The sequence below is a fragment of the Neopelma chrysocephalum genome, unplaced genomic scaffold, assembly GCF_003984885.1.
Source record: "Neopelma chrysocephalum unplaced genomic scaffold, ASM398488v2 Primary Assembly neopelma1_85, whole genome shotgun sequence".
Classification (NCBI taxonomy): domain Eukaryota; kingdom Metazoa; phylum Chordata; class Aves; order Passeriformes; family Pipridae; genus Neopelma; species Neopelma chrysocephalum.
In genome coordinates, this window is record NW_020897747.1 from 3,690,700 (window position 1) to 3,834,878 (window position 144,179).

A 144,179-nucleotide genomic window follows, 5' to 3' on the forward strand; every position below is an offset into this window, starting at 1 on the left:
CTATGCAATAGTAAATGGTTCCTTTTTGAAGTTTTTCCTGTAGGAGATAGAAGTTTGGATTTGTACCCATCATGTTTAGAACTATTTGAGATAACAGGCTTTGCCTGTTTCACTATGCATCCTCCTACAGCTGGAGATGGAGTGACATGTTGATGAAACAGAAAGATATGAGAAATGAGCGTGCTCTGCTCTGCTGCCTGTAATACACAAAGGGAAACTGAGCTGGCACCAAGGGAAAAAACTAATGACTCATCTGGGACAATGGTGCTGCACCTCTTCTAGATCCACCAAAGGTCCAGGAAGCTCCAAACCCACCTCTGGCCTGTATCTCTGGTGGTACCTTCTTCTATTATGAGGCTGTTCCTAAATACGCAGTAGACCTCCGTGAGGTCACTTGTATATGAGATGAGGAGAAACTATGATAAATTGCTGCTGCTGTGTATACTTTTCTCTTCATCCTGGGCTTATGACAACAAAACTGAAATACTAAATGATCAGGCTCAAACATTCACATGGACATGATTCGTTTCTGTGAGTTCATTCTTCTATTTAGAGAAAGATATTGCTGCCCTCCCTTACGCACTGACACAGTTGCCAAAATAACCGCTCTTACTAACTGGCAGCTTTAAAAGCCAGCCTGCAGCTGACTTTGAAACAGAAGGTCAGCAAAAGGAGCAGCAGACTTCAATTCAGAGCTTTAATGGGAGCCATTGACCACAGCAAAAGGCCCTGACTGGAGTGTCTAGAGTGTGCTTTGCACAGGCCAAAAAGTCACTTTCATACTCTTTGAACCTTTTGTATAAACCTATATATTTTTCACTCTGTGGATTTCAAGATGAATGTGCAGCCGTGTGCTAGATGTGGCTATGGGGTTTACCCTGCTGAGAAGATTAACTGTATAGATCAGGTCAGTTCTCTTTCTTTATCATTTTGGACTATAATAAATGTACAGATTGGCACTTTAAACACAGTGCAAATCTCTTGGTTCCAAAAGTTCTTTACTCATAGCTGATTTCAGAACTGAAGTGAGTTAATTATACGTATATATTTGAAGAAAAATGCTTCAAATTCATTAAATGAATGGTAAGGATCAAAACTGAGATTTAAAACTTAACAGAATAATAATGAAATACAAATCATGTCTGTTTGGTTTCTGTTTTGTGGTATTTCTAGACATGGCATAAAGCCTGTTTTCACTGCGAAGTATGCAAGATGATGTTAACAGTAAACAACTTTGTTAGCCATGAGAAAAAACCTTACTGTCAAGCGTAAGTGTATTTCCTTTTCTTTCTCTCTCCTTTTTTTTTTTTTTTTTTAAGTTTTAATTCCCCTAATCATTGTAATGTAATAGAACATCACCGTTTGGACTCAGCTTGGTTCCATGTGTGATGTGAAATTAGGTATTGTTACTGCCTTGATGCATATCTTTGGTTTTTCATGAATCACAAATGATGGGAAACACTTGTTACTGTACATAAAGCTTCCTCATTTGTCCAGTGTGTTAAAAAATGGCAAATTAAGTTCCATTTTGGTATTATGGGAAGAAAATAAACCAAACCATAAAATTCAGTGCTTTCCAAATCCGCGGTTAAGAGTTAACAAGGTTGAGCTAATCATAAAGAAAATATATAAAATGCAGATTTTTGAGTTGGTTTGTTCTAGGAAGTTTTTATTTTATAATGATCAATTCCTGTCAAATTTGTCAGCAGAAAAAGGAGAGATGACAGTTGTTTTTTATTCTATTATTCTCTTTTGTTATTAGAAACACAGCATTGATATGATGATCATTAAAATTAATTTTGCTCTAGGCACCTACTCCATGCAATAATAACTTGAATGTAATCTGAGATCTCTGTGTAAGTGGGGGAAAAGTTATGTATAGAGGGGTGGAGGCTGGTATTGTGTTCTTGAGTGCTCAGAGAGAACCTTTTTCGTGGGCTGCCTGGTACATTCCTAATATCCTTTTACACTTCTCATTTTTTTCAGGCATAATCCAAAAAACAATGCGTTCACAAGTGTATTTGACACACCAGTAAATATGAATGCGAAAAAACTGTCAGAAATTGTAAGTGAGGTAAGAATCTCGAGGGTCAAATGTGTTAGTCTTTGTTCTACATTTTGATGATGTGTCTTGCTTTATAAATATAAATATGTGCTTTTACTTACCCCCTGTGTTCTTTTTGAGCAGTAAGATTTCAGCTGTGTTTGAATCATAATTTTTTTAATGCGATTACTCATGAGAAAGAAAGGTTAGATCTGAATTTGCTTCTGCTTTCAGAAGGAAAATTGGATAGGAGCTTCTCACCTGCCATATCTGAGAACGTATATGGAATCACTGCTCACATAAACTGCCCAGAGTTCTGTAAACTTAGCAACTAAGGGGGGCTACACAGCCTTGGGAAACAAGAACGACCTATTTGCTTTGTGATCTCTTCAGAAACTGATGCGAAACAACAAATGAATTATACCTAGGTGGGACGCAGGCAAAAGTTCTCACAAATACTTTGGGAAGTATTTCTGGCAAATCTGAAGCGGGTAAACACGAAGTCCAGGGATCTTTGCACGGTTTTGCTGGAGGTGTTGGGTTGGAAGCGCTTCCCGCGCCCTTTCAGCCGCATCCACCCTCCCAGGGCTGCTGTGCCCCGGCCGACCGCGAGGGGCGCTCACGGCCCGCCGGCTTCCCGAACACCATCCCGGGATCTGCACTGTTTCCCTACAAACACATCGGTTTCAAACTTGCATTTCTAAGGATTTAATGAAATTAAAATCGCAGGAACGGTCAAAAACCGATAGATATCTCACTTCTCCACGTGATAGTATTTTCTTGAATATCACGTCTTTTTATATTGTCAAAGCAGTGTGTTTTAATGTGATTAGCCATCATTGTTGTATTTCTTAGATTATAGCACATTAAATTCGTTCTGATGTTCTGTGTTAGCTATACAAAGTTGATGCACATTAATAGCCTTCACCAGATGTTGTGTCATTTATAATTTTGTACAGCAATTCTTGTGCATCAGTTGTTACAATATCATGGGCCGTAACCACTCCAGCAGTGACTATCGCTTTAAACTGTGTGTGACAGATCTGGTCAGGAATGAGTCTGAGATTACTGCAGGTTCTATTTCTGGTTTTAGGCAGTGATATGAGAGTGATACTTCCAGTGCATGTGAATATACCAGGCAGACAAATTATAACTCAAAGATCACTTTCCCTTGTTCTATACACCTAAAGCACCTCCTGTCCTTTTCAATCACATAATGAGGTTCTGTTCCAGAGAGAAAATTGCTAAGAGTAAAGTAAAGAAGCTGATTCTGCAGTACCTACTTAAAGGGAGTGCTTCTGTAGAGATTTTGTGAGGAGGAAAAGTTTTTCATACTAACGTATAAAATAATGATAACTTGGGAAAAGGTTTCACTTGCTGCTGTAGTTTGTTGGGTTTTTTATACGTAAGATTTTTTTCTGATGCAAAAAATAGATGTTTCTTCAATCCTAACATGATGTTCTCATTTAAGTCTTATGCTGAGATGTAAACTCGAATGCAGAGGTAAAAATTAAACTCACTCCCTTAACACAGAATTTCTGTGTGAGCAGATGAATCATTTAGCTCTCTGCACCTCTGTGCTCAATTTATAAATGGGAATAATGGTACATATGGTCAGTAATATTTCTGTCCAGTCAGTTTAAGTTTTGTAGTCTTTGAGTTTTTACATCTGAAGAGTGAGTTCTATACCAGAGCTGTAATTTCAGTTGGATTTCTATATGCTATTGTGATAAAAGTAGCAGTAGGAAAATAATGACCCAGGACTAAATGTAGTAGTCATTTACATATACAGAGTTAGGATACTTAGTGGACACTCTGCAGGTAAAAAGGAGAATAGAATATTGCTCACCTGGTAAAAGTTCTTTCATCTAATGCTACATTGACATGTCCTGCTTAAAATGTCTTAATTATTCTCATATTTTATCTCATCCAAAAGTATCATCTAATTATCAAATTATTCTTTCAGACTGTCATGCTATATTTCAGGTGTAATACACTGCCCCTTTAGAGGAGCTCTCCAATTTTAGCAGAAATCTTAGGCAGAAGCTGGGTGTGAACTTTGACCTTAGGACTAAATGCAATCTTCACCTTGTTTGTCTCCCTTCATGTTCTTCTCTGAAGGGCAGGAGTGTTAGTACGTACTAACAAGCTACTAAACCAAGAAATTATCTTTTTTTTTTTTTAGATAAAATATCGAGAAGAGAGTGAACAATTCAAATCAGTCTTTCAATGGGATGTAAAGTCCAGAGAAATTGAAGGTGTCTATAAAGCCCAACAACTGGCTACCCAGGTAAGACATATCCCTCAAGTCTCCAAGCCACTAGCCTGCAGGAGACCAAGGATTGGCACTGGCAGTCCTCACAGGATTTAAGTGCTAAAAAAAAGCCATTGCTTCTCATTTGGCTAAACTTTTCAAGGCAACACAGCTCAACTATAGCTTAGGATGCAAGAATCAGAAGAGGAGGAAGAGTGTATCTGTGCAGTTACCTGTTTGTGTCTTCTGTCTACTGGCACTGGAGCTTCACAGCAAGTGATCCGATTCCCAGGGGTTGTTATTTGAGTCTCACTCCAGGATCCTAGATCCTGTCATCTTGATGTCAGTTCTTGTTATACAAGTTCTGCCTTGGCATTTTCTGAAGGTATTTGGAATGTAGGCCTTGTGCTGTACATCTGCAGAGAGTAAATTTCACTTCCACAGCACTGTGTGTGTTTCTTTTTTTTTCTGTCAGATCAGCTGTTTGAGTATTAAAACAAGGGTGAAGATTGGTAGTTATTTAATTTTTGTTTTGTAGAATGCTTACTATGCTGCCTATGAGGGAGGAAAATCATGGTACTCAGGAACTATTCCAGATCCTGAGATGGTCAAGATAACACAGGCACAGAAAACTCTGAGTGATGTAAGTGGACTGATGTTTGGAATAGCTTTATTTTCATGGTCTATCATATTCTGAAGACTTACAAATGCATCAAAGTCAGCCTTTGGTAAGATTCACCTCCAGCCTTTGCATGAAATACAACTGGAGTGTCTAATCTTTGGTAAGATGTTATTGTAGAAAAGACTGACATGTTTACTTCTGTCAATAACAATACTTAACCGTGGAAGTGATTAAAGTCACATAACAGTTCTATTGCCCATTCTAGATGTCATACATTTATATATTTTCGTAATTGAGAAGCACTTCAACTACTGCCCAAACCGAGGTGACCTGATCTAGCAAGTGGTGCTGTCTCAGTAGAGCAGAACTCATGATGGAAAACATCCTACTTCTGTTGATTGTATTTCCATGAATGATGAAAATCACTTCTGAATTACAACTGATTGTCTGTGTCCATACAATGGGTTAGTGACCCAGTCAACATAGCAAATTAACAGTGGATAATTGATATGAATGGGAAATGTTTTCTGTTCTATGTAGGAAATAGTTTTACCTAACAAACTTATGAGGTGTAAGTTCTTTAATTTGTTTACCTTTAAATAAAGTGATACATACCTTTAGGAAGCAGGCATCAAAAGAGGAATCACATTAAACTCTGGTGGGTTCTTCTGTAATGAGAAAACTAATTCATTTTCTAGTTTCAGTATACAGAAGAATATGAGCCAAGAAGAGGCAAAGGCAGCTTTCCTGCTATGATCACTCCAGGTTATCAGGTTGCTAAGAGAGCCACCCAACTAAGCAGTGATGTAAGTCACAGGGGTTTTTAATTATGTTTTAGACTTCTGAAGCTGGACAATCCTGGGTTCAGGCCATTCACTTTAGATAGTAGATTCTATGATGAATAGCTATTGTCCTGCTAATTCTACATAGTGAGAAAATTGTAACATGATGCAGAAAACAGGCTTGACAAATTACTTGGCCTGGGAAGACACTTATATGGAATAAATGACAATATAGGTATTTCCTGAAAAATGTAGTGACTTTTGCTGTAGTTTATCACAATCTGAAAAAGATTTTGACTCATTCTAAAATGTCAATTTAATTAATTACCTTTGTTTTCACGTTATGGCTTTATTCATCTCATTATTTACATTTGAAATTTTTCACTTGCTTTATTATTTGAAATTAACTGTAATATTAAAATTATTTTATATGAAAGCTACTTAAATATATGCACAGAAAATTGCTTAGTTATAAAAGTAACTTTTTAACTGAGAAAGATCAAGTAAGAATAAATCTTGCAGAAGTGATTTTAAAATATTGGTAAAGTATTGCATTGTTTTCTGCAAACACTGTCTGCATTGTTATTGCACTATAATCTTGGGCCATTATTGACTATTCTCATGACATTTTGATCAAATATATGGCTCACATCAATCTCATATAATTTGAAAATTTGATTATTTTGGTACATTTCTGTCTACTTCTGGGATTAACTGTAAGGAAATTGGGCCTTAAATATAGTGATAGCTTGACTGTACAGTGGGGAGTCCCATGACAGCTGTTGCTCATTTTCTCTAGAAGCTTTCTGATAGGAAATATATATTTGCTGTTTATTGTTTGTAATATGAATTTATGTGTTTTTCAGGTAGAATACAAGCGTGGACACGAAGAGAGAGTTTCAAAGTTCACTTCTGTTGTAGACACTCCAGATATACTTCATGCCAAGGCTGGATCACAGCTTTCAAGTGATGTAAGTGAAGCAAAATAGATTGACCTCTTTCTGACTCTCCAAGTGATTCTTGGGATATTTATAGATCACTTAAAAATATGAACATAAAGAAAAATTAAAAAAAATATTTTAAAGGCAGACTCATTTTACAATTAAGTATTTAATACTTCCAGTTACAAAGACCATATTCAGTTTTAGGCCATTTTAGGGATTAGCTGGCTGTCAGAACTGAAGGCAGAGAACTAGTTTGTGCTATAGCCAACAATTAGGTGCCATGCAAAGTAAAGAAAGAAGATGCCTGACTCTAATATAAATAGAGCAGGCATCTTGCAAACACCTTCAGTATCTTTTTTAAACAACTGTCCTTCATCCTATACCCTGAAGGAGACAAAGGGGTCATGCAGAAGAGACATGATCATGTAGTTAAAGACTACATTGCAAACATTCAGACTTCATGGTTCATCCTTCTTTTGGTGGATGACAGCCACCTAGTGCCTGACTTTGCAACTTTGAAAATTGACTAAGTGTGCAATCAAGATACATTTGATCTAATTACTCCTGAACTATCTTGAATTTTTACAGTTGAAATACACAGAAGACTTTGAAGAACGGAAAGGAAAAGGCAGCTTTCCTGCTATGATCACTCCAGCTTATCAAATAGCCAAGAGAGCAAATGAACTAGCCAGCGATGTAAGTGTCCAAAGCAAAGTCTCTTTTGGGGAAGAAAACAATAAATTTTCATACAAATTTTGGATTAAAACATTTACTGGCAGAAATTCCATGAGCATTGTGGAGTTATGTTAGCAGTGCACTTCACACACAGATTTTCCAATGACTGTCTCTTCTTGCAGGGACAAAGCTGAGTTTTATGCACAAAAAGAAAAAGAGGCATTTGTGAATCAACACTCTGTATTTTTGTGGGCAAAAATGTCCCCTTTACCCAGCCTCATGTTGCATACAGCTGAGAAGAACAACAATAACGAGTCAGCTGGAGCTCTTTTGATTTCCTTCTGCCCAATTCAGTATGAGTTATGAGGTCCGAAGTGCAGCTCTTTTACACAGCCACAATATTTCTGGGTGACCTTTTATCAGGGGAGAACTCTGTTTGCAGAGCTCTGCTTTGCATGTATTTCTATGCTCTGAGTGGATCCTTACTGTTCATTCTCCTATTCCTGCCTTTGTGCTGTTACAGGATGAGGCTTGAATATGAACTTAAGAAACTGCCTTTACACAAACACATGACATAGATACACACACAAGCACATGACACGGGTACAGATTTATAAACTATAGCTTTCTACTCCACTCATTTTATCCTCCTTACTTTTCCACGTTTTTTTTTAAACTCTTTGGTATACTGATCTTTATTGTCTTTCTTTCCCTTTCCAAACATAACAAAACCACAACACCACTGTACTCTCAAATAAGCATTGTAAAATGTACAGTTAATTGTGCTTTGTTATTGGAAACTGAAAGAAAGGCTCTTTTTGTTGGAGAAGATAATATGTTGTGCTAACTCAATGGAAGTGAATTTAAAACATTATTAGGAGTCATTGAGGAAAATAAGAGGAGATCTGTAATTCTGAAGGCAAAAGCAACTGACTCTTAAAAAATTAAATGTTTTTGTTTGCCTTTGATCTGTGGAAAACTGTTCATTTTTGTCAGCAAACACACATGGTGATTAAAGGGCAGCATCAAGTACAGGCATTATTTTGACTTCAGCAAAGGTAGTGCAAATCTTGGTCTAAAATTGAAGGATGCTTAAAATTCCCTTAATTACTGCGGAGATCAGCATCTTTCAGAAACAAATGCATTTATTGATGGTGTTCAGGTGACTCTCTGGTAAAAAAGTGCTCTGTGGTAACCATGAAACTACACTACAGTCAGTTCTATTTTTTTAAACTGCTGGAGCATCAGGAATTAAACACTGACAAGCAGGTGGTGCTGAACACACTGAACTAATGGTCTGGGTTGAAATGGCAAGTCCTATGTTCTAGTGCATTATTAAAAAGGACATCACTAGTTTTGTTTTTATACCTTCAAGCGGCATATTTGACTTGTGTAGATTGGTGGCAATGAGAATTTTGACAATCCTTTATTGGCAACATGTGCATGTCATTGATTGTTATTTATTATGCAGCATCTGTGTACCAGACTAAACTCACCCAGATTATTCGTTTCCTTTTTTCCTGTTAGGTAAAGTATCATCAAAGATACGAAAAAGAGATCAAGGGAAAAGCCAGTCATACAGCTGGAACAGATGTTACTTCTGCAAGAGAAAATGTAGATCAGTATGGCCAGGTATGCAACATCCAAGAGATAACCCTGCTGATGTTCATCATTACTACAGCTGATTGCTCCAGACTTTAGAAACTACAGTGAGACCTATTTTCACGTTGTTTTCCTGTATGAGAAAACAAGGTCTCAAAGGAAAGGGTGGTGTGCAACAGCACCATGCTCCTAACATGTAATATATTTGGCATTGGCTCTTAAAGGGTGAAACCACGAGGTGCATGCACTGTCTCTGCATGACCCTTGTGGTAGAGTCATTCCAAGAGGTGAGCCTTACCTTGGCAACTTTTATCTGTGTGTATGTATGCACTATATATTTCTATTTTGGTGTTGTTGTGTATCACACCGAAATGTGTTTACTTGTGGAAATGCTCACATTCCATGAGTAAGAAAATGTAAATTCAGTCAGGATAAAAGTCAAAGGGTTATGAAATGGTAGAAAGCTGGTAGATAGCTAAGTGACTTATCCCTGCCGGTATTTTTACAAATCTTAGGAGCTTTGCAGCTCTAAATACATGTGAGCAGCACTAAATCTCTTAGATTTTAGCTCTTCTACAGAAGGGATATTATGAGCCTGACAAGCTCCAGTTCTGTGTTTGTGGAACCAAAGAGGCTTTAGTACTGTTTTAGTCTGTGGCATTTGTTTTGCTTTTGTTTTGCTTTTGTTTCATTTTTAAGGAAATATAGTTGGTTTTGTGGTCTCCCAAAACGCATGTAAAGTTCTATTCCAATTAAGTTAGGGAAATAGCACAGCTAAATAGAACTGAATACAGCTAATGGGAACTTGAAAGAAATTGAATAGTGTTCTTGTATAAAGAAAACTATATGGTTAATATTAGGATTTTTTGTCCTAGCTGCTCAGTAGATCCATAAACTTTGGAGAAATGAAGGAACAGGGACTGTATTACCCTAAAATATTTGGGATTTTACATTTCTTCCCTTCTGTCCAAATCTACATCTAGTAATCTGTGAAAAGCAAACCATCCTTGAAGAATATGAGTTTAGAATTGCAGCAATAAAGCCTTCAATTAGTTTCTGTCTTTTGAACTAATACAAGTTTTAATAAGAATAAACAAATAAAATGAATTTGAAAAGGCACTAATTACATTTTCAAGCATTAGAATGCTTCTGTCTTTAGAATTGATTTAAGTTTTTTTCTTTGAAAGTGTCTTTGAAACTTCAGTCACAGACTTCAAATTCAATTTGAGTTTTAATCTTCATAGATTGGATACTGATATTATTAGTCAAATAACATAGAGTCACTGAAATTAATGGATCTTTCTGAGTAAATCATGACTTATGATAGGCAAAGGGATTAAATTTCTAACTGTTGAGATCATGAGGTACATATATATAAAACATGAGACAATTTAAGTAACCTTACTGTAAAATTCCTGTGTGCTAAGCACCAGGTTTTTTTGTGTTTAAAAATCTTAGAAGTGGCTAGAATAATTTTCTTAACATTGGAAATAATGTTTTCTAATATGAACAGTATTAGAAATTATATAAAAATTTATTTGAGAAAGAAGAAAAAGACAGATTAGTCTGAAGAATTCAGACTCATGAATGGTATTTTAAAAAACTGACTCAGCTGATTATTCAAGGATATTTTGTATTTTCTATGCCTGTTTATAGAATAATTTAGGCGAGATAGCTATAATTACATTATATTATTCACAAACTTATGGTGTGACCTATCTTACCATCTGATTGATGGTGCACAGAATGACCTGCAATGAATTGTTTTGCACTGAGAATTCACAAAACTGATATCCCAAATATTTATAGTCTTTCCTATCTGTGCTCTCTCTGACATTCTTGACATGCCACATATTATATTTTCATTTAAACTACCTCTTTACTATAAAGGACTTACAAAATATTGCAGAGAAGATATATTACAGTGTATTTTACTTGTTTGTGTATTTACTGTATTCTCCCCAGATCTTGCCATAGAAAGCCATAGTGGCCATTGGGCACTACCATTTTGAAAAAAACTCTAGTATTTTGTTACTAAATTATCAAAAGGGTTTTCAATCTGTCAATCATTTACATAAAAATTTATCTATAGATGGATTTAAGAGCATTAATTTCACAACAATTGGGTTTTTTAATCAAGCAAATGGAATTAAAACTCCCTAAGGAGATTATAATTTTAATATCTAGGTATTTATACTTCATTAATTAATCCCTCTTCAAAATATTTCACTGCATCAGAGAAGTTATATTTTGGGTCAGTTACGATGTGAAAAATGGCCATGGAAAGATCACGTGACTTCTGTAACACCACAGAGGAAGGCTGACCCTACGTTAAACTTCTTAAGTTTAAGCAAATCTCCTCTCTGCCCAAACCATTAGATATTTTTATAATATTTGAGGGAAACGTGTACTGACACAGAGAGAGGCAAGTAGATATCATCTCTGTAAGAAATGAGGTGAGATTAGAAGATATATATCATTGTATACTTGAATACTGTCTTGACCATTTCTCTTGGAATGAAGCACAACTAATTTTACAGGTGTGGTTATTTTAACAGATAATTTTATTCTTACATTTAGTAATTTTATTATATTTTTCATTTAAAAAGAAATAATTGAAGCAATGAAGCTTCCTACTAACAAGGTCTACGGGGCTTTGTAGTATCACCCATGGCCCCACCTGCTCATGTTTGATGAGTAAACAGTATGAATTTTCTTCAGGGATATATGGATGAATTTGAAGAACGCAGAGGGAAAGGAAGCTTTCCTGCTATGATCACTCCAGCTTATCAAAATGCCAAGAAAGCAAATGAATTGGCAAGTGATGTAAGTATGAAACCTGAATCAATACAATTCATAAACAATTAAAAACAGCAGTTTGTCAGAGCAGTGCCTGGGAGGGGAATGCTAAAATGACACTTGAGAAGTAAACAGAAATGACATTTCACTGCATTGCTGGGAACTGAATGGCTCAGGGGATTAATAATATCCATTAATAGAAGGGGGCACAGCTCCAACTTGCATGAGGGAGGAGATGGATGTAGCAACTAATGGGGATCCCTACTGTTAGGTTAACCCTCCTGGCAAATCTACACCTGTATTATTAATGAAACCTTCAACTGCCTTAATCATCCTGTGGACTACTGTGGTATTCCCAGTAGTGAATAAATGGAGGATGAATGAACTGTACTGGTTTTGATATTTTGATGTATCATGCCTCTAGCACAAAGCAAGTCATAGGGAGGAAAAGAAACCATAGAGTATGACACTGTCACTTCACTAAAGTGAGCTTATTTCTAGGCTGGGGATTTTTAGTTTTGAGTGGTAAACTAAAGACTTGGCAAAAAGGTGGTGATGTGTGATTCTTGCATACAGCCCATCCATTAAAGAGGCTCAGTCCTGTTTGAGGACACTGTTTCTGGCAGTGGCAAAAAACGGGTCAGTCTGTAGGTCACTACCTTCTGACTGCTCTGAAGGGTTCCTGTGAATGACAACCTTTGTAGTGTGGACACCTGTCCCCCACGGGGTTGTCTGAGCTGATGAGCTCAGTCTGTTTTCTGGGGAACTAACAGATGGTTGAGTCTTTCAGCTTGCATTAGCCTGGACCAGACGTGAGCAGTGAACTAGAGTGAAAGGATCAGTCATGTTCTGTTACCTGAGCTTATGACTGAGAGAATATAAAAAACCTCAAATCCTCTGTGAACCAATCCTCCTCCTTGCTCAAAGTATTACAAACTAATAAGGAAACTACAGATCATCAGCATTTAGAAAACCTATGAAACTGCCATCTTTATCTGGAAAGGTTAAATATTCCATGTTTAAACAAAATAGGGATTGTCACAGAGGTAACATTTGCATACTAAAGTTCTTATCAAGCTGCCTTACTGCTTTGAAGCCGAAGAAACTATGTGCAGGCTTGGAAAATAAAAACCCCAAACACTTTGCACTTCAGCACACATAAAATAATTCAATATTTTGTAAATTATGACTCTGGTTTTTGAAGCAGTAACATAAGATGCAGAGCATAATCATCTCCTCCTATGCAAGAACTATTGAAATATATTCCCAACAGGGTTTTGCTGGACAAAGTTTGGCAACAGGCCAAACAACAATATACCTATTATCTCTTTTCACCCATCCGAGCCCAATTTAAGTCAATAACCCGATGTCTAAATTAAATTAATAAGTCCCTTATTTCAATCTCGATTTGGTAGAGAAATACAATTCCCCTAAGAACACTAAGAGTGCAAAAATGTGCAGCTGTTTTAAAAAGTTGGTTTCTACAAAAGGAAAAGTTTGCAGAACATCTGATGACCATCTGCAGTTCTCTGACTAGAGGTCTAAAATCAAAGTACTGAGAATTAACTTCAGTAATAGAAGAACAGACGAGCTCCAAGCAGTCAATGGGCAAGGACCTGCTAGTTATCTGTTCAAACTATGAACAACAACCAGTGTTGTTAAAATTACGTATAAAATGCATTAAAAAAAATGCTCTATAGTAAAATGTCTTGACGGGGATTTTAGGGCTGTGGGGTTATATTTGGGTTATTTCAGGAAGTAAGAACTTGCAGTGATTAAACTTAGCAATTTCCATTTACTTATCAAAGCAAGAATAGGAAAAATCTTACCCTGACTCATGAAGCGAGTCTAAATAGTAATAATGAGAAGGTAGACATCTATTTTATAATTTTCCCTACTTCTTTTCAGATAAAATACAAGAAAGATCTTTCCAAGATGAAAGGTGCAGCTCACTTTCACTCCCTAACGGCTGAAGACAACCTAGTTCTTAAACAAGCCCAAAGTGTTAACAAGCTTGTCAGTGAGGTAAGGAGTTGAATCAATCTGTTAACAAGTTCGAGAGCAGCTCATACAAACATTTGTGTCTGATGAGTAAGGACTACAAATATAAGATGATGTTGTTCTTACTGCACTGTATGCAACAAAAATCATCTGTGTGTGGCACAGTAACTGGAGAGAAAAGTTCAAGAACAGATCTTCAGATACCGTTTCCTGGCCTTTCCAATAGTCTGTGGGAAACTAACGCCAGAAGGGTATTTCTAATTCTGACCACATGAAGAATAGAAGTCTGAAAAAAAACCCCCAAACCTGAATTGTGCTCTTAATGTGCTATTAAATATAATCACAAGTGCTTTAAGATGACTTGTGTGTGTACCTTGGAGTATTTAAAAGAAAGTTTTTCTATTAATTAAAAAATAACATGAACAAAGCCAAAATTCATACCATCCTGTTAACGCAGATTTCTGTTTTCTTCCATAATGTGAAAACCTGTGAGTTACTGATAATTGATTCTTTTTCTGCTTGGCAAGGGAAGATTGCTAGAGAATTCTCAGTAGATTCTGAATTATTAATTTATTTATAGTGTCATATCAGCTATAAAGCTATTAATAAATGTGAGTTTCTAGAACTTCCCCATGGCAGTTTTAAAAACTTATACTCTTGAGATGTCAAAGTATAAAACCTTCAATAATGAAAAACCCCTGGAACTAGGACTAGAAGGGGCCTCCTGGGCCAATGATTCCTGGTTCCTGCTGTTTCGACACAGTATCATATTATCCTCCTCTTCTAATTTCTAGCCTACATTTATTCCTGTCCACTTTATTACTCCTGTGTTTTGTGCTAACATTACCTTTTAGTTTAAAAAGTTCTTTTCCCTGCATGACTACCTTTTTGAGATGTTTACAAATATATAATTTTCTTCCCTCTGCCTTTGATTTCCCAGACTAAGCAAGCTAAATTCTTCTTATCTCTCACAGTCTGTCACTGCAGCTGTTACAGGCTGAGTACACACGTTCCTTAAACAGGAATGATTATAAGAGTACATAAGTTCTTGATGAGGTCTTGCTGGAACCTGGTACATAGCACATGTAATTCCCAGTGCCTGCTCAAAGGTCTCCACATGGCTGTGTTACTTTTGCATCTTGACTTCTTTCTGTGGTCATCCTACACATGAACAGTTTTCTCTTTCTTAGCCTTTTCAAGTGATGAGCTCTTGTAGCTGAATTTTTTGTGACTACTGCCCATATATATTAAATTCTACATTGCTGAATTTAGTCCCATTTCCATTAACCCTTTTAATATCATCCCCGATATACTACTTCGGAGCAAAGGTACTTGACGAAAATATCAAACCTGTTCTGTATTTAAACTTACTCTGAAGGATTCTGCTCGTAAACTTTCCCCTGTTCAATCCTTCCTGTTTTTTTCTTTTTTTGTTTGCTCCACACTCACCTTAAAATTCCTTTGTATGTCATTTTTTTTGTTAATAATTTTCCTCATGTCACTGTCTCATACACTTTGCAGCGGTCCAAATGGATGGAATTGTTTGCATTTCTTTTGCTTATAAAACGAGAACTGAGTATATGAAAATTCTCCTCATATTAATTTTCATCACATGCCATCTGATGAAAACCGTGTATCAAAATCTCAGAGGAGTGGGTCTGGCTAATAAATTGTGTGAAGAAACTTGATAGAGTAGATTAAGGTTTCACCGTATCTTCCCCTTTTGCATTTTTTTTCTCTAAGGTGGAGTACAAGAAGGATCTTGAAAACAACAAAGGCTACAGCATGAACTACTGTGATACTCCACAATTCAAGAATGTGAGCAAGGTCTCAAAATTCACCAGTGATGTAAGTTTTCAGCACCTTGTGTGTGGCTTGCTTAACCTGGCAGCTACTGGAATCACAAGTCATCTCTGTGTGTGTGTTTCAGAGAAGTGTGTGCTGGAAATGTGATTATAACTGATTTTTACCCATGTCTGTACAGTGCCTATCCTAGTCTGTCCTGATGAATAACTGGGACTCATTTTAAATAGGATTATGAAAAGAACTATTATGGATTATAGATGAGAGGTTACCTACAATGGACTGCTAATCTAGAGAAGTAGCTGTCAGTTATTACTGTTTTATGTCATAATTATTATTTCTTTCACTGTGTGTGTCCATGTCCTGACTGGAAAGTTAGACAGAAGATACTTCACCAGAATTCATGCCAGAGCGAAACATAATTACTGTGTGAAAGTAATCACTGTTAATAATTATACCACTTGTATCTCATGATCATGAAATACAATTTTTGTTTCATACTGTCTCCTACCATTCTCTGAATTCGCAGAGGAGTAAATCTTTTGCCATATATTTGAGATGGTAGAGTGATTAATGTTTCTTGTCAAATTCCCCACTCTGGGCTTGGTGAAAGATGCACCAAAACAGCCAAATTTTGTTTATTTGTTAATGTACAAATATTGCCTCCCTGGAACTTTTCCCTAGGATTTATTTCTGTTGAAATAATATGCAGCAATAGAATGCAGAGGTGTCTCATTTATGTGGCATCTGGGTGATATGAAGAACATGTAAATGACATCTTGTAAAACAGGAAACTCACAGAGGGGTTTTGTTTTTACTTTTTAAAGTACCAAGGTTGTGGACTAATGAGTTTCTGTATTGACGCAACACTAGTAGACCACAGCTGAAATAATTTGTCTCCCTACTGTGAAATCTGGAACAGTACAACTGAACATATTTTCTCAGAGTATTTTTGCCTTTTTTTTTTTTTTTTGGTACAGCTTAAATACAAAGAAACCTACCAGAATGAAATGAAGGGTCATTATGTAGGTGTCGGCATGGACAAGCGAATGCTCCATGCCATGAAAGTTGGCACATTGGCAAGCAATGTAAGTCTCTTTTAATCACACCTGGATGGTTGGTGCCTGCTTGTCTTTTGTTTTTTCCAGAATTAAGTTGATAGAAAACTTTGGATCATATTTTACTGGGGATATGAAGAACAGACATGTTGGGAAGAGGGGAGATTCTGGAAACCCTTTTGTACTGATTTATAGCTCACTGTGTGGAAGAAGTTAAAATAAGAAATTTCAGTGATCTGGCAACATACTGAGATCCTTCGGTTTTCTTTGACATCAGTAGGATGCTGAAAGTTGTTTGTCACCACCCCCAGGGTCAGACCTTTGCTAAAAAAACAGTCTTTAATGAAGATTTCTGGATTCCAATTTAATTTACTGGGTTAGTCAAGAAGCTATTTCATTACATACCATTCCTTCAAGTACATTATTTACAAATCTGTAAGAAGCTCGAGAACTAAGCAGAAAGATAAAAGAGATGTGTCATAGGTGGAAGTTAAGTTAATGCTCCCACTGTTGGCATTGGATTAATTGAGGAGCTGAAAAAGAATCAATTAGTGGCTAAACTATGCAAATAATTTCATTTTCTTTGTCACTCATGACATTGAACTTACTTTGTTTCCTGCATTTAATATTAATATTATTGTTTCTCCTTTCCTCTTGACTGATTATTATTCAAACAAATGACAGCTGAAAAAAAAAGAATGATTTTTTTTTTTGTTCTCCTTGTGTTTCAGATAGCCTATAAATCTGATTACAAACATGACGGTGTTGACTACAATTACCCAGCTACTCTCACTCCTTCATACCAGACAACAAGGAAGTTGGTCCCTTTGAAAGATGTAAATAATTTCATGTTTGGTTTGGTTTTTTTTCCTATGTCTTGCACAGCTCATCATCTCTCTGTAGGAGAGATTGTGATAGATTGTATGTGTCAAAAGATGATTTAATCATGGGAGCAAACAGGTAGTGATAACAAAGTTAAAGCAAAAAACTGCAGTGTCAAGGGATCTCAGAGGAGTAGGAAGTGCTGCCACGTCCTGTTGTTGGCTTCAGTTCAGCACAGATTGTACAGTGATGTGAAATGAGTGACTTCTGTCCTGTCCCTGGTCTGTGCTGCAAAACATCTCACCATCCTGGTCAGCTTCAACAGCAGCATCAAGCACTGAAAGGATGGGGAGACTGAAATAGCCATCTCATCCATTGTAAATTCCCTGAAGATACATGTTCCCATTTGAAGGGGAACTAACTGGTCACATAACTGTCCATAAGCCCGCAGTCCATGCAAAAGAGGTGCCCTCTGTGCTTGGGGTTGAGTTCCTGATGGAAGGGGGTGAGGAAATTCATGTACTGCTGTGGTTATATATGTTCTACAGATAAATGGAGGATGGCAGACTGTACAGCATAACATACTTTCACCTCTCACAAGCATTAAAAGCTTGATTGATCTCATCTATGATTGGGAACTTAACTTGGGCCTTAGTTAGGATCATAGTCACTAGGCATCACTTACAAAATCAACAGGAAGAGAGCAGCAGCTCTGCGGGGTGTTTCTGACTACCTAAGATGTACATAACATGTTTCTTGCCGTTGAAATTGCAGAAAAAACCAGAAGCAATATGCCTTAGAGAGGTCATTAACATTAAATAAGACTTATCTGGGCATAAATACCTCTTCCAAGAAAGAGGTGGTAGCATGAAGAGCTAGAACTGAGAACTCTGATGTTTTTGAGGAAGTACTTGATATACTGCAGCTGTAAGATGAACTATTGCCTCTTCAGCAGTAATTTCAGCTTTGTCTTTGTGAAAGCTTAAAAAAGTAAAGTTCAGGGTTTGATTGCTTAGTGTTTGAGAGAGCTGCATTCTTAAAGAATTCAAAGAAAGTATAAATTCATGTCCAAAATGTACAAAACCTTTCAGCACTACCTGTGACTCTACAATTCATAGTCAGCATCTGGGTTTGAAACATGATAATCAATTGGCCACAGAGACTCAGTTGCACTTGTCATGATCATCATCTAAGTGTTTTGAAATAGTCCCAGGACTTGTCTGCTTTCTGGTAACCAGCTTTGTTACTCTGAACTCTTTTAGGAATACAATTCTCTCACACACTAAGCAAACACAAGTAGCAATAAATACATAGAAATTATCCCTTTCTCTGGATTTAAAATTCTCTCTGTCTCTGAGGTAGCAAAATGAACTGTTTTAAATACCTTGATCACTTTGGACCTGTGAGATAATTCAGCCCTTTCTTCCTAGTTTTTGTCATTCTGGCAGAATGAGCAAGTTTACGTGAGGATACCTGAGATAAGAAGGTTCTCATTAAAATAGTTTCAGTAACTCAAAGTCTCTAGAAATGTACTCCACTTTACTGGAAAAAAAGTGCTCTTGAGAAATGAGTTTTACGCAGTGGGATTTGCAATGTTTGCAAAGTGGTGATTAACCACAGTGAATATTAATTAAGGTCTACAGAGAATAATAATTGTGTTCTGTAGTATAGCACTGAGTTCTTTGGCAGCAACAGGTTTGAAAGAAAGCTTTGCTATGATTTTTTTTAATCTTGAATAATTTTGGACTTCTTTAGCTTATTATTGTTGCTACCATGTTAATGTGTTAGGAATGTAGCGGGCTCCAAACCTACTGATGGCTGATGTTAAAATTACTTTTTTTTTACCGTATATTTTTCTTTTCTCATCATCCACACAAAACTTTCACCACACAGGGAAATTCTGTGATTAATTATTACAGTACAACTCAGTAAGGAAAAAGGGTAAGAAAGTCCATTTGCTCTGTGCAGTGTTACACTGGAGAGACCTCTTAATAGACAGTTACAGTATTCCTTGTCTAAGAAAGATAAAAATGGACTAAGTGATGGTTAAGAATATCAGTCTTACAGCAATGATTTGAGGGACCAGCTGTTACTGCATCTTTTTAAGAATTTGTGGGTTTGATGGGAAGGGGTTATAAGTGAACTTCATTTTCAAGGTTGGATAAAAACTGTGACCTCAGACTAGGAAATTTTCAGAGCATTAGCTCAGATCTAACCCAAAAGATCCTGACATTTTTCCTCAGCTCAGTTTATTATGGTTAAAGTAATGGTTTATCCAGAGTGTTATTTAACAACACTTTGTCTATTCAGTCTCTCGTTTTCTAGTCTGACCATTTCTTCCTTTATTAAATCTTTTTTTTATTTTATCTTAAATTAGATAAACTACAGGCAAAGCATAGACAAGCTGAAGTACAGCTCTGTTGCCAACACGCCACAGATTGCTCAAGCCAAAATAAATGCTCAGCAGCTCAGTGATGTAAGTTCTGTCATCATTAGCCACCATTGTTTATTAGAATTATGAGATAATTTGATTTCAGACCATTTGTAGTTCATCAACACATTTATAGCGAAAACAAGAATACATACTGAATGAAATCACTTCCATCAATATAGCAAGCATACCAGTAGGTCTAATGCTTGTCTCCATTTGTAAGATTTGTATTAGTGTGCTTTGTTAGGAATTTATCTCCTGTGTATTTATTAATGTGTGGTTTTTAATAATATCTTTTGTACTTATAGATAATCAGTAGCTCTTCTATTTATAGAATAATGTTATGCTTCCTACTACTTAAGTTAGAAGTTATGAAGTTATGAAGTTATAATTGTCTTATTGCCCTCATATTTACATCAGCCATACTTATGAGAGTATCTATAATGTGTGGCACTAATGGCCTTAAATTTAACAGCAATCAATCAGTCTAATGGTCACATTTTTAGTGAGTTAAAAATAACTGAGTCTCTTGTTGACCTTTTCAATATATGCAGTTGAACTACCGAGCCGAGTATGAGAAGACAAAAACAAATTACACTCTGCCTCAGGACGTACCTCAGCTAGTGAAAGCAAAAGCCAATGCTGAGTTATACAGTGAGGTAAGTCAAGCCACCTGGAAATGTTGGCATTCATGATGCTGTTAACAGATAGAAATGAATATAAATATAAACATGATGACACTGTTTCTGGAAGCATTTAGCATTTATCATCGATCTTTATACTAAACGACATGAAATATGGTACCCAGAATAGATAGGAATCCAGTCTCAAGGGCAGTGAAACCACTAGACTTTTTCCAGACATTTTCAGATGATTTGAATTTCTTTAGTAAATCAGTATTCACTCCACAAAATTAACTGCTTCTGAGGTGATATTTGCATGAAGAACCAACATTTTCACAGTTCTAATAACTCAAAGCCCACTGAAGTCAATGGGAAGAAACAATGACTTCAGCAAACTTGGATCAAGCCCACTGTTGCTACCATTCATAATTCATGACAATATATAGTGATTCACTTAGAGGCTTGAGTGCTAAAATCAAGTACTTGCAGGAAAAGTTGATCTTCTATTTTATTTTTAAAGTACTTTTCAAACCTCCATTGTTGTAGATAGTTTTGGAGGGCAAAAACCCCAATAAGCTAAATAAGTGCAAAATGAGGAAAAAACCTCCTAACATTACTGGTGTGACTTATTTTTTAGCCAGTTTCATAATTTTTCATGGTTGTGAGTTGGCCTTACTGGAAGTTTTTCATATTTATGTTCTTCCCCTAAGTTTTATTTGCAGTGGTGCAAATAAAAAGTTGCAGTGGTGGAGAGTTGTGGAGCATCACCCTTTGTGGCTATAATGTGTTGGGATGCATGCTTATTGTTAGAAACTGGTAAAATATAAACATACAAGAAGCCAAATCCAGAAACTGGGGCTTCCTGGAGACTTCATTAGGTGCATGCATACTATGCACGAAGGCATACTTGATCCTGCTCTACTGGAATTTCAAGTGGAATCTTGAAAAAGAGCTTAAAAAATATTCCTTTAACTTCCACTAACTTTCAGAAGTTAAGCACGTGATTGTCATGCATTTAATCTGCATATGTGGTTTGTGTGGCTCATGAGTGTGATTTCGAAGAAAATCTGATCATAAGGGCTGCTCCACTGAGCTGTGCTTCACATTGCGGGGTGGTCTCAGAGCACACAAGCTGAATGCAGCCAAACTGAAAGATGCCCTCCAGCAGCTCACATAAAGAACTGCAGCTATAAATATACATTCAGTACATGGGACCTGACTAGTTCTAGTTTGGGGAGTGGGAATGAAAAATCCTGAAATGGGCAGTGTGACGTTTGATTCTTAGCACCAGCTAAGAATATAGATCCTATAGATCAGCTCCTGTAGGTCTACACTACTTGCATAAGAAGACATAACCAGAGGCACTTTTGAAAACCTTCCCTCCCCTGTGTCTGTTTGAAAATGAGAACTGTTGGTGCATGTTCTGGAATTTAAAGTGCCTGTAAACTCCAAGAAAAAAAAAATTCTTGACTCAATCCTGGACAATTAATTAGCTCAAAATGATAATGAACTGTGACTTAAGAATATTCCAGTTTGTGGACTGAGCATTTTTAAACTTCTGTTTTGCTCTTAGTAATTTTTATGTTTCTTTGAAGATCTTGTATGTTTATGTGTTAGTGACATATTGCTGTCTTTCCTTTCTCAGATTAAGTACAAAGAAGGCTGGGAGAAGAGTAAGGGCCGGGGCTTTGAAATGAAACTTGATTCTCTACCTTTACTTGCTGCCAAAGCTTCAAGGGATCTTGCCAGTGATGTATGTTATATTTAGTTACCTAGGAATTATTCTTTATATAAGTCTCTATAGCCCAGGGAAATAAAGCTTAGCTGGCTTCATCTGGATTTTTAAGTCCTGCATTTGGTTGTCCGTCTTTCTCGATGGCTAATGAACAGTTGGAAACTTTCTTATATTCTGCTGTCAAATTTCTCTCTCTGAAAATTATTTTCTTTTAATTCAAGTGTACAGAGCAAAGCAAAATTTGCACAATAGCCCCACAGTAAAATTCAGTGTTTTGAATTGTTTATAGCTCAAAATTGCTGTTATCATTCACTGCAAAGGGAATGCATATTTCTTTAATCTGCTTCTTTAATATAAACAGATGTATGTAAAAAAATTTCCAAACAAAATCTTTCTAAACAACTTATATCATGGTTCTTACCCTGTGGAGAGGCAGAAAAGGCAGAAACTTTTTTCTGCAGCTGGAAGGTGTTCAGCAGTGATGGAGATTATGAAATCTCACCTCATTAAGAAAATCAAATCTTGAATTCCTTGCTTGAATTGATCTCTTATCTTTGCCTTTAAGAACCAGATAATTTAGCTAATCAGAAGACTTTAAGTTTTTAAGCATATCCTCCTCAGAGGACTGAGCCTTAAAGAATGAGGTTAAACACCTCTTAAATGAGACCAGCTTTGTACCTCTGGAATTTCTGAGAAAATCTAGGAAATCTGAAGTGTCAAAGTGAGAATCAGATTAAACCTCTCTAAATTTTTACCATCCAAATAATTATTGAAAACCTTATTGCTTATCTCTTGAGTAATAGGAAATGTCCTTTGACTTGAACTATTTTTTTCACAGATTAAATATAAAGAAGAATATGAAAAAACAAAAGGAAGAGCAATTGGAACCAAAGATTCAAGGCTTTTGCACTCTCTGCAGGTGGCCAAGATGTTTAGTGAGGTAAATTATTCCTCTTACTCAAAGGGTGTTTTTCATAATTATGAATCTTTCAGCAGCAATATGCAATCTACCACTGTTACTGCTTTCACTGTAAGAAATTGTTGGAAGCATTTAACAAAATTGGTTTCCTTCCTCCCTCTGTTAATCTGCAGTGATTGCACAGTATATTTGTTCTCATAGGACATTTTGGGTTATGGTGTCCTTATTTTGAGGCAGGAAAATAATACGCCATTAAAACCTCAATATAAAAAGGAATCATATTAAAACCACAATATTAACATTTCTACATAGAATTTCAAGTAAAGAAAGGTATGTTTAAAAGTAAGACATAATGTGATAGAGAAAATTCATGCTGGCATCTGGTTTGTCCCTTATAGGAGCTGATTTCTACATGTGTTTTTTTTTTTGCTTAATTTGCATAAGGACCCAAACAAGAGTGGTGATTTAAGATAGCTTTGCAGTTTACTGATACAGACAACTTATTTTCATTCCTTCTATTTCTAGATTGCCTACAAAAAAGGTTTTGAGGCGAGCAGGGCCCATTTCCATCTGCCTATGGATATGATAAACCTGAGACATGCTAAGAAGGCTCAGGCACTTGCTAGTGACTTAGATTACAGAAAGAGACTCCATGAGTACACAGTGCTTCCAGAGGATATGAAGACTAAATGGGCAAAGAAGGCTTATGATCTCCAGAGTGATGTAAGATGATGTACACTCAGCTTAACTGTTACAAGCTGTAAGAGTGCTTATAGAATTTTTCCATTGCATGTTAGTTCTCATTTCATATCGATGCTGTCTGATTGTACTGTGACATTTTAAAATGTCTTTGGAATGTCTTTGAAACTGGAAAGGTTGCACATGTTCACTTGCAAATATTATACCTGTGGTCCTTGTGCCAATAAATGTAATTTTCCCCTACAGCTTCAATATAGGGCAGATCTGATGTGGATGAAAGGAGCTGGGTGTATCACAGAAGGAAGTCTTAACATACAACAAGCCAAAAAGGCAGGAGATTTGGTCAGTGAGGTAAGCAAAGTTCTCAGGATTCTGCCTGTTCTAAGGTTTATGCACATTCATACCACTACATTACGTGGAATAGGTAAGGAATTCCTAATAAGGAATATCTGATAAATGATAAAACTGATGGACATCATTTAGTTATTCTATCGTTAAGGAGTTCTTCGGTTAAAGATTAAAATTATGTTTTCCTATTACATGATTATTGTATCAAGTTTGTGAGGCAGAAGTCCCCACAGTTGTGCTTCCACCTCTTTTCACTCACCCACACATGGAGCAGAACAGCACTGAATTTCCTATGGCACATGCTACGTGAAGAGCACAGAGGTTTTAAGGAGTAGTATTGAAAAATTAGATATTTGTTAGCCATGCTTGAAAATTCCCTTACTCTTTAGCAAGTAAGGGCTGTAACTTCAGTGGCAGCTTCAGCTTTTGGTGATTTTCATTACATTCTCTTGACTAATTCATGGTTTTGCACTGCTATTAACCTTATGGAAGTATACTTCCTCAGCTGCTTAACTATGGTTGAGTTGTCTCACTAGTGCCAGGAAAAATAGAGGACAGAGAGAAGAATAAATTAGGGGAAGTTTGACAAGAAGGATGAAATACCTCTTAGTTCTGGAAGAAGAAACAGAAGCCAGTTAGTTACTGGGGATCATACTCTGATACCTTGGGTCTCTGACATCCTCTCACTACTTCTGCAAGGGGAAAAAAAAACCTTAGAAACAAAAGCAGAGCAGCTACTCTCAGATCTGGTGCCTTGCTAGGGACAGACTGACATCTGCTGCTGGGGGGTGCAGTAGTAATAATCACTTCCACAAATATTTAATCCATAATGATCTGCCTTTACATTCCAGTGCTGTGTAAGGCCAAGAGATGGCTGACAGTCACTTAAACTGGAGACTGGTGGATATTATTTGAGAGATCTCTACTGCCATAGAAAGCCTGGCATTTTGTCATTTCTTTGCAGAATGTCACTACATTGTGTTCCATGCAATGTGACAAAACATGCTGGTTTTAATCTGCCTCCCTCCCTTCCAGGTTCCTAAAATAAAGCGATGAGCACCTCTTTGAAGTGCTGCATGCTTTTTTAACTTCTGTTTTGTGTTCCCCTAGCAGAGACACAGTGTAAACTGATCTGTTCACCCATCAGTTCAAACAGAAGAATTTCTCTCCTGAAATGCCAGATAATGAAAAAAAAAGGCATTTAAACCCTTTCTAGATGAAATGCCCCACTTCATGGTTAGAATAAGAATTTGACTAAAGTATACAAGAAGTGTTTGCTTGGTCTCCCCTATCATGCCATGGTCTTGAAATAAAGGGCTGCACTTCCTTGTACTGTGACAAAGATAGAAAGAGATGCTTATCTCACTCTCATGAGTGATGCAGAAGGCTGAGGCAAAGACATTGATTACAAACAGGTTTGATCTAAAGCCTGATGAAGTCTGTTGAAGTTTTCTGTTCCCTTTGGTATTTCAGATGTAAAACAAAAATTAAAAAGGAACAAAAGTAAGGTTAGTCTCATTTACCAAACTAAAACTCTTAGTCTCTATGCACATTTGTCCATTCAAATAGATTTTATGTAAGTGCTGGTACCAGAAGAAGAATAAAGGAAGATGTTTTTCCCATAGCCAAGACTTGAGCCTTGAGGAGGCCTCTCATAGCTGTTGGCCCCAGAAAGGCTTGACTGCAGTGTCTATGCTGAGCTCTGCTTTGAAAAGAACTGTGACATGATGGGGAAGATTTTGAATTCAAATTACTTTCAGGACATTGAAATTGCCTGCTCTAATTTAATTATCTTAATAATTTAAAAATATCTCAGTAACATATGTTCAGTGATTTGCACATGCACATGCACATACTTGGGAAGCCTCATGGAAGAAAATGAGATTGTAATACGGACTATGTGGCTTATGAGCTCTCTTGGGTCCTGACTTAATCACACCCAGTTTGTGAACCCCACTTATTGGCTGGTGTGCAACCTTGATCTTATAAGACATGTAGATAGTACATCTGGCACCAAAGAGTATCCATGCTTGCAGTGTCAGCAACAATGCATTTGGCACGCTCTTGTACTACCCTCCTCACCTCAAAATACCAGCCCTGGGTAGTATTTGGCAGCTTATTTTGTTGACACCTGTGCTACAAATATCTTCTGAATTTACAGGGCACTTTTGTCTCTATCAGTCATGTACTTTTTGAAAGTGCTACATTCTGGGGGGAGGGCAAGTAGTGTAGAAAATTGTATGTAACTTGCTTTAAATTGCTGCAGAAAAAGTACAGGCAGAAGGCTGATGCTCTGAAGTTCACCAGTGTGGCTGACAGTTCTCAGATCAAGCATGCCAAGAAAAGCCAGGAACTTCAAAGTGATGTGAGTCCTTAACTGAATTTGTCTCTTTGCAAGTAGTTTACTCATAATGTGGCCATTCCTGACATAGGTACACTGAAGTGATGGTGGAAGAGAACCCAGTCATGAAGCCTTTCAATATATAAAATTTCTTCAGATTTATTTCTAATATTTCTTAATATTATTAATAATAATATTTATTATTTATGTTTAATACTCTAATGGAATTCTTTGAACTAGAGCAACAATGACAAAAACCAAACACCAATGGGAATGGAAACAGAGGCTTCTCATAAATGATGTTACAGACCAGAAAAGAAGGGGATATCTCTACAGACAGTCTTGGTGACAAACCTGTGGGTGGTGCAGACTGGATTCAAGTATGGCTGAAATGTATTCTTGACAGGATACCTGAGTATTCCAGAGTCATTAATGTCATCTGCCCAAAAATTGGTTATCCATGGGGTATTAAAGTGAGGAAGGAAGATGGAGGGAAACACAGTGTTCCCAGCTGACAGTAGATATTAGCACAGGGACTGATGTACATCCATCCCATGTTCTGTGTTTCTCTCCGCTGAGGGCCCTATCATACTACTTAAAGTTCTATCAGCCCTGTTAGACCACTTGTTCTTCAGCTGTTATTATTTTCCTTTTTTTGACTCCTCTGTGTCAATAAATACCTGGCACTTCCTTGAATGAATGTTGTGTCAAACATGACACCAGATTGAGTCAGAGGAGAGCACTGGTCTCCTGACTCCTGTTACTTATCTCGTGTACTGGACATGCTGCCTTTCTGTACGTGTTTTGAAGTCAGAATAGTAACCATGGTTTTAGAGGTTTATAGTAGGGACTTTTTTTTTCCTTTTCTGTGAGATGTAAGAAATTTAACACTCTGTGAAATGGAACATCTTTTCATAGTTTTTCAACAGCTCCTCCAACAGCTTTGTGGGCTAAAACAGAGCAATTCATTTCTCTGTTGTCATAGCCCTGGGAGATGATTGGAGATGGAGATGATTGCTACTTGGATCATAAAAGGTCCTTGATATTTTCATTCAAAGTTGGAACATTAGTCCTCACTGGAGTATTATGTTAGCAATTACATTTAGGTCACAAATGTTCTCTGCAGATTCAATTGCTTACTATTCTTCATTTCATGCCTAAAATTCTCTGTTTCTGTGTCCTATTAAAGACTTTCATTGTACTTAAAAAGTAGCTGCAGTTTAACATTGGACGAAATATGCTCTTGCATACATTTCATACAGAGTATAAATTACTGCCAGCTTTATAGCCAGCTAAGTTATGTATCTTCTTCCAGTTTCCCTGAAATTTAACCATGAGTAGTTTGGTCAACCTGACTCTTTAGGTCACCTTTTAAATTAATATTTGACAAAAAAAAAAAATCAAGATATTAAAGAATAACCAAATAAATTAACCCTAAAAAATCCCCGAATATTTGGGGTGTTTTTATCAGTATTCCTTCAGCATTAAATGTGGACTACTGCTTGCTGACAATGCTTTGCTTTTCTGTGGACAGGTTGCCTACAGGTCAGGAAAAGAGCAGTTTCTTCATCAGTACACCATCAGCAAAGATGACCCTGTCTTCATACTGGCCAAGGCAAATGCTGCCAATATCAGTGAGGTACTGTGTAAGAGAGATTTGGATTCCCTCACTCCTGTGAATAGTTACAGCTGCTGTTGAAATATTTGTTCTGTAGGTAAAAGTTAGGTCCTTTCTCTGAGAAGATCCACATGTTTGAGATGTAAAAACTTTATGTCTAAATTTAATTACTCACTCTTAGTAAATACCAGTCACATCTGCTGTTCTGAAGACTTGCCACTTTTAGAGTTTGAAGCCGTGCATTTTTCACATGCTTCCAGATAAGTGGCACATTGACAGTTTCACTGGAACCAGTGAGATAATGGGGTTACAGTAACCATAGTATCCACAGTTACAGTATGTAAGTGGAGACACCAGGATCTGATCCATAGTCATATGGTTGATGGGCATGGAATGTACGAGGGACTCATGCTACTTGAGAGTTTTCACTGTGAATATAGAACAAATAGAATATCTTGATAGTAATAAAGAGACTGTGTTATTGTCATCTCTTTAGAAACTCTACAAGAGTAGCTGGGAGAAGCAGAAGGAAAAAGGATTTGTGCTTCGTCTGGATGCTTTGTCATTCTTGACAGCGAAGGCAAAGAGGGATCTGGCAAGTGATGTGAGTATGGAGTCCATCAGCCTTCTTTATTCTTAGGACAGCTGACAGTCCTGGTTGCTGCTAGTGTTGGGGATCTGTCACATATGTCTCAGTGCCCTGAGCCACCCTCACTCGATTCATGCTAAGGAGCAATGGAGGAGTTTTCTGGGTGATTGGCATTCCATAATTAGTCAGAAGGCTTGCTCTGAGCAATTCAGAGCTTTTCCCTACATGCTGACTATGTTTTCCTATTCTCATTTTGACCTGAGGGTGAATTTTAGAACTCAAAATGAAGCAGAAATCTCCTGTGAAGCATCATAACTTAATACATCTATGCCTGGCTAGAAAATTCCTGCAAGAGCCTTCTGACCTCAGAGTTTGAAGAATGTTGTTTTTCCTAAACAGAACCAAAAAGAAAAGATTTCTTACAGCTTTTTGTGAGCATATTATTATTGAGAAAGGGTTTATTCTTTATAAACACTTATTTCTAAGGTATTCCAAATCTCCTTCACAAATGATCCTCTTACTTACTTGTATCGAGGACCCAGCATGTCATAACAGTGACAGACCATTGTTTTACACTGGTAGGGCTGTCAGTTTGGCAGCTTAGATAATTTACTCTCAGTCTGTATTTTTCTTCACAGATTAAATATAAGGAAGGGTATGAGAAGATGAAGGGTAAGCTCATTGGAGTAAAAGCTGTAGAGGAAGATTCGAAGATGGCTCATTCCCTGCAAATGTCAAAGTTGCAGAGTGATCTGGAGTATAAGAAGGCCTTTGAGGACACAAAGAATCAGTTCCAGGCCTCCTTGGATATGGTTAACCTTGTCCATGCCAAAAAGGCTCAGAATTTGGCCACAGACAGAGGATACAAAACATCTCTCCATCACTACACAGTCCTGCCTACTGACAGGAAAGTGGCATGGGCAAAGTGGGCCTATGGATTGCAAAGTGATGTAAGTCCAGAACTTGATGTCTTTCAATATCCTTTCATTCAGTCCATTCTCAGCCCCAGTTAGGGCTGATTTTCTTCAGACATTTATGGTTTTAATGTCATGACATGTTCATGCATCTAATTTTACAGCTATTAAACAGTTAATATTAAAACAGTAAACAGTAACCACTTATTTCCTCAAGAGATATATTTAAATTGTGCAGTGTTTTTGAGTTATGATTCTGTTTCTGAGCATGACTTCTTCAAAACCTACTTCAAATATTAATAACACACTAGGATTCATATAAGATGTACATTTTTTTTTCCTAATGTGCAGGGCAGTTAAATAATGCATAGTGATAAAATTGGTGATAAAATTCCATATAGAGACAACATGTTCAGCTGTAACCATCAGATGAACTGTGTGAACTGTAAACAGTTACTATGTTAGACTTTCCATTCTGAGATTTTAAGTCAGAACTTTTCAAGACTGAGATAGAAATGTGTACAGGTCTTGTTGAGGTATGGCTGCTGAAACCCTTTTGGCACCTTTGAGAAGCCTGACTTACAGTCAAGCTTTTGAAGTTCAGTACTGTTGGTAGGAGAAATTTTGTGTGGAAAGTGATAAGTACTCCTGTACTCTTCCTCCTTAAAGACACATGGAAAACCAAACCAAACAAAATGCTTTTCCTCCAGTAAAACAAAAAGGTAGGGTTTGGGAAATGCTAAGGATCATTTTCTTGTAATTGTAAATCTTGAATTATCTTTTAAGCAATGCTCTCTTTACCATAAAACTGAAGTTAGAGTAAAAATTGCAAGCAACACTAAGGTGTAGACTACTTCTAAAAATTACCTTGCAAGTGTTGGTGAGTCCTGATACTTCTATTTCATTCTGTATTTTTTTTGCTTTCCTTGCAACAATAGTGAACAAAACAAAACCAGGCACTAATTTGACTTGGTTGTTGTTCCTGAGATGTGTGAATCTTTTAATGGCATTTTAAGTGTATGAACATCAACAATAGGATTTTTTTTTCTTTGTCAGAACCGATACAGAGCAGATTTGAACTGGATGAAAGGAGCAGGATGGATAGCCACTGGGTCATTAAATGTGGAGCAGGCTAAGAAGGCAGGAGAACTCATTAGTGAGGTGAGATTTCATGACAGCATGTATCAGAATTTGCTGCATAATGCGTGCAAAATGTCTGTATAAAATTAAAATAATTTCCACTCAAAGGGGAAAGAAAAAGGCGTACCACATGAAAGGCCTCAAAACCAGAGATAGGACTGGTAATTAGAGGGAAACTAGATACCAAACACATAGCAGTAGGAGTCCATATAGCCTTTGCAAAAACAACGTAGGTGACAAATGATATTATGAATAATAATGGCAATCAAACAGTGCTCAATTGCTACCCACTAGCCCACCTTTTTAATGAAGCAAAACAGGAGAGATGATGAAAAGATGGAGTCATTGGACCCAGAACCTTCTTTTGTAAGAGATACATGATCCTTCTTGCTCCTTTTCCATATATATTCATGTTAGCTATTGAAATTCATATAAATGTCTCTGTCTGTAGCAATCTATCAGCCCAAGTTTTCATCCTTATTTCTGCCTATAACCATTATCACTTACAGGAGAAGGCAAAGTCTAGAATCCTTTGTGCCCATCCCATGGGGCCTTCAAATGAAGTTTTGGTGGAAATGGTTAAAATATTCTGTTATTTCACAGGGAGTCCTACTGGCCAAATCTGTTGCCATAGGAGACTGAATCCTGTGATTTTTAGATACCCATGATGCAGGAATCATGCGTCCATTCACTCAGTGAGAAGACCAGCATAACCATGGGTGCCCTGTCTCAGAAAAATAGTCATCCTTTCAGAACTAACTAATTGCTAACACTACTTTTTCCCCATGTAATCATCTGTAGTGAAGAAGGATGATTTTTTTAGACAAAATAAATGAGATCCTCAGGTAGTGTAAAGCAAGGCAGCTTCATAAAAGCTAATACAGTAATGCTGGCTGGAATAGTAACAGTGAATCTGGATATGTATTCCATTTTGATGTTATAGTAGTGAAAACTGATGAGCAGAAATTTCACTTGCTGAGTTGTTCATCTTGACCTTTTTGTGGGTGCTAAACAATGTTAGGTTGCTGTGACCCATGTCCTCTCTTACATACACACTTCTAAAACTGCTAGAAAGCAATTCCCAGAATATAATTTCTAGGAATTTTATGTAGAGATGTTCTGGTCAACTCTGCTTTGTTTCTAAATGTGATCAAGACAAAACATAAATCACTTTTGTGTCCAGTTACACTTAGTAATACTGCTCTTTTTAAAGAGATTTCTTTCTGAAACCAAAACATTGTTTATAAGCTTATAATACCTTAAAAGTGTTTATGTGTTTTACATTGGTATTTTTAGTCCCCAAAGGGTCAAGATGTTGCCTCAAATAAACTTCTGTAGATCACAGCTCAGTTTAAAGGAAAATGACATGCCATGAGTTCATCACAGGCATTTGGAATATTTAGTATGTGCTATTTGGAGAAGTTATAAGAGTATTGATGTGTTTAAGGAAACTCCTGCAGGAAGGGAAACTTTTAGTGACCGGGTCATGTGAAAAAAAATGTCATTTTGTCATCGAACAGCCTTAGTCTTAATTATGTATATATATAAAGATGTCTTAGAAGCTACTATGTGTCCTTTACAGCAAGCAAAATTAATATCATTATCTAGAAGATATGCCACAACAATAAGGTACAGTGCCAATGGCTTCCCAGATATGCTGTAGGTCTTAGAAGGAAACCTAAATCACCAAACAGTAAGTTAAATAGTTGACATTATTAACACACTTCAACTGTATATAATTTCTTGCTTAAAGAAGGAATGAATGAAAAATATAATCAGTCATACTCTATTTGAACTAATCTAAAGAAGATTTTAAAATCCTAGATTCTGGAGTATTTGGGTAGGCAGAATCTGATTTTGAAATGTTTTCCTTATATTTAGAGAGAAATACTTCAATATTAATTGGCAAAAGGTTATTGTTAAATTGAAACAAATATTAATCTGAAAGCACCTAGGACATAAAGATGAGGAAAGAGGAATAATAATTATGTTCACAAATTCACTCTAATCTCCAGCAACCTATGATTTTTCTCTTTCAAATAGCATGAAAGAGCAGCACAAAATTCACAGCTTTGATCTTTTTCTGCTCAACAGAAGAAGTACCGTCAGCATCCATATGCTTTGAAGTTTACCAGTATTAAAGACACTCCTGAGATGATCCAGGCTAGAATTAGTTATAACCAGGCTGTGGATGTAAGTTATAATGTATATACATTATGATTATAAGAGTGGTATCCTCTTTGAACGACCTGATTGAAGCACTGGCTTTCTCTCTCTTTCTTTCTCTGAGATTATCCTTGGGAACCATGAAACTTTTGTGTTCTGGTGTGGTGCATCCCACAAAGAGCATGTTTCTAACTTGGAATGGGAAGTCATCCCACTGAAGTGAATGGGATTTTCAAACAGAGATAGCTTTCTGTCCAATTCTTTTTCAAAAGCAAAACTTAGGAGTAAGACTGACCTTTGACCTTTAGAGATTTTTGGCCTTTTGAGATTCATTGAGGAAGAACACGTTTGGGGTTCTTTCCCCTTTTCAAACAAATCTTTCAAATTTTAGTTTCTGCATATTCTTCAGAAACAAAATGTAAGGCAGCATGACAAGGAAGAAAATATAAATTATTTCAAGCTGTCATCCTGCTGAGAGAGAAATCCAGGAGGGGAAACCTTAAAGGAAAGAATTGAGGCTGTTTGGTGTTTAAACATGTTTACTTTTAATAGAAGAGCGATTTAAAAATATTGTAGACTTAACTGGGATAATGCAGAAGTGAATAATAAGCAAAAGTCACTCAAAAAAGACAAGTTTCAAACATGAGAGGATGTTTTATTGTGAAAATAGATATTTTTAAAGTGAAGGAGAAGATGAAAGACTTTGTGTAAAACATATGCTATTGTAATACTTATAGTGTCTGTGCCTTTGGTTTAATTAATAAGATCCAAAAGGCTTACATCTCAGACAGGATAAATATAAGTCATTTTGTTCCACTGAGCCTCAGTCAAAATCAGTCTGGTGCTCTACTTCTTCACATGTGGAGTACTTCTTAGTTTTCCTCCTAAGGAGCTGCAATACAAGTGGGCCCAGTTGCTAAAGAAAGTGGCAGCAGGGTGAAATGGTTCATTCTAATCTAGAGACTCTCAAACTCTCCTGCAGAAATAATAGCCTGGGAAAGGCAAGTCAGGTGGTCAAGACATAGGTCATATCTAAGGCCAAAAAAATGGTGTCTGTCTGTACTCATCTGAAAGTTATGGTGTCAATGTAAGAAGAAACTAGGCTAGGAAAAATTAATATGAAAGATGAGTACTCTACATAGCCATTGCAGGCAAAGATCCAGTTAATTGCACAGAACTCCTCTTATCTGTCTGCAGACATCTGAAAGTCAGATAGTCCTGGGCCAGCCCTATATTGTTCCTTCAAGGGTTGATGCAAATAGCCTTAGAAGCCTGAGAGAGACACCTGTTTTATGGTGGGATCAGTCACCTTTTGATGTTTTTTAAATCTCTTGCCATTGCTATTGAACACCCCCTTGCAACTAGCTCTGGAAATAAATTTGGAGTAATTACACAGATAATTACCATCACATTTATCTGCTGAAAGAACATCTTTGGAGAGATGTGTTTGGGGAATTTCAACTCCCCAAATTTCTGTGGAATTTCAGGAGCATTGGTGGGCCACTCATGGCTGCACATCCTTAATAATTGCTGTTTATTCTTCTTCTCCCTACTCACATATGTTGGAAGTCTTATCAAATTAATATTCAAATATCTGAATTTTCATATATCTTGATGCTCAAAACTAGGAGTTCCTCTCTAGCATACTCTAGCTGATAGGTGTATCAGACTCCCAAAGCTTTTTGAGTAATTTTGACTGATACAACTGCCTGTATTTATTAATACTGCTGTCACTTTTCTGTAGCGTTTGCTTTTCATTAACCTATCTGTTAATGTTTTAGTGTAAAGTAGTGATTGAATGTGTAGTTAGTACTTGCTACTGAAATTCATCTCTGTTTGCAGAGGCTGTACAAGGAGCATGCAGAGAGTATAAAGCATCAGTATACACCAACGACAGATCTTCCTGAAATCCTTCAGGCCAAATTAAATGCTATGAATATCAGTGAGGTATAAAGCTAACTTTTAATATTTTAAAGGAAGGTGGAAAGGTTGATAGTGCTTTACTGTTTGTCCTACACTGGAAATCATAGTAAATTTCTTTCCTTTCCCCCGTATTTGGTCATTCTATGGTCTAAATATTTCTGAAGTAATATGGGAAATCAAATTTCTTATCAAAATTCTCCTACATTAGAAAGATTAAGAATGAACAAACAAATATATTTTTATAATGGACATTTGTCATGTGATAATTCCTGTTGTGCATTGATAGTTTTGTTTACTTTAAGCCTTTGCTTTAGAATAGAATGAAACTAATGTGATAACATTTCTAGGATCTCAATAATGTGCACTGTCAACCCTCTGAACAGCAACTCTGCTTTATTCCTGTTCCATATTTCCTAGATTCGTTACAAGGAGTCCTGGGGAAAGATGAAAGATGGTGGCTATCAACTGAAACTAGATGCCATCCCCTTCCAGGCAGCAAAAGCTTCGGGTGAAATCATAAGTGATGTATGTGAACTTATTGCTGATGTTTTCCAGTAGGATATGCCAGTCACTCCAGACTGTATCTGCTCTGCTGAGTGACTCTTGATGGAAGCAGCATGTCCAGCCAACTCTGCATCTGGGAGACACCTGGGCTCGGACTAGTTAGTTGTGCTTTTGGAGGCGCAGCCATAATGAAATATTTTTGGTAACTAAGCAAAGGAAGGTTTGTGAAAGCAAACATCCATTAGCAAAGCTGACCAGTTTACCTGCTGTAGTGACTGGGCAGTCACAGGTATTGTTCAGGAGCTGTCGGGTGAGGTCTTCTGAGCGTCTGCTAAAGGTTCATTCAGATCTGTTATCGCACTGAGTATCGTCAGAATTTATTGTCCATGGTGCTTTTTTATTCAGGTTTCAATGATCAGACTAATGCTTCTCTTCACTCCTACTCACATTTGTATTCTTATTTCCTTTTTAGCACAAGTATAAAGAGGCATTTCAGAAAATGAAAGGACAGATGGCTGGCGCATGTGGCCTGGATGGTGATATTCATATTGCTCATTCAGTCCATGCAACATCTCTGCAGAGTGATGTAAGTAGGAGACATGAGATGGGGGCATTTTTTTAATTGGTTTCCTAACTGCAAGTAGTTCCTCATGGAAGATGCAGTTAGCTGTGGACTAGCTGTGGACTGGCTACTTATTTAAAACTTAGGGCTTTCTCTTCTGCTTTCCAGATATTTTAATATAATAATGATATTCTTGCCATTCTTCTACGTCATTTGCAGTAACAATAATTTGGCAATAAAAAAAGACTGCGTTCTTGCACTATCCCCTGCTGCATGCCCCTGTTTCCTAGCATAGAATATTTTACTCTGTAAAACTACCACTCAGAGGCAGGTCTATTTGGGAATTAGCAGTGGTCTTTGTACAGAAGTAAATTAAATTTGGTAGAGATACAAAGTTTTTCAGTGTTTATTTTCAATTTACTGTTTTTCTGAAAGACCAAAGGATGAATGAATTTATGAAATATCAAATTGGACTTTTTTGGTTGGGGAATGGTTTCTACTTGGTCTTGAGATACACTAAGAATCACATCATTTGTTCATTGTCTGTAAGAATTGCAACAGTGCATTTTGAACACTGTGGCTTGATCCATAAGGATATATGGAAGTGTGTTGACGGTTTTCAGAAGTGCTGGTCTTGTACTGGCAGTCTTTTTTGTGTGATGGTATGCTTAGACACACAGGTAACAGTAAGTGTCTGAAGAATTCATCCATCTGTCAGGTTACTTTAAGTCAGTTTGATGATCATCAATAACTCTGTATGTTCATTATTCCAATGAACAGCTTGAACATCTTGAATTTGCATAATCTAATAGGGAAATGTCATGTGAAAAAAGTTCTTTGAAGATTTCTATGCCTTTCTTTTCCTGGACAGAGACAAGAAGTGAAAAAAACAACCCACCGCTAAAAATTACATTTAAAAATGTGAAATGAAACTAGCCAAATCAACAAATATTTTGAATGAGGATTTGTACTAATTCTAATATAAATAAGACTGTTTGTATGTTATCTTCAGGCAGTATCTTCCTCTTTTTGTTGTGCTTTCTAGAAATGAAGTGAATTAAGATTTCATTTACCATTTTGGTTAATTCTATAGATTTGATGTATCCAGTTTTAACAAAAAAAAGAAAAAAATCTCAGCTTAATTGAATATAATGTAGATGGCTACTTTTTTGATGAAGAATAGGCTGCCACATGTTCTAATTATAATTGTTGATCTTTCACATTATAGTTAAACAAATTAGGGAACTTACTTTTAAAAAGAATAATTTATACTTGAAAATGGAGAAAATATGGAGAACGTCTCTTCTGATCAAAACCTGAATTCTCTTTACCATGCTGGGATATCTTTGTGGTCTGTTTTTAATTTAATAGGTGAAATATAAGCAAGGTTTTGAGGATACAAAGTCTCACTTCCACCTGCCACTGGATATGATAAACTTGGTACACGCCAAGAAGGCCCAATCTTTGGTCAGTGAACAAGAATACAGGCAGCTGCTACACCAGTACACTTCTTTGACTGATGATGTGAGGTTGAGGTGTGCCAAGAATGCCTACAAACTACAGAGTGAGGTAATTGCAAAATATCCCAGTGATATTTCCTTCTGGGTTCTGATGCAAGATAGTTCTGTTCCAAGTCATGACAGGTGACAAAATGTGTTTGAGGAGCAGCTGAGAGATAAACAATGGCTGTTCCCCCTTGATTACATGTAGGAATGAGACATTTGTCTTATTGGGCAGTTGTACAATGTGTGTGATCACACTATACTGAAAGATAAAGTATAGTAGTCTTTGATGATTTGTAAAAGAGTGTTTGCAAGTGAGAGTGATTGCACTGTTGGTGAAATGCTCTTTTTAAGGTCTTAGTAACAATGCAAACTGTTTACCAACTGGTATTTTACAACTTGGTTTTTGTCTGGGTGAAATTCATGTGTGCTTCCACAAGAAAGATGCCTGTTAGTGAAAATCTGGTTTGTAAGAGACTTATAAACTCTGGCCAAAGACATATTCACTGAAATTCTAAGGAGTATGAACTTAACTCCCTGTGTAGTCTTAGTAAAATTAGCTGGATACTGCCTTATGAATTAGTAGACAGAACCATGAGCAAAGGCCTTTTCATAGATCATATTGTGTCTGGAGACCTCAGGAGGGGATGTATCTAAAAAACTTATCTGGCCAGAAAATGCTATTGTATATCAGTTTAACACTTTCAGCCAACAGACTTAAAGATGGCAGACTGTGTTCAAACAAGTGTAAACATCAGCTTCCAGTTGTGCTGCCCTAAATTGGGTGAAAACACATGTAATCAGAGATTCTGAGGAAGGTTTCCATCCATGCCTGTCTTTGAGTTGGGTATGAAATGCTAATTGGCAGCAACACATTTTAGAGTTGCAGAATTTACTCTCTTACCACCTGGTTAACAGCTGACAAGAGGTGAGGACCACGCTCTAGCTTTGTGCTCTCTTTTCCTTCTGATTCACAAAGGATATTTCCCATACACAGCATCATGGTGCCTTTGAGTCTAAGGATTAGCACTGGACAGACCTGGATGGAATAGGAAGTAGTTCTATTCTCCCAGGCAGCTAAATAAAATAAAGGCATAGTCTATTTCCATTATAAGTGGTTGGCTGAACCAAAACAACGCATTAGCTAAAGCTGGTTCTGCCCTCAGTAAGAAGTAGCAGTTTCCACATATCCATCAAGGTGGCAAATCCGCTCTTTACTAGTTGTTTGGTCTTTATAGATCTTTTGAAGCAGAAAATAAGATGATCCTCCTCCTCCTCCTTCTTGTTATCAAATCAAATTATATCATTGTAATGTATGTATCAGTAACTGATTTACGACCTTTGAAAAATTAATATTTACAGTGAGTCACTGCTAGATTTGGTGGTCTGGAAAATATTTTAACAAAGATTGTATAGTGGCTTAGTGCAATTTTCCTTAACATTCCTTACTTATATTATGACCATTCAGAACCATTAAAAAATCAAGGCTATTCTGTCTGTAGTTTCTCTTATTTAAAAGTTAAAAGCTTTTATTTAAATATATTTTCTTACACTTCTATAAACTGGTCTTATTTGATAGATATATTTATAAATAAATAATATCTAGCTGTGATTTACGTATTATATATGAAAAAGATTCTTGTACCTAGAAAAGGTTTTTTCAAGGTTACGAATGGAAGGTAGGAGATGAAGTATTATTTATATACTATATATCTACTATATAGAGTATATACTATATATATATAATTTATATGTTACTGAGACTCAGTAGTCCTCAGAATCTTGCATCTGTACTGTAGATCTGTCAGGGCTGTCTGCACACCGACATACATAAACACAAGATTGTAGGGTAATGCATATGAACTCTCTGTGGTAGATACTAATTTTAATGGATTTGTTTGAATATGGTTATTGTGTATTTTTGGGTGAATAAATATAGGGCATCTCAAATGAAAACCTGTAATTACTTCTGCTTGGTTTTCCTTAGAATTTATACCGCTCTGACATGAACTTTATGCGAGGAGTTGGATGTATTACTCCAGGGGCCCTAGAGATTGAAGGAAAGAAGAAAGCTTCTGAACTCATCAGTGAGGTAACAAAAGAGGGTTTTGATTTCTCCACTATGAACAAGAGTTTGCCAGATGTCTTTCTATTAAACTGGGCTGGCAAAGTGACTCACTGGATAATGCAAGACTCCCTCCCCTTACTTTGATCATTCCATTTGTGTCCTAACCGCAAATGGGTGAACCTGATGGAGTTCAAGGCTTTGCAAACTTTGCTAACTTTTTTTGCAAATCTTTTCTCCTGTGTTTCAGACCCAGGAGGTAGTTATTTTATGTTATTTATTTTAGAATTAAAATGCACTTTTTCGACTAAACATGAGGCTGTGCCTATCTATAATAAGTGCCTTGTATTGTTTCTCCAAAATTAGACTGTGTTGTGGACTACCCAGTATATTCCACTGTCCTCAGCTCTGCTCCTGCTTTACAGTCTTAATCTGTTTTTCACTTGCTGCTTTTGTGTGTTATTGTTTTTCTTTTATTTCCTCTGTCATGCTCTCTTTGTACAGTCTCTCCTAGTTTCAAATCTTGGATCTTTTGCCCATATTCACATAGATTTTAAATGAGAAAAAATAGGAATTTTCTTCTAGTGAACAGATCCCTGCTTGCAGTGATCTTGCAGTTGTTTCGTTAATGGTTCTTACATGGGACAACAGGCCAGGTGAAACCCTGATTTTCTTACAAAAAAGTTCAGTGGGCTTGTGCAGTTCTGTCTCTTCTCTGGGTTGGATTGCCTTTACTGTAATTCCACTAGCCCAGGTTAATGACACCAAGGGGTGAAATAACCTCATTACTGTTTTCAGCATATTTAGCACAGCAGCATTATTTATTTTTTTTTTACATCTTATTCCTTATTTACTTTTCATTTCCCCTGTGAGACTTGAATGCACCAAATCCAGAATAGCAAAAAGTAAATTAGTCTAAGGGTTAATAGACAAACTAGAGTTTTAAGCACAAGAAGTAGTACTAGACCAGTGGTATTGAAAAAAGTCCCTTATCTGACAAGACAATTCAGTTATTCTGTTCATTTTTCTTTGTGTGTGATCTCAGAGTAAATATCGTCAGCAGCCACATTCCTTCAAGTACACATCGGTGACAGACTCTCCTGGCCTCCTTCATGCAAAATTCAGCAATATGATTGCTAATGAGGTAGGCTCTCCTAACGTGAATCAGAAAACATGCTTTTCAAAATGCAGCAAGCTGGGGATGGAGAAGTGGGAAAGAGACAATCCTGTTCTGAAAGCAAAATGCATCAAACAAAAGCAAGCATTACTTATCTGTGCTTTTTCACAGTTAGATCACATTTTATTATTTCCAAACATTTAAAACTTTTTCAGTTCAATCTCTTTGAAAAAGCTTAAATAGTATCCATGCAATAGAGTCCCATTATCAAGTTTTTTGCATGAAACAGACTCAAAAATCAGGACTATGGGGTGTTCTTGAGGGAGCTCATTTGCATAGTGTGGTCCACTTTTGAGGACTGCGTAATAAAGAATCACTTTTCTAAATTCTGAAAAAAACTGGACAAAACTCATAGAAAAATTATCAAAATCATATATGAGGAAAAAATTCAAGCTAGAAAATATGGCTAGTCTACCAGAAACAGCTACCCTTTTATTTAATACACATTCATGATGCTCTTAACATTCTTAGGTCTACTTTTGGCCTCCTGGGAACATACAAATGCAAGGATAAGAATGCAGTGGGTTGGCATCATCATAATATATTTATAAAAATTAACATAAATGGTTTTCATGCCCAGCAAAAGCCCCACAACTTTAAGCCCAGAAAAAACTTTGCAATTGTGATGGTAAAGTCTTAGCTGTTTTTAATGATGGCTGACTATAGTTGTCATAATCATTAACAGCTTAAGTACTGCTGTTATATTATTGAAACAATAGAGAAAATTAACTGCAATTGTGTTTTTGATCTCTTTCCTAGCGCCTGTATAAAGCGGCAGGAGAGGACATTCAGCATCACTATACACCAACACTGGGTCTGCCTGAGTTTACACGGGCAAGAATAAATGCAGCCAACCTCAGTGATGTAAGAATTTGTCCTGTATTTCTTATACTTAGCTAGGATGGAATATGAATTGTGCAGTGGCAAAGAAGATGGATAAGTAGAGAACATTTTAGGTCTATTCTATTTATGCTTTCCCTGATTTGATTATAATGATATTTATCTCAATTAGTACATATGCGGTTGTGAGGAAATTAAATCTACATAAAGAATGAGATGTGTTTTGTCTGAGTTAGTAGGATTTCCCAAAGATAGTCTAAAAAAATCCTTTGATTATAAAGAATGAGACTGTATCACAGAATAACAAATGAAAGAGGGTTCCTTTGTTTGTTCCTTTGTGCGTTTAAAAGTGGAACAGCAGTCTACATGTGCCTTTCCTACTTTAGGCAAAATACAGAGAATCTTGGCATAATCTACGTGCTCAAGGCTACAAGCTGACAATGGAAGCACTCCCGTTCCAGACTGCCAGGGCCTCCAGAGAAATTGCCAGTGATGTGAGTTGAATGATTCAACCTCCCTTCTTGCCTAATTTCTGTTAACTTCATGTAAAACAATGTCTAAAGCAGATTTTACTGAATTAAAGCAACTCCATAACCATGTGAGACAAGTGTGGGACAGAATATATTACTTATGAATGAGATTCTTTGTGTGAATTAGAAAAAAAAGGAAGAGGAAGAATCACTGCTAATCGGGAACCAAGCCAGGTTAAACATCTTCCAGTGGGAAATAACTAATGAATTACAGTATTTGCAAACAGAAAAAACAGGGATTCTGTTCCTTTTCAGGCTTTCAGATCCTTGTATTATAAAGTGCCCACTAACTCTGTCCATTCTGTTTTGAGCTGACTTTTGGCTCAGTTATTCCAAATTGAAATGAAGTTAGAAAAAGCTGAGGCTTCTTTGAATCTCTGAAAATCAGGAGTTACCTCTCTAGTTAGGAAGTGGAAATCAGTGGAAGTTCCTGTAAATATGTATCCTTAAGTTCTGAAATAGAGGAAACAAATCATCTTATCTTCAAAAATATCCTGTCTTTTGGATTGTTGTTTGCAGAACACTCAGACATGGTGGTATCCATTTGTCAGAAACCCTGACTTCACCTCTTCCTCACAAGAAGTTCAATAAATTCTATGAAAAACTGATGATGAAGCTAAATTTAGTAAAAAAAAATTCTTCATTTTGTGTAGTATTTAGTGGCATATTTTATATCTAATGTGATTAAAATGTGATTAAATATGAATATATTTCACGTGTGTTTGTTCTATTAAACAACCATTTCTAGCTGTTATTTATAATGTTTACTTAACCATATTTTACAGAGTGCTTTTGGTTACAGCTTCAGATCTGCTCTAGAGGGTACAAGTCCATAATAGAATTACATCCACTTACAACAAATCTGAATTTGGCCCTTCATCTTGGAAGCACTTTATAAACATTAGCTGCTGTAATTTAATCCTCACAACTCTCTTGTGTGGTAGATAAGTGTTATTATCCCATTTCAACTACATTATGAACTCTTCAGGGCCCAGGCCTTCCCTTTAAAGTTCTAAGCACCCTGTTGATGCTATATAAATAAGCATTATCATCATCATCACTATTTCACAGAGAGGATAAATGCAAGATCATAGGGAGAGTCATAGTCCCAGCTAAGATGAGAATGAGGGGTTGCTGGTTCTTACTCTTTCCATGAAAACTGAATTTACTCTTTAAAATAGCTGGGTGGCATTTGCAAATCTGAAGGCTACAGAGTGCACAGTGTTTTGCTTTTGTGTAGTTTTTTTTCCTTTGGTCTTTTGTTTGTTTCTCTTATGTTCTCATCCCTAGTGATGGGAATAAAATTCTCAGAGAGATAATGAAAGTACATGATTTGAGGTTAAATATGATCAATGCTTTGGGCATATTCAGAAAATGTATTGAGATGTGCTTAACTTTAATGTTGCAACTACTGTGGTATTTAAATTTGAGATCAATGAGATATTCAAACAGTTGCTCTCTCGTGCTGCATACCTTGACTGGTTTTACAGAAAACATAGATATTTCAGTGACTTAAGTTAGTTAGCTAGAGTATCCAGTCTAAGTTTGGCACATTTTCACTTTTGCCTTATTTTTTTTTTATTTTTAGTACAAATATAAACACGACTTCGTGATGGAGAGAGGAAAACACATTGGTGCCAGGAGTGTTCTGGATGACACCAGGTTGCTGCATTGCTTGCATGCTGCCAAACTGCAGAGTGAACAAGAGTATAAGAAGGGATCCCAAGAAGTGTGGTCTCAGTATCATCTACCCATGGATATGGTGAATCTTGTCCATGCCAGGAAAGCCCAGGCCTTAGTGAGTGATCAAGATTACAGGAAGAGACTGCATGAATTTACAGCACTCCCAGAAGACATGAAAATGAAGTGGGCCAAAAGAGCCCACATGCTACAGAGTGAAGTAAGATCTTTCTTTCTGTTAACAGCAAATTCAATTTAGAGTGACTGGCATAAATTGTATATTGACATTGGGAGTTGTTTTTAGAAAGACCGTTTGTAAATTTATGTATGTGCAGCAGCAAGATTTCTTATTGCTCCTCAGACATGGAATATATGTGAAGGTTCTCGTGTTATGAACCTGATGGAAAATCACAGTGGTCCATGTTACTTATTCTAGAGCTGAGGGATAAACACAATTGTCTCTCAGCTGTTTGGATCACAGCCAGTCAGGGGTTTGACAGTCACTGTTCTACATGCAGAACTCTTTGAGCAGGAGGTTAAATGCTGATTTGAGATACATAAGAAGAGATATTAAGAAGGTAATTCTTCAAACCAAAATGGTCATATCAAATAGCCAGTGCCCCAGATGTGTTTGCAGAAGTTGCTCACACAAAAATGTAAGTTGAGACAAACTTGAATGACAAAAGTGAGGCAATCTCAGCATGGGCCACATCCATACTCAATTCACCTGCAAAGCACCGGGGATATCGTAACCTTCTTTCTTACTCAGTGTACCTGCTATCTGGTATCCCAAATGTACTTTTCATTGCCAGAATTTTTGAGATATTCTTGGGATGGTACAAAAGCTATTGCTAAATGTAGTTCTTTGCTTTTCCAACTCTCATTCCTGCCTTCTCCTCACAGATGGCATGCAGGTAGTTAGATCCAGGAAGGCAGGATTTTTTACTTTTTACTGATGTGTGGTGGTGGCTCACATGATATGAAAGTGGGATTTCCAGGGAACTAGTCCTTGGACCCTAAAAGCACATATTTCAGAGCTTGCCTACAGAGGGACAGGATAGGAGATAAGTAAGAACCTCGCACTTGGCTCTTTGCCTTTAAAGCCACCAAGTTAGGAATTCAGTGAAATATAAAGATGGTTTTGTCTGATAGCCTCACTATCTAGTAATGTACAACATACATGAGCAAGTTGGTTGTCATGTCCTTTTACATATAGGAGGGAACAAAAAACTGAAAAAATGGACGATTGGATTGAAGTCACACAGTGAGCCACCATCACTCTGAAATGGAGTCAGGATTGTTGGGATTGTGGGTACTTTACTGACTTCCACTTTTTATTGGGTCTGCCTGATTTTCTTTACTAGATTAGGAGGTAAAAGCAAGCCTTTAATGTGAGTAGAGAAGGAGTAATGTGTCCTCCTAGAAATGGGGTTAATGAGGAAGTGTGAACCAGATAAAATAATTAGTATTCCTGACTTGAACTCACCTCAGAAAATTATTTCAAAAGAGATTCTTTTACGCCCAGTACAAACAGGTTATTACTTACTGCTTTGAGTCATACTAATTCACTCGTGGGGCCTTCTCTTGTAACTTGCATATGATACATTATTTAATTCCTGGTGGAATGAACAAATGCAAACAGTTTGGCTTTACGATCTGATATGTGCATGGCAAATGAAAAACCTCAAAATGTGAATATGAATCAGGGAGTTTTTAAAAAAACCTTAATAGCTGTGGATACAAAACTGATAGTTAACGATTTTCATTTTTAACAGCTTCGCTATAAATCAGACCTGAACTTCATGAAAGGAGTTGGTTGGATGGCTCTGAGATCTCCTCAGATAGAAAGTGTAAAGAAGGCTGGAGAGCTCATCAGTGAGGTAACTGATAAATCTTTCATGGGATAGCAAGTCTGTAGGAATTGTTTACCATCAAGACTCCTCGTTACATGACACTTACGAATGTAGCTTATCATTTCCTTTTGATGTGGGAGCCTGTTTATACAAGGTGTAAGTTACCAAGAAGCAGTACGGGAGACGCAAGTCCACTGTGTGACACCTGCTGAATATTTTCCATTCCAAATGAAACACAAGAGTATAAGCAAAACATGTAGCAATAAATAAATGCAGTAAACTCCATTATGAAATTCTAAGCAGGTGGTTATGGAACTTATATAGAAAGTTACAGCACTGACAACCACACTGAAAGGGCATTTGCCTGCTCAGTATCATGTATTAATGGAGAAAAATTATGAGCTGTCAAAAGTGTAGTGTTCAAAAGCTTTTTGCGTGTGAATTTTCAGTGGGAAGTCCTTCTTGCACATACACACAAAAAGAAGTTTGGTGCCTGGGCACCACAGCAATGATACAGAGGCATCCCCAGTCCCTAGCTGAAAGAGCAACTGAGACTTAAGCAGAACAGTAGCTTCAAGAAAGTGTCTTTTATGTTTTACTCCAGTTATCACACACTCGGAATTGTCATATATCACTAACAGAAACATCTTGTGGTTTTTTCCTTTGTTTGTGTTTGTTGCTTCCTCCACATCTCAGATAAAGTACCGTCAGAAGCCAGAAAGTTTGAAGTTCACTGCTGTGGTTGACTCTCCAAATTTGATTCATGCCAAAAACAGCTACCTCCAGTGCAGTGATGTAGGTTTCATTTTAACATAAAAGTGATCTTAACTTTTGTTGTACTATAATGCATAAAAGAAGTGATCTTGACATTGCTTCCAGTATCAGTTTCATTCAGTGATTTTGGCCCCACAGAGACTGTACAAGGCTGGAGGCTCTGAAGCCAGGCACAGGTACACTCTGCCTCCTGATCATCCAGATTTTATCCGAGCCCGACAGAATGCACTTCAAATCAGTGATGTAAGTAAACCTTTTCCTTTGAGGAGGTCACTTGGTAAGCTTGCTTGGGAATAAAAAGCTTCATGTATGTAGAAGCCAGGTTCTCTGATCCTGACTAAATCTAAAGAAAGCCAGAGGCTGTGAACAGCCAACATGTTTGTAGTTTTGGGCTGGAGGAATCAGGAAAAGTCTGTTCATTTTTCTTTTGAGAATTCATTTAACTTTTCAGGGCAGTAAGCTATTATTAAGGATTTCAGACCTTCAGTATAGTTATGGTTAATTACAAATTAAAATATTTTTGCTTATGTTTGGGTGAGGAAGGAGGGAGAATCCTCTTTCCTTGACTATATAATCTGCTTTTCTGAAGCTGCATCACTGTGTTGAACATAGTCATAGTTGTCATCAGTATGGATGTAACTGAATCAGTGAGTGGAGTTGGTGTAAGGAGAATTTGTTTCCACGTTATCTCATACAGAGGAACTTGGTCTATTCCCGATGTCCTGTTCCCTGATTAAATAGCTGTTGTCTTTACCTGTAGGGTCAGAATGACCTTAGTTTGTAAGAAGTTTGTTTGGTGATAGATGCTATATAGGTGAAAGAAACAAGTAGGACTCACAGTTTTTGAAGTGATAGAGGAGAGGATAAAAAGGCAAATATTGTGTGCAAAGATTGCACACAAATGAAAGGTAAGACCGTTAGTGGGGTGTACAGTGATGCTTGCGTTGCTTCTATCCAGGCTGTCTTGCAGGATTTCTAGCATCTCAGTGTATCTTCAAATTTAACACCACCTAGCACTACCTTCACCAGTGAAACAGAAGGTTATCTTTTTAAATGTGGAGTGGATTTTGTGCTTGTTTTCATATGATCACAAAACCCAGAAAGGATGAATCAAAGACTTACAGAAAGCAAATGAATAAAATCACAAAGGGACAGACAAAAGTGTCAGCTAAGATACCATGACCATGTAGCAGGACCTGCAGACCTGAAGCTATTTTAAGAAAGCTACTAATAGAAGAGGAACCAAATCTAGAGCAATTTCTCTTCAGGATGTAAATGTGCTACACATCCTCAAAGTCACATTAAATATGTTAGAACTGGCTGTTATTCTATGTGAGTTAATGAAGCCACATGTGGCTGGGGATAGAGACAGGGATCATTTGAAAAGCTTGAAATAACTGGTATTGAAATTATGATGCCAGGAAACCCAAGACACTGTGAGTGGATGCATCAAAAGAGAGAATAAGGGCAATATCAATGCAATATTGATGTGACTGATGCATCACAGTTTCTAATAGAAATTAAATCACATCAAAACCAACCACATTCAAGTACAAAAGGAAACCCTGGTGGCACTTTTCAGATGAGGCATTTTATCATTATGGTGAATAGAAAAGAAGTTGAAGTACTATAGAACTGGATCAAAACCTTGGAGATGGCACTGATGACTCTTGATACAAATAAGCCCAGTAGGATAAAACATTTATTATTGCAGTTGTGGGACTGCGTTTAAGAAACTGCAGGGGGAAATGACTGTTTTGTTCTTTTCTTTTCAACACAGAAATTGTATAAAACATCTTGGGAACAGACAAGGGCATCTGGCTATGATTTTAGAATTGACGCCATCCCATTCCAGACAGCAAAGGCTTCGAGAGAGATTGCCAGTGATGTAAGAATTGTTCTGCTTCAAACACTTCCCAACCCTCTTCCTATACCATTCCATCCTGTAAAAATGGGTGAATTCTGACATAAGTGAACTTTGCTCTGGTGTGGAAAACTGGTGATCCAGTGAAACTGTTTGCTGGTTAGGGTTAAGTGTAAAGATTTCCAACTAAAGGCTACCGTTAATAATGTCCAATACCAGGCTGCCCTCTTTCATGTCCCAAGACTTTTTATTAGGAAAGAGCCATATTATGATGTAGTCAAATAAAATAGGTACTAGGCTATGAATAGTTAAAGCATGGTCTAGAATAAAGTGGGTCATCTTTGAATACGGAAGATCACAGTAGGCAAGAAAGCTAAAGATGAAGGAGCTTCATTGCTTGAGCTGTGTATTGGGTGTGCCCAAGAGTGCAACAATAAGGGGATCTCTGATTGCTTTCGAGCATTTTGCCCCCCCTAAGTCTTTCCACTCCTTTAAAAATGAGCACAAAGGTCATTCTTCTAAAGCATCTTGTAAAATTAGGAGATATAGTTTGATATCAAACACCTGGTCTTTGTGCACTGCAGGAACCATGATTGATAGCTAGGGGACAGTAATGGAATTTGAAGGTAATCTGAATGTGAAAACATTTTCCTCTGCATTTCCTGCAGTACAAATACAGAGAAGCCTTCCTGAGAGACAGAGGCCAGCAAATTGGATTCCTCAGTGCAAATGATGATCCCAAAATCAGACATGTCCTCAGAGTGGGGAAACTCCAGAGTGACATCCAATACAGGAGTGATTATGCCCAAAACAGGGGACAGTTCCAGAGTCACCTCAACCAGCCAGGATTCCTCCATGCCAAAAGAAGCCAGCAGCTTGCAAGCAATGTTAACTACAGGCAGCCTTTGCACCACTACACTTGTGATCCTGAGCAGCTAAATGTGAAACATGCAAAGCAGGCCTACAAGCTGCAGAGTGATGTAAGTACAGCAGAGTGACACGGTCCTTCCATGTGCGAGGGGCTGTCTGTGGCAATGTGCTTCGCAGACCTTACCTATCAACAACATCAAGCTCTTGAAAACACTGAAGTCTGCATGCTAAAAATGAATAATCTATTTATTACTGACTCTGTTGTTCTTTATATGCTCTCTCTTGAATACCCAGGGCATGTGATTTGATTAGAGCCCAACAAAATGAATACACATTGGGGTATGTTTCATTCTCTCAGGTAAAATACAAGTCTGACTTGAACTGGCTCAGAGGCATTGGCTGGACTCCCCCGGGTTCTCACAAGGTCGAAATGGCAAGAAGAGCTGCTGAGCTGGCTTACCTTCGGGAGATGGCATTGCAGGGTGCTGCTGCTCAGTACAGACCTGGAGTTGTAAGTAGAGTAAACCCCACAAATCCCAAGAGCTCTGTTCTTTACTGGCACACATCGTGTTTAATACTTTTGAGTGCTCCCCGGAGTCTACAGTTCTCTCTGTTGCTTGAACAGGATATGTACACTTCCCTCACGATGCTTTGTGGCTTAGTGTACATATTAATTTGAAGGAACCTCTCAAGGGAATTCAGCAGTGTCATGGCTGAGAAATTACTGTAGAGACTAGGAAATGCCATGGAATGGGATTTACTTATGTGATGGAATGTGTTTCCCTTAACTTGTGGATGTTGTCAGAGCTCTGAGTGTCCTGGTACCTCTGTGGAAGGCAGAAGTAGAGGTGGAAGGAACTCCCTGTGCAAGTCCCCTTCTCTTTTCCTAATATTATATGTGTTGCCATATAATTATGTGATGCCGTGTAATCTCCACTGGCAACCATATAGGCAGGCTGAGTGTAGATTCCTAACAGCATAATGTGTGCTGTGGGAGGCTTTTTGAGAAGAGGGAATGCTCCCTCCTCCACCTCTGCCCAGCTCAAGATTAAAGAAATTACAGACTGGGATATTCCAGGCTTCCTTCTCCCTACCCCCACAGGGATGACTCCCAGTCTGCAGTGTCCCAGCACTAGAGAGCAGAAGTCCATACAGGGGGACCTTGTAGCCCTTGGAGTTAGGAAGCATTAAGTTACAATAAAAGAGAAGCACTGCATTTCAAATACTTGTTTCATTTAATTTTTAACTTTGGAAACAAGTCAAACAGTAATTGTGCTCAAGAGAAACGGTGGATATCCATGATTTACATTTCCATCTGAAAAGTTACTCAAGAAATAAATGAAAACTATTGAGTTTTCATAGTTGAGTAATGCAAGCAGAGGGAACTACAGGCAGTATCTTTTTAAGTTCTGGGTATGATAATGATTTGGTGGTCCAAGGGAAACCTACAGGTGTGCAGTCCATGTGGAACTCAGGTGTTTTCTGGTTTGCTTTCTATTTAGGCTCAAATTAGAGATTAGGAGCACATTTAGTCCTTTGGAATGTGTGGTATCTAACTTACACGAACAGGTCCACTTTTTGCACTTCTCCACTGTAGAAATTCGCTCAGTGCAGAGCAGTGATTTAGATTTTGTTCGTTTGCCAGTTGTGGTAATTTTTAATATGCAAATATTTTTGTAGAATTATAGTTAAAAACTTCATCTGTCCACTGGCTGGTTTCACAATCTATTTGGATGTGATTTTACAGGACCAGTTGGAGACAGAAAGATCTCAGCAAGTCGCAGTCAACCCTGATGCTTCAGAAATTCTGCAATTCAAGAGAAGGCAGATGCAGCTGTATCAGAAGTAAATGGAAATATGACATAACACAAATAGATTTTCATCTTGTCCTGAAAATCCTGTAGGTTTTCCAGTTTTCTGGAAAACACAATAGATGGCATTTAAGAACTTTTTGTTTTAAAATGCAACCAAAACACTGCAATTTATAAGTGATAATTTTATTTTGTGTGGATACTTTATGATTTATCACTGTATGTATTACAGATTCTGCTATTTATTTGAAGCTGTAAATGAAATTAGTACTAGGTGACTGGCAGGCTCAGCTTTGTACCATGGATGGTAGAATATGAAAAAAATTTTAATGAATAAATTGTGTGAATCTTATTCCATACTTATAATTTTTGGAGAATTTTATGTTCCTGGATTATTGGCACCATTGACCTAAGAGAATACAAAAATGTGATTCAGGTTGCTGAACAGATGAACGAGACAAAGTCCAGTGGGAGCAGAGTTATCACTGACTAGCTAAAGTCAGGTCTTCTAGCAGACATCAGGGAATTTGCTCTAGATTAGCAGGATATATTCAGATCACAATTAGTTCTTCAGTCTTTTTCAAACCTTCCAAAGCAAAAAAGTCAAAATTGCTATTTTAGAAATTATCGCAATAGGGGTATCTATTGGTAGATTAGGTAGCTGCTTAGAGGAGGTTGTAAAACCTGGAATTCAAATGAGATGGAGGTTACTATTTAAAGGAATTGGCTCTTCACAAACATGTATATTCTTTATATACTGATTTAATACCAATCACTTGTTTTTCATATGTCTGTGTAGAATCATTGGGCAAAAATTACACAGTTTTGACATGCAAAACTTATGAAAACCTCAATATTATCCAATAGCTTTTGAACCAGATTTTTTTAATGTCATTTAGTACTCACTAGGTCTCACTGATATTGTTAAGCACATATACCATTGTAGATCTGAACCCTAGTAAGTAATTATCCTTTAATCTGGAATAAAGTGGATAATTCTTATATTGAAAGTTGGGGTTTTTTTTCAATCTGGAAGGCATCACTGATGGAATTTGTGGTTATTTGCCCTACCAAAGTACTTTTAAAAATCATTCTCTCTGATCCTCCCTCCTCAGGTAAGTCCAATGGCTGCATTCAGGAACACGGTGATTTTTATCTTTGTGAAAAACTGCACTGACTTTAAGAGCACACACAAATAGCTTTGGGGTGTAAGGGTCCAATGAGTGTAGAAAAAACACATCTTTAACTGGAACATAAGGGAAAGAGGGAATGGCTGGCAGCAGCTGAGCCTGCAGAATTTTCATGGCTTGAAAAGCAGAACTAGAAAGATTGATATTAGGGGCTCTAATTTATTTGAGGAAGAACTGGAGTAGCTTTACTTTCTAATCTCTTTTGTTACAAAATGTGGGCTTATTTCAAAGCCCACAACAGAGGTGGTGAAGGATGCCCTGTGTAGGCCATGAGAAAATATCAGAAATATCTTTGGTCAAAGAGGAGGTATTTGGGGAATTGATAAAAATAGTAAATACCTCAAGCTTACCGTTTGCCATTCTCTCCTAATGATGTAACCTCGACTCAGCCTGAATTGTAGATTTAATCCAACTGAGAAATGTTGTCACCTGGGTATAAACTCCTGGCTTGTTTTTTAACCCGCAGCCATCACCCCAGCTCACAAGGCCATATACGTAGTAGGAGCTGTTTTCCACACAAGTCAGTGGGCCTCCGGAGTCCTCCTGATGAAGGAAAGCACATGTTCAAAACATGGAGCAATATCAGAATGCTTCTCTCTCATCATAAAATTTTGAAACTGCAATGATGTTGTTTACCTATTGGATTTATCATCATATGCTTCTTAGTCCCTGAGTAGACTTGCAGTTCCGGAACTAGCTCAAATGATACCAGACTTTTTGGATGTAAGTTTTTATTTGTTCCAGTCTGTGACATATATCTAACAAGGTCACATGAAATTTCCCCGGCATGAAAGTACCAGGCATTCAGAGCCTAAACTCAGAAAGATAAAGATGTGATCCCTGGCACAAATGAAACCTTAATCAGTCTCACACCCCTCAAATAGACTTACTCTGAGTTGGTTGGTTGGTCTAATTTTTGGTTTATTTGTGATTTCTATTGCAATATATGCTTTACAGTGGTAGTTTGCACCTTAGAAAGTGTTGTTCAAGCTCTTCCCTACCTTTCAATGTCATGAGTATGAACTTGCTTCCCATTTGCACCAGCTGTAATGAGAAGAAACATCAATACTGACTCCCTGCAAGTCTTAGCTCTGATAGTGAAAATCAGATGAGAATTGGTGCTTATGGCAGAACCCATAATAAACTTGAGGAAAAAAAGGTGAGTTTTCAGGTTATTATGACGAACTGTCTCAGAAGCCAAACTTTCCAGGCTGGTATCTAGCTTCCATAGATCTGCCTGTAGGTGACAGTGACAATATCAGCTCTGGGGATGTACATCTCAAAGCGTACTGAAGAAAGGCTGTTGATGTACATTGATGTGAGAAACAGACACACATGCAGCACCCTGCCAGAGCTATTACTCTGCACAGCCTGACTCTTCACAAAAAAAATTAGTGTTCTAATACAGAAAAGGCAACAAACCTGACAAGAGTCAATCCTGGGTTTTCGAAGGTTTCCTGCACAAAACATGCTCTCATCCAGTGCATTATTATGTAGTGCACGTTCATTGCATTTCCTCTGTGAAATCAGCTTGACCCTGGCATCTAACAGCTGATCAGATGATTCACCTATGGGATGTGCACCAAAAAAGTAGTCACTTTCCTCCCAATACTGTATGTGTTGTCTTTATTCAAAATACGAGGTTGCTTGCCATATAGATGGGATGGAGAAGAGCAGGGCGGATGCATGTGCTAGCCTGGGAAGAAAAGAACTATCTGTCAGGAATGATAAGGGTTAGAGTTGGGGTCTGGAAGCTTCCCTCAGGACACCGAGTTGTTGCCTGAATAAAAGCAAAGTCATGTATTCAGAATTTAGCTCCAATCAGCTCTATCCATGCAATCCTGCTTTTCCAAGGTACTGGTTGTCTGCAGCTCCCACAGGTCCCCATGGGACTTTGAGCTGCTCAGCACTTCTCAGACTGGTGTCATTAGATGTTTTAACATGCAAGCTAATGAAACAGATGAAAACTGAAAATCATACAATATTTAAGGGCAATGATTAATTACAGTGAATCTAAAGACATAACTTGACATCTAAAGGCAGTAGCCAGAGTTTCAAAGCACTACATCTGTAGATAATTAAAGGTAGTTTATAAGTTTGGTTCTGCTTGAGTTTCAGGAAATATTCCATTTCTTCAGTGATTTCCTGAAATGCTAATAATAGCTGTGCTCAAAGAAGGAGCCATCTAGTCTGAACACGTACAGGGTACTTGATACTTTTTGTTGGGGGAAAAAAATAAATTTCCCTGTACCATTTTTAAGAGAGACTTTTTATTTGGAACTTTTAAAAAAGTCCATTAAATTCTGTTGGTGCATTCTGATCAAATGAACACACTTGTCTCTTGTGGACTTCAATGAGAGTTACATCAGAAGGGAGAATTTGGTCCTATGTATCATATCAGACTGCATCAGTCACAAAGCACTAGGACACCTACTGCAGCCTCGGTGACACGTTTTCCTTCTGCTACTTTACAGCAGCACATCAATCGGAACATGAGAAAATGCATTTTTTTAGAGAATTGCCATTGTCTTTTGTTTTAAGAACAGTAATTTCTCCCCTTAGGATTTACTGCAAGCAAGAAAGGTTTTGGATAGAGCTGGTTGAACTTGAAAAGCTTTGGATTTTTTTGTTTTTTTTAAATTTTTCAGTACATCTGAAGATCCAGATGCTGCTTCTGAAAAGCTTTATCTGACACAATGGGCTGGAATACCATGTGAAAGTCTTTCTTGGTCCAATCTTGAAACACACAAGCTATACAATAGCCTCTCTTGATACCTTCTTGCTTCTGTTGCTGGCTTCAGATGAAACCATGACATAGTGAGTCATTTGGCAAGCAAAAAGATACATCAGGAATTTTTTCAGACCTCTGAAAGATTTGTTGGTTTAGCAGAGATTTCTGCTAACGAGTAATTTCTACGGCATGTTTTAGCTTTTGAATTCCGTGACATGGTTTCACTAGGACCTAAGTTCACATTTGGTTCTGGCAATTGCTACTGAAAGTACCAGCCCACCTTGGCACCAAAGTGCCCACCAAAATCCAGGTAGCCCACAAATACCTGTCTCTGTCACGCCCCATCCAGAAATGAAGCAGTCAGTCCCAGCGGGAAAGAAGACGTTAGGGAGACACGCTGTTTTCACATACTTTGTTTCCACCGCACAGTAACCATCAACTGGCTTCAATTTAAGTAGTGCTGGATAGGAGATAAACAACAGCAAAAAGTATTTGGGGTCAAATTTAACCCCTAACCATTGTTACCAGCCCGTGACACACCCCCGTGCAAAGCTGTGTGTACCCCACGTGCCATTTGCACTCCATGTCGGACCTGTCCCAGTTGTTCTGCTCCTCCTACAGAGTCACTTCTGCCTGTCACAATTTACATCCCAAAGATTCAAATGGGCCTAGATCACAATTCGTCCTAATTATTTCGAGAGCATCGTCTCAATGAGAATTTTAGTTGGAGACAAACAGCTTCAAACAACTGAGGTTGGAGGTAAGACGCAAGTATTCAGTGAAAGGGATTTACCAATATCATTGTATGGGATGCCATCTCTATCGATGTATTTGTCATGCACAATGATTTTCTCCACATCAAATCTTTGCTCATGACGCTCTTTCTTCTTGAGGTTTTGCTTTCCAAGGACTACTTGGATATTTTCTTCCCTGTCTCTGAAAAAAAAAAAAAAAGAAAAAAAGTAAATTACATACAGACATTGTCTATCAGTTGTGGTGAAAATCTGCACTTTCAGTACCAGGAAGTCAAGATATTGCTTCCTTTTGTTGAGCATGGCCAGAAGATTTCCTAAGATCATTACAGGAAGGCTTAGTTAGGAAAGCAGTGGTGTTGGAAAATATATGTGCCCTTAATTGTTGCAATTGTGAAATAAAGAGATTTAAAGCTGCACATACATGCATTTCTTTGCATTTTAGGGCAGAGTAGTGGTGTGCTGGAGCCATGGGAGTACAATTGCTTGATGTTGTCTGGACATATTTAAAATTATCTGTGTTGGAATGATCTCCAGAATGTAATTTATCTGTTTCCTAGGTGGCTTCCAACTAATTCAATGCAAATATTGAAGGAAATATTTAAAGCTAGCTGACACAGTAAAAATTGAAAGCAAAATGCATGTTTTGACTGTTTTGAAGAACTTAATTCTGATGTAATATGTGATATCGCTTTTAGTATCCCAATATCTCCTGAATTTTTCATGGAGTTCTTCCTTTATACATTGCAAAATTTTGTTATTTTCCTCCTTTTCTCCTCTCACACAACTATTTTAGCTCGTTTTAGGGGAGTGGGGCATAAATTTCTTATTCCAACAAGAACCATTTTCAAGTATATAAGCATTTTTATGTACGTGTCCATTTTTTTCATATACACGTTTTCCTTTCAATTTGATTGCCAGTAATTATTTTGATTGCAAGTGATTTGGATACTAAGCTGTCTTTACTAACCATCCTAATTTTTATACACTTATCTACCCTAATTGTAGGGCATGCACCTACTCAAAGCAGTGCCCAGCAGTAAGAACCCAGCATGATTTAATTAGCACTCCACCACAGAAATGTTCACTCCCATCTGGAGTCTTCGTCTGCACAGATGCCATCCAGGGATGTTTGCCAGCTGTAGCCTTGGATCCACCATAGATCTTCTTGAGTGTTCCACGAACTTCTGGTTGTCCACATGTTTCGAATATTTCATTTGATTCAGGTGGGTCTGTTGGCTCTACATCTGTTTTGGAAGTGACAGCAGATAATAATGCAGAGATAATATTAGATTGGAGGAGTTAAGTAGCAGTGCCCACTCCTCTGGACCACCTACACACTGCCGGGTGGCTCACTCCTAATTCTTTACCTGAACAGGGTGAAACATCACAGAATTCCCAATCTACTTCCTTATTTTTTCTGACATAGCACCAGGGTTTTTCATCTTTATCAGGATTCCTGGAGGGAACAGGTGAGAGAATCAGCCAGCAGGAGTGGGGAAATCTCCATGAAACCAGTGAAGGAGCTGAGGATGCTTAGGGGAGCAGCCTCATGCTCCCATAGGATCTGGACTTCCAAAGATACTCTTTCATAAGATTTGACAAAGATGCTTGAGATAAAGGGGGGGCCTTCTTCCATATTACTATCCCCATACCTGTCTTAACCATAAGAAAACTGTGGGACTGGTTCAAAGAGAAAAGGGCTGCTTCAGGAAGCTGCACATCAGTATGGTTAGAGAAGACATCTCTAACATTCTGTTGTTTTATAGACAGGCAGTGTCTAGAAGGATGTGAGATCTTAACACCATCAGTTTGTCAAACTCATGAGCAGTTTGCCCTCAGTGGTCTCTTTGATACAGACCTCTACAGCTACTTCTTCAAAATATTACCTGCAGAAATTATGATCACCAATGCCATAAAAGTCAGCATCCTCCATAAAGGCGTTAAAAGAGGAGTCCAAGAGATGGTGGGAATTCCAGTTCAGGCAGGTCCTGCCATCTACTGCTTGATTCACTCTTCCCCTGTAGTTAGAGGAGTCCTCTTCATAACAATCATCTGGTCCTGTAGGAAGACAATTCTCATATGAAAATGACTTTTGTGTTGTTCTTTGACCAAAGTGGTCTCTCTTCCTTGCTTTCTTTGTCCTACATTAATTTTATGGAGGATCAGAAGAACCTACTGGGCCAAGTAATGATGTTCCTTATTGTACACAGTCCAGAAATAAGATCAATGTCCCAGCATTTTTCCACCTTTTAGCTTGATTGACTTCAAATGCCTAAAATCTCTTTGCTTGGTAAAGACTGAGCAGTTAAGAGATATCTTAATTTCAAATCAGAATCTCTCCACGAGTGGCCTGTGCAGGAACTGGTTCTAAGTAGGACTAGGCAGATCCCACAGAAGTGGGCACACTGCTGCTATCATGCCAGGGCAAATTATGTGCTAAAAGGAAGGTTATGGGGCTGTGAACCTAACCTGTAGGTGAGGAGAAGGAAAAGTCACTTGTAACATGGAGCATTTAGTGGTACATGGGGTTTGATGGAGTTTGAAGTGCAATCAGCTTTTAAAAGAGAAAGATCCTTTTCCTTGGAAACCTGTGTGGGGTGTGGTGCCCACAGTGATGCTGCAGAGGTAGAAGGCTCTCCATGCAGCAAGCTGGGGTAATCCCATACCCTTGGCCACCCATCAGAAGCCGTTCCCTCAGCCTGAGGAATCACAGGCATTAATCTTCACTACATCAGATTTCAAGTGTTTAAGGAAAACCTGGCATTTCTTCTCCATGTGACATATGCAACCTCTGGGAAATGTGCACTCACTCATTATGTACCTTGCCAAAGGTACCCAAGTGGGACCTTGCCAAAGCACATCTGGAAAACACCGGTACGGGAACTGTTTCAAGCTCCTTTGCCAAGTCAGCCTCTTCCTCCGACCCTCTCCCCAAGGACGTCGGTGCCCAGGTGTAGTCAAGCACTTGGAGCAGTGACAGCATCAGTCAGTCTGGCTGCAGGGTGAAGCCAGCCCTGGCTGTCTGGAGGCTTCTCCCCCACCCCCGCCCCCGGAGCCGTGACATACCGATCTCGCAGAATCTCCCTCTGAAAGGTTCAGGGCACTCACAGGTGAATTTTGACCTCTTTCTGTTCCGTATGCAGGTACCTCCATTTTTGCAAGGGTTTGGACTGCACTGCTTAGATGCTGTCAATGTGGAAAACACAGAACAGCCTTGTTAATCTGCTGAACACTATGCAGCCATTAGCATGCCCAATGGAAACTGGAGAGAGCTCCCATTTAGCCTGTTGACTTTGAGTTCTTATGAAGTCTTGCAAAATGCATATCACTGGGTGTTTTACCAGTGACTGAACCACCACCCTGCAAACCAACCATAACTCATCACTAGCCAGCCCCATGGGTGGGAGCTGCAGCAGACTCAGGTTGCATGACTAGGGCAGGACCACCCTCTGCAGTGGGCTGCAAGGGATTTCCCACTGCAGACTGGCCACGGTACTGTCCCCAACACAATTCTCTCAGTGTCCTGTTGAGTGCTCACAGCGTTGGCAGAATGATCCCTTGTACGGAGGCTTACAGCTGCACCGAAAATAAGGCGGGCTTAATAGAACCAGGCAGTCACCAACGCGGCAGTTCATGTCCAGGCACATGTCCTCCACTGTGGAAAACAGAGACACAAGGTACTTCATCAGCATTTGTGTGTACACGAGTACTGTGCCCTTGCAGGGATCATGGGAAGATGCTTTCTCCTGATGCCCCAAGGAAGCTTTCATTTGACAGGTGTGGACTTGCGATTTGTCTTCATATTCATGGTATTTATGGCAAAATATCTGTGGTACCAATGAGGAGCTCCCCACTACCTACCAGGCAGGGGATAGATGAGCAGTCTCAACACTCCTGAAGTCTATTTTACTGGATGCTATTCAGACATACTTTGGTCTGGATAAGGCACTAAGTGTAAGATCTATGAACATGACTGCTGTGGGCTGTCAGAACCCTCAGCCCAGTAAACAGTGGGTTTATAAAGCTGTAATAGCAACATTAACTGCCAAAATAAAGAATGTAAGTTAGCCAAAGAGCCATTACCTTTTTCACATGTGGTCCCACCATATGGCTTGGGGCAGGCACAGCTGAAGTCCCTTCCACTGGATGCACACCTACCACCGTTCTTGCAGGGGTCAGAGAGGCATGGGTCTGCAGAGGTAAGGATGAAGATCTTTCAGCTTCTCAGCCTTCATCACCTGCTTTTTCTTCTAGCATTTTCTGACTGCAGAAGGCTGCCTTCCTCAGTACAGCATCCAGTATAACATGTGCTGTGCTTATGCATCAGTTCAGCAGCCACAGGAGTGGTGTGAATTGCTGCAGAGTTTATTGCAAGCTGTAACAGCTCATGGATTTGGATCTGCAGCTCCTCCACTGCCTTTGCCATGTCTGTTATGGAGCTGTAATGGGGCAAGCCCCTTTCTTTGCTCAGGGATACATTTGCCTCTTCGGCATTGCCTCTGGCTGTCTGCTTTCACGCACTTAGTCTGGAGGTATCTGTATTTGGTATTGTTCTGTTTGGAACACGGCTCTGAATTACCCCTGGAAAAGCCATCCATCACCATTAGACTCTACAATACCCCTGAGTGGGTGTTGCTTCAAGGGAGCAGGTGCCTGCTGAGAGTCACTTGCACACTGCTCCTTACACCATGCTCAACCTCCCCACTGCACTCCAGGCTGCCAGGAGTAATTGATAATGGGGACAGTCAAATATAAGCTCTGCTTTCTTTGTAGTGGGGGATAACTCAGGGAATGTTACGGGCAACTTCCCTGTCTCGCCTTTTGTGTTTCCTGAGCAATCTTGAGGATCCTTTCCTGTTCTCCTGAAGTTTGGCAAAACAGAAAAAGAAAAGAAAAAAATCCTGCAACTGATAAAAGAAGGAAAAAAAAAACCTGCTCTACATTTGGTTCCCAGCATAAATACAGAACATATATCCCATGAAAACAGCAATTACATCTTACAGTGTCTATAGACAAATAAGCCTGTGCTTTTTTGTAGTAGCAATCAGAAATGTTCTGCATGATCACAATCCATCCTGTGAAACCTGGAGATAAAACACAGGCTCCTTACAAGAGAAATACAAAGAAGAACACTGCAAATGATCCTCCTAACTCATCCCTTTGATGCAGGCATTTCGAGAGCAGGCTGGCAGCCGAGACCTGCCACACTCACACTGCGAGCTCAGGGTTGGGATTTTACCCCTTCCTTGCTTCCCTGCCCACCCCTCAGAGGTACCTGGCATGGTAAAGAAGTCAACTGTAGATGTCTCAATAAAGCTCACTTTCTCCCAGGAATGGTGCTGGAGGCTGGGTTCCTGCTCCTGTTCCGTGGAGTCATAGTATTCAAAGTCATCATCCTTGTCTGCAGGGAAGGGTGAGAAGAGGGTGAAAGAACAGAGGAATCAAAACTGTTGGAAGGAGATAAGGTATAAAAGAAGTTATTCCCTGAGATGGACAGTCCTTATCTCTTTCAGCTCATTTGGGATGTTGGTGGGTCTAGAGACTACATCATCTTGAGGACCAAAGGTGTCATTCAGCTCTTCTTTGGCATAGGCAGAGCTCACCTAGAGCCCAGCATGGGCACCCTGAGCACCACTGGCCCCAGTACTGCCCTCCCTGGCCCTCTGGAAGGGCACTGGGTCCCTGGCTGCTCAGCTGTCTCCTGAGGTGGCAGCTGGGATGCCCCAGAGGGGATGCAGACTGGGGCTCTGCAGGCATAGGCTTAAGGAGCTCCTCATGTGGCAGCACAGCCAGAGAAGATGTTGAGGCTGGTACCAGTGCAGTGAGAGAAGGAGATTCAGATTTCTACAAGAAGAAGGGGTTTTCTTTGTCCAGCATGAGGCAAGACTCTCCCCTGCACACGGGTGCCTCCTGCGTGTGGGGACACAGAGTCCCATTCCAAGGGCAATCAGGGGGGATGGGGAGCCTGAGGCACCTGCATGTCTGTGTGACTCCTTGCCCACAAAACACCCTTCAAGGAGTGAGGGCCTGGCGCAGCAGACATGTGCTGAGGAGCCGATCCTCGCCCCCGCCAGCCCGCAGCCACCAGAAGCCAGTGTCCTCACGGGAGCCTGCTGGGACCTGCAGCTTTGCTGGCTGCGCTGGGGGGATCGTTTGATTAAAGTGGGCTGGCAGCTCCTTGCACAGGTACAGCTGTTGTCGATGGAAGCCACTCCAGTGTTTCAAAGACAAGGTATGGTAATGAGCAAAGCTAAGCTACGCACAGAGACATTTTAAAAAGCTCTTCCCTAGGGCTGGACCGATGGCCCCATGGATAATGCTCTGCCTTGAACTGATTATCGACTGCATTATCTTAGTTTTCTCTCCTCATTCATTCACTTGCAGCCTTTATCTTTATTCTTTCTTTGCTTCTGAAAAAAAGAAAGAAATTCCACGTTTGTACAATGGGTGTTTTATATTTCATATTAAAATAGAACTCTCTTTTTTCTTCTTTTTTTTTTCCTACATGCCAACTCTCGTTTCTCACCAAAAAAAAAAAAAAAAAAAGGAGGAAAGTTTCACCTCATTTATTGCTATGTCAAGTCAAGACTCCTTTTCCTCAGCTCATTATTTCCACAGGAGCCGAGTCTTGACTATGTGCAAGTGTTGCAGAAGTGTATGCCTTGCTGAGGAACAGAAGGATCTTGCTGGAAGATAAGGACATTGTCTACAGTGAACAAAATTAAATTTAATGTGATGTAGTTAAGAAAGAAAAACAAAAAGGAAGTTTTGCCTGAAATACAGCCTGCAAGTTCACTTTGTTGGAGAAGAGATTTTGCAAACAACTGGAGTTTGAGGGAAGTGTCTGAAGGAGTCTGATTTTGTTTCTCTTGTTTATTTTCAGAATCTTAGTGGGGCATGTTGGCTTTTCTTCCACAGATGCTTTAAAGAAGTATTCTGAAGGATGGGGTAGCCCTTTTTGAGGAAAAATATATCTGCTAGAAATTATGAAGGATGAAGAGAGGAGTTATGGCTGCCAAAAGCAGACTGCAAATACGCCAGCATGCTTTACAGAGGCTGGAGAGGACTGTCTTGAATCAACAGAGGAAAAATAAGTGCCCCAAATGAGCACAAATTGCTAAGCCATTGTAGAATCATCTACTCTGTTTTTTAAACCATTAGTACAAGTATGGTGTTAAGAAATGACATTACTGTCACTTGATTTTGTAACATTGGCATAAATTCTTAGCAACAGATTAATCATTTATTAACAATACTCCTGAAATTACTTGTTGACACATTATAGAATATTTTTAAGTGCATTTCTGCAGTAAACCCCAAGTTGGCTAGGATGTAATTCAGGTTTTGCAAGACGTCTGCTTCTAGTGGCTCTGAGACATGGAGAAGCACAACCTCCCACTTTGACGGGGCAGTTTTGGGACAGGCTGTTGCATATCTTAGGGCAGTTTGGCCTCCAGCACCCCTCAAGCAGAACCATTTCAGGTGGCCAGGGCTGAGGTCAAACAGGTGGCACTGAGCAGTCCCCTCATGGACTGGCAAATTACCATTTCAAGAGACTTTATGATCAAGTCATGGTGTTACGGATGTGTGTGGAAAGGGCTCAGAAGTAATCAGCAAACACTTTTGGATACCCTGGCCCCCACGTGGATAGTGGGAATCGAGAAGCTGAAGGGACTGCCCTGGAGACCAGCCAAGGTGACGTGAGAGCGCAGCAGATCTGAGAAATGACCAGTGTCCCTGCTTTCTCCATCATCATCCCTCTTTATGAAACTGTGAAACAGATATAACTTCTAGAGGTCACATGAGTGATGCTTCCCATCTCCCAGCTACTGTGTCCTCTCCAGCTGCACAAAACAATGAAAAACAAAGACCAGAAAACCCTAACTTGGGTATATGACACCAAAGTAAAAGATGTCTTCTTATTTATCACTGCTCTGACACTAAATAACTATTTGGCTTCCACATCTCTTATTTAAGAAGTGCTCCCATTCCATTTTTTTAATTATTCATAACAAGCCATAGGTTTAGTAAAGTAAAAACAACATTTTTTTTATCTAAGCACATAATTAAAGCACGAAGTCTGATACACTGGTTGATTTAAACATATTACTAAATCAGAGTGCTCATTCTTTGTAAGTGCTGGAAAACCTTAACATGCTTTAAAAAAGCAGTGATCTGACATTTGTCACTGCAATGTGACTATTACATGAAATTAAATTAGACATCCTGCATGCAAATTTTCAAAGAATAACTTTCCTCTGTGTAGTACAAAAAATCCCCCCATAATTGATAGACAGAGATTGACTTTTAAAGCTTCAAATCAGCTTTGAGGTCTGGGTGATCTTTTAAACTGCTCAAGCTTTTATCTGCAGTTTTTCATATTGCCAAGAGCTGTCAATCAAGCAATGGATTTCTGATCAATATCCCCTTGTTCATTAGCTTACACAAGCTCTCTGTTACTAAGAGAACAGATATCTCAACGTTGGCAGTCACACTGTTTTCAAAACCTTCACTGGATCAAGTCATGACTAATGTTCCGAGTGGGAAAGTGATGCATTAGGATGCCATCGGGTGACCTGAATTGCGAGGTAACTTTGTTGGACTGCAGTTGTCAAGATGAGTGATGTGCAGAGTTAAAGCCTATTGCCAACACACATCAAGAGCGCCAGAAAGTACCCACCATTTATTCAAGCTCTCTGAACCTCTGGGGACTGACTGAAATCTGGCCTAATTTAAGCAGGATGACTTTTCCTACCACCTCTCTAAATACTTTTTGTCTCCAACTCTGAGGTTATTGCAGTGTTATTTTTATGAGGCTGAAATCCTGACTATATTTTAAATAATGAGATATTCCCCATTTACTTCTGCAGAGATGAGACCTCATAGTATTTCCTCCCTTCTGAGCAGGCTGTGGCTGGGAGTATCTGCAGCTTCAGACAGAAGGGAGACCAGCTAACAACGAAGCCAAGAAGCCTTTCAAATAGTTTTGTGGTTGTTACTTAAAAGGAGTTTTGCAGCACCATTTCCCTCAGAGGGATGGATGCTGGGTGAAGGTGGACCATGATGGCTGAAGGAGTGGAGACTTGCAGGGGGATGGAGAGTGCAAGAGAGTAGGTACAGTGGAGGGACAGATGTAAGGACTGTACACCACAAGGGAGGGAATGAACTGAGAGATGGTGAAAGGGATACTCTACCGTTAAAAAGCAAATCAAACAGCTTGCACAAGGCTGCAAACTTGTGTGTAAACAGGTGTGCAAACCCTGAAGTCAAGTGTATGACTCTAGGGCCAAATATTTGCAGAAGTCAAATGTTGAGCTCAGACACACAAATGATTCAGAAATTTGTTTTCTACACATATGTTAGAACAGCAGCCTTGATTTGGGGAAAGAAGCACTGCTGTAGGAGCTAGAAGGTTTCTGGACTTCCAAGTTTGATCTGAAAGCCAAAATGCCACTGGAATGAACAGGAATGCAGATGGATAACGAGCACATAGTAAACCCCACACTCTTTTTTTGCAGAATAATGAACAAAATTAATGTAATACTTCATTAGATATACATTATAAACTCAGATGTAAGATCCACTGTAATCAAGAAAAGGAGGACCTGGGCTTACCTGCAAAAATACTAAACTTATCAATAAAACCATAGTTCTTCTACATAGACCAAGTAGGCTGCAAAAGGGTGTACAAATCCTCACACGATTTACGCATCCTCACACAACAATCATCACAGCTTTTCCCTTATCAACATTGTAATGCTATTTAGTGATTTTTAAATATTAGCCTTTAATGATTGTTTTACTTGCACAGGCTAGTAAACACTTTTTGAACCTTCCTGCACTTTGGACAGAGCCTTGCAGAAATAAGTTCCACAGTTAGTTGTAAGCTGCAAGGGAAAGTCAACTTTCATTTATTTGACCTTTAGTTTTCATCCACAACTAGGCTCTTTGCTTATACTTCTGCGAGGTTTGCATCCCAGCACCATGACTTCTCCTCCAGTCCATCACCCACTGTGTCACTCACAGGTCCCCAAAGCACATGAAGGCACAGAGTTGCAGAAAAGTCCTGTCTTGGAACAGAACTGAGAGTTGCAGGTGTGATCTAGGAGAATCCCATGATCAGCTGCTCATTGGTATTGCTGCTGTACCTCTGTTTTGGGCTCCAGCGTGCCAGACACACTCCTAGTGGGGACATGATGCAGCGTTGTCTCCTGCACGTAGAGAACCTATGCATGTCTGAAAGTGCTTGCCATATTACTTGTCCAAAGGTAAACAGATTTTCTACACAGGTCTTACTTTAAGCTCAGCAAGGCTCTGGATGAAGTTAGTAAAATTCAGCACTGGGCATTAGTGGAGGCTCTTGATGAACCAAGTTGCCAGCCTTTAAGTTTTGTACTCAGAAGTTATAAAGAAGAAACTGAAACCACTTACCTTGCAATTGGTGGACCCAGAGGGAAACTTGGGAAGCCTGCGTGAGATAATAAAGGGTAAAAAAACCAAAAGTTTTTGTTTCTGAAAAAAAAAAGTTTCTGAAAAAAACCAAAAGCCAACGCAGAGCTTTGCTTACAGTACAAAGTTTCTGTTTGCCCCTAGTGCAGGACATCCAGATAAGGCTGTTCCCCACTTTGGAGCTAACTGGACTGGGTTTTAAGAGCTCTTTCAAAAGATTAACAAAATGTCAACAATCAACGTGGGATGTCTGGCTTCCTAAGCACACAGCCCAAGCTGCTGGGCTGGTCTGCTTGGGGGCAAACCTGTCCTGAATGAGTTAAATTGCCTCTTAGCTTACGAAGTGATGACAACATGGGCTGTTTGTCCAGCTTCTCTGAAATGCTGACAGGGGCCACACTCTAGCTGGCTGACAAAGCTGGAGGCTGGGACATGTCAGGACACAGTAGAGTGGAGGTCTGGCACTGCAGCATGGCCTAGAAGCTTATGCCTGGTGCAGCAGTGGGATCTGGACCCCTGAGCTGGAAGGCTGTCTACAGCCTGATGCCTACAGATTTTTGGATTTTTGTATGCAGGAGAATATTTCTGGTGCTTGCCATTAGGAAAATGCCATGTGTTGAACCTCGGACATGAGGCTCCAGCCTTTCCGGTTTGGCTCATGGTCAAGGGCAAGCAACAAAAGGGAACAGAAGACGACGGAAAACAGCTCTCAATCTTTGAAGAGTGCGAGTGAGGTTTGTCTGAAAGGAGACACAGTGACTCTGCACCAGGACGTATCCCCAGCATGACAATTTCCGTTTGCTTTCCCTCTTGTTTTAAATCCCAGCTGCAGACAGGATTACCTGCCTGCAGAGAGGATACACATGCTAACAGTGGTGTAAAGAAGGAGATTTGGAGCTGCTATTCTTCATCCTTCACATGATTTTTTTGAAGAAAACATATTTCCAATTTAGCAGCCATAATAAAGACAGCATACATACACAATTTTTATGTGCACCTATGCATTGCTACAGATACAATTAACTGTAAATATATGCCCTGTTTAGTTGTACATTATATATAGAAGAAAGACATTCTCAGATAACACTGGTTGTGGCTAAGAACAAATGAATCAGAAGCAACGAATAAGGAACAGAACAAAAAAAGGCTCAGAATTCACATTTGTGAATATTATCTGGAATATATAAATGAGTTTTTCCTTCAGGCACGTTTGTATCCCTCTTGTGTTTGAGGCAGGAAGAACAGACACTCCAGCTCCCCCCTTCCCACCGACTTTAATGAGAGCAATGTCCCCTGAACCACTCAGCTGAGCCCCTTCCCAGGTGCATTTAAGTGAGCCACACACATACAAAACTAAATCCTTTGCAGCTGGAAGGACACATCCTCACACAATCACCCCCCCGAATGAGTGCAGAGATGATGGTAAATGAGAAGGCTGTAAAAGCTCTGTCCTTGGTGTATATGTTTCTTGAGTGCAGGTACAGCGTTTGTCAGATCCTTTGCCAGACCCCGACGGAGACTATATAAAGCAAAGGTCTAATTGCTCCATTTACAATTAGTGGTAGTGTTCATCCATAAACAGGCCAAAAAAACCCTGCAAGTGTACTCCTTTCTTTTGGAGAAATAGATGAAACAAAGAACAAGGAAGCAGGATAAAGCAAGAAACATTTCATCTCCCTCCCTCCGCTCTCTGCGCTGCCCTGTTGTGCTGTTTGCCTGGTGGGGGTGGAAAGGCTTTGGATCTGAAGGGTTTGACTTTATTCAGCTTATCCCTGCACTCAGGGCAGCCCTTGGTACCCCAGGGGAATGTCAGAGGATTTCAGCCCAGGCTGAGAGAGATGCAGGACACGACTGCATCACACTTTTCCGTGCCTCAGTTTCCCCAGCTGAAGAGCAGAGATAGCAGTCTCACAATGCTCACACCCCAAGGAAATAAGAAAGATGAAAGATGTAGCCCTTCGCTACACTACTTTCTTTTCCAGGTGACCCACCTGCCCCTCCTGTCCAAGCACGGGCACAGCTGACTGCAAAAGGGCAGATACCCTAAACTCTCTCTTGCAGTAAGCTGCTACCCGAGACAATGTGCAGGTTTCCAATAACATCTGTCAGAGCAGGCAGTGGCTTGGACTCCAGGGTGGCTGAGTCCCAGATTTTGGTTCCTGCTTTTGGATGAAAGCCTCTATCTGCTGACACAGCACAAATGTTACTGGGAACAAAAGCTCCTGGAGCACCCAGCATGGAGTGCCAAAGAGTTAAATACAATCCTTACTGTAAGGCTCCTGTATCTTATTTTGTGCTGCAGCTTTCCCTCCTTGTGTGCCTGTCACAAGCTGCAGCAGAGGACAAAACCTTGGGCAGAGCTGACTTCTCAGCATGGAGAGTTTTCTCCTACCTCCTGAGGTCCAGTGGACCACACTGGTTTTCAAGCATTTTTGTCCCCACTAGCCAGCATAGGGCCAAATTTTAGCCTTTTGGCTCCTGGCACTAAGCATGCCATGGCAGTGTGCAGAGCCCACCTCCGTCCCTCCTGTCTGCTGGAGCTATCCCCTTCCTCTGCATCATGGGGGGGTGCGGGATGTAGGATTTGTGATGCAAGGTGTTGGATATGGGATGCGAAAGGAGATTGTTAAGAGAGGTGCTCGGCGCGGGGGCAGGAGGGGGCTGCAGGAGGTGGTGCAGGCAGGGGCAGTGAAGGCAGGGCCTGCTGCCTGCAGTGCCGTATTGCTCATGGCCAGCAGAGGAGGATCTTGTCCTTCTGACGAGGTGCAACACTAAGCCCAACACGGAGCAAGATTCAAACAAAAGGAGTGAAGGGGGGGGGGGGGGGGGGGAAGAAATTAGGCTGTGGAGCTGGTTTCACCAAACAGTCTCCTTGCTGCAGCTCGACACTGATACTTTGTGTGCTCTCTCAAGAGGGAATAAATTCACTGGATCCTGTTCATAGAAGGTCTGCAGAGATGAGGGACAAAGCTGGAAGAATTTGCAGAGCAATTTTAAATTTTATTACTTTAGGCTCATAAAAAAGAAACCCTGAAAAAAAAAGGCTAGGAGAAACATTTTATATGGGTATCAGTGCATTGCTGACTGTGGAACCAATTACATTTATAGGGCTTCTAGAAAAAATAGTGAAAAAATGGCTGAAATTCAAAATAACCTAATATCACGTGATCTTTGTTGTCTATCATCATTGTAATGATTATCACTTCACAAAAACTTAATTTCTCCAAGGAACCATCAAAATTTTACAAAATAGACTTTGTACTAAGATTAAATATTGCAGATATATGATGTTCTCAATTTTTCCATTAAAACTGCTCAAGAAAGAGAGACTAATGAAATGTAATAGATTTCAAACAGGAATGCCAGAACCATGAGCTTTCTTCATCTCAGGACAGAATTCTGTGGTTCTTTCTCAGACAAAAATGCCCAGTTAATCTCTGGCAATTCTATGTGAATAAACCCAGGAAGATTTGACCCCAAATTCAAGGGAAATTATTTACAGCTGCCAAGGGCATTCTGCAGTTGAACTGTTTGCTGTATCTTGGGTACATTGCTACCCCTTATTACAATAAAAATGAAAAATTAAAAAAAAAAGCAGGTGGAGAAAGAGAGCAAAAAGGTGACAGCCCAGGGTTAGGCTGTGAATTTACATGTGTGCAAAAGAATTCCAGAGAAAAGAGTGTAGCTACTCAAGCTGGTATGACAGACTAGCGAGAGAGGTGAAAACTACCTCTACAGATGCACACACTTTGTAACAAAGCACTACAGGATTTCAAACATTAAACTACATTAGTAGGAATTGGCCTATTCACTTATTTGCATTAAGCCCTGCAAATTCTCCTGCAACTTGTTGTGAAGTGGCCTCCATGGCAGAATAACAAAGATCACACTTTCATTTGTTCACCTGTGCAGTCACAGCTTTGCAGCCAAGAAGGAGGTGGGATGGGGTTGAACTGGAGAATGAAGATGTATATTTGTTCAACTTCCATCCAGAACTGACATCAGGCATGAAGGAGCCACGAGGGCAGACATAACTACTGCCTTCTCGTAGTGAACCCCTTGATCCCACTGACAGCTCTCAGTAAGAACCTTTGTCTGGGCTGCTTGCCAAAGGAGGAGGGAATCGACAGTTCTGATGCTCTTACGATCGGCCAGATTTTTGCCTGCAACCATCTTGGGTAGTGACAGTCTTTGAACTTCAAGGGAAAGTGGCTTTTCCAGCAATGACATTGTGTTTCTCAGCCAAGGCCATGGTTGCAGTATAATGAAAACAGGGCATACTATCATCTGGAGCACACATGCAACATATGTTGTAGTTTTAGCCTGGGAAACCATTCTCTGAAAGGATTCCACCAAAACCTCTGACTTCTTCACCTCTCTGCTAACAAGACATCTCCTACTTCCACACTGAGCTGCAATGTATGCCTCAGTAAATGATGTGTCCTTATCAACTGGTCCCAGGGTACCTAGAGAGGTTCACATTTAAAGCCTTTATTTTGCTGCTTATTTAATTGTGAACCTTTCCCATGATAGTACCTGATACAAAAAACCACAGGGATCCAGGAAAAAAAGCAAGATCCCTCAGAGGTGCTGCTGAAACCAGCTTGGTTCTCCGCTCAGGAGTTACCTGCTCCTATTTTTCAAGAGATCAAAGTTTTCAAATGAATCTTTGCACTGTGAGAGGTGGCCTGGTAGCAGCGGGTTGTTTTTAAACCTGCTCACTGGTGGGTGAGGTGTGCTCGTGCTCCCGCGAGAAATGGGGTCAGCCTTGGATGCCACAGCAAGGGGAAGCTACAAAATCTGTGTCAGGGGGCTGCAGGAGCCAGCCTGTCACACTAACACGAGTGCGCTGCGCTATCAAACACTTCTGCAGCCAGTGCTGGGAATGCAGGTTATACTGCTAGACTTAAAGCTTATGCAAAGTCATTAAGTCCCTTTAGTTACACGGGATATCAACCTGCATGCTGCAGGGCATAAGCTGATTGCCTTCGGGGGTCAGCGCTGAACGCTTCCCTCTCTGAGAGCACGGTGCAAAATTAGCTGGGGGCGCTCCCAGGGCTTTGTTGCTTTCCTGCTGCATCAGGCAAATTTAGGCGAGCACTGCAGAAGGGTATCACACCTGATGGGCCACAAACCGAGACGGGCCTGACAGCATTCACTTCTCTTCACAGTGATCGGTTCTCAACACAGTGGACGCCCTGTGTGAGAAGTGCAGTCCTGGAGTGAGGGTGAGGGGAGAAAAAGTGGGAGTTTTCTACAAGAATAGATCCACTGGGGGGTAGGAAAAGATATCAGACAGTGCTGACTTTGGGACAGCCTAAAATGTTGGTCTCCAAGCACCTGAGGCAAGGAAGGACCTGCACTGCTGGTAACAGTTTCCTGCTTGCTGTGGGCCAGGCAAGAGATAGGCACTGTTGATAAGTTTTTTGGCAATTGTTTGATCTTAATGTGATACTTTCATCTGTTTTTTCTGCTAAGTGCTCTTGGTTATTGCACTGGGCGTGGCTAGTGACTTCAAAACACTTTCCATCACAACTAAGCCGACAACAATTTTTTGAAGTTTCAAAAAATTCTACCCTGTCCCTTGCAAGTCTTCCTTCTTGCTGCCGGAGGTGTTTGAGTTTGCAGAGAACTCTGATACAAGGAAAAAGCCTGATCTGAACACCTGTTGATTTACACCGATGTGTTGGGGGATCCAGCTTGGTCTTGTCCTGTTCCAGATTTCTCTAGCCCGAGTAGGAACATTTGTACTACAGTGTCTTGCTGAGCAGAAGTGAGATGACAGGTAGGAAAAAAAACCAACCATGAGAGAAGACCTGCCATGTCTGAAGACAGTCTTTGGTGTGCTTGCATCTTATATGCTAAAATAAAGGACTAAATTTGTTCTCACTTGCACTCACCATGCAGCTTTATGCCTTTTATGGCAATAGTTTGGATTCATACAGGTGAAATCAGTTTATCCTCAGGTAATATGAAAGAACTGAATGGAAATTTTTGCCTTAGGGTTCTGCTCCAAACCCACCAGATCCCTGAGTGTCTGAGTGTTTTGACTGACTCAAAATGAGTTACTGCTTAAACCTTTGTTTGACTTCTGCTATATTTCACCAATAATATTTGTTAATCTGTGTGTATAAAAACTCCTGATTCAAATAAAAATGATGAAGATAGATAGTTTTGGGATAAGATGGAAATAGTAATTGAGACTGTTTTCCATGGTTTCAGCAAAGTGCAAAATCTATTATTTTTTCGTTCAAACTATTTCAGTGCAACTTTTTCTTTGGGACAAATCATTAAGGCAAAAATGTCCTCCCATAACTTGTTTGTCATGCAATGGTCACATCACGGCAACTCATTCCCCTCTTTTTTTTTTTTTCCTGGGATCCATGCCAAGTGCTAAGCCAGAAAACCTTGTTATATTAATTATGAAGAAAAAGCATGTTTTATTAAAAACTAGCCTGCTGAATATTCTGTCGTGCTGCTTTCAGTGACAGCAGAATTGCTTATGCATTTTAGCAATGTTAATGAATTTTCAGGGTTGGGGGGAGATATACACTACATTTTCTACAGCAATATTTAGGGCAAAGTTAGATTAGGATCGTCAAAGCTAATGAATCAACCTAACACTTAGGACTAGTTAGGAAAAACCTGTGCAAGACTTCATGTTGTCTAAGACTGTCTGTACATCTTCTTCACTGAGCATGAATTAACACAGCCAATTCATTATGAGCTTATTTATATTAGATTGGGTTCTGACAATGTCTGTAAACTGGCATTGAACTACCCTAGAACTGATCCCCTCAGTAAGCTGCTTCATGTACTGCTGGACCAAGCGCTGACAGAGTAGACACTAGTTAATAATTACTCTATTGTGTTACTAAAATCACTGATCTCCAATTCACCGATCTCTTCAAAAAGATCTATAACCTATTAAAGCCCCTCACTATGTGTTTTTCCCAAAGAACTCAATCTTAACCTGTCAACATCTGAATTTTTGCAACATATTTCAGTAAATGTGAACCTGCACACATGGCAAATGTCACTAAGAAAGTAGTTGTTTTAAAGAACTTCAGATTCCTTCATGAGAAAATCTACTTGATCCCCATGCTTGGAAGAACAAAAGAATTTTTTAAAAAGTGACTTTTAACTTTCCTTTGGTTACAAGTCATTCTTCCAGTCTTCTTTTAAGAGGAGATGAATAGATTTGGGGAAGTATATCAAGCCCTGCCTGAGTAGAGCTCTGGCCATGTCTAGCTGTGCTGAATATTTTGCCACTAGCCTTCCTCCCACATTAGTGGCAATGATAATTCAATCATCCAAGACATATGGCTGGGGGAAATTTCACCTTTGACAGAAGAGTTTGCAAAACTGCCAAGGCAATAATCTGATATTTAGTCCGTTTATCATGAAGACTAGATACAAGGAAGAAAATTTTTATGGTGAGGGTGGTGAAACACTGGCAGGGGTTACCCAGGGAGATGGTGGATGCCCTACCCATGGAAACATTCAAAGCCAGGCTGGAAGGGGCTCTGTGCAACCTACTCAAGTGGAAGATGTCCCTGCCCACAGCACAGGGAGCTGGAACTAGACGATCTTTAAGGTCCCTTCCAATCCAAAACATTCTGTGATTCTAAGCTGAGCTGCCCATGCAACAGCCCAGGGTTTTGGAGCATTTCTTAGTGCCCAGGGCTGGGGGAGTGACTGTACTCCCCACTGCACACCCCTGGGAGTGGAGTGGCCACTGAGCTGATTGTACCCAGATGAGCCATTCCTTGACACTGTAGATGTCTGCTCCAAAAAACCATAGGGCTTCCCTGTTATGCTGCGTTTACTTGGGTACCTCAGTGTCCTGAAATAGGGATACTCCACTAAGTGCTGTAACTGCCTGGGCAGGGCTCAGCACAGAGCAGAGCTGGCCATGGAAAGAAAAGCAGTGTAAAAACATACTCACGCACAAATGTGTGGTCCCAAGGAGAATGGCCAATGGGAGAACCTGAAGGGCCAAAGCACTGTTAACCATCCTTATGCTCATTTTTTTCTTGAAATTAGCTTCTTCTTCTTGCCTAAGTTTTGTCAGACAAACCACAGTCTTGAGGGTGAGCTAATTCAGTGCAAATAATTAACCGTGCTTCAAATATTGTTTAATGTTCAACAAATTGTCCTGATCAAATAAATGCATCCTGTCCAGATAATCATTGCATTGATTGCTGGCAAATGTTTCAAATCAGTAAGTGTCAGATGGGAATGGTACAAATTAACAATGAAAACATACATTTCCCTTGTATTAGAATAATCTTTCAACTATTATTATCAATTGGAAAAAAAAGTATGAATCAGGCTTAACTTCTCTCCCACCTGAAAAATAGTGAGATCTAGTATAGATCTAGATAGTGAGATCTAGTATACAATTTTAAAAAATATAAAAGTGTGCTTTTTTATTATTTTCTAGATTTCAGACATACACAGACCATGTTGTCCAGTATTTGTCCACTAATATGAGAACCTGTAATCTTTCTTTTTAATAAAAAATGAAATTCTTGAGTAACCTCCAGTCTCCTGAGGCTGAAGCATTTGTAGCAACAGCAGCAACTGAGGAAATTACTGTATTACTGAAAGAATAAACAATCCACTATTGTGGAAATGCTGAAAAACTTTTGCTCAACAGATACTGTTTGTGCTATGTCTTACAAAAACAAATGAAAAAACAATTCTTTCTCTCTGACAGCTTAGAGCCTGAAAAGGAAGGAAGTGAAAGAAATAGTGTTTTCACATCACAGCCCAAATTCACTAGGATTTCCCTATCAATGTTTTCTCTGTTGTGATAAAACAGTTAAATAAGCTAATGCTGAGCACATTACACTGCACTAGGGGAAAAATGAATGTGCTTGTCCACTCAGGAGGACCTGAATATAGTACAGTAAATAAAATGGACGGGAGGGGTGTCCATATGTTGGAATATGAGGAAGAAAACAGGAAATCCCAAGCCCTTCATCGTTTCCCATCCCAAATATGATTTTTCTGGTGAAAAAGATCAGTTGTGAGCACTTAATTACAGACTCTGTGACAAGTGCTGAAATTCTGATGCCAGAGAACCTTGATTCTGATGATTCCTTACTATGAAGCATGAACAATCCTAAAGGAGATTTCATACATCAAAAAATACACAAAGAATTAAGGTTTGCTGATTACGTCACATGTGCATACCTTAAGAAGGTGCCTACAAGCAATATGTGTTTGAGATTTATTGTGTTGGTGGCCAGCCAACACATTTAAGTTTATGAGATTCCAGATTCTTTAGTTAGAAAGACAGCAAGATAAAAGGAGTTAGATAAGGCACAACTTTATGTAATGTGTCCTTGAGTAAGCTGATTTGCACTGAATTTTAATAGAGCCCTGATTCATCAAATCTCAAACAGAATTAAGGTATGGACTGGATCCTAATAACATCATGCTTTATATCCATGAAAGATAAATTAAAGGATGCAAAACTGCTATTGACAAACATTGATTATATGTACTTTGATGGACTTTGAAGTTGTGCCAGATGTGTCTTGTCAGCCTCCGAAGTTTTCTTTTAAATCTCATTGCATAAGGCTTTTACTTTTTAATTATTTTTTCTCTCAGCCTCTTTGATCATGAAAAAATGTAGATCATATTTGTGTGATGCTATTTCCTATGCATTTTATTTAGATATGCCCTTGTGCACAGCTCATGATAAGTAAAAAAATGTTACATGGCACATAGTGATCTTACCCTGTTATCCTGGGTGCTATTTGATACTTAATTGACCTTCTCAAGCTGCTGAGTGAAATCTCATCATGTATAGAGAGTTAATGCAACACTCATATCTTTTTGTGCCACATAAGTCTACACAATTAAGATGTAAGCAACAAGGTTGCTGGTCTCTGTTCCCATGGGGATTTCGACCAGTGAGAATGTCAGAAAGATCCATTTAATTCTGCCCTCTGTTTGTGGCAAAGTGGCCCTCATGTCAGACCCAATGGAAAGGCAAACCTCTCTGCAACTTCTGCTGATCTTAGGAGAGGGACCAAAGTCAAACAAAAAGTTCAAACAGGTGAAAGTCCTTCTTTCACTTTCCTATATGCGGAAATATTTTGTCAGCAGGGAGCTTCCAGGAACTGAAAAGAAGCTTTGGAGCCATTTTAATACTTCAAAGTTGTGAGCCCGTATATATCATGCTTTCTTTGTCCATCAGGACATGGTCAGCCCTTTCAGGGCAAGGGAATGCATAAAGTATCTTGCTGTGCATGGCAAAAGGCTTCAATATTGGTGCAGGATTTGGGTGCAGATGTTCTCTTTTTTTGGTAATGGGCCCTTTCCCTACATCTCCAAGCCCATCACAGTGATCACAGCTTGCACATTAGACATGAAGAACTTCTCTCTGACAGTTTAGGTGTCTTCAAACAATAAATGCAGAGAAAAAAATAGATAAAAACCATCAAACCCTTTTATATTGAGAATAAATAGATGAAAAAAAAATATTTTAAGTGCTGGATCAGAACTGTGGTGGACTAGGGGTTTTGTGCATAGCTGTCGATACTGCCTTGAATAAATCATTTACTCTTAATATTCCTTCATTCCCATCAGAAGAGTGTGGGTAGTAACTTCTTTCACTATGTGCTGTCTGTTTAGATAGTAAACTCTTCTGGCTCAGTATTTTTTCCTATATTAATGAGCAGCTCCAGGCAGAAGAGTTGCCCTGTCTTGGCTGTGATGGTTAGTATAAAAGAAAGAAAAGAATAACCTAAAAGACTGAAGTCTCAAATGATTCATTTGGAATTACTACTAAGTATTATAGTCTATAATGCTTGAGAAGCTTTGGTTGCCAGAATAAACAGCAGAAACACTACTTTGTCATTTTCTTTTTTTTTTCCCCTAAAATGGGAATTTCCACAGAAAAATATTTCTCTTGGATATTATTCTGCCACTGCACAAAACACTTGAATTCTGAACCTGGAAAGCATTTCAAGCCCTTTCTGGCTGATAACTCTTCTCCATCCTCCAACACAAATGAATATTCTGTGCTGGATGTACCTACATGTGTCTGGTGTGTGTGTATTATTGCACTGTTAGACACACTAACTGCAGATCTAGTTATTAACACCAGAATAAACAAATCACCATAGCTGTGAGTGAAGAGAGAAAATTTCTAAGATAAAAGCAAAATAAAAACATCTACTATGTGACTTTAATAAAAGCAGAAGTTTTAGAAATACTTCCTGGCATAAGCCAGGGTTTACAAAGGTAAGGACATCTTTCTTCAGAGTCAACAGCAATGTGATGGAATATGCATGGATGCTTTGGCTTTAGTTTTTTCCACTGCTACTATTCTGTGGCTTTCTTTAATTAACCTAGTAACTCAAAAGCCCTATACGTTTGTGCTTCCTTTTTAGTGTTCTCTCCACTTCCATTAAATACAAGCCCTTTTCAAACTGCAAATTAAAATGAGAAAGCAGAAGCCCTGTTATTCCTCTTTATAAAGAAGGACCAGAGTTGAGAGAGAGTATAGGGAACTGACTTTTAATATAAAATCTGGAAAAGGGAGGAGGGGTATTCACTATGTGAAATTCATCTTGGTGCAGAAAGCCAGCATGAGGTCTAGACATCACTTATATCAACATTTAAAGTGTTGCGGTTGCATTTTGTTTCATAATTCTCTCTAGCAGCGCATTCCCAGCGATGGTTTCAATTCTTGGGCTCAGATCAAAAGCACAGTAAAAAATTTAAAGACACGCAAACAAACAAAAAACAGAATAAGTGCAGGCAGCAGAACGTTCTGTTGGACATGCAAGAGGACTCTTCCCTCACCCACGCTGCTGTAACACAGAAGTAGCTGTGTTATCAAAGGCTTTATGCAAGCTCAAAGCCAGCATAAGAGGCTCAGCCAGTTAGAGAGAGAGGCAATCCCACACCAGGACCAGCAACTTCTCTCTCTCTGACACTGATTTGGTACCAAACTTTCCCCCCTCTAAAGGTACATAAACACCACCAAGCCCTTGAAGAAGGGTTTCGAGCTTTGTCCGTGTCCTCAGTCAAAGACTGATGTATGCCTGGCCAAAAGGTTTTCTGTCCTCTTATGGCCTCTTGGGCGTTTTTTTAAATCTTTCCTGTAACAGCTCCAGATATTCTTGTTAGCTGTGCTCCTTTCTGAGCCCATTTCTTGTCTTGGAGGTGCCTGCTAAAAGCATTAAAATTGTAAAGTGGTGGATGAAGGAAGACAGTTTTGCTTTCAAGCTGAAAAACATGCATCAAAGCCCCTGTAGTAAATTTACAGAGTATTAAAAACAAACAAAATCTGACCGTAGGGTAACATCATTTTAGGAAGGATGCGATGGCCTACCTCAAAGTCTGAATTTAATGTGCACAGCTCTCACTTAACCTGCCTAGGCTATAAATCCCAAGGGTCCAGTTTTGTCCAACCATCCTAAAACAGAGATATTTTTAGACTGCAAAGGTAGAGCTAATATAGTCTCTCTGCTCTGGTTACCAAACGTCTCCTCCACAGGCTGCATTGGTCATTCTCCAGACAAAGAGCAGGAACATTAATCCAAGGGAACTCATACAAGAAAAGCCACAATGAAGTATGACCCCCATGCTATTTTGCATGCATTTGGAGGCAAGCACAAATTAAGAAACATTTAGATTAAAAAAAACAAAACAAAACAAAACAAAACAACAAAATACCCCAAACCCAAGACATGCCTCCAAAATACATAATTAAAAAATAATTATTGCAATTTTTTTTAATTATCCCTCCCCCTTTACTGTAGTGTTATTACTTTAAAGAAGAGTCACACATTTTTCATTGGGACATGATTTGTTTTCAGTAAAGGAATCCAATAGGAGGTCATACAGTAATACATACACTAAATATCTGGGAATTCTTCAGCAGAATAATTTAGTATGCTGTTCAATGAGTTGTCTTAATGACTGAAATAACAGAGATGAATAACTTCAGGTGCAGTGATGTACAAGTCTCACAAGTGCAGCTGTGCTGTTCTGATAGAGCCAACAAATCTTACTTGAGTAAGAACTCTACAAATATTTTATTCTCTTTAAGTGTTTAGTTTTCCTTGTGCATCACTGAATAAGAATATACAGCAGATTTCAAATTTTCATTTATTTTCTAATAGTCATCACTAAACATTGACAGAGTTACTCATCTGAAGGGCCAGCCAAAAGGATGCACACTGTTGTAAACCCTGCCTTAGTTCCTTGTTCTCATACATGGATGTGATGACATGTTTAACAAGTCTAGTACTTATGTCATGTTTATTTTGGCTTTGTGTTTAACTTGGCTGGCCTAGTGTGATGAGCAGGGTCAATTTAGTTGAGCATAAAGATGCTGATTACATTTCAAGCCTAGCTTTCCCAGGTTACAATTCCTCTTTTTGTTCCATCATCTCAGATCTATACTTTGACCTGGATTTTCTTTCTGTAAAGCTATTTTTCTGTGGACACTGATCCAGTATTCAAGCTCATTTTTCACATAGTTGGAGTCAAACAAGTATTTTTCTTAATTTAAGTTTCTGAAACTTGTAACAGAAGGAGCACACCACTGTTTGCACTTCTCTCCATGTGTCAGTGGCAACCACAAGTAAAATTGATTATAGTTTTTATAGGACTGTCTGGGATAAGAAAGTTGTCTCTTGAGCAGCAATACTAAATGTGAGCTCCAGATCAATAACTGCAGGACTAATAGCTTGTAAATTAGTCACTGGAATTGTGAGCAGTTCCTAAGGGATTTTGTGTCCTATTCCCACTGAATTCCCCCTTACCTTCCTTTGAAATCCTCAACCACTGTTCCTCCCCCTTGTTCACTGCATTCAGCACTATTTGCCTGCTTCCCTCTGATCCTCTTTAACCGGCCATATTTGACTAAGTGGCTCTCAAATATCTTTTTTTCACTTTTCCGCCCTGCACTTTCTGTTCTTCTCATCACAATCAAACCTTGCAGACTTTAAAGATACACTGATGGAAGGTACCAAGAGCCAAGCCCAGTGAAAGTGATGGGAGAAAGGTGCTTCCAGCCCAGTAGGTTTCTGTGCCCACATCACCAGCACAGTCTCCAAAGGGCTAGACTGGGAATGGACAGACCCAGCACAATGAAAAATCAGAAACTGGGGTTCATAAAGGGAAATGCAGACAGTGTCCACTGAGGCTTCCCCTGTTAACAGTCAACAGCTGTATCAGCTCACCAGAAAGTCAGGGTTCCTTTTCTTGCTTCAGAGTCCTAAACCAAAAATTGAGTGTTTTTAAGGTTGAGAAACTTTTATATGAGCCTACCATCACAATTTTTCACGGTACAGTAGTCTAGTGGTTCCTCTCCTAAACCTTGGAGTAACATGAACATCCTTGTTGACAATCTTTCTGTGATGCATCATAGTCTCCTAAAAAGAAGGAAAGAGTTGAGTTACTATGCTTCTACAAAATGCTTCATTAAAAGGATATCTGTAAATCATTTCAGCTGTTAAAAAGAACTTTTTAGGAAAGAGTTGATATTTTATGTGTAAAGCAGCACTTTTCATACAGTGAGTTTAGACAGGCCCCTAAGCTTTCACTGCAAATTTTCAATGTTGAGGTACTGGTATGGGTGGCAGCATATACCAGTGTTTACATTAAAAGTAATTACAGTGATGTTATAATCATTCCTAAGCCAGGCATTGCAAAACTGAATAATTTACTGTTAAACTTAATGCAAATGTGCTTCAAAGTAGAACTGATTCCTGAACAGCCTAATCTTGGCTCTGTAGTGACATCCTGAAGTCAGCAAAGCAATACAGTTACACTGTTCTAAAGTCTGTGGTCTGTTCTTGGAGTACATGATTTTTTAAATGTGTATTTATTGCCTCTTTTCACTTGGTGCCTGCCAGTAGCACAAAGGTTTCTTCTCTCTCACACACATTCCCAGACTTTCTTCTCCTCTCCTCTCCTCTCTTCTCCTCTCCCCTAACACCCTCTGTGCACAGCTCTCACAATCCAGCACACAGCAATACATCTCAGTCCCTCTCTTCTGTGCTCCTCTTCTTGCTGCTCCCCATACGCAGACCCAGACCTGCCCTGTTTGCTGGGACCAGTTCAAGGACGGGCTCAGTGGAGGCCTTCAGCTCACATCTCCAGCTCCCAGAGGAAACCTGTCACGTATTGTCCTTGCCTGAGCTAGTGCTCTCACTTGTGCACCTAACTGAGTGGGACCCAAAAAAATTGAAGCAAAAACCACCTTAAGGAAAGGAGCTTTCTCATCATGTACAGGATGCTTTGGAAGAGAAGGCTTCAGGGAGGAGGATGAACTGGAAAACCCATTTGCCCTGGCCCCTGAAACTGCTTCTGTTCCCATGGGAGAGCTGCCCAGTTCCTAACATTGCATCCAGCAAGTAGACTGACAGACAGACACTGCAAATACATCCACTTTGCTCTGTACATCTTTGGATCTGTCCTTCCAGCAAACTGCCACATATATTCGGTGCTCAAATAAATTTCAGGGGAACGAAAAAGCACGTCTGAAATTACCCCTTCCCTTTCCTTCTCTGCCCTTCCCTCCACAAGCAGATGTACCTGCTCCATGCCCCATATTTGCAAACTTTTTGCTTCTTTGAGTGATTTCTGTACTCTGAAACCGCATCATTGAATTTTGCTTAGTTAAGGCAAGACGGCTCATGTCAGAAAATGTTTGCTAGATTGGGTCTCATTTTGTAACATTTCCCCTCAAAGGATCATTCAATGATGTATCTTAGAATCAGATTCCAGAGAGGGAACTAAAAGAAACATCAATAAAAAAAGAAACTGTGAGGAAACTAAATATAGAACAGGCCAATATGAATTAAACAACATCCTAGAAATCTTCACACAATAATTGATTTGCTCATTTGTACTTCTTTCTATTCTTTAATCTTTCAGCAGGGCTTCAATCCTCCCCCCATTGCTTTTTTAATATTCTCTGTTCATCTGTTGTCTACAATATTGTTTCTGATCTCTCTCATCCCATCAATCATCTATAAAAAGAGACTAGTCCACACACTCTGGTCTCCAATCCTAATGACTGTAAAGAACTAATCACCTAAACTGAGTGATGTTCATTGTTGTAAGTGTCTCTTTGATTTATTAAACATCTCTGTATAAATTTCTGCATGTTTTGCAAGTTGTTTCCTAGAACCTGTATGAAGGCACTTTGAAATCCTAAAACTGTCTACTTGTGGGGTTTTTGGTTCACCTAATAAATGCATTCTTGTCATGAACAATGAGCTTTTACTTAACTGAAAGGACCACTCAATTCCAAATTCAGGTCAGAGCCTCAGCCTGAGCTTTCCCTGAATATACAGCAAGCTTACAAAGGCCACTCATATACACTTTATATTAATTTGAAAATGGTATGTGCATTGCTTTGGGATGTCTGCCTGCTGATGGAGAGCCATAGACACTATGGAAATACTCCTAATGATGGCATTTTCCCCAGCTGTCACATTCACATGCTGTTGCAAGCTCTTTGGTTGAGCAAGCAGACTTCCAATCTGATTAAATAAAGTTCAAGAACTGAGTATGTTCACAATCTGTCCTAGCCAAAACGACACATTCAGCACCACGCCATCAGTGTGCAACTATTCCTCACAGTGACAAGGTGTGATTTGAGTGTTAAAGTTGCCCTCTTTGACAATACACTCAATGCCCACCGAAGGATCTGGGTGTCACCAAAATTGGGGATTCTCAAAAGCATGAAAAATGCAGGTTCTGCCTATCACATCAAGGACTGCCTCCCCACCTATCCCAATCTCACTTGAAAGAAAAAGAGGTACAAAGAACAGAGTAGAATTCAACACGAGCAAGGTATGTTTGAAGACGGCATGAGGCTTTTGAAAGAGCCCAACTTGATGTTCTCATGAGCTAATTGCCAAAAATGGGAACAAGACAAAACATTATGTGGCCACAGCTTTTGGTAGAACCACACAGGGGACAACACTCAAAATGGAGGACCAGTTTCACCAAAAACCCTTCTCTGTGCTTTTCAAGTTTTTTCACCAGCACCTGAGGGTGCAGGACTAGAAAGGAAAGGTATAAAATGTTTGAATGATTCCATTCTGGGAAGGATTCTTTGCCAATGAGAATTTTATTCCCCTTTCTCGTGCTGGATTTGCACAGAATATAGAGTACCTGCTAAAAATAAATGCATACTCCTTAATGTTCACCCCAGTCTTTACCCAGTCCCTGGCTAATGAACCAGCTATTGTTACAGGCAGGTGAGTTTTATGCATTGATTGCCTTAGTGCCTCATACTAAGTAAAAAGGACATTAATAATCTTATTATTACAGAAACATCATGGCAACTCATAAATATAGATTCAACAGTTAACATCACAAACCTGTGAAAACCCTTTTTTCAGCACAGTATGGGCAGAGTTATGCTGGCAGGCTAAAGAAGTGGGGGAAAAGTATGTATAATTTATTCTGTAGATTTGCCCACTTTATCTGTTTACAAAATGTGCATTCATAACTTACAGCTTTTGTATTCTGTAACCATTAGCAAAACATTCTTCTATAAACCTCTGGTAAGGGTGCATCAAGCAAGGCTGGTAAATCTTGGTTTGGTGTATCTAGCCCATATGGATTTCCTTTTCACTGCCTGATTAGCAGATTGTCAAGTGTTACTCTTAGAATGAGATTTTGTTTCCTTACATTCTCTTTAGCATTCAAATTCTGCTTTCTGCATGTATCTCAGGATCTCAAGCAAACATCAATGTTATGTGATTACAATTGTCAGCTAGAGCAGCCACAGAAAGTGATTAGCTTCTCCACAAGTGCCTAGGCTAGGGGTCTTTTCTCTCTTGTTGGTTTTTTTTAAAGGAAAATGTGGCAATGATATTTGAGGGGGGGATATTTTTTTCCTCAAAAAACTGAAAAAGAAATACAGAGAAAGTAGATTTAGATTTCAGCTCAAGCAAATATTCATGGAACTGATTAGTATAGTTTATGATGTCCCTATTATCTGCACTCATATATATATATATATATTTGCTGTAAAAAGATATTTCTATTAATATTAGGTGAGAGACCTCCATTACCCTGTTATAAGAACATAAATAAATAATAGCCATCTGCAACACTGGTGTCAGCATCTTTATTGCAAATGCTGATTTGGGCTACATGATTTCCAAACTCTCAGGAAGGAGAGACTCATTTCTATTCTGAAAAGCTGCTGCTCAGAGGACCATCACACAAATGGACAGAGATTAGGAACAACTGACAATTTCTACCTATGTGAACTCAATGAACAACAGAAAGGCTTGCAGGTAGAAATGTTTTTAAAAACCTTCAGAAGTAAAGCACATGCAGGATAGAGGCTTTACACTGTGAGAAAAAGAGCACCAACAGCACAACTGAAACCTCATGAAGAATTTAAGCCCCAAGCAACTCCAACCAAAACATTTGCTAAGAGTCATATCACACTACTCTGCAGTTGGATCATGTAAACTAATAGCATATCCTTAAAATATTTCCTGATGATAGAGTCCATCTACAAATTTGGTAGCCGTGGTTTCACTGAGAAATGATCTGTGATTTTTCTCTACCCATTATCACTGACAATTTCAAACATATTATCTCACAACCTACCTCTATCTTAAAAATTATTTTTTTTCTCTTCTCAAACAAATGCTTCCCAAATCTCTGCTGGATAAATAAAGTGACGATTTAACCTTTTTTACAACCTACTGAGCTTTAAACATGCCAGCTCATCTAAGAACGGATATTATATATTTTACACGTCTGTTTAGGGAGAAAATCCTACATCTTGAAGAAAAGAAACAAAGACTTTCCTTTTTGTTTCTGATTTGTGTGTGTGTTGTTTGGGTTTTCTTTTCTTTTCTTTTGTTTTTCCCAGAAAGGTGGTTGTTGCTTGAGAAACGCCGAGCAGTAAAGAAGGCTGAAAGTAGTTAGTCTTGGTGGAGGTGAACTGTACGGTTAGAGGGCAGAAAAGGAGGTCAGAGGTATATATGATCAATACAATATTGCACAGGAATTGCCACAGCGGACACCTCATCCCTACTTTGTGTGAGCACTCATAAATACCTGTCCGTATTGCCAATCCCTGGCTCAGCTGAAAAAGGTTCTGTATCTTTGACGCGAGGCAAGAAGATCTCCATCCCCGCAGTTCTACTGAGATTACTCAGCTGTGAACAGATAACTCAATACAAAGAAGAGGAAGAAAAAGCAAGGAAAAAAGTAGAAGCAGACAATTTCATAGAGCCCAAACCAGACAAGACTCTCTCTGATGACCAAGGGAAAGGCTTTGATAAACGGTAGGGCAGCTCCTCAAATCCAGGTCTCTGAAAGTGGGGGTGGAACACTGCAGGAAATAATATGAGAGTCCCTGCTGTGGGAGTCAAGGGAGACAGGGAAAATAGTTCAGGTAATAAAAAAAATGTTAATATTACAAGAGTGGAATGCATCTGAGTATAATTCCAGACTTTTAAGTTCAGTTTTCAAATCTTGGAGAAAGAAAGAGACAGCCCGCTGCCATCTCACTAGTTTATCACATTGAGTTTAAGGTGTGGAATAAATCAAAACTTTTTTTTTTTTTTTTGAACATGGTACAAAGAAATGCATTAATAATACATGAAAAAATGTTCATCACGTTGGTGTGCATCAGTGGAAACACTATTTTAAAGAAACTATGAGCAACACATGAAAAGATTTGACCTAGGTTTCACTTCTGATGTGTCAGGGTGGGGGCAAGAAAAGCATTTTTCTCACCTACTGATGTGCTGTATCTGTGACTTCCCACTTGGGTAGGGAAGTTGGGTTCCCAAAGCAGGAATGATTTCTTTTCTCTACAAGCAAGCAGGGAAGTTTGAATCCTCTGAGCCATCCCCTCTATGTGCATTCAAGAGGAACAGAGAAAGAAACAAAACAAAACCTCCCAGCTAGTTGGTAGCTGCCATGCCTTTTCTTCCTCTGCATGCTGAATGTTTAAATGTCTAAAGACTCTGATGTTTGCTGAGAACAGCAGTCATATTTGTGCTCAGCTCTGCACACTGTAGTGCAGACATGGGACATATGCACATGCCCACATCCTGTGCCTTTCTAAACGCTTGTAATTTCCTTCCCTTTAGCTTCCAGATACACACTTTAAAAAAATAAATTTAAAAGTTGTTCTGATTAAAAGTATACAACTGCTATTTATGGAAGAGCATAGCTGCAATAAATATTTGTTTCTAAGCTAGCTGAATCTATCAGGAATGAGAATGTGGGAAAGATCAAAGGGAAGACAAGATAAACACAAAAATGACATTTAGATTTGGATTGTGGTAGCTCCCAAATGCTCTACACAAAAATGAGACCTCCTGCAGTCAATGCTGTAAAGGTAGAGTGGGATTTTCTTGTCTTCTGAATCACCAACAGTCTCAACAGGCAAATTGGACCCAAGAGGGTTGAAAACAGATGATTTCTGTTAGTGACCAGAGTGAGGAAATGCTTATTTTGCCAGGGCATCTCTGTTCTGGGGCTAATTTGGTTTGCAAGAGGTGTAGGTACCCTCTCCCCAGCTGGTAACATGCTGACAAGAGATATTTGGGTTCTGCCACCTCTGTGACACTCTGTGTGCGAGAGGGAACCCTTTGGAGAGCTTGTGCTTTGGGAATACAAGAGCTTTGGTTCCACCAGCTCTTCTGTGAGCTCCCTGTCCTCTCAGGGTTGGTCAAACACAAGCAAACTGGACAACTTCCTGCATTTAGTGGACGCTTGGTGGACAGAGAGAGAAGGGAAAATGGACAGAAAACTGTGCAGACCCACATGGCAGTCTGTCATGTCCCACTCTCCAACTCACATTGGAGGACACTTCAGCTGTGCCTGGGCAATCAAAGGGGAGGGCTCTGTGTTGTGTCCTGCAGGGTGACCCACAGCTGATGAGTCCTCACAGGGGTCTTTGCATGAATTTCATTCCTCTTCTCACACACTGCCACTCCATTGCCCTCCCCTGCATGGGAGGAGCCCAGGGGTAAGCATGGTTGCTGTCAGACTGCGTCAAAAAGCCCCACACATGGCCATGGGAAATCTCTGGAATGACCTGCTGTTGGCCATCACCTCCCTGTGGAACCAGCAGCACAATCCTCAGCAAACCCACGATCCTGAGCAAAGAGTGCCTCGCATCCAAAAGCTGCCCTGCCTTTCCCTACTGGACCCAGAAGTTCAGGTGGAGGGTAGGGGAGAGGGGGAATTCACTGCTCCAGCAGACAGTCATTGCTCTCCTTATATATATGCCTTCAGCCTGTTGTCACCATCTTCATTTGTAGTTTTGTGAACTACTTTTAACTTATTTAATAGACTCTCACAATAGGAAAAAAGACCCTAAGGAAAGAGAATAAAAATTGTTACTTTGCTAAGACCTTGCCTGGCAAGTTTCAGCTCAGAAACCCCAGAGAATGCAGAAGAGATTAATGAAAATGCTGAGAATCACCATAATAATTCCAACTACCCGCACCAGTGTCAGCAGGCTCAGCAGGGCCTGTCATTAGAAAGCCCCCTTTTAAATGGGTGTCCCTCCTATTAGTTAAATTATCTAGACTGTGGCGAAGAATATTCCAAGGTGACAGAAATCGGAACAGTACAGACTGCTAAAAATGAAAATCAGATAATTGCTCATAAATTACTTCTGGGATCTTTCAAGATCTTTCAGTCTTGCTGACTGAAAGGCAAGTCATTTGGAATGCAATAATTAAAATAAAAGCTGCAACATGCAGGAAATGTAGTTGGAAGGAAGATATTAAAAGACATATTGTACCTGCATAAATTATCATCTGGTTTTCAATAGCATCCTGAATTTGCTCTTATTCTCCTTAAAAAGTAAGTGTGGATGAGAACCTTGGCATGGAGGCCAAACCTGGCTCTGGTCCCCAGTCTCTTCCCTGGATCTTCACACATATTCTAGGCAGGGGTGAAAAGGATATTATTGTCCTTTTTCACACTTTTTTGCCAGTGCTGTGTCTGCTTAATGCTCAGTGACACCCACCCTTGACACAGAGGACCAGCAGATCCCTCAGATCCCCTCATGACTTCAGCCCCTTCGGAGGAGAGAGACTGCCCCGCTTACGTGAACTGAAGGGACAATCCAAATTTCCTCCCTTGGGATGGGACCTCAAGCCTTCACCAGGAAATATTTTAAACAGAAGGCCTTTTCTCCTAATTTTGCACATCTGAGGCTAAAATTAATGTCACTTGGTGTTCAGTGGAGACACCTCTATATTAGTTTTTTCAGTAGTTTTAGATGAAAGCTGCTGAGAGACGGAAGGGGTGCTCTGATGAGCTGAAGGTCAGGACATCATCACACTTTCAGCTGTATTCTCTCTTCTTTTTCTGATCATCCCACACAGCTACCAACTGTTTGGAGGAGGATAGCCAGGCAACTCCAGAAAATGTCTGTTAAAAATCCATTTGACTCTCATTTACTGCTGACCACGTTTGGTCTAAAAACATTAAGAAACTATTTCACCCTTCTTGGCATTTATTGGACTACATGGAGATGTTTTCTCAGACTTTTCTTTTTATTTTTTTTTTAAAGTCAGACTGTATTTTGTTAGTTACCCAGAGGATTTCATGCATGGGCTACTCTATAAATAAGTCTTATTATTCCCTAGTGACAAATATGGTTTCTCTCTGAGAAGTTGCATAATAGCTCAAGTGGGATGAACAGGAGTTTTCTGTTGATGTTAAGATTCACAATTAAATTGAGGACAGTTTCTGCTAAAAGAGGGACAGATATCCAATTTTTAAACCACCTTTTAATTTGTTTTGAAGTACAAATTGTACTACAAGTCTTCTGCCCCCAAGTTACAGCTAGGCAGCGAGAACAGGACGACATCAGACAGCAACTAGTGATTCTCTGAGGTTACCCAGAGAAAAATTTGGTTCTCCCAACCAAATTTATAGCTAGGAGAAGGCAAGGGAAGCTGTAAACTGAGGGCTGGAACTGTTATCCTGATCTAAGTAAGGCCAAGGATTATACAAGCATCTGAAATTTCCTGTGCTGTTCAAGATGAGGCAGGAGACAATCCTGCAGGACAACCACTGTGGCATGGACAACACTGTCTGCTCCTGGGAAGGAAAATGTAGAATTTTTGTCTTCAGGGCTGCTTCTCTGCACTTTTTGCCAAAACTAAATTAACCCCACTAACATAGAACAAACGTACATATATTACAGGGCTCCTTTCATAAATAAAGGATGTCAGGTCACCTAACCTCCATCCAAATGAGCAGCACAGGAAGGGAGAGAGGAGAAGTGAAGGTAATTTGATGTTACAGCAGGGAGGAGGTGGAGGTTTGCATACAGCTGAATCATTGAACAACCCAATCTGTCATAAAACAGCAAATATCACAAAAATTCACATGATTTTCATCAATCTGTCCCCTGCCCTAGCACTGATGGAATCTCCTCTTGCTGGTTCTCAGAGACGTTGCGGTGTGGAGACATCACAGCCTCTTGGCACAGCCCCTTGCAGTGTCGATCTCACTGCAATGTTGGACCTCAGCACAAAGGAAGGGACAAGAATGATTTTACCAGTTATGATATCATTTCCCCACAAGTGATGCTCTTCTCCAATCCCATCACCTAAAGCTCTATTAAAACCTGATGGTTAGTACATGTCCAAAATTTCCATTACAGTGAGTCTTTACCATTCCTCCTGCTCTTTCAGTTTAGGAAATACTTTGCATAGGATTCAGGGCATGCAGGTGGGAATGTTTCTGCAGCCTGACCTTTCTATAATCTGTAATTCTCTGTGGCCGTGGTTTCACCTTTATCTGGAAACACAGGAAAAAATGTCTTCTGGAACAACGAGAAAAAGGCTGGATAAATAACTGCCTATCAGCTTCTGGGACGTGTGGGAAGAATAAGGATGGTTATCTCCCAGTGAATGCCTGAAATGAGCAGTCAAGAACAAATAAAAAGCTCATACTCCTATTTTATGACTACATCTCAGTGTTACATTGAAATGAAGCCAGTTATCCTGAGCCCTACCCAGGCCCTTCAGAGTTCAACCACAATAGGCACCATGGGGCTGGTGCTCAGAGACACCACTGAGGTGCATGTCTGCAACACATGAACCCACTCTTAGACATGTTTAGGGGTCAGGGTTCCTGGTTAAATGCATTCAGATGGACTGTGTGTTGTCATTATGTGAGAAGTATGTGTGTGCAGCCCACAGGAGATCAAATTTATTTGTAGACAGGGGAACTTTGAAGTCTTTCTGTGTGGGAACCCACTAGAGAGCAGATGGAGATCAGGCCACAGAGTTGGTATTTTATGACAGGTCTCAGTTTCTGCATTGCCAGTTTCACGTGCTCCTCTTAAATTTCCCTGCTCCTTTACCACACTGTTTCTCTATACTTACTGTTGAAAAATATTTACATGAAAAATGTTCAAAAGGGAGAGAGGTTAGCAAAACTGTCAACTGGGTTAAAGATATTAAGCAATTTTTTCCCATCCTCCATGAAGTAATAGATTTCTAGCTCTGCTTACTCAGGACTTCTAGCAGGCTGATGTACTCACAGGAGGGTGCTTTCTTAGCTTATTTTATGCATCAGTTTCATGTAGAATAATTGTTTGCTTCTGTGAGTGAAGAACATATATTTTCTGACAGAAATTGTTTATCTCAAGGACAAACTGAATGTAGATCTTCAGCTTGGAGAGCAACACCTTTTTGTGTAATTTAGCTAGCAAATCACAGAATCATAGAATCATAAATACCAGGTTAGAAGGGGATCTCAAGGATCTGGTTCAACCTTGTTTGGAAAAACATGGTCTAGACAATATGCCCCTGTCCAGCTGAATCTTAAAAGTGTCCAGCGTTGGGGAATCCAAATGTAAAACCATATCTACTCTTGAGGACTTTCTTCAAGCTGGAGCAGATACATTCTTAAAAAAGACTGTGAAAATGTGATAATATTGAGTCTGACCTCAAATCTTAGTACTTGGACATGTATTAGCCTGGGTCTGAGAGCTCCATTCTCTTGCATTTTTTGCATGGTAGATCTTTATATTCTTCTCTCTCTCTCCTTGGACACAACTTTATTTTCCTCCACCAACAGCGGGAACTCTGACTTTTCAGATAAGCATCCAGCCATATAAACCTCTGTATCTAAGACAGAGAGACAATAAAACTGAGGATGTTTTGACTGCCCTCCCACAAGGTATTTCTGTGTTTTTCTGTCTACACTGCCTCTGCCCAACTGATCAGGGCTCATCCCTGCACCTGAATGAACTGGACCATATTTTTGGCGAAGAAACAGGAAATATAGAAGAAAGGGTGTCCTGCTGCACTGGCTGAAAGAGAAGGACAGAAGGAACAGAAGGAAGAGGGAGGGAGTGAAGCTGCCAAATGCAGCTGCAGCGTGTGACATTGGGAGAGACAGCATGGAGGGGACAAGTACTCATGGGATGGCGCAAATTATGCAGTTTGTTTATTCTGCAGTGATAAAACAGAAAGGTCAGTTTCTATACACTCTGGTTTATAGGTTGGCATATATGATTCATATATATATATATTTTAAGTCTTCTATATCTCTACAGCTCAGGCTGCCATTCGTCTCTAGTCTTCTAACAAGCAGGCTTTTGAACAGCATTCACGCTCACTTTTTAAGTTTCAAAAGAAGCGTCTCTTGCTGTAGAGGCTGCTGCTAATGAGAGATGAGGCGAAGTGAGGAGACAGCACTACTCCAGGTCGTCTCTGTGTTGAGCCACCCTGTGCTGTGTGAGCAGATGATAGCAATGTGCTCCATCACTCTGGCCGCACTGTGTGGGTCAGAGTTTGTGTTAGCACACAAGTAACCATTAACCTGGCCTTTGCAGCTGGCTCCCAAAAACATTTCTGAGCATTCACCTCTTGTTCTGTATATAACAGTTGCATTCAAGGAAATGTCAGCGAGCAAAAAGATATGACAGGAGTCACAGAAAAACAAAGTCATAGAAACACAGAATTCACCCCGATCTGGGCAAATAGAGAAACTCTCTCTCACTGGCTTGATCTGTGCAAAGGGAGCTGCACTTCAGCTCACTGTCACAGGAACAGGCTGTGGCCACAAAGTCCCTCAGTTTTTTCCACCACTGGACATGCACCCAGCATCTGGGTGGCATGAACTACAAGTTTGTCTGGTTTGCAGCGGGAAGACCTATTGAAATGGGTGCTCAACATCTTTTAGCCCTTGGTCCTTTGGGATTTTATTCACAAGCATAGGAGTAACTTCTCTCTCCAGCCACATCCACTTCAGACTCAACACTAGAGGTGTTTGAAATACTGAAGTCTGATAAGATCTCCTAGTACGTACCTGGAAGGGTATCTCCCCCTGTTTTATAATTCAGAAAATACAGGACTGAGAAGTGTGTGTGCACAGTGTTATATTAATAATGCAGCAGAGCTGTCTGACCAGACTGGTTGGATGGTGCCATTAGAAGTTTCGCTTGCTCCTCTGGCCCCATCTGCTCCCCTCCACCCTCTTCAAAGACCAAACACATTTCTTTTTAACATGGTTGGAGAAGTTGGGAAAATAGGCAGAAGTAGCAACTACCTGCAAGTCACTGCTGCTGTCAGGGCACCACCTAAGGATGTCTCCAAACCTGCCTCAGTTCCACTGACACATTATAATTCCCAACCAGTAAGAACTCACAGAGGCATAGAAAATCCCAGTACCTCTCCTCTTCCTTTTTGCAAAAACACCTTTATAAGAAATCTCCCCACACTAGGAGCATCAGTTCAATATCAGCAGAACATAAAACCAGTGATTGAACAGCATCTTACTGGGAAATTACCACACCTTTGGAGGACACCAGTAACAGAGGAAAAACTTTACCCAGACCTAGTATGGCTTTGATTTGTTGTGTCCCTCAAAATGAAAAGTGATATCTACATAGTGTCATGGAGACCTGAAAAAATAGAAGAAGGAAAGACAACTCTTGCTCAGTTAAATTTTTCTAAAAACCTACAATACTCACCGCCTGCTGTCTCTTTCTCAGCACAAGGCTTCAGGGGCTGGGCAACGCATGGCTCGGTGAAATGGTTATACCAAACATTGAGCAAAAGCCCTTCTCGTTTACAGCTCTCCTACCTTCAGCAACATTACAACAGGGATCAGTTCCATCTGCAGTACAGAGCTGTGCAATTTATACACCCTCTTCTGTCTTAAAATTCCCAAACTGCACCGTACAAGCAAGGAAGCAATAAAAGACATGGTGCACAGACAAGGCTTACAGCCTGCACTCAAGCTCTGATGCTGTAAAAAATGCCTAGCTGGAACAAAGATCTAAGTTTCACATTTATTTAACTTTCAAACATCATATCCTAGGTTTTACAGTGATGGGCACTACAGAAAACACAATGAGAAATAGATGGGTAATTATGGTGGTGGTTTTGACTTCTACCATCATCTAAAACTGTAGTAAAGTCAGAAGACACAGGTTTATGCTTCTTGAGATACGTGTTTAAATCTAGTTTGTGTCATAAGTGATCTGAATGTAATGGTCACAGCTTGACTCCTAACCAGTCTTAGATAAGTGACTTCGATTTAGAATTAGGCGCGATTTTCTGTATCAGAGCGCATGTACTGCAGTTCGGTAAAAATCAGTGTGACTGGCAGCACACTTGGGACTAGGAGGGAATAAGAAACCTAATTTCAGAAAGAAAGTTGTAGACAGTGAGGAGTGTGGAATGTTCCCTGGGCAGCTGCCCATAGCCTGCCTGCTCCTGAGCCTGCAGCCTCTGCACCAGCTCCGAGCGCTGCAGTTTGTGAGAGGTACTGCTCGGTTTAGGAAGAGAAGAAGGGGCAGACAGAAGCAGCTGGTGGGGAAAAAAAATTGTTATAAGAACAAAACAGACATGAAAGGTGTTTTAAATGGCACGTATGTATAGATCACAGGGGAACTTTGAAATGCACGATTAAGTATTGAAGTAGCCATCATACAGTCCATAACCCCTGACTGTTACAGAAACCCCACGCAGGCAGGTACCGCTCGGGCTGCAGCATCCTTTGATGTCCAGGTACATGACAAGAGCGTGAGTCACCGCACGGCGAGAGACCGGACAGAGCAGACCCAGTCCCGAAACGGGGTCAACGACGAGCAGCCTCACCGGCAGCGATGATTGTTTGTGCTTCTTTCCGGGAAGGCTTGTGCCCTCCGGCGTGGGTGGCCCTGGCTCCACAGGGGTGTGACCGGGGCACACGGATCTGCGTGGGGTGACAGCTCGCCCCCACCAGCCTGTGTGGCCCCACGGGGACGCTCCAAGGCGGCAATGCCCACGCATGGTTCCTCAGGGTGCTGGCTGGGCCGAAAGCACGGGAAGGCGATGTCGGGTGCCAGGGGTTCCCCAGCTGCGGTGTTGCGTGGGGCATCCCTGGGTGGCGGTGTCCCCGCGTGGGGCCGCCTGTCCCCCGTGCTCTGTTCCCGCGGCGTGAGAGCCACGAGAGGGCACTGAAACACAACCGAAGGGATGAACCGCGCTCGGCTCCTGCGCCAAACGGGGGGTCTCCGGCAGTGCCACCGCCTTCCCTCTCATTATATCTTTAGATAAAATTCCAGAACAAAGGATCAACACAAGGATATGTTCATTGCGGCACGTTTCAGCTGTCCCTTACCAGGTCTGAAACAAAACCGGGGTTGGTAAACACCTGACAACGAAACGCTTCGTGCGTCGGGAGCTTGTAAGATGAAATAGGACTTTCTGTTGCAGTTGTTTGTCAGGCTGAAATGATAATTGTATCGAAATTCATTTTTAATTAAACTGTTTGGTGTGCTCTGGGAATCTGCATTGGCATGTATGTGGTGCCCATCATCTCTGTATCGGTGGGCTTTATCTGCACAATCAGTTAAGCTTAGTATATTTTAATTGAAATTCTTTCAGTCTTTCAGCTGTTACTTCCTCCTTCAGATTATCATTCATATTATAGCTGTATTTCATGCTTATCCTATCCTGAGTGATTACACGAATTATTCTGCCATTATTTTTAATTCTTCCCTAATTCCCCCTCACTTTCACAATCCCTTTTTATTATAAACTCTTGCTGTTATGAGGGAATTTGGTGCAAATCAGTTCACACCTTTTTTTTAACTATAGACCAGATGTAAGAAACCTCAACATTAAAAACATGCAGAACTGAATGACTATCATTCTTGATAGCTGAAAATATGCCACTAAGACAGTATGAAATATTTTAAAATGTAATGGGATTATGTAAGGTGTAAGTACGAAAACAATTTTAATAAAATATACCCTTACAGGTTATATTTTCCAGGAGACAACCTCATGAAAAAAGGAATGAAAAGAGAGCCTGTTACTGTCTTTTTCTACGCAATATATTTTATTTTACTTCATGCATATTAAGTTTCTTTTAATTTTTTTAAGCAACCTTAGCTCATCTTATATTAAAAAAAAGAGAAACTAGGAGGTTCACAGGTTTCTTGTATGAAATAAAAAGCTTAAAATTGAAATTATTTGAATAAGAGAGATTTTTAATCACATTTGTCCAATAAATCCAAATATTAACTTCGTTAAAAATAATTTCTCCAGGTAGTTATATCAATTAATACTCTCTTAGGATTGCATTTTTTAATGACAGCCCTGGAAATGTATTTTTTAATCTCTGTTTGATATTCATTGCCTCTCATCTCACTGGTATGGCACTATTTACAGTTTAAGTATAAATTTTAGTGCTGAAAGCCCCAATCCCAAACAGCCTGCATTTCTAACCTCTGTTAGAAATAAAAGAGACAAGATACAGAGGGAAGCTCAGAGGAAGGAATAGCATCAGAGTTTGTTTTTACTTCAGTAAGAACCATCATATAAGTGAGAAGAATCAGTGTAATATGGTTGTGCAGGACAACAGTTCATGTACAATGCTGACAAGGGACAGGACTTAACCTAATAGCTTATTTCCATATCTCACTACCTCGAGTCTAAGTACCATCCACCACATTCAGCCTGAACGAGGCATTTATTTCAATCTCTGAGTGCTAAATTCTTGTCGGTCGTAACAGCATCATTCTGGCACTCAGCGTGGACCTGCACCTTCCATTAGCAGCTGTGAGGGCACTGGGATCACAGCAGTACCAAATAACCCGTGGTCACCCACTCAGCAGGATTACAGGGAACTTTGCCATTCATTTGTGAAACCTTTAGACCGCAGGAGTTTTGATACATCTAAGTCCAGATCACTTGTGCGAGTGTGCCTGTGCCAGTATGGTAGGGGGAAAAAGAAAACAATCTTTCTCTAAAAATATGTATTGCCTGATCATGGTTTTCTAAGGAAAAAACAGGTTTTGTCCTGTCTTGTGCTGTATCTCAGAAAGCTTGTACCAAGGTAAAAAGACATCAGGGATGTGTCTTCGTGGCTTCAGCGTAGGCACTGGAAATTTTTTTCTTGTGCTTACAAACAACAGATTTGCATACATAATATGTCTGAAAATATAGAGGAGGTACATAAACAGATAGGGAAAACACTTGCATATATCAGAGCAGTATATATTCTATATGATTCTATTATATATCTGTATATGTATGCATGCATGGAAATTCTGCATACTGCAGAGGGGGAACAACGCACTGAAAATGCATCCCAGTTTAGTCTGGTACATTCCTGGTTACATTGATTAAGGAGAGTACAAGATTTGTCTGGCTCCTGGGCAGATAACCAGTCTGTAGCACACTTAGTATTTTCCAGCTTTGAATCTCACATGGCCCATAAAATCTTTGCAAATATTTCCTAGTGTTAACTGCAGTATCTCACGACACAGGTAGAGCTAATCTCTTGACTGATTTCCTCCCACCAAACTACCCAGTGAAGCAAACCTAACATCAGCACCCCCATCTACACACATTTCTCTCTTGCACCACTGGGAAACACACTGAGTAATATTCTGCCCGCTGGGAGCAAACACCAGCCCAGCAGTGCTCCAGACACACTCTCCTTTGGGAAGGGGGGTAGGAAAATCTCTTTTCATATTCACAAGGAAGATTCAACTTCCTCCCCCATGTTCTTTTTTTGTTCCCCACTCTTTTAAATGTCAGACTCCTACACAGTTTCTTTGAAAGTTTGAACAGTTAGTTAGATCGGTCTGGAAGCAAAACAAACCGCAGCACATTTCACCTTTTGCAGAACTTTCCAAGCATGCATTTCAGAGCGGTGACGATTCAGCGTTTAGCTCTCTGGGGTTGGGGTGTAGACCTAAAAATTCAAAACAATTTTTTGTACATCTGTGTTGAATCAGGGCTTATTTCTGATTAAGGTGGCTGAATTTTTAATATTAAATTCTTTTCTAAATTGATCACTGTTGTATTCAGGGACATCACATGGAAATGGATAGTTCTGCTCTAACATTGTTCACCCTGCTTGGGATCCAAGTTAATAGGGTTGGAAGGTTTCTGATTTTTCCTTCAGCTGTGTTTTGCCTGAGGTACAGTCTGTGACAACAGAGCCTAGACTCTTTGACCTACTTGTGGCATTTTCTTTCACTGTATGTGAAAGAATGAGCATCACTGGGAGATGCTGCTCTTTCCCTTGTCCTGACACTTGATGGGAGTTCATCTCCTCTACCTCTCCCCGCTCACGGGAGGCTGGGTGCTGGAGCATCCCAGGTTGATGTTACATGAGGCACAGCTGAGATAGGGCTTCCTAGGCAATGAAGTGCTATGGGAGACACTGGTCTGGTTTTGAACCTTGAGCTTTGAAGGGGAGTTTCTTCTGCTCTATCTTGCCCTGAGAACTGGACCAGAACAACAATCTCACCACATAAGTACTGGGAAGAGTGAAGGATGCAGTGCATTATGGGGGATCAATAAGCAGCCAAACCCACTCACAGGGCATAAATAAGAGGGGACAGAGGAGAGAAACAGGTTTGAGTCTTTAGTGCAACTGGTAACCAGGAGTTTGTGTTTCCCTGTCCTCTGCTCCCAAGAGCAGCCTCAAGCTGGGGCTGTGCTAGCAGCTAGTGGTCTGCCAAAATCATCTCTGATGAGCACTAGTTTGCTGTGTTGTGTCCACCACCATGGCAGCATCAGCCAGAAGGGTCCCTAACATTTTGTGGGTGCCCAAGTGGACACTGCTGTGCTAAAAAAAGATATCTAATGAGCAGTGAAAGCAGATGCAGACGATGCTGCTGGCTTGCACATCATACACACAGGCTGTGGGAAGTGCACAGCATGATGCTCCAAACACAGTTTTCTAACTGCTAAATGTGGGTTAGCATGTTTATACCATATCAAGGAACCAGTAGGATGCTGTCCAGGCAGCAGGTAGGGCAACAGGCTCATACAGTCCACACCAGGAAAAGAGAGAGGGCAATAATAGTGTGTGTCCAGGGGAGTGCATAGGGCAGAAAAAGGTCCTGCCTCCAAGACAAGTGAAAACACTCAATTTATGAGTAAGTGAAGATGGCTCAACAGTGGTTTGGAACAAAGTGGCTCCCATTCCCCTGGACCAGGGTTGCCAAAAAAGCTGGCTGCCAAAGCCAGGATGGTGGGACAGAAACACCTCTGCCCTTCTGTGTGACCTTCACAGACAGGTTGTTTGTGTCTAGAGTTTATGGCACATTTTTTAGATGCTCTGTGCCAAGGTGAATTGTGCTTATACTAAGTTTCAACAGCTCGGCTTATGCTTAGGGAGTTGAGGGCATAGGTGGGGGCTGGCAGCAGGCAGGCAGCATGCTGGGGAGCAAAGCTGCCTTCTGGCAGAACCACTTGGATGACCTAGTGTGGTGGGATGGTGGGAGATGCGTGACAGGGACGTTAATCACATCCGCACAACACTGGTGACCACAATATACCCCAAGTCATCTCTGGCAGTGCTGCTTGCCTGGAGATGGCAGCTGAGTTCACCTCTACAGTATTTTCAGGCTGTTTCATGTCTGCTGTTTGTGTGTGCTGAGATAATGAAGAATTGTAATACTTTGTTTTTTAAAGGAATGCATCATAAGCCTTAACAACCTAGAAAATACTGTGATTTATCTATATGGGGTTACTGGATTTGCCCATCCCATGTCAAACTTTGTTATTCCCTGTCATCATCCCTCACTCAAGAGGAATGGCCAAGGACACCCTCTTCTTTAGCCCCCAAGCCTGTGCAGGGGCAGTGTAACATTTTGCCTTAACTCTTAGCTCTCCAGCCAGAATCTCCTCAGCTCTGAATTACAGATGATAGAAGCACTAAAAAGAAGGTTCCTTCCATAACAACTGTGACTTCAGAATAAGTGGTCTCTTCTTCTCAATATTAGCAACACAGAAACACTCTCGTTACCAAGCTCAACTCTGTGTACAGTCTGTATAACCTTTTAAACAGCTTTTCCTGTAAAACACAAGTCTGTGTTTGCTGTAACAGAAGCGTTTCATTCCTCACAGTAGAATAAAAGAGTTTGCTGAAAGAGAAAGGGCATTGCAAGCCCCTGCTTTGTGCTCTGAATTCTTTTCCAGCATCTTCCTTTTAATACATCGCAAAAGGGGGGAGAGAAGAAAAAAACACATTAAAAAAAAAGTGTTTTAGAGTGTTTTCCCAAGAAATATCACACACTGAATTGAAACACCTTATCTACAAGGAGGTCCTGGTGGCAAGTGTAGAAGCAACACAGAAAAAAAATCAATACAGCCTGCAGAGATTAAAAACATACTGAAAAAACATAAGGAAAATGTAACAATTAATGCCAGTTGTACATATAATACGTGAAAACAAAGCAAAGAGGCATTAGTCTCTACACACAGATCTATTGGATAGGTAATGCTTTTATCTCAACTTGAAAATGGAAGCTTTATTAGACTGCTTCCCATCAGGAGGCATCATACCAAGAACAGTACAAGGCTCTAACTAGCTGAAAGCCTCTTCTCCCCACACCTTCCATCCCAATCACTTTGCATACGGGTGAAATTCAAATGGTTCAACCTCTGAGGTGGTGTCAAACCAGAGTTCAGATTTACCAGCCTGGATGAAACCACACACTCCCCCTCGAGTGGAAGACATTAAGTAGTCGACCAAGATGCCTTGTGATAGGTAGGAGTATTTGGTCTGTGATTTCAAAAGCCCCTCCATGAAGTTGCATCTAAAGATTGTCTTATCATTACATTGTGTTATGCTGTATCATCTATTAATATATGCCTGACTTGAATAAAATGTCTTACACAGATTTTAGCTGTGGAGAGTTTTGTAATTAAGATGCTCACAGACAAAAACTAGGCAGATATTTCAGGTGTGGCTCAGTTGAATGATTCCTCAAATTCCCCCCAGCAGACCAAATGCTACCATTTTACCCAGTATCTTGAGTGTAAACCTTGAGAAAAGGCATCATATCAAACAACTCTTTCCTACCCCAGTGCCTAATGTTAAAATACATTACGATGTCTAAGTAGAATATTTTAATCCTTATTTTTCTGGATAAGAACCAATAAAGAGGAATATCCCCTTCTCAGAGACACTTAACATCAACACAAATTTCTACAAAAACTACACAAGACTCACAGCAGGGCTATAGATAAGGATAAGCATCGGATAGTTTGGGAATACTGGAAAAATACCACTTTAACCTTCCTTCTACTACCTTCACATAAAATTAAATCAAGGTTTAAAATCTTTACTTTTAAAACCCAGAAACATGACTTCTGTTTTACTCATCCCCTTTCTGACGCCAGTGAGTGGAGAGGCAGGCACAGGGTCACACAAGTGCTGGTGGGTTGGACACAGTGCTACTTGAAGGCAGTAAAAGAGCTAAGATCACTAAACCACCCGAGAGTCCTCCCAGTGGAGTAACTTTAAGGACTATGAGAGCATAAAATAACCAGGCCTCTAACTCACGTTTTTTACAATTTACATCCAAATACACCCACCATACTTTCAGCATTGCACAGAGGTCAGCAACGTAGCAGCATCTTTAATGGAAGTCTGGGCTAGACAGGCACAAACAGGAACAAGCAAAGGGAAAGATTTCATGGAGTTAGGAGTTCTGTTTCACACAGATTTCACAAACGGCTCTCAGAGCTAAGCTTGCTTTTTGTGGCAGGGGCACCTCATGCTTTGGCCAGGCTCCCATTTTAGCATCGTATAAATCCAAATGGATAAAGAACATACTTGGGCACTGGTGTTCCCACTACAGACAGGCTGCTTGCCAGCATGGATAAACAAAAGTACTTTTCATTTATTAGTTACTAGTTTTCATTCAAACTCCCAGCGTGCCGATTCTTTTACTTTGGACCACATCCCATGCTCCCACTGAAGCCAGTTTTAAGATTCTCCTGACCACATCGAGAGCAGATTAATTTGAAAAGCATTTAAAAGACGTAGCTCTGCCATTCTTACACAAGAAGGTGTAAAGCAAATTCAACAGTTAATGCTTGAGGATGACTTCGCATAAGACAAATTTGCAAGATTTTAATGAGCCTTGGATAAGACAGCTAGCTTTTTTTCCAGTAACACTGTCCACTCTCAGCAATAAGTAATAAACATTCACAACACCCCATGAGGCAAAAAGTCATAGCTGCGCCTACTTTAAGATACATAAGCTGCAGAAAAGCTATTAAGGCTTCATAGTGAGCCAGTGCTGGAGCCAGCACTCGGAGTGCAGGCAGTCCTGGCTCTTAATGCACATGTGAACCTGTTAGTGCTAAGGTTCAACTTTGTCCTGTCAGTCGTCTTGAGTGTTTACTAAATCCAGATGGCCTGAGGAAATAAATGAGATTAAAAAGAGTCTGTTTCATTCTAACACTTCCCAAAGCCCTTTGCAAAAGTATTGAGTTGCTACAGATAGTGCATGTATGTGCAGGCAATGGTGCAACCATTACAGACATGCCAAGGACTTCATTTAACTTGTCCTCAGCAAAGCTTAAAAGCCTTTAACACTTCCATGACTGTAAAGAAAAGGAACATGCCATTCTGCCTTCTCTGTTCATTTTGACAAATGCTGCCTAGTCTCTTGTTTTCAGCTGTACAGCAGCTGCGAAACATTTTCACTGACATCTCCAAGAGTCCCTGGTGACATTTTCCAAAATGGGAAGGATGAGGAGGATCCTAACCTCTTTGGAGGGTACAGGAAGGACACGCAGGCTCTGTAGTGATGGAGAGGTGGTAAGTGGAAGCACTTGAGCTCAGAGGCTCTCCACCCACACCAAAGGCAGAAAAACGTGGGTTTGGTTAGTCTCGCATTAAAACAAAAAGGCAGAGAGGGCAAAATCTTCCACGTGTGATTGGCTGTTAAGAAAGACGAATGAGTAACAATCCTCTGTGGTCTGCAGAGAGGTAAAGACATGTTGAGTCTGGGCCACCAGCCCCTTGAAACAACAGGGAGCTACAGGATGCCCTTAATGGAGCTGTTAAGGAAGAGATCAGAAAGGATCTAGGAGTTGCTCAATCCCATCTCAGTGAGGGAGAAGGACTAAAGAGGTTTCTGAGATTGCCCAGAGCCTGTGCAGGGATGAAATAAGCCCAGCTGCTCTTTATATGGGGTGCAGAAGGAGAGATGGAGGTCTCTGCAATCTGTAAAGCAGCACCTGGCCATGCTCTACACTGGCCTGCAGGAGAATGACATTCAGGTATGTGTCCTTCAGCAGGGAGCAGTACTACACAGGGCTGACTGCTGCTGTGCTCACGGGCACAGCTGAATGGGATGCATAAACACCAGGAAAGCACCCAGGGTGCTGGAAGAGTGAGAAAGATGATGCAGTCAGCTCATTCATCTCCAGCATGGTGTTTGTGAGTAGGGGTTGGACAAGGAGGTTATCTTTGCAGCAAAGATTGGCAGGATCTTGATTTTTTGCTTTTAATAGCTAGTCTTTACCAGCAAGTCCTTCTCAGATCTCCTTACCTATGGCTCTCTTCCTTCTTCATTTTAATCTGATGAAACATTTCTCTTTTTGTAAGAAAAAGGTATCAGGTGGAGAGCTTCATATAGGATGAGAGGAGGGAAACAGGCTCAGGGTAAGGGGTTGTGGCTCAGGGAAGCCCAGATCACTGCTTCTAGAGACTTGGACAGGGCTCCTGCTTGCACCCCACTTCAACTCACTACTTGTAAGTCAAAGATAACAGAGTTCTTTTCTTTCAGTCATTTGTCTGGGAAGATTTGGGGTTAGTGCACATCCAGCAAGAGGTGGCCCAGGCCTCAGCGGAGATGCCGGCGCTTTACCATTGTACAAACAATAGCACCTCTGAGAAGCAAGCCCTTGCTTTGTATATTTACTTCGTTTCTTGTTCAAGCTTTGTTAGGGAACCAAGGCACTTAGGCTGGTTACTAAAATAAAGAAGTGCTGTAAAAAGAGATCAGCTCTTGCAAGGAAATTCAAGCTGCAGAAACACGAACAAAGATCCATTGAAAGGCAGTGTTAAATAAATACAAATTAATTTTGCATAGTTCCACAGTCCTTCGGTCAATAAACGCCCATTTTCATTATTATTCAATAACATTTAGCTAATATATTTGGATTTGCAAGGCAAACGTTTTCAAACATTTTTCTAAATTAGCACAAATCTTCTGCTTCGTCTTTTCTTCATCTACTGTCAGCGGAGCAAATAATCAGAGAACAAATAGTTCTCCGCTTATAAATTCCTCTTGCCAAAGACTCGACCTCTAGAGACTTGACTTCACATTTACTTTTCTGTAGAATTTAACAAAATTAGTCAAGCGTGATTTGTTGTGTGTTTGTCTCTTTTCAAATGATGACAAAGCTCAAAAATGTCTAGCTCTGGTGATTAAAGGAAGAGGAGAGATTTTACTAATAATGCTTAAGTGGAAGGATATTGGAATGCCAGAAATACTTGTTAACATCCTCCACCTGTAGGCAAAAGGTTATAAAATTTTATCTTCTGTCAAGACTGAGGTCATTCCCACTTAACTGCCACAAAGTCAAAAAACGGGAAACAAATCCTAGCCTCAGATAGCCCTGCATCTTCCTGGCTGGGCTTTGGGCAGGATAGGCCAGATATTAAATTTCATAACAGAATAATATGCAAAGCACCTGCATGATGTGGCCCTATCCTGAGCCACAGACAACCCGAGATGATTACTATCAAAATATGTCCTTTCCCCTTTCTCATTAGTGCCAAAGGAACGTACTCTGGCTGAACCATTTGCTGCATTGGGTGCAAGAAGGAGGCATCTGCATTTCAACAGGGCACTTATCAAGGTTGACAGCAACTGGAGAGCTTCTTGTTGTAATACTGTGTACTACAGTTGCCAAAGCCCTACGGTGTGACTCTGCTTACTGCAAGTGCACTTTCTTGTAATTTAGGGGCCTCTAAATCATGTGAATCCCCTCATATGGGTTCAAACATGTCAGAAAGGGAGGAGAAGCAGAGGCCATGGCCAGCTTCTTGAACATGGTTATATCTTCATTTTTATGAAACAGCCTTTCTGGTCTTGAGTGATAATAAATGGAGGATTTGGAGATCAAAAGTAATTTGATTTCTGAAAGAAAGTTATCTGTGATAAACATGCTACCTGGGTTCATTTCAAGTCAGCAACATCATGGAAATTATACAGTTACTGCCCTGATGTTTCCCCTGGAAAAATAAATTTTAAAAAAGTCAAAAACTGGAAGTTCTGCTGTGTTCACTTTGGAGGGGCTGTACAAGCCATTACACACTGGCCAAAGTCACCAAAGCGATGGGAAGAATATCTGGGAAGAGTCCTGACTATCAACATCCAGCAAGAAGTAGTGGACACTCATCAAGTGAGAAAGAGTTATTTGGTTCCATGGAATAGAAAAGACCTATGTATAGAAAATTCACACCTGTTACAGATCTAGCCTTCCATACTCTTATAGAGAACTTAGTCTTAGTCTATAGTCTTATTAAGAACTGTGTATAATAAGAAGTATTACTCAGCAACCCAACTACACTGACATTTGCAACCATTGCAGCTCTAACGTGCCACATCTAAATCAAACAGGATTTAGCCACTATTTTGGCATTTCCAAGAGAGAAGCCTACCCTGGAAACATAGCTGGCCTCTTTTTTTGTCAGCCTGTGACCTTGTACTAAAAGGAGCTTCTCCTGACCTTGATGACACCCCAGATGAGCAAATCCTCTGAATTTCGCTTGAACCAGAGTCAGTATGATGGACAACACCACTGTTCACTGTCAGATTAGAGCCCGTGGGATTACATTCCATTTTTCTCTATGAAACTGTAAAATGCTTCATTCAAACCAGCGTTTACACTTTTGTTGGGTAAAGCCAGTGTGTGAAAAGACTGTCCAAACCAATAGCTTCAGTCAGATGCTCTCTGCATAATTGAAGCAGAACAGCTAATAAAATCTCTGGAAGCACATCCTAGGACCAGTCACTTAGTGTCAGCTGCCTCACTATGTACTTTTCTCTCTTCATCTCCATTTCTTCCATCTTCCCACCTACTCATCTCTTCTTATACTCTTATGCCCTGCTTTTCCTCTTATCCTTTGCTTTTGAGTTACTTTTCCATCACCGCCTTTCAACATTCAGCTTATTCTCTTCCAGTTCCACTCAGGGAAAAATTGAAGTTCATGAACAGCATGCCTACAGGCTCCTTCAAATATGGCTTATCTCAAGTGGTCCATTCACCCCTGGGCCATTAAGTAATACCTTCGGAAACACAGCAAGTTCATTTTCTGGAAGATTTATGAGGCAAGAATAGTGATACTGCCTGTTTAGTGCATGTGTGCATTTATGGGCAGTAAACTCAACAGGGAAGGCTCGCAAGGCAGGGTAAGCATGGCCCTCTGCTTTCTTTTTGCACTTTTTCCCTTCTTGTGCTGGACTAAAGTGAAGTCCTTGAACTGCGCAGTTCTCTGACAATGGTATCTATAGATGTCCATTTAACCATTCCTTTGTTTGACATCAACTCTTCTTTCTTTATAGAAGAGTCCTTATTTTCCCAAAATTTTGTAAAGAAACAACATTTACCCTTCTCAAAACACATGGGGAAAAGAGATTTCTTGTTTTTTTCACTAGGCAGCATTGAGTTGTTGAAGGGGCAAAGAGCTGGTGTCAGCATTACTCAGGTGATAACAAGCAAGCTGGCAAAAAAATATGTCTTTTTACACTCTAACAAAACAAGCATCTTGTCTGAGCAGAATTGTGCATTTAAGAGACAAACTATGGGAGCACCTGCTCTTGTACTATTCAGAGATAATTATTGTAATCAGTTCACTAAAGCCACCAGTAAGTCAAAAACATTTTTTTTCTGAAAGACAGAGCAAAAGAGTCACTTGCACAGTGAAATGACTTTCCCTGACAGTAATCCAGGAGTCAAGACAGGTTAGTTGTTCCATTTCACAGTGGCAGCCACAGCCCTCTCCATATATCCAAGTGCTTGGAGCAATGCAGCTGGGCTCCCAGGTATGGCAGTTTGTGTCATTCCTATGACCAGCAGTGTCCCTGCACACAGGGCCACCTGGGAACGGTGCTGGAAGGTGAAAAACAAGTATGAGAGCTCAGTGATGGCTTCACTGATCCACTATGATACTGGAAAAACTTATGTAAAATAAGGAAAAGCGACAGGAACCTTATAATTATCCAACAGTCAAGTCCCTCAGTGCAGCTGAGCTTTTTCAAACACATGTAGATGTCCTCGAGACACAGCTCCTTAGTCTCTCTTGATGAAAGTCTGGAATTCAGCAGCTGCCATGGTCTTAAACAAAGTTGCCTTCTGCTGGGTTAAGACCTTAATAGTTGAGTCTCCAAGCAAATACATCGACCTCCTTCTGTGCAAGTCACTTCTGGCCTTCCCAGGTCTTCTGATGTTCCTGAAGGCAGCAGGAAACCATCATGTGCTTGAATGGATGGAAATAACAACAACCCTCCCCAAAAACGCACACCATAACATGTATAAAATGCTCAAAAACATTTCAATAGCCTTCTGCAGCTGGAAGCCTAATTCACATTAGTAGTTTCAAGAACTTCACCCCATATTTCGAGTAAATTCAGAAGATATTGGATCTAGTTGTAATCAAAACCAAAACTTTGAAACTGGGCCTGTTTCCACTAACCTCAGCAGGACTTGGATCAAGCTGGCATTTATGTTTGAAATAACGTATTTGAGAACTGTGAGTCTATTCTAAATATTACTTTGATCATGTTTATATAGAATTATTGGGCTCCTGTTACTTCACTGAGCATCTATATGTGACCTAAATAGCCACACCTTTGTGATGTGAGCTGTCCAACTCCTCATGGTGGCTAGAGATAATGCCTTAACCTAAGGGACAGCTGCAGATGACACAGAAAAGATTGAACTATTTTAAATGTCTTTCCTTCAAGGATTAAGATTATTTGTCCTCATTCTTCTAAATACAAGGCTTTTAGTTTTTGGCAAGGTTTTTTGTTTGTTTTGTTTTTTTTAATCACACAATTGACCTTCTTCATTCTTATGAGAAAAAAATCTTAAAACCAAAACAAAGTAACCTGCTTCAAGCTTCACCAAGTATGAAAACCACCAAAGGCTTAGTCAGCTGCTCACAAGGAGTTAAACTTGCCTGGAAGAAATTGCTAAGCACCTTCCTAAATAAATAAATACATAATAAAAAAAAACCAAATAAAAAGTTTGCGTGCCTTAATCTTCCATGTTATCACTATGTTTGCCCACAAAGCTTCTGTAATTTTAATAATGTGAAAAATAATTTCTTTGTCCTTATGGACAAAAAGCCTTTTTCAGCTCATTGTACACTGGAAAAATCTTGACTATAAGGTGCTTTGTAATTTAGTTCTGATATACACCTTGGCTAACAGGTGTAATTAAAAACCCATTAAAATCATCCAACAAGCAAATCAGAGCAATCCCGAGAGGAGCTGAGCTGTGAGAGCCTCTATTTATAAAATCATATTTAATGTAGTCTTATCTCTGCACTGAAAAAAACATCTGTTTAACATACTGTAAACAAAAATATTAAGGTTCTCTGTCCTTTTTGTCAGAATGACTTATGACGTGATCTGCAACATATGCAATTAAGGTGTAGCAGAAGAACTGCCTAATTTCTATGGAAACAACTACAAAAACCTTGTATGTTTGCTCCCAGTTGATACTTTCAGTTCAGGAGTGAGAAAAAAAGGACTGATAGGAGAAGGAGCTGGAGGGATTTAAGAGAGGCTTGGTCAACAATTTACAGCCTCTTATTTTTATGTCTTAGCCCAAACAAAATAGAAGTGGCAACAATTTTGTCTTTGCTATGATTTTGTCTTCAGACTCCAGGGAAAAATACATGTTGCCTCAAGTGTTAATGAGCTCAAATTAAAAAAAACCAAACAACACAAACCAAACATAAACAAACCACTACCAGCACCATAACAGAGTAATAAGCATATTTGCATAATCCACTCTCTCCCATGCATTTATAGATAATCACATTTTATATCCGGAAGATGAGTTGCAGTTTGCACTACCACAAGGATAAAAGTGGGAATATAAGCACTTTATGACTGAAGAAGTTCAACTAAAATAGCACAATGAGACCAACAGAAATTGGCCATCAACACTTGTCAGTGTCATTCTAGGAAAGTCAAGCATGAAGTTCAATCTTTTCCACTGACCCTGTGAAATCATGCCCCCCACCAATATATTGAATCTAAAACTGGTGGGCAAACACCAAGCTGAGTGCCAGGATCAGGATGGACACTGATGAGCAGTGTTGCGCTCAGACTCTGCTCTCTCTGGAAGCAGAACAGATCCAAGCAACAGAATAGCAAAATGCAAAGTCTCCCACTTCCACAAAGTGGGAAACCCACCAGCATAGGCAATGGTGCCACATAATAAGGTTTCCTGGGGAGCTTCATGGACCAGCATGGCATATCACACCTGAATTCATGCGTGCATCAAAACCAGAATAAGGGCTGGTAGTGTTCTGATCAGGTAGACTCTGGAGCCCACCACTGCCTGTGCCAGTACACCCTGCACCTGCAGCACCCAGTGCTGCTGTCACAGGCAGGGATAGCAGGAGCTCTGCTGGGAAACTGGGCACCCTAAAGCACACACTCTTTTCTGTTTGCCTGGGCCAGCTGCCCTCCAAACCTGGACCGTGGGACTTTCCTCCAGCTCGTGTGCACCGATTATGCTCTCCTGGCTTTATTTTTGTCCCTTTGTTAGTTTACAGAGTCCCATTGCAACTACAGCCCTAGAATGAATCAGCTTCTCTTTAGGGATAAAGCTCTATTTCCCTAGTTTATTGTGAACAGGCTTTTATAAAGGTGGATACTAAATGCATCGATAATTACATTTTTGAGGAAATGGATAATTGCCTAGAATTACATGTTGATAAACACAAGATGCAGATGAGTAGCATTCCAAGAACCTGGGGAAATTATATCAGAAAAGTCATCACAGCAAGGACATTGTTAAAGACAAAGGACCTGAGCCATCCTACACTGCCTGGTTTGTTTACTTCCACTTTCCACATGGAGAAAGTATCAGGTTGTCTTGTGGTCTCCACTTTCTAGAGACATTCTTTTTTTTTAGCATGTTAAAATGCCAGCTTACAAATGGGAAGCCTCTCATGTGCAAAATCCAGAAGCAAACAGTCAGATGGCACTTCTGGTTCCTTCAGAAGTGCCCAAATATGATATTTGTGTAAGACACATAATTACTTGCCTGGGCAAAAAGGTGTCCTTGAACTCCAGGTTTCGAAGTCATGAAATACTGCAATAATTTACTAGAATGGGAAAACAAAACCAGCACAGGGTGAGGCACTAGCATGCACAAGTTCCCTGGAAAAATGTCCAACTGTGACATTCCCCAAACCCAGAGGCAGTAGGTATGCTTTGCTATCATAAACAAATCCTTGTTATGTGCAGTCCAAGCCATGGTTGAAACACTATGGCTGCTGAAGTCAATGAAAAATTTCTGACCCACATAATGGCAACAGGATCCTGTCCTCTGTGTCAAACCTGTGTTAATGGTCCCCTGTGCAGTTGTGTGTGGTTGACTTTCAACATCTGCTCTTGCTGTGATCTGGTACAGAGGGTATCTTAATTCAGACAGAAGCCATTGATGATTATTGTCTCTGGAGGTCTCATGGCTGATCCACCTACAGCAGCAGAATTGCCTGGTGTCTGTTCATTTCTAAATGGGAAAGCTGGTAAACAGATGGTAAGTGGCTTACTTGGGATTGCATGATTATAGTTAACAGCAAAATATACCTGGTTAAGAGAAATCACAGGACAATCCCAGTTTACAAGTGCTATTTTTCCTTTGAAAACACTTCCAATGACTCTCGCTGCAAAGCTGAGCCATTTCCCTGCTTTTCTCAATAGCACAGTTGAGTAAAAAGAGAAGGATCTCCTCTGATGTTCAGTTGAGCCAAAAAACCAAAACAACCTCAGAGTTGAATTTACCACACTTTCACAACCACCAAGTATCAGAAGGGACTGTCTGAGATCACAACCGACACAGAAAAAATTAATTTGGTATTGACACTTCACAGTGCTTTGAGATTGTAAATCAGAGGCTGCTTGGCAGGTAACAAACACCACCTCCCTTAAACACAGGAACACAGCAGCCGAGGAGACCTTTCTGAGTCATCATGCACAGTCCCCCACTATCATAGATTGCAGCAGCTAATATCCCTGCTCCTTAATAGCCCTCATTATCACAGCAGCTAAGCATCTGGCAAAGTACACAATGTTGGCACTGTCCTCCCTCAATGATCTGAGCCTGTGTGTCTGCTAAGAGGGAAGAGATACCATTTGTACATTTTGATATACCTGTGAACTTCTGAAAACAGACAACAGTCGCTTATAGCCCTGGAAACCTGGACAGGAAAGGTCTTTGAAATATTTCTCAGATGGCTGAGAAAAACAGAAATAGAGGAAATTATTCTATCTCACTCTTATATCTGGAGGGATCAGAGTATATTTAGGCAACACATTCATTCCATGCAAAAATTTAGTCCCAGACATTAAAAAGAACAAATAAATCTTTCTAGCCTTAAAAAGTCTATGTACTCAGCTTAGACAGGCACATGGCAGTATCAAGTGCAATGTGTATTCCCTGTGATAATAAATCTCATAACGGAAATCAAAGCCAAGTTGAACTGCACGTTAGGAATTAAGTGTGTCCCAAACTGCTCATCTTGCTAAACCTTCATAATAAAATAACATTACAGTCTGTAATTACATGGTGTAATGATGCCACAGGAGTAAAACTCAGGAAAGGCTTAATTTTCCAAGCTTTGCAACAAGTGTGAATTGGTGTGGGGCTTAAAAGGCACTCACAGTCTGGACCCAAGCCTAGGTGCAAATAGGACTATCATATCTGACACAAACCAGGCAAATGGTATGAATTCATGCTCAGAGTTGCCAAGCAAGCACCAGGAAGGGAAGCTCCCAAAGCCACCTAGATTTAATGGAGCTTTCTGTTGCACCTATGGTGGTGTTTCCAACAGGTCTGAACAGAGGGACCTGGAAAGTCCTGAAGATTTTTGCACTGTTGCTTCTGACAAACCATGAAACAATGGCAGTTAAAACAAAGACATTAAGAAAGACGTCAAAAATTAAAATTGCAATTTTAATGGTAATCTCCATTCCCGTGGAGAAAAGTGGCCCATGCTCCACTGCTCCAGAACAGGACAAACTGTCTCCTGGAAGGGCCTCTCTTTGCAATGCCTGCAGAGGCACCTTGGAAGACCTGGGTGAGATTCTGAGCTTTCAGATCATTAAAGTTTGGTTAAATCACTCCTCTTGCTCAGCTTTTCCATTCCCTTCTCATGGAACTTCTAACCCGTGGAACTCCACTGTTGTGAAATCAATAGAAAATGATGAAATATTATCCAAGAGGTCATGGAACAAATTGTTTGGGAACAAGTACAGCCAGAAGTACTAAAATGATAATTTCAATATCTGACTGAAAAAACATTTTGGGGATTATAAAAACATTTAACTTTTCTTCTTTCAGTGACCTGAAATATTTCATTTTGAATCAAGACATGTCAAAACCAAAACAAAAATAGATCAGTGTTGTACTAAGCTGAAATAAAATTACTTATTTAGACTCTGCAGAGAGAGCAGCTTTTAGATGGAAAGCAAGTCTTATTCCAATCACTTTGATTTTGTAATAGCATCACCTTCCCATTAAAATGATCTCCAGAATTCTCTATCAAGCCCTGTGACTGTGTGAAATACTAGAGTTCTAGATAATTCTGCAGATTTATACTTACATTATACTCATGGATCAGAATTTAACCCTGAAGTCCCACATGAAATGAAGTACCTGTAAGTATTTCAGTAGCCCATGTTAACCTCAGCACTTTTTTGTCTTTTTCTTAAAACAGACTTGCTCAAAAAAAAATCCTGTTACAAATACAGGCTTTATTTTCCTGAACTAAAATATAATAATATAAATTAAAAAATATAATAGTAGAATAGAATCTAATAATTAGCACCTATTTAGGACTTAAGAGCACAGGAATTGGGCATAAAGCAACAGGTCTCATCTACCATTTTGATGCTTTCTGTGTATTCTGCCCCATTTTTCTGCACCAAACTTCTACTTGAGGAACGGGTGCAGAGTAAGCATCTGATCCAAAGGATGTCTGTTGCAGATTAGAAGGGACAATTTCAGCCTGCACTGCTTAGGATGATGGAAAATCACCACAGTAAAGAACCTAAGGGTTGTGGGTTTGAACTCGGGCTGCAGGCTTAGGGGAGCCAACCCTGATTCTCTACAGCAAAAGGAGGGCAGTATTACCAATCTTCCTCCCTCAATCTGCTCAGGAGTTGTATCAGCAAGAAGGAGGAAATTAATTTTTCTGTGTTCAGGCAATCTGCAAGGCAAAAGTTTATAACAATTTCTGTTTTGGAAAAAAATTCAGACGCTGTATTTTCATTAATTGTTTATACAGGGTACAGTGGAAGCTGCACCTCTTGTGTATTGACAGCCTTTTTAAGGCTTTGGATGCTTTACATACTAATCACTCAAATGCTTAAGACCTTATCTATGACTTGGTTTTGGATGCAGACAAGGAGTGCACGAAGAATATGTATGTATATACATATAATACATATGTGGATGTTTTTAATAGTGGTTAGAGTCTCCATTCCTCAGTTCCTCTACCCTAGTTGCTGTTTTTCCCCTTGTTGCACTAAAGACACAAGCTGATGGATCTTAGCTGGGCTGGGGTCATAGCACACCTTGGTTCCTTGCTCTGCCCAGTAACAACTAAAGGCACAGGCAGACAAAATCCTAACCTTAAGACGTCCATTATAAAAAAAATCCATTGACTTCAAAGGGGCTGGGATTTCAAGTCTGTCTTTCCGCTGTGCTGAGGTATTACCACAAGCACTCTCAGACATACCCAGGGACCCAGGTCTCTTGAGAACTAGTAGCTATTTTATTTATCCGTATGGGTCTTACATGTCACATAAATAGCAGTAGGGGAGTGAAGAGGTCATGGCTCTCCTACAAAACCTCTATCCATTACCAGGCACATGGCGATAGGTCAGTCATGGGGTCCCCTGAGCCATGTGGGACCTGCATCCAGGTGTCTGCACAGCTGCCTCACAAACTCCAGCTGGGGTGGAAAAACTACTCATTATAACATCTCTATGTTCAATAGGATGACTGTGAGAAGTAAGTCTCTCCACAGACTTCTCTGATACCCTCTTCTCTTACCCACTCTTCAGAAGCTTTTGACAAACACTGGTGAAAACAGACTGTTGTAGTGTGAGGTTAATTGTTTTCCTTTTTCCGTATGCATAAATATTCTGCAGACTGAGAATTGCTACTTCCAGAAATATACAAATCAAGTAAAAGTTTCATATCCCCAACTCATGGATAATTTTAGAGGCTGAATCATCTGGTTTGCAGCAATTAAAACAAAGAGTGCTTGTTCTAATGTATTGTTTTCACACTAGAAAGCCCAGTCTGCCTTCAGCTGTCTTTACCAACTAGGAATTCAAGAAGAAAGAAGCTATTAAAGTTTCCTCTACCCAGTTTAAATGTGGCACAACACACATTCCTGGGCAACTTTTCAGAATAAACATCTTAGTAAATTCTTCCTGACAATAGTTAGTGACAAGCATGTCAAAACCAACAAACTCAGTCACATACAAGGCTTATCAATAATTTAGTCTTTTCCCCCCACGAGAGACTGTGTGTTTTGCAATAATGAAATATATGATTTTAAAAATAAATAATAGGCTGTTGTCAGGCCGATTGTAGCTAGAAGTTATGAATTTGATTGATTGAACATTTGAGTTCATTCTCTCTAGCAAGATCAAAGCAAAACTCTTCCATTTGCCCAAGGCCACTTGCAATTTATTTAGAGATTGTGTTCATATCCCAGCAGGTAGCAATATTGGACTGAGGTACACAGAAAATCAGCTCTTTGAGGTTTTTTCTGAGTCCAAGGGATGCAACAAATGAGATTTTTTTTGGTTCATTAAATCATTAACCACTTAATCACTAAAAAACACAACATCAGTTGCATTTTCCCTCAGCTAGGTGCAACAAGGAAGCACTTATGATATTGAAAACCTGTTTTAACATCGATGCCTTTGTTAAATATGACAAGCCTGTATTTGTCATTTGTATAGTTATTTGACCCCTTCTCCCTTTTTCGTTTAATTAGCATGGCAGAAGGCAATGACACCCAAAAGGGAGAAGCATATGAATTGCAATGGGAAATCCTTTTAAGAGCAACATGGAAAATAACACATGTCCACAAAAGCACACAGAAGATGTTTACATAGCAAATTTTGCAAGAACCCGAGTGCCAAAGAGCTCTGAACAAGTCAGCCCAGACTAATGTGAAACCTTCAGTCACCCTGAGACACAGCCAAGATCAGCTGTTTTTTCCCTTCTCCAGATAGCATTCACATGCTGACTATAGGGGTTTGCAAGGCTTTCTCGCCAAAAAAAGAATCATTCTTTAGCTGTCCTGTATTTGTCCTACACAAGATTTGGGGATTAGCAGCGTTAGAAGAAACAAAATCCAAACCAAACCAAGAACGGTCAGTGCAGGCGGCCGAGCAGCAGCTTGTTGGCAGCGATGCACACAAATGTAAATCAGGAGCGGCTGCGCATGTGGGACCTCGGTGGGGCTGCCAGCAGCACAGAGCCAGAGGCTCCAGGAAAACATAAAGATAAGGATAAATGCCAGGGGTGAGGGAAGAAGGACTTTCAGGCACCGGGTGAACCTACCTCAGAAGGAGAGAGTGGGTTTGTAGAAGCCATAGCGGGTCCAACCTGGGCGATCAGTAGCTGATAAGAGGACTGCCAACACTGGAAGTGCTCAGGATGCCTGGTTCCAGTCTGCAACAAGTTGTGCCACTTGTGGCCTTAACACTTTTTGACAATGGTCAAGACCTTTGTCTCCCATTCAAGTGGATGAAAAACTCCTCTGGATCTGATGACAGCTTGGGTGATGTCTAGATTCAAAGCTCTGGTTAAATACAACTTCAAAGGGCTTTGTCTACACTAGTGAGAGCATGGATTGGGAGTAGACCCATCCATCAATGTACAGCAGTTTTAGGGTATTCTCCAGAGGGCTTGGCACTATCACACTAAAGGGCAAAGGGTCCCCAAGGCAACTGGCATCTTGTACTTTCTCTGCAGGAGTGCTTCATGGATCTCTGAACCCCAGATAATAGAAACAGGGACCAGGAATTAGAGATTCAAGTGTTTAAACCAAACAAAAACACCCCCAAACAAACAAACAAAATATTTAAAGATCTCCTTGTAAAAGAGAGAGCTGGGAACACAACCAAGCAATCCTAATCCTCTTGTTCCCAATTCTCCTGCTCGTTAAGGACAGCAAAGTTATTCCAGTTGCAGAGAAACATAATGAGACCAAGTAACACTGTTTGCAGATGGGCTACTCCAGATCAGGGGAAAGCATGGCATTGAGGTTTATCAGGGAAACCTGACAGCTATTATCTGCTCCTGTTATCTGAAAAAAAAGAGGGAAGGAAAAGCTGAGCAAACACCAGAGTGTCAGAGGGGTTTCTCACATATAGTACCTTCAATATAAATGTGGAGCTAAAGGAAAAGAATAAAGGGTGAGTGTCTGCTCAAAACCCAAACTTCACTAAAGTTTCTCATAATAGACCAGTACCATAAGTGGCCAACAGTCCAGCTAAGTAACACTTCAAGGCATACATACAAGACATTTACCAGGCTATACCCAAAGTCTGTACCCAAAGTACAGCTCCTTACAGTGATCACCAGTCACTAGAGGGCATTTATGTCCATGAAGATGTCAGATTCAATTTTTTCACTGTAGGCATGATTAGTTAATGAGGCTTGACAATTCCTAGAGTTCAGCTAAACAGCTGAACATAATCATGGGGAAGCAAACATATAAGCACAATTAGCAGAGTTCTTCATAGGCTTTCAGAAATGTTGACAGTGAGTTACAAGAACAAGCCTAGCTAGTTTTCTTTGTAGTACAGCCTGAAGGAGAAAAAACCCAAAATGCCTCAGGGTCCCAAGGCAGAATTAGCAAAGATTCAGCTCTGTCAGGATGAAGGGATAAGAGCAGTGATTCAATCTGCCTACAAAATGACCTGAAGGGATGACCAAATCCTGATTCAGAAACAGGAGTATAATGTGAAGAATGGAAATAGTATTTTGGATCTCAACAGGTTAGGAAATGGTCAGTCTGGGCATCTCATCATGTAGGAAGTTAATCAGAAGCTTACACGCATGTTCCATGGTGTCATGACTTGGATATAAATGCTTTTTGTACGATCCAGATGTTATTTAATAACAAACTAGGAGGACAAAGCTGCGGGATACCCAATGAAAGCTTAAGAACTGCCTCGAATAACATAAGAAGGCATGACAGAAACATGCCAAATCTATTACCTTTTTTGTATTGTATTTCCACTACATCCAATCTGAACGATTTTTTTTTCATAAATGCTGTTGTGGCTTGACAATGCCCAGGTGATTAAGATAAGAAAAGAAATCAAAATAGACCTTTGACACCCTCTGGGATTCATGAAGAAACTAGATATATTTAAAATAACTGATGGAAAGCTAGATAATAACACTGTTTACCCATCAAAACCTTTGCTCTAAACACTGTACACCATTAAGATAAACCAAAGTTTGGTTCTAAACACCTTTCTGATTTCAGTGACAGACTGCCAAAAGGTGTGAAACACAGGCTGATCTTCTGTGCCAACATGGAAGGTGAAATGAGTATTGTTAGTCAGACCCTAAAACACAGACCTGCAGGGATTATTTCAGAAGATGAGGCAGTGGGCAGAGCAGGTGCTATCCTTTAAAGAGAGGAAAGTCATGGGGAGGCTGAGCACATCTCTATGGAAGACTCCAGCATTTTTACTTTTTGTGTTGGAAATACAATTGCTTAGGTTAACAAAAACATTAAACAAAGTGTGCTGAATATACCAAGACTTGAATTAATGGTTTAATTACCTCTCACTTTTCTCAAACTTGCTCATCCGTTATTTGTTCAACTATAAATAAATATTCTGGTTAGGGAGAAAGAAATCAACTACTGAATATTGGAGCAAATCTGAGCAAAAATCCTGTAGCCTTCAAAATCACCTCCTAGTTCATGAACAAATTAATTAAAGTCTTGCTAATGGCAAAGGATCAGCGTCATTGCAGTCCTGTTAGTCTGAAAACACAAGCAAGACAGTAGCACTAAGAAAGAAGTTACCTTATATTAAGACAAATATTCTTGCAAGAGTTATGGCCAGAGTATGGAAGGTAAAGTTCACCATTTGAACAGGTGACTACCAAACATAAGATAGATTAACACCAATATTGATTTCCAGCTGGTTTAGTAAAAAATCTTATTTACTCACACAAACTGTGCCTCATTACTAACACAATGTAATCTTCCCTAAATGTGTAGTTTTGCTCCTTTTAGATCCAACTTTCTGCATATATATCTCATGGCCAAAGCCAGGGGAGGAAAGTTTGGGGTTTATGATTGTCTATAAATGCAAAAAAACCAAACCAAAAAAACAGCCTGGAAACCCAAAAAACAAATTCCAGTGCAGAGAAGAGAAGATTTTACCATCACCTAAGAACAGCTGAAACTACACAAAAGCTGTACAGCATTCTGTGTCCAAGTGCAAAACAACTTGCATCAATGAAACACAACTTCAATCCAGGAAAAAATTTATAGGCTTAAGGCCTGGTGAAAGTTCCTGCCTCAAAATATAATTGGAAGTTTTGTAACTGAGAAAAAAGAAAGAAAAGTCACACTGTACATCAATGAGGTGGAAGAAAGTTCTGGTTATCTACATTGGCAGGGAAATGGTAATTAATGAAAATCACTCACATTCTCTGCCCACTGCCAGAAATGGTTGACAAGCAAAAATTGGCAGATAATGATAGGCTGAAAAATTCTACATATATTGGCAGCTCTTCCCTTTCCTCTTGGTATCCCCCAGCTGCTGAATTTATTTTTAGTTTGTTTAGAGATTTTGGATTCCTCTCCCAGTCTCCTGTTCTTGCTTTGGTACTAGAGCCTGGTGGAGTCCTAGAGTAAGTTCCCAGGCATTTTAAGAAATGAATAAATAAAACAGTTGTAGCTGTAGCAGGAAGTCTAATTCAGAATAGCTATTTGTGTTTATCATGTGACAACAGCTGGACTTGTTTAAGCAGTCATCTTAAGCGTGGTGAGACAACTTGGAGCTAGCTCCACAAAGAAAATTTAGTCCTGGACCTGCAACTTCTAATTTCTTAACCATTTAATGAAGGCAGTAGTCCAGAGTTAAGCCTGCAGGGAACACTAACCACCTGAAAGCATGAACCACAGAATTAAGGGCTGTGATCACAAAGCAGGGGCAAGTGCTAAGGAAATATATAGGAGTCCTGTGTAATACCAATAAGGTGCACTAAGCATTTCAGAAGAATACTTCACATGTGAACTACTGAAGCAGGAGCTTCTTGTCAGGCTTGCTTACCCTTCCCAGGCTCAGTGTCTTTCTTTTTCTTACCCCACATATCTGTATAGTTTGCTTTCCATGTCACATAGCAACTGGAGGCTGCTCCTCCTCAGAGCATTTGCTGATGTGATAGCATGGAATTTCATTAATTGGTTCAAATCAGAGTCACAAATATAGCATCCTTTAAGAAAGCTGTGTATGTGTAACAGAGCCAAATTTACCTTTAACATCCATAAAATGCCCTGGAACATTGAGATAAAAGGCTTTGAAGAAGTTGACAGAGTGATAATTAAAGCTGACTGCTCCTATTTCAGCTGAAGACACCCTGACCTTAAGTTCACGTGTGGAAAACCGATAGTCAGAGCATACCTAGGTAGGTGCTGCACTAACCGTGAAGCCACAGCAGAGCCCACAGTGGAATTTGAGTGTTTCGCCTTCCACCACGTTGTGTAATGTAAAGGAAAACCAGCCACCATGCTTGTGCTGAAGACCTGAAAGGTCCGTGACAAATCACAACGTAGGATATGGATCCTGTCTCTCCACTTCTGTTTTGTTTTCTCGAGTACACTGAAAAGAAATCAGTCAATCTACAAATGTGCTGCTCTGACCTCTTACATTGTTCCCTTTGGCTCAGACACCAGTGCTGCTATGAAGCAGCTCTGTGCTGGCATGGCATTGTGGCATTGACATGCAAATAAGCAAAGCCAAAGGAATATATACCAGTGCTTATGAATGCTTGATTTTGGTGGGGTTTTTTTGTTTTGTTTTGGGGGGTTTTTTGTTTGTTTTTCTTTATATGTTGTATTTACTTTTTGATGCTTTCATAGTCTCCTAGAATAACTTAGATGTATTCCTACTTCAACTGCTACATTTTTTTTCCCCCCAGCAGACTTGGAGTGCTAGTATGTGTTTGTTTATATATACATATAGATGTGTGTAAATTCAGCTTACTTTAGGAACAGGAATATTTTAAGCATTTCAACTACAAGAAAAAGCATATGACGATTCTTTGAAATTCCTTAGTGTAAAACAACTGCAGCTGCCCCTGTCTTGCTTTAAAATCATCAGAAAACCTGAGACCTAACACCCAGCAATGATTATTCAGCTTGCATGAACTGACAGGTTGTGTGCCATTCAGGAGAAAAAAAAATAATACATTTCCCCCTTCCTCTTTGGCTCATCAGGGATGAGCCAAAAACTCGACAAGTAAAACCCTGACTGAAAGTTTACTGCAGAATTGTTTCAGAAATGCACTTTTTGCATAGTTTAATTTTCTGGGTTTAGATCCCCCAGAGTCAAAAACAACTCCCTCAACCCCTTCTAGCAGATATCTAAAAGAAAAACAGAAATCTTCAGTGGGCTTAACTTGCAATAAAGGTAGAGAGCAGGCTTTACCCAATCTTCCACGCACTTAAATCCAAAGTTCTGGCTGATGTTTGAGAAGACACTGAAGTTCTATGAAGAGTTTACCTTTGAGATGCACATTGGACAGCTGCATCTTTTGTGTATAGGCTACAGGAGAATGGGGAACACATTCGTCTCGTACGGTTGAGTCAAAAAACTTGAGCGGGTTTTTTTCCCCCCTGCATTTGACATCAGGGGACATTGTTAACAATTAAAGCAATAGCAAGGCTCTTCTGCTGAAGCAGCTCGCTCGTTTCAGACACAGTAGAGATGTAGGTTGCTGCGGAAGGTGCTGAATGCTGTTGTGTGCTGTTTCAAAGAGAAATGACATTCCCTCAAAGATGCTTGCTGAGTGGCACTTCTACTTTCTTCTACCTATTCCTGCCTGAATTGTAACTTTTTTACGTTTGTCTCAATTATCAAAAGTGAAACTTGACAAACATTGTAATGAACCCCGGGACAGATTTCTCATGTGACCTACAACTTTGTGCAAAGATAAGGAAGGACTTTTAGAATTTGGCCAGCAAAAGGATCTCGGTACTAAGACATGTATTTTAGGGTTTCTCTGTGTGGTTTTTTTTTTAATGTATATAGCAATGGATATTAAAGAACTCAGAATAGCTGAAAATTCTAACATTCTTAATAATAGCATTTATTTTAACATCCTTGGTTATATATAGGATCTTGAGGTTAACATCCAGAGGGAGGGTTTGTTTTGTTTGAGCCACAGAACTGTGGTGCAGTGGTTCAGACAGTCCTAATTTTATTTAGCCCTAATTTTATTTAGCTTGGGAAAAAACAGGAGACAAAGTGTTTACATCTCCAAGTATCTTCAATAAACCCATGGTTTATTGCTAATACCAGACCCCTGTGAATCTCATCCCCAGGCCCAGTATTGCCATTGATTACCCTGAGGTTTTCAACACGCTGGCAGCCCATGAATCCTCCAAAGGATGAGAATAGACAAAAATAAGTGGGTGGGGTAAAAAGGAAGGGGATGTTTCAATTCAGAGGATGATCTACTAGGCATAAATTGGCTTGAAAGAACAGGAACGTAAACAACACACCACCCTTGGCAATGAGCAAGTTAGCAAACAAAAATAGCCCAGGACTTTTGTAATGGTGCCTGATAAATATCAAAATGGCTCTAGATTTCATTTGAATGTTAAAACTGAATTTGGATCTGAAAACAAAGGATAAACATATTTCTTCTGACATTTAGTGTTGTCTGATGACATGCAATTTCATTGCTTTTTCTTTATGATGTAATTTTTGTAAGTGATACCAGTTGTCATCAAACGTCATAAAATCCAGACTTGCCTCAAGTCATCAATATTTATTGTTCTCTCACAGCAGAGCCTGTTTTGAGTTTGGTGTGCATGGTTTTAATTGTTTAACGGAAGACTTAAGTCCAACCTTTCCTAGTATAAAACATCAGGCTGAGATGGATCTGCTGACATGATGCAATTGAGATCTTCTGGCAGCTGGTGCAGTAAATGCCCTTTGAGGGGAAAGAAAGAAAAAAGGAGACAAGAGATGGGGATCCATCTGGATGACAGGATTAGTAAGAGGATACTAAGCTGGGCCAGTCATCTAAATCCTCCCTGGACTGGAGCACCCACCAACCCCTACCACTGCAGGGTCACTGGGCCCCCAGGGATGAGGTCAGCAGGTCCCCAGCATTACATATGACATTAACTAATGCCATTGTTCTCTGCAGAAGCCAGGAGAGAACAGTGGGAAACTAACCTGCCCTGGAAGTGTTAGTGTGTTGAGAGACAGACCAGTCTGAGCCACTCTTATGCCTATGTTAGTCAGGGAGACACATCCAGCAGTTCCTGGACAGACAGACCTTCCAGGCAGACCTCTGCTCCTTCAGCCTCTACTTTGGGCCTCAAATCCTATATGTTATGGAGCCACAGAGATCAAAACCAACAAGAAAACTCCCAAAATGAACCCTAAACCCTTTCTTTGCTACTACTTGTTCTTCCACAGTTGTTCAAACCCTACGTTTTATAGGAAATCATGCCACATCCCTTAGAGACACTGTGAGGGATGTTCATCTGCAAGGATATTTTAACCCATGGACACTTACAGTCCCAATCTCCCATGGACACATCCTGCCAGTTCATTCAGGAGATTTGCAAGTTGTTGTGCCCCTCTCCTTTTGTCAAAGGGAAGGAAGTTTAATTTCACAGCTGGAAGAAAAACTTTTGGCTCTGTGCAGCCACTAAAGCACAAAAATGAACAGGAAAAGCCCATTTAAAAGAGATGGGTACTGGAGCAGTGGAAATTTGACAAGGAAAGGGATGTAACAAAAAAAGCAAACACGACATTTTTGGAAGGAGCTCTCTAAGCATGAGCCTCTCTGGAGAGCTGCATAAAATTCACTGTAGCAGCTGAAAGCAAGGAATAAAATTCACCTGACTTGTTAGGAGAACATTGTTCACAAACCCCTGCTAATATGGCTCTTAAAGCACACACACTAACTCACATAGGCACAGGCTCAGACAGAGGTACTTCTGCTTGCTTGCCACATGATGTTTATCTGGGTGGGTTTTATTTTATTTATTTATTTATTTATTTATTTTGTCCACACAGCTGGTAGAGGGAGCCTGTAGCATCTTCAGTTCACATTTGTCTTTGTGAATATTTTATGTTACCACCCAGGATATCAGTACTAGATCACCAAACCTCAGTGCAGCACAGGTGCTGTATAGCTCAGATGTGCCTAGGATTAGACAGCCTAAAAAACTCATGGAAAAAAACAATAAAAAAGTTAAAATTTCCAGACTTTGCTTACAGTTTTAATTGGCTTTCTAAGTCTCCTCACACATGGCATGAGGCAGACTGCATTTTACTCACAGGCCCACGACACAGGGAGGTTTGGTCAGGATCTATTAAAACCTGTTTTCATCACATGCTTGGCTTCCTTTAGCAGTGCTCTGAGACTCCATGATTTTATTTACGTGTTATTTTGCATTTATCCTCTCTGGGTCCTTCATGCATGTTCATTAAGGAGGTCCCACAGCTTGCCTGTGAAGTGGGTTCCTACTTCTGCTCATTACATTTCATATAGAGGTAAACTAAGGTGAGAAACAGCTTTGGGTCCCTCCAAGGGGGGCATCAGGACAAGGTGAGGAGTCCAGCCCTTCAGAGGAGGCTTTTGGGAGAACAATCACCTAGGTGCCACCTTCCTCACTGTGCTCAGGGTGTCACCGTGCCAGTGGGAATGAATTATACCATTGTGTTGCTTAGTGTTGCCTCTATACCTGTTTCTGTAGCTGTAAACCCCATCAGGGTGTAACAGAGCAGGTTTGTGTTGACCTGATGTGGTGACCACAGAGGGGACTCTTGCCAACAGCCATCCACTGGAAAGGACATGGGGCTGAGCCAGGATGTCAGTGTACTAATGGGTGCAGGAGAGACAGTGCTTGATTTCAAATTGTTTTAATTTTGGCTAAACTATTTCAATTTTCTACTTTATTGCCAAACAGAAGTTCTACTAGCCTAGAGGGAGAAAAAAATGGCCAGACAGGCTGTTCTGGTGTATAAGATTTTTCATCTAATTTTCAAACTTGAGGGCAGCTATGTTACCTTGTAGAATTCTGTATCCATGGTACTGGAGGACAGCCCCAGTGGAGAAATGACTTCATAAATATCATGGAAGAGACTGGATAAAGAGTTGGAACCATGCAGTATGGCCTTGAGTATAAGTTTGAGCAAAAGCATTAATTGGGGGATGATATGCATACTGGCTGCTCTTTAGTGCAGTGTATGTGTCTGTCCTAATGCCAACATTCAGTCTGGTTCCAGTTCAGTATTTCTAATGATAAAAGGTCATTATGCAGATTTCTGGTAGCTACTGAAGCATTGTCCAGAAGAGGCAATATCTGGCAATCTCTCATATGTTACAAAGCTCTGGGGGTACTAAGCTTCACAGAATAGCACATTGAATTTTGGGTGAGTGCTGTATGATGTAGGGACTGGGAAATCATGGAGCACAAAGGGAAGAAAGCTACACTGACTGCTTTTACTTGCTGATGGAAATCAATGTTTTCCTTCCTGTTAAGAAATTGTGGCAGTGGAGACAACGTAAAGAGATGTTATATATGCACCCTGCACCTCCAACAGGTGTGTTCAGTCATTTGGAGTGAGAGTGTATGGCAAATCTTTTCTTTTAAAAAGAGAGGAAGAAAACTCATACTTACACAAACCTATTCAACAAAACATCCTCTGGTAGGTGCAAAGAAGCCCATTTTCAGATAGGTTTTTCATCTCTTGAAGCAACATTAGCTGTCACCTGTTTGTGAGGAGACAGGCTGCCATGTCCATGGGGAGATGATGAAGCATCTTGGGATAATAGTTGGCCTTTACTTAAAAAATTTATTTACCAATGTCGGTTTAACATTCCTTGCTTAAGAGAGCCTGGGTATCACCAAAGACAGTGGTGTTTAATCAGGCTAAAGAGCTGTTTAAACATACTTGTGACTGGAGTAAAGTACAACGTGCCCAGCCAGCATGGAGCAGGCAGAGTGTTAAGAAGCAAACAGCCCCTTCTTCTGCTCCCATGCTTGCAGACTGAACTGGGGCTCATTTAGCTCCTGATCCAGCAGTGTTTTTGAATCTGGGTTCTGTGGGCTGACTCCCAGCTGAGCACTGGAAAGTTTAGTTTGTATTGGCAGATGCTAGCTCCAAAAAGTAAACTCTGTGCCCTGCCTGCTTTAATAAAACAGACCTGTCTGTATGCATGTAACCCTCCCAGCTTCTTCAGACCCTTTCAGTTCTTTGGATGACACTGGCTGAATGCCAGACTTCCACTGCCCAACAAGCATGTGACTAAGCCCACAGGAGAGGCTGGAGCACCTCATGATGTTGATAAAGCCAATTCTGCTGAAGCATTCAGAATTTTATCTTTATCGAAAACATCACCGAGCTGGGCCAAAAATACCATTAGCTATTTCCATCCTATTTCCCTAATATTCACACAATGAAAAGAAGTGAAACATGATGTTAAAAAAAAGATTTTTTTTTCAGAGGTAAGAAAATAATTACTCTGGGAAAGGCTCACTCTTGTTGTCATATCCATGTTCTGTTTTGAGGACTTAATCCTGCAGAGCTCCTGGCTCATGCTCACCTCCACCTTTGACTGTCAAGTTTTACTTATATACTGAAATGAAAAAAGGAATCCTGAGTTTTCCTTAACCTTAAAGTCATTGATAACATGCAGTTAGACATTCCCTTTGGAAAGACATAGCACTAGAAGGGCACTAGATACGAGCTTGGGAGCTCCAGCTCTGGTCCAGATTCCCATACTGTTTAGCCTCTCTGCCTTTGTGCCCTGCCAGGGAAGGGGAGAACGTTGCACCACCACAGGCAGCATTTCCCAGGCAGCCATGCACAGTGATTTGAGCTGCTCTGTCTGGTATTGGTGACTGCCACCATGACCTAGAGCAGTTGCACCTTCAGCAGTATATATTATTAGGTGCACAAACACAGATTTCTGGATGTGTAGCAGAGATGAGTCCACGTGTGCTAAATGCACACAGAATTCCACTGAAATGAGAAGGAGGAGGGAAAGACAGAAGTGTGCACAGCTGGAGACGAGAAGGACAAATCAAGAAAAGTCAATGACATCAGTGTTTAAATGCCTGGAAACTTTACTCTGTTCAAGTCAGCCCGTGTGTGTGGAAGGGAGGGGTATGTCCTATCAAAAAGGGAGCAGAGCAGGGTTTATAACATGAATCCAGGAGCACATGGTTTAGCACTATTCGTTAATAATGTCCCTTGTTCCTCCACACAAAGGTGTGGGACATTCCAGTCGAATGCACTTTATGGCAATATCCACCTTGGATAAACAGTATGTAATGTAGCATTCCTGTAAATCCCTTGGCCAAATAATTACTGGGATTCTTGTCAGTGGTCTGAAGAGGGGGAAAAAAGTCTTCCATGAAGAGAATTAGGAGACATTGACCTTCATGCTAATATTTCTTTCTTCTGCTTCCTTTTTTGTCTCCCATTTTCCTACAATAAGACTATTTTAGATGGCCATGAAAGAAGTTGTTTGGAAATGGAGGTGTTGCATTTTGTTGTGGTTTTGGTTGGTTTTTTTTTAAGAAATGTCTATGTAATTTCACAATTAGCCTACAGCAAAAATTAGCCCTTCATGTAGATTCACACAAAAAAAATAAACTGTTTTTGCTGGGACTGTAGTAAACATTTTTAAAACAGACATAGCCTGAGGTGAAGCTATTCTTGTGCTTGTGTTTAGAAAGGAAAGGATAAAAAAATTGTGAAATTAGTCATTCCTGAGTGGATTAAAACTGTAAATGCCTGTTAAAAACACAGTCTCTGATCATATGGGCAGATGGTACATCCTACTATATAATAATGTCTCCACCTGAAAAAATGAAGTGCAATTTAATTGACAGACATTTTCAAATCCACAATAATATACCTTACAAAGAGTGAGTCAGAGCCTGATGCTGTAACCCTTATTCTTGGCAGTAATCTTTACTCACCAGAGCGGTCCACTGGTTTCACCTTTTACCAGCTTTAAACTGGGGGGGAAATAAAGAATATCCATGGATAAGTTTTTATCTTTGTTAAGGTGACACATTCTCTTCACCCATTCAAGAAATATCGTCCTCTCTTATCACCCTCTCAAGGTCTTCAAGTACCTACATGGGGAAGAGATTTCTGATGGAAGAAGAGTCTTTAATCTAGCAGAAAAAGGCATAATGAGATCCAGTGATTGAAAGCTGAAGTTAGACAAATTCAAACTATCTTATCTAGGAACTTGGTAGATTCCCCATCACTTTTGAAGTCTTTAAGAAGATATCCAGTCTTGATGTAAAAGATATGCTCTAGATCAAACAGAAGTTATGGGTTTGATGCGAAAATTATTGGGTGAGGTTCTGCAGTCTGTGTTATGCAGGAGGTCAGGCAAGGGAATCATAATAGTCCCTTCTGGCTTTAAAATCTGTGAAGCCCAAACACGACTTCAATAAGGAAAAAGCAAGCCACCCTGACGACCTCTTCTGCCCACAGAACTTTAATTTTGGAAACAGAAGCTGGTTAAAGCAGTTCATCAGCCTTACCTGGACTCTGCTTAGCAGAGTGTTCGTAACACCTCAGGTTCTTTCAAAGAAAGAAATTTAAAAAAACTCTAGTTCTCTTTAATAAAAGTAGTTGGAAAATGCTGACTGGTTTCTCAACCAGCATACAGCTACTTCTTTTCAAACTATAACAAATTTATTTTAAATTTTCATAGAAAGCCTTTTACATTGTTTGTCATAATTATAAGCATCTATTTATTTGATGCTCCCGATGATATATTCCTTCAAATGAAAAGGAATTGAATTAATTAGGTAAGATTCCTATTTTTAATTGCATTTATAAAGCTGCTAAATTGGGAATAAATAATATCTTATAATCATATTATTTTTATTGCTTTTCTACTATGAAGCTAAGTTACGGAAGAGCTTTCAAATCAAGTCCCAACAATACCAGAATTCAGAGTTTTATCTTGAGTCTTGCATAATTTGCCTAAATTGCCAGCTCCAGGAATCATGTGAATATATGAAAATCTTGATGTTTCTTTTCCAAAAAAATCTTTGACAGTGGTTGCCAGTAAAGTTTGAAAACATGATACTCCTCCTCAGAAGACCTAAGCAAAGAACTAAATTAATAAGCACCTCCATTTCTTTTTTCATCTCATAATTTTAAAGCAAATCCCTTGATTGTGGGATTTAAACATTTGAGGCTGGCAGTTCCCAGGTGTACTGAGACTTAACTTCTCCCATGCAGAACGAAAAGCTGGCTGGGGTAAAAAGGGCCACCTCAGTTTAACTGACGTCGATAGAGGCTTAAAAATCCTTACTTTTCATAAATAAACACTCAAAATTCTAGGAAAAGCAAAGACCTGAGCACAAGATGAAACCTTGGAGATGCTGGTGGCCTGATCCAGACCAAGGACTTTGCGTGGCTTCTCCCAACAGCACCTTTCCCTCTGTAGTGGTTTGGAGGGCAGTCACTCAATCACTTTGAGCTATGATGACTATTTGGGCCAGGATGCCATAACACGCCGTGGTGCTGCTCCCATTCCTGCACCACTGGCAGTAAATATTCACTTCAGCATCAGCCAGATGTTTCCTGTACCAGTAGTCTTAAAGAGGCTAAAACCAGTTTTCTGTGTCACAGAATGTTTTATCCATGTGGGGCTGCTGCCATGCATTGAGGGGCTTTTGGGCATGAGGTTGGTCCCCTTCACTGCTCCTGCAGGTTCCCATGTGGGTGTGGGGGAGTGCAGGGTATGTCCACAAAGTCCTGGCACTGCTGGGAGTCATCATCAGATGTGGGGAGGGGTCTGTGGGGGACAGAAGAGGCTGCAGGTTGTAGGAGAGGGTCGTAGTGGGACTGTCCTCACAGCAGGGCTAGAGACACAATCTCAAACCTTAGATTGTCAAACCTTAGATTGTCAAACCTTTGTTTGAAGAGTAACAGTATGGATCAGCAGCAAGGTGGGCAGAAACTCAGGGCTTAAATGCCTTAAATGACCATGTGAACCTGCTCACACTGGCAGCAGCAGGGTCCCCAAGTGGGCTGTGGTGCAGAAGGCACGGAAAAATGGCAATAATATGTAAAAGCCCCTTTAAAATCTCCAGTCCTTAAAGAGGCATGGACACCCCACTGGCTCTCCAGCTCTTTTCTGTTGTCATCTCACTCCAAACTGTCACAAGATGTCAGTGTTTTCAGATACTCCTGCTATGGCTGAGCAAACAGACTCTCTGCACTGCCTGGCTGACTTTCAATGGCATAAAATTCATCCATAAAATTGAGCCATAAGGTTCTCAGCAGAGGGGCAATATCACAAAGAAACTTGGCGTAGGGACCACATCAGCCTCTGACAGTGAGATCAAGGTACAGTTGCAGTTTACCCTTGTCCCTGGTGTAGCTGTAAGGCACCTGGGCACTTGAGCTGAGGTGGGTGATGATTATTAGGAGCTTGGTGTTGGCACGGAAATCCTCAGGGCATAAACACAGCAGGGTGAACCAAGAGGAGGAAAGGTGACAAAGATGCAAATAACTTTTTCTTTCTGTGTGTGGCTTGACATGTGCTACAGGATTGCTCTTTTGGGAGGACTCAAAGACTAGGCCACAGTCTTTTCACAAACTCCCCATGCTGGCAGTGTGATGGACAGAGGGACACTGCTCGAGCAACTGACTTGCTCCTATCAATGAGCAGAAATTAAGCAGGTGGGAAAGGAAGTGGCTGAGACTGTTAATGTGCTATTACTTAGCAAGATGGTGCTTGGGCAGGTCTTGGGGGTAAAGCATTAGGGTTATTGCAGCCCTGGTTTTGAACCAGATTTTTTTTCTTCTTTTTTTTTTTTCCCCAAATTTTTTTTAATTTTTTTTATTTTCTACCCATGAAAAATTCTTTTGGAGTGCTCTGCCATGAGAAGTTTCTTTTAGCTTTCCCTGTGTGGCACACCAGCCACAATGACCTCTGGTGGGTAGATCAATATCCTGCCTATTGGTATTTTCCAGGTTTCTTTTACATCCAAAGGCCTTAACTCAGACCTCTCTTCACCCATATATACATAGAAGGATTTTCAGGGACCCAACGTCATCCACTCTTCCCAGCAAATACAGAATATGCAATTACTTATCCACTGATGACCCTGCTACTCTGAAGCATTTTTATAAAAAATGATGAAGGTTTGTGTTGAGAGCCCTGGGCCTTATCCTCCCAGTGACTTGTTATTTCTATTAATGTTAAAAGTCCACTTGTAAAATTTAAGAGGAGCACCTTAACATCAAACACATCTACATTTACAGAGCTATCTTCAATGTCCCTGTAAAACCAATGCATGGGTTATAAAATCAATGTGGGATCCTACTTTGGAAACTTTGAATTACCCTTTTCAGGGAGTCACCTATTGTCATCATCTAAATAAAAAGAATAACAATCTGCTAAGCAACTGAAAGATTCCACCAGCTGGGTAGCACTAATTGTCCCACCAGACCTTCCTGGCAGTATTCAGTGACCCCTGCAACGGGGACAAATGGTGCTGTATAAGAATTTTTTTCCATCTTCTTTATGGGACATTTGTCCTTCTCAAGACCTAAAGTTTTGTTTTTTAAAGAGATTTTTCTGGAGACTGCCTGTGAAGCCATGAAAATTAGCATAATTGCAGATGGGGGCATTTTACAGGGAAAAAAACTGGTCGCATGGCACGGAAAACTCATTGGAAAAATGAGTAGGTTATAGTAATGTTTGTAACTCAAACAGATTCATCTGAATCGAGCCTTTTGTGTTAATTCCAAGGTATTTATTTCAGAGAGATGCTCCAGGTTGGCTGTCTCTCTATGAGACAGCTGATTTATGCTGTGATTTTTTGCCACCAGCAGTCCTGCTGCCTCACAAGCCACACCCATTGCTGCCATCCCGAAATTTGGATTTGATTTCCCTTGAGAAAGAAGCCTGTGTTCACATTCCCCATCCACCTGTGTTGCCTCAATACAGCATTGTATGTTCCCTGCTTTTTTTTCCCTCCCCTCCCCACCCCTGCGAATTTGCTCTCATTGAGTGGCAAGAAGAAAAATAAAAATAAAAAAAATTCCCACCTCCTACTAAGAGGACTAAGACCTGGGGAGCCAGCGAAGAGGAGAGGCCGTTGCCTCTAAAGTTCAGAAATAAAAAAAAATGACTCATTCTTTTGAGCTTGCTGTTCCCTGATGTGACACTGTGATCAGTATCAAATGCTTGGTGGCAAGGATTTTTGTCAAGCTTTCCCAGCTAAAATAGATTTAACCTACCAGTTGCTCTTTGTGGGTTTAACAATGTGTGTGACAATAAAGGGCTGCTGCCGCTGCATTGTTAATACATGAATAGTCCTGGTTCTCTGTATTTACTATTGTGCGCTGCAGATTTCCAGGAAGGAGTGTTTGGCTCTATCTATTGATACATGTCCTGTTTTGCAGAAGGAGCTGAATCAGCCCCTCGGTGATTAGTTGATGTGAAGGGGCAGTTAGGATTTAATTGAAATTAAGAAAAGCACCTGATCGCCTTTGAACTGCTGGCTTGGCTTTCTCCCCTGCTCGGAGGTGCTGCACCTGGGGTTCACACTTTGCTGTCACTGCCTCTGGAAGTGAGGAGCTCACCCTGCGGGCAGGAAACTTGCAAAACGCCAAAATCAAGGAAGAAGTCTGTTCCTTGATAGCAGTCTCTGGTTTGTTCTTGGCTAGGGCTGACCAACAGTAGTATGGACAAGAGGAAGAGGCAACAAGAAAGAAACTGATATACTCTGTCCTCCAGAGAAAGCACTATCAGACAGGTCTGAACGAGAGGGAAGCTGTGAGTGCCCCGACAGAGGCTCCTGGTGATTCCTGTGCATGTCATTTATTCTCATTTTCTGTCATACAACACCACGAGGACCCAGCCCTCCTCCTGGGGTGGAGGAGGATGGTGGAGGCAGGAGAGCTGGGCAGGATGAAACAGAATGCTGGCAGCAACCCCTGCAGGTCCATCATGGGGCAGACTGACTCCTGCACGATGTTAGAGGTGTGTTCACATCACTGTGCCCTTCTTCACTCACAGCCTCCATGGGGCCAGGGAGCTGTCCATGAACCTTGGCCAGCCCCATAAATATCCCCCCCGAGGAGCAAATCTCAGCGTCCTCAGAGGGAGCCGCACCCAGCTCTGCCCTGGATGGCAAGAGCCAGATGCATTCTCAGGTGACCCAGAGTCAACCCTGGGCAGGAAAGGAAAGTTGCTCTCAGGTGCTGAGAAAAAAAGGAAAAACCCCAAAGGGTGAAACACCTCTCCATCCTGGAAGTGATCTTTGCCGGTGTTTCTCTTCGTTTCATTTCCGTAACAATCAGCCACTTATTATTAAATCAGAGCTGCTGGGGAAATGGAGTTAAATTAAGGGAGATCAGAGGCAGGAACGGAAGCGACGTCTATATAAATATCTGCCTATATTATATAGAGTACTGTAGTTAATCAATCCTGAGAACAAAGAGCTTGGCTTGAACTAAGGAACAGCCCCAGCCAAGTGAAGGAGTCCTGCTGCGGTAAGCAAGCAAACAGTGCTATCGACAAGGAAAATGTTTATAAAGACTTCTCTCCCACTGAAGGAGTTGAAAAACAAGGGTTTTCAGCCCCTGGGGCAAGCACTGGTCCCCTGGCTCTTTCGGCAAGCGCTCCTCTGAAGGTTAGCGAGTGCGAGAGCCAGATGAGGGGACAGCAGCTCCTCTTAACTGAGGCAAAAAACTTATTGATTATACGTTCAATAAAAGGTCAAAACTCCCTTTGAGGGTCACCACAGTTGTGGTAAAGCTCTTCCCAGCCCCAGCCCCTCTCCCTGTCTGCTGAGTGTTTCGTGCCAGTCTCTCCAGGTGGACACCTGGGGTAAAAGTGAGCTGCAAATGAGCTAATCATCATTAATGTGTCGGTAGAACCTGCCAGCCTGACATCCCTCCTAATGGCTGACAAATGTCAGGGTGACTTGTATGCTTTTTTTGTTAATTGAATTGGTTAATTAGGTCCCAGAGGCCTGGCTGCTAATTGTGAGCTGCAGTGGAATATGGGTTTAAAAAAAAAAAAGCCACAACAACAAAAAAAACAAAACCCCCCATAAAATCCGATGCAAGGAAGTTAGAACAAAAGGGAATGATGGGGGGAAAAATAGCACCCCCCACTCACTCACTCACTCACATGCACACACAAAACCTCCTTTGTGTTCTTTACAATCTGTACAGCTACCTTCACTTAATTTCTGACCTGCCACATGCTACTGCCTTCTTGATGTGTTTTTAAAACGAGGGTTAGAGAAATTCCAAATCTGCCTTTTTTGACGAGAGCATCTGCTCAGTCAGAAACACAGTCATTAATTTTCTGCCAATTAGCAAAAAGAAAAAGAGAGAGAGAGAAGGGAAAAAAAAAGGGAAGAGGGAAAAAACCCCTCCAGATTTGCATCTTAATTTGTTACTTTGTAAAGATGTTGGTTTTTTTAAAAGTTAAATACTCCCTCCGGTTTGCCAGCCATAGAAAGTGAAGAGATGATAGCAACTTCCCACCAAGAAAAGGCAATTAATCATTATATTTTGCACTTCTGTAGCAGCTTTCATCCCCTGATCTCAAAGTGCTTTGTGAAATTATTGTATTAAGTCTCCTGCCAAGCCCCGGTGAGGGTGGCAGTGTACCAGCAAACTCCTTGGGGCCAAGGTGGTCTTAATCTGCATCTGCTGAAATGTGCCAAGGACACTAATAAACTTTATAACAAATAATTACTAGTCTACCTGTTTCAGGGAAGGGTAAGCAGAGGCTCAGGGAGCTTTTGGGGGCTTCCCGGAGCAATACAACCTGGAGCTGGAGAGAACATCTTGAACCAGCTTCCTCTAGTCTCAGCATTCCCACTCCTTCTTTATTAACAGCTTCAATTGGCAGCTACAGGCAGAAAGATCTCTGGCATTGCAGGTATTAAAAGTATTAGAGCTAGAGCTGTTCAGGAACCAGCTTTTCTACTGTGCAGAATACCCCACAGACCATGAAAACTGCATCCGCTCTATTCTGAAACAAAAAAACTTCGGAATTCAACCATTTCCTTCCAGGCAAAAGTTGAAAAACAAACTCCCAATCACTTGAAACATCTTTTTCATAAACCACACCCCTTTGCACCATGTCTCAGCATTGCAAACTTCTTCATTTATTTCCACCTTCCTAAAAGAAAATTTATTTTGTTTCAAAAATTAAAGTTATTTCTTCTGAATGAAATGAGGGTATTTTTGTCAATGGCATTTGTTCTGTTTGGTTTGGGTTTTTTTAATCAGATGTTTCCCTCCATAATTGGTTTGTGCAATTTTAAAGCAACATGTCGAAATCCATATATTTGTAAAGAAAAGGAAAAAAGGTCCAAATAACATTGAATGATGATTGGTCCTACAATAGCTTCTTCTTGAGCTGGTACTGACACGGGAAGCTTAGCTGTTTGCCTGTTTCCGTGTGTATTTTGCATTTAGGGGAATTTTTCTTCGTTCATACAAGAGAAAGATCCCATTGACTCAGAAAATGAAAAGCCAGGTGGCTGATCCCTGGTTTATTTATTGTGCAGACTTGTTGCAGAAGCATGAGTGAGTTTGCCTCAGTTTCCCCTTTCTCCCCTTGTTCAGGGCTGCATGGTGCCCCCAGGTTGCCTCCTCAGCCAGCCAGGCACATGCCCTTACTTCCCCTCTCTCTCCTCACCTCAAACTCTTATGGACGCCTCAGGGCTGTCAGGAGGGGCAATTTGTGGATGCTGGCAATGGACTTGCAGCCCTCAGGTGAAGATAAAATGCGACGATTATTCTGCTTGCCTCCCCACCCCCTTCCTGTCGGATAGCAAAGTTGCCTTACGAGTTAAAATAAATTGCCTCACGCTCCCCACTGAAAGCATTTTGACTTTGTCTTGAATCGCGTATTCCAGTAGTCATTATACTTCAGCTTCTTCTTCTTCTTCTTCTTCTTAGCATATGACATACATAGCAGTTCAAAAGTTGCAGCGAGCTGCTGCCAGGTCACATTCAAAGGAAAGTATCTGGGAAGCTGGCAGCTAAAAGTATCTGATAAGTTGGCACTGTTACTGCTCAGCAGGAGGAGGGAGAAGTGAAGGAAGGAAGGGGAGGGGGAGCCAGGCATGGGGGAACAGGGAAGGGGAGAGATTCAAAGGGCTTTTGTTTCTGGATCAGATTCTTCCAGACTCTGAAACTTTTGCAGAGATGTATGTGCCAGGGATTTTTTTTTCCCCCTTCTCTTCCTCCTCTCCATAGTTAAATGCATTAAAATAACCTATTAAAAGGCCTATATTTGCTTTCAAGCAGACTCTGAAAGGCGCTCAAGATGTCACTATTAAAACCGGCACTGTGCTTTGCAGGCGAAGGTCTGTGGCGAGGAGAATAAAGCAGAATTGATTAGCTGCTCCGACTTTGCCAGCCTTACAAAGCCTGCGGTGTGCCACAAGTTGCTAGAGAACAGATCAGCAGCTTCTAACCAGCCTGCCTGTATACAAGGGTGCGTCACTTTGAAATCCAGCTTGGTTTTGCAAAGCCTGACTCTGGTCTGGCATTCCCACAATGTCCCCACATTTCCCACTTTCCGATGTCCTATTTTCCTCCTTTTATGAGTCCTTTGGGAAGAGCCGAAATTAAACCATCAAGACATTGTCTCTGAACCCAGAGAACAAAATACCCACCCTGGGAGGCTGTGGAGGGCATTCCATCCAAGGAAGCCACAGGACCCCAGTGCAAACACTGCGGCTGCTGCCCCAAGGGGCTGGTTCCTGGCTACTTAATCAACAGTGAATATTAGAACATGCAGACCGGAAAATGTTGGAAAATGCTGCAAATGGCCAAAAGCATAAAGCCAAGGCACAAAGGTAACGAGAGGATTGGAGCCCTTATATTCTGCAGAGAAATGATCCACTCTGCACCTTTGAAATTAGGGAATGGTGTTCATGTCATGCCGTGCATCAGTACGACAATCCACCCCCGAGTAGTCATCGTCATTATACCGCGGGTCACGTGTTACAACTCTATTAATGTTTATGAACTTACTCCCAGTTTAACACTGGTCTAAGAAAATCAGGCTTAATTAGATTCTCCTTGTAATTAAATGCAATTTACTCTTGGGCTTTGTGTTATGCTTCTGGCTTGCCTGTACTATTGTGTGCTGATTATTAGAAATGTATTTATGAAAGGTGTAACAACTGTGTAAGAGCCATGTTTATAGAAAACATACAATTAGCTATGCTTGTACCATTCCTGGCACAGCAGGGCCTTGGTCTCTGAATGTGCAAATAAATAGTAGGCACAGGCAAGCCTGATCTCATTTGCTTTGGTAGGTTAAGGTTGTATCACATAAAATCAGGCTAAGGCTCTGTGTTCCATGTTTATACCTATAATTCTTCCCAAGGAAAGATCCCACCAGCCCTGACTAGTGACTGAATAACACAATCGCCTCTGCTTTTTCAGACATTTGCACATGATTAACCTGGCGTGTTAAAAACAGGGACACTGACCTTAACAGAGACTAGAGCAATAAGATAAGCACGTGTCAGTCACTGAAGGGCTTTGACTCTGTGTTATTCATACCTGTGCAACTCAGCTGGAAAACATCCTTTTTTCCCTTCATAATTATGCCAACAGCTGCCCAAGGTACAAGCAGAAGAACAGGTCCAAGGAGAGACAAGGCTGCAGAAGCAGGCTCACATCAAGAACTGTTCTCTCCATGAATCCCCTCACCAGCCACTGGGTTTTCATTCTTTGTTTTCAAGGAAACATTTTCTGAATGGTTCTTCCATGCCTACTGAAGTCAACAGAATGAGTAAAAAATAATCTGATACCTTCAGTAATTTCCATTTAAATCAGTGGTAAACTAGGAGCAGAGAGCAAGCTGGGTCTCCCTTGCTGCTACTTAAAATAGTTTTATAGAGGGAAACACCTTTGCAGGTGAGCTGACTCAGGGAAGCAAGAGTCCAGAGCAGACTGTGGGAGCAGTTATTTTCCCCACCACCAAGCGTGTTCTCAAATAACCTGATTATTCTCATTAACGCTGCATTCAGATGGCTGCAAATGAATAGAAGAAAGCAGGGGCGGGAGCAGGTAGTAAATCCTCCATCTATGAATACGATGAGGAGTTTAGGCAGCTCCCTCCCACTTCTGCTAAAAAAAGTTTTAATCTTGGCTGCTCCATGCATATTGACTGGCTGCATATTGACATGCCACCTGCTGAGGCTGCTTCAGCTATTGATAACCAATGCCATCACGCCTAAAGTTCAAACACCAACCGGTGGCTTTCATGTTTGTAAACAGTATTGATCTGCATAAATAAGCTTGCCATTAGACTGCCGGATTAAACAAGGACGGAGACAGAACATTTGTGAGATTAAATCCGGAAACAGTTAATTAAAAGCTGAGCAATAAACCCAAGCTGTAAACAGCAGGCAATTAATTCAGGCATCTGTAGATCTATATGCACAGTCCTTCCCTTCGTTCCTGGCTGTGTCCCGCACTGGTCCCGTCCCTCCACCTGCTACCTTTCCTCAGCACCAGCATCCTGCCTTCTACACCCATCACCAAGAGCCATGCTGGGGTGCTCCCTCACTGCTGCAGAAGGGGCTCTGAAAAGTAATCTTGACATGTAGAAGCACTTTTTTTGAAAGGAGAGGGACAGAAAAACTCTCTGGGTTTTCCTCGTGCACAGTGTGGTTGTGTTACAGCAGAAGACCTCACATAGCTGCATTGTGAGCAGCAGTGGTCTGGACCTGAGAAGGGAACCAGGGATTCCTGTGGACTAAATATCCTTTCTGACACTGACCCCCACTGTGTGGCCTCAGGGTCATCACTTTGGTGTTTCACTTCATTTTTGCCAGTTGCAAATGGAGAAGACAAGGCTTTGGATTCTTCAATTCAGCCATACTTTCCAGTTGCAAACAACCCATTTAATGAAATAGAAGTCTCTGGGGGTGACATAAATTTTCATTTTTGAAACAAAGAAACCCCAGTCAAATGATCTCAGAAAAATAACCAGCAAGGTTTGAAGATTTTCAAGTTTTTACTCTTCTCGATTGGTTTTCATCCCCTTCTTCCCTTTCTTCACTCTTTCTAATGACAAAGTGGAAAGAGAAAAGGAGAGAATGAAAGTTGCTTAAAGGAAGAAAGAGAAATTCAGTTAATTAAAAACAAACAAGCAAATTTAGAAAAAAAAAATGCAAACTTTATTTCAAATTCTTCCACCTGTGGCTCCAGGATGCGGTATGCTCTGGTAAGTTAAATACCTGTAGCTTAGAACCCCCATTCAATTTTCAGGCTTAATCTAAACAAACTACTCCCCTTGAGGTATTCCACTGACATAATTTTTCTCTCTCATGGGAAGAGAACGAGAAAAAATATCTAATGAGCAGCACTTGAAATTAAATGCCTGTTACTCATCTTTTTGCAATACTGTTCTGATATCATGTCCTGGGTCCTCCCATTTGGACAATGGCAAGATCTGACAATGGCAAGAAAATAGCAGACAAATATTTTTGTGTGCCAGCACTTTCTAGGGATGACAGTTGGCTATCAAGCATATATGCAAATAATATGCAAAAGAAAGATTGCACAGAAGGGTGGGTGAGAGTCCTTTCTTTGAAGCCCACTATCAGGAATTCAGCATCATCACGTTAGTAGTTTTAAAATTGTGAACTACAGACTTTTAGGCCATTGTGGATGGTATTTTTTGTAATAAATTTAAGATTTTCCCAGCATGCAGAAATCACCTCATGTTAGTAAGCAATGTGTGTGCTACCAGCATCTCACCGGGTTTGATGAAATGATGTGGACCAAAAACCAAATTAAATCAACCCAATCCAAACAAAAACCAAACCAAACCAAAACAAATCCTCTATTTTTTAAAGTTTAAAGTTGCTAACTTCAAAACCCCAGCTTGCAGCACAATTCCAGGATGCTTCATTGGTATAGCTGAGGAGTTGAGATCAGGAAGGAGAGAAATGATGCCACGAAAAGCAATAGAGTGATTCTGGTAGCATAGCTGGCAATGCCTTCAACATTTTGAACATCAATTTTGCTACTCCTGCTAATTTGTGTGATGCCAGAGCTGCTGCTGTGCACAACTAAATCTATCATCATACATGCTCAGCAAGGGCACCAGTAACTCCAGTGGACACTGTCACAAAGTATCGTACTCTGGATCAATAACCAAAGCTAATGTAAAATAAACAGTAAAAAATACATGTGACTCTTCTTACCATGTGAGTTTGGTCTTTGTTCTTTCCCAATTTTCAAAAAAGTATCTGAAGTCCTCACAAATCCCTCCTCACAGTGACTCAGAGAGCAAGTGGTGGGAGCAGGCTAGTCAATTTGGAGGATGAGCCTGCTCTGCTCCCTGCTCCTCAGAGAGCAAAGCTCACCTTGAACTACCTGGATGGAAGTCAGGTTCAGCCAGCAGTGACTCCTTCCTTCAGTCAGCCCTGCTGAAGGATGTATCCAGGCCATGTGGGGGTGTGAGTTATTTGTTTAATAAACAGAAACCCACATGCTGGGAAATTAACTTTTACGAGTCCACACATCGACAAATGTGGTACAAATTGCTGTTGTCAGCAACGACCAGTTCCTCCTGACTGGCTCTGCCCAAGGCTTTGACTGGAGGGAGAAGACAGGTCAGGACTGTTTTTGAGACCTAATAAGCCTAAGCCAGTCACTGGCTTTGCTTTGGGCACCCCTGACATAGGCAGCACTTGGGAATTGTAAGTATAATGCTGAATAATTAAGTGATTTTAAAACAACCTCTCAAAGCTCCCAAACCAGTGACAAGACTTGACATTGCTCTGGATGATCAGAAGGACATCGTACTGGGCAGAAGGGGAAGGTGTAGGGGCTAAGCCAGGCACAGACCTTTCTCCCTCCTTATCCTGTCCCTGGCTCCTGTGACCCTATATTAAAGCAAGAGCCTTGTTCCTTTGACACCTCTGCACTTCACTTGTGGTTGAAGACTATGTACAATTCAGGATCAAGAGTAATAGGGGGCAGCACAGACTTTGAAGACTCTTCCACTTGGCCTCCCTCCAAGGTTTTATTACTATTTATTACCTCATGAAGTTATTTCTGGTATTTAATGCTATTATTTTGGCACTATAGTTGTATGTTAGACATCTGTTATGAACCAGAACCCTACTGTATTAGATGCTGTACAACTCCACAGGAAGAAAAGCAGCACTTGTCCCCAAAGGTCACAACCTAAATATAGTATGGCATTCCAGCCTTTTGTCTTCATTCAGAGCCTTGTTTTTATCCTCCTGGATTCATCTTGTGAATTCAAGTGCAAGGACCTTGTTTTTCTTAAAAGAACTGAAGTACCACCAGTGATTAACAGGAATGATTTCTCTGGTATTACCAGCCTGCTGGTTGCAATGTGCAGTGGAGCTCAGCCACGTTCACCTGCAGTACAGCAGGACCTCTGAAATCAATAGATATTCTTACCTGGGTAGGATCAGGCTCAGGATAGGATAGTTCATGGAAATTTCAGGTGTCACATGCTGGGGGAGACAGCAGAGAGTTAAGGATGCTGCTGCTCCCCAAAGGCCACGAATAAATAAATTCCTCTCCAGCTGGACAATCTTATAAATGGTCTTCAGTCCAAAGAACCAGATCTGTTTAAATTACAGCAATGTACATGTCACAGTATGTAAGAATCTGTTTGAATTGTATGGAAATAACTATTCCTGGAACACCCGGGTCTCCTGACATCACTTCCTTGAGAAATAGATCCAATTACTTCCACTGAGAGATGAAAAAATGAGTGGGGGGAAAGGGGGAAGGAAAAGAAAAGCCCTGTCAGTGGAAGGTCAGAAATCTCTGCAGGTGGAGACCCTCTTTTTCTTTTTTTTCCCTTTTTAGAATTGTTTCAATTCTTTAGCATATAGGAAGGAAGGATGGACTGGTGGATAAAGGTAGAGGCACTGTTGACAGTTCAGATTTGGCCCCTGTTCCAGTTCTGCTGCAGACATCCTGTGCAACCCTGAGCAAGTCATTACCTCCCAATGCCCTTCCTCCTTCTCTCCAAAATGGGGTAAAACTATGTTTACTTGTTTCGGAGAAGGACATATGGCCTGGGCCTTCTCCCTCCCAAAGTTTGGAAGGGTCTTGTAGAGAGGGGAGGGAAAAAGCACCGGGATCCAAACTGCCAGCCAACAAACATTGGAGCTGATGTGTGCCCTGCAAGGGGAGCAGAGCTGTCTCACACCAGCTGAGCTCTTTCTTTCAACCTCATGTCCTGATGTTCAGCCTGCTCTGGTGGTGCTTGCAAGCAGAGGCAATGCAACTTGACTTTGGTTTTGGTAGTCGTGTTCAGCAAGATAAAAGATGGATTAAGACAAAATATGTGCAGCGAAAACTATATGTCTGAGCAGCATAGGGGCACAAAACTTTCTGAACAAGACAGGATTCTGTGTACCTCTCCACAAAGTAAATACTACCATATGTGCATTAAAAGGCTCCTATTATTTACAGAGTGCTGACATGAAACCCCCTGAAAGAGTTAGTATTTTGTTAGGTAAACGTTTTTCCCTCTGAGCGTTTTCCTCTTCTCCCTCTCCCCTCCCCCTCACCCAATAACTTACAGATGTTAGAACAATAAATTGAATGAATAGTTTCCCACACTGGAATGCCTGCATGCCGAAGAATGCAGAAATGATTTCTGGCCAGTTTCTGACACTGATCTACAACTACACTGCATATATTCTGTTGCTCTTGTATCAAGTCTTGAGCTGCTCCCTGCCAAGAATTAAGTGCTTGTTCCATAAACCTGGTGTAGATTATCACTTAGCTGTATAGATGTATCTAATAGAATTAAATAGTTTGGCTCCTGACCAGTAACAGATGTGCTACATATAATGCAATAATAATGAGACTGAAAGCACCATGTTATGCCAAGAGAACACTGTGAGATAGCTCACATTTCTTCTGTTGCCCAGTCAAAGCTCTGTGAAAAGTAAATCGAAAGTCCCATGTTTATAAGAACAAAACAAGCTTTGGCTTTCCTTCTTTTTTCATTTTAATCTTAACAATGGGTTTGTTATCCAGCCCATGCACAAAGGCGAACGAGGGGTCAGCTTTCATTTCTATGGAGCGATGAGTTTGCTTTACCATAGTTTTATTTTTCACTGAAGTTCTCCTGTAACCTAAATGGTTATAATTAAATGACATTGAACCAGGTCATAACTATCTGCCTGCGACATGTGAGCCCACAAAACTTGACCTGTTGGGGACAGAATGGGCTGGGTAGGAGGAAGAAGAGTTCAGTTGTACACATAAGCTGATCTTTCATTTTCTAAAATAAAACTAAAAAAAAATAAACAAGTTAGGACACAGTCCTGTAATGAACTACAAAGCACCTAAATTCCTTCCCATTTCCGTCACAAGGGAGGTTCTTCACACAGTCTGCAGGGAGGAAATGCCCCCGAGACCAGGTGCCCATGCTGAGAGTCTTGCCAGCAGACAGCAGAGGTGCCAGGGCCACATCCACCTTCCTGCACCACTGCTGCCTCGCTTCAGGTCGTGGTGGAAGCTCAAAGACAAGTGGTGACACTGCTGGTGGGGCCGTGACCTGCCCACCAGCTGAACTGAACCCGCATTATCCACCATGATCAGCACCACAGATACCTGGTGGCAGGGCTGGGGGGAAATAAACTGCTCCACCTGAAATCATGACAGATGGTGGGTGCAGGATATCTCTGCAAAGTATAGAGAAGGTGCCCAAACAAGCTATTACTGGATGCTGGCGATCGGGCTGTGTTGTTTCTGTTCTTCAAGTGTGGGCATGGTTAATGAGAAAGTTGTGAAGGCAAGTGAATTCCCCGAGTACCTGAGTGTCTCAGCCTTTCTTGACCCGTGTCGGTCTGGGTACAGATGGAGTAGAGCACAGAGACTGCACTGCATGGGCAGTCCAGGTTACAGATGAATATCAGGGCTCCAAGATGTTATTGTTAGATCTATCAGCTGTCTTTGATGCCCTGAGGTATTGTTGAGTTGCTTTTGATCCTCGGCAAGAATAGATGGGACTGTGCTCTGCTCACTTTTCCCTTAGCTTTCAGAGAGATCTCAGAAGGTAATTTTGGATAACTGCCCTAGTTTATTGACCTTGAGGGAACACTGCCTGATGTTTCATCAGCAATGTACACAAAAACAGTGGGGGTGATTAATGAATTGATACTTTTTTGAAATTCCCTTGGACAGACAGAGCTATTATTAGCACTGGACAACTACCTCGGAATTCTGTGACTATCCACTCCAATGCCACATGGAAAGGCTAGGCTGTCATAGCGATATTCAGATAAAACCAGTCTCTCCAGCTTCAGTGGGAAGACCATATAGGAGAGTGTTAAGAGGGTTGGTGCTTTAACAGAAATGAGTTAGTCCCCTGGGAGAAGAAGTTGAGTTCGTGTTCTCTGGTTGCTAGAGCCTGTATTCAAGACCTGGAGGTGGTGATCCAGATGGACAGATGTAACTGCTCTTTCTCTCTGCTTTTCCCTTCCGAAGGGAAATGCTCTGGGTGACAGAAACATGACTGTGACCATTTTTTAAAGAAACAGTTATGGAAAATTCATGCAAAACTGGATCCCCAGAGTTATGACTGACAGCAACAGTGGGGCCAGGGCCATGTGACCCCACCACATGCCTGATTAAAGTGAAACTGCCCTGCTTGATTTTCCAGGATCAAATGGCTGTAACACATTGTACAGACCAAGAACCAATATTCTGTGATGAGAAATTCTGGACCAAGCATCAGACTCAAACTATGCTTACAGACAGTTCCAAGGCACAAGAAGCAGCAACGGCAGCTAGATTTGCCAAATAAATTATTCACCCAGTTCTACTAAAAACAAAAGAAAGGGATTGAAAATAGCCATCTGGGAAGCAAGGAAAAGCTCCAGACAATTATCCTCCCTACTGTACATTATCCTCACAGTAGTACTCAGGGAGAATGTGACAATTGATTAAAACTAATTGGAGGTTAAATTAAATGATAATTAGCATTAATCAATAGCAGTGTTGGTATGCCAGTGCATCCCTCCTTTAGGCAATTCACCTCCAATCCTCAACACACCAATAAGGCTGGTGATCTGCGAGCCCAGCATGTGCTCCTTCTATCCATAAAAAAGCAAGTCCCAGCAGCATTGACCTGGAGGGTTGGAGGAAAGCGAGCATTTCAGTGAAAGACAGCCTGGCCATCACCAGACATGGCTGCTGCACCTCTCCCGCAGCTAACTGCAGCCAACATCAAACACTAGGGTGCCCTCAAAGGATGGAGGCAGGTAACGACAACTCAGTGCCCACCTCCTTTCAAACAGCAGATCACAAAGAGCCTTGCCTTAGCATAATA

The 144,179-nt window shown here is 40.3% G+C and overlaps 2 protein-coding genes across 11 annotated transcripts; one reads left to right on the forward strand and one right to left on the reverse strand.

Annotated features, from left to right (window-relative positions):
* Window positions 1-671: 671 nt before the first annotated feature.
* On the forward strand, window positions 672-51,236 carry NRAP (nebulin related anchoring protein). Its single transcript, XM_027692082.1, has 42 exons — window positions 672-907; window positions 1,174-1,268; window positions 1,987-2,074; window positions 4,230-4,334; window positions 4,837-4,941; window positions 5,619-5,726; window positions 6,569-6,673; window positions 7,235-7,342; window positions 8,849-8,953; window positions 11,645-11,749; window positions 13,631-13,747; window positions 15,467-15,571; window positions 16,507-16,614; window positions 17,316-17,426; window positions 19,790-19,882; window positions 20,392-20,496; window positions 22,106-22,213; window positions 23,034-23,135; window positions 23,640-23,837; window positions 24,060-24,164; window positions 26,428-26,526; window positions 28,037-28,141; window positions 28,617-28,724; window positions 29,348-29,659; window positions 30,680-30,784; window positions 32,858-32,956; window positions 34,772-34,876; window positions 35,270-35,377; window positions 35,829-35,942; window positions 37,290-37,487; window positions 39,408-39,512; window positions 40,531-40,629; window positions 41,422-41,526; window positions 41,889-41,996; window positions 43,621-43,932; window positions 45,488-45,592; window positions 46,262-46,360; window positions 46,478-46,582; window positions 48,120-48,227; window positions 48,872-49,183; window positions 49,432-49,584; window positions 50,821-51,236. The coding sequence occupies exons 1-42, from the start codon at window positions 836-838 to the stop codon at window positions 50,920-50,922; spliced, it is 5,214 nt and encodes a 1,737-aa protein (XP_027547883.1). The 5' UTR covers window positions 672-835; the 3' UTR covers window positions 50,923-51,236.
* On the reverse strand, window positions 40,800-74,123 carry HABP2 (hyaluronan binding protein 2). 10 transcript variants are annotated; one of them, XM_027692090.1, is made up of 15 exons: window positions 73,958-74,123; window positions 65,992-66,028; window positions 60,836-60,961; window positions 60,044-60,422; window positions 59,644-59,751; window positions 59,099-59,215; window positions 58,627-58,746; window positions 57,447-57,618; window positions 56,928-57,016; window positions 56,579-56,804; window positions 55,599-55,741; window positions 55,131-55,265; window positions 53,497-53,642; window positions 52,425-52,617; window positions 50,290-51,470 (listed from the first exon to the last, which is right to left on the reverse strand). In XM_027692090.1, exons 4-14 carry the CDS (start codon window positions 60,162-60,164, stop codon window positions 52,441-52,443), a joined length of 1,554 nt encoding a protein of 517 aa, XP_027547891.1. In that variant the 5' UTR covers window positions 60,165-60,422; window positions 60,836-60,961; window positions 65,992-66,028; window positions 73,958-74,123; the 3' UTR covers window positions 50,290-51,470; window positions 52,425-52,440. The 10 variants fall into 10 exon arrangements, with proteins under 10 accessions (XP_027547886.1, XP_027547885.1, XP_027547891.1 ...); XM_027692091.1 differs by having other exon boundaries at window positions 60,836-61,007; XM_027692086.1 differs by lacking the exon at window positions 60,044-60,422 and adding an exon at window positions 61,824-61,970.
* Window positions 74,124-144,179: the final 70,056 nt, after the last annotated feature.

What these genes read in the sequence shown, in the direction of transcription:
- NRAP (XM_027692082.1), top strand. Translation starts at nt 836, where the DNA reads ATGAATGTGCAGCCGTGTGCTAGATGTGGCTATGGGGTTTACCCTGCT. An exon ending in GTTATAACCAGGCTGTGGAT is followed by an intron (nt 32,957 to 34,771) that starts GTAAGTTATAAT and finishes CTCTGTTTGCAG; the next exon opens with AGGCTGTACAAGGAGCATGC. An exon ending in GCTACCTCCAGTGCAGTGAT is followed by an intron (nt 46,361 to 46,477) that starts GTAGGTTTCATT and finishes TTGGCCCCACAG; the next exon opens with AGACTGTACAAGGCTGGAGG.
- HABP2 (XM_027692085.1), bottom strand. Translation starts at nt 74,038, where the DNA reads ATGAGCATAAGGATGGTTAACAGTGCTTTGGCCCTTCAGGTTCTCCCA. An exon ending in TGGGACCACATGTGAAAAAG is followed by an intron (nt 59,216 to 59,643) that starts GTAATGGCTCTT and finishes TGTTTTCCACAG; the next exon opens with TGGAGGACATGTGCCTGGAC. An exon ending in GGTGATCATAATTTCTGCAG is followed by an intron (nt 57,017 to 57,446) that starts GTAATATTTTGA and finishes TGTTCCCTCCAG; the next exon opens with GAATCCTGATAAAGATGAAA.